At 39.6% G+C, this 123446-nt stretch overlaps 1 protein-coding gene across 3 annotated transcripts; it reads left to right on the forward strand.

The window, feature by feature from the left end:
* Positions 1-32511: 32511 nt before the first annotated feature.
* On the forward strand, positions 32512-110548 carry adamts16 (ADAM metallopeptidase with thrombospondin type 1 motif, 16). Of its 3 annotated transcripts, none has more exons than XM_079894187.1 (23): positions 32512-32922; positions 33010-33100; positions 35183-35511; positions 49329-49677; positions 50166-50368; positions 51457-51540; positions 54846-55005; positions 58807-58912; positions 59001-59138; positions 64104-64257; positions 72535-72630; positions 77402-77550; positions 79439-79611; positions 81904-82034; positions 87426-87549; positions 87673-87920; positions 89174-89312; positions 91098-91224; positions 104234-104438; positions 106737-106931; positions 108225-108434; positions 108526-108673; positions 109304-110548. In XM_079894187.1, the coding sequence occupies exons 1-23, from the start codon at positions 32827-32829 to the stop codon at positions 109417-109419; spliced, it is 3771 nt and encodes a 1256-aa protein (XP_079750313.1). In that variant the 5' UTR covers positions 32512-32826; the 3' UTR covers positions 109420-110548. The 3 variants fall into 3 exon arrangements, with proteins under 3 accessions (XP_079750313.1, XP_079750314.1, XP_079750315.1); XM_079894188.1 differs by having other exon boundaries at positions 87673-87917; XM_079894189.1 differs by lacking the exons at positions 32512-32922; positions 33010-33100 and having other exon boundaries at positions 35411-35511; positions 49333-49677.
* Positions 110549-123446: the final 12898 nt, after the last annotated feature.

Genomic DNA, 123446 nt, shown 5'->3' on the forward strand with positions numbered 1-123446 from the left:
GTTACCAAGTCCTCATGTTAAAATCTTATTCTTGGGCATCAATATGTATGTTTTTGTGTGTATTAGTCTGGGGTTGTTTCAAGGGCAAACGAACAACCACACAAAATCTGATGCACTTCTATATATTGTAGTCATTCTGATCACAACTTGGAATAATTGCTTTAATGAGATCAATGTGTCTGCCTAAATGAATACATGATATTAGCTAACTGCATGATTTGTATTGTCTTAGAACTGTACATTACTTGCTCTGATAACAGATTACTAAAAATTGTGAGAGATTTGTCTATAAAGCTGCTTTGAAATGATATGTATTGTGAAACGCGCTATACACATAAATGTAAAGTGAATTGAATAATGTAATTGAAAGTATGCTAACTGACTAAAATGTTCCTTCTCTTTATGCACTTAACTCAAATAAAGTAGAAAAAAAAACACTTTTTAACATTAGTGTTCTTCTGTTATTTACTACCAATATAAAGTTGAAGAAACATGAAAATAAAATAAAAAACACAGTGGTTAAAATAGTTTCAACCTGAGATGTTGTTTTGTATTTAGTTATTTTCAATATGTTTTATAATACGGACTAATCAGGGTTGTGCAGAGCTAAATTAAAATCAGTTTACAACAATAAATTGAAGATTCAGATCAAATTGTCAAAATGATTGTAGGCCTATTTTAATTCTTAAATATAGCCAAGAAGGTCAAATTATCTGAGGGGACAAAATACTGTATACATTAAAACTAGCTACATTCATTTGTCAGATTAAAATTCATCATCTATCTAATAGTTTTATAAAACACCTACCCACATAGAGGATTTGCGCTACTAAAATTACCCTGTTAATAGAAAGCGCATGGTTATCCAGAACAGGCCAATCAGAGATTGAATGCTTATAAGAGGGGGAGGGGGAAAAGCCCTTTCAGTTTTATCTACAGAGGTAAATATGTGGTCGGTTGATGTTCTGGCTAATTGTCCCCGCAGCCGCAGATTTTCCGCTCTTTAAACGTATTATCTAATTGCTTGACTGTGTCTGCTTCCCCTGGCGGGACCCACATAATCAGCACGCTCTAGCTCTCTTCCTGCTTTCCTACCAGTTGCATATTTAATTATTCGTGCCGCTTGTTGTAAATTGGCCCTCCTGGCACGTTAACGGCGTTATAGGCCTGAAATAAAGCGATTACTTGAAATATCGTGTTGACTTCCTGTGCATCAGCGACGCCCCGGGTGAGACTGACACTGACTGTAGCTATTAGCATTAGCGGACCTGTGCACACAGCCATGAGGTGCACAACAAAACATGTCTGTGCATAGTGAAATCTTGTCAGAGAGGTTAAGAGAGGAGAAAAGGAGAGGGAGGGAGATAGCGTATATTCCCCTCCACTCCATTTTTTTTTTTTTTTTTGAGATAATGACCGCCATTTCTTTTTCCCAGTCAGTGATGACAGCTTGAACTAACCGATAATGGCATGCTGGCAGTGGAGGAGGCCACTTATGTTATTCCTCTTGACAAGGCTCAGGGGAAGGGCTCATTTTTTTGACATTTGACCATGCAAATTTGGTCCTGCTACATTATTCCACATTTACATCCCCTCAGCCAGCCGGTTAAGAAAGCAGCTACAAGCAGCAGCCCCTCGCTCTAATAAAGGCCACAGAGCAGGCGGTTAAATATGGATGTAAAAGGTGATTTAAATGTAGAAGTCGTCGCTCTCACCGTCCGCTTGGCCACGTCTCCCGCAGTCTGAACCGGATGCCATTTCGTACCTAGACCGCGGGTAAATACAGACCTGCCAAATAATTCATCACCAGGGAAATTTCATTTCCATGTTTAGCCTCGACAAAGAGAGCGGGCCGGAGGATATCGCATGCTCACAAATAGTTACATTGTAGAGCTTCTCTGTCGAAAATCACTCTTGATTTGCAAGATTAATCGTGGGAGATGGTGCACTAACAGCCAAAGTGAAAATGGGGTCTTTGCGGGAAGAGTCAGGTACGATCAGAAAGAGCATGCAGTCCTGTCCAGTGCTTAAGTGCATTAAGCGCTCTATACTAATAATGCGCCTTCTTATGTCTTCCTGTTTATTTATTAATCTCCATACACCAGTGCTCTGCACATTTATTAATGCCGCACTTTCTTTCCTCCACTGTTATTGTGGTTCTTATAAATAAAAAATAAAAAAATAAAAAACATTTACTTTTTTTTTGTAATTTTGTTCTGTGCGTTTGTCATTTTTATTCGTTTTTTGGTAACTATACACCATTAGTCAAGGTTAGTTAACACATTAATTAATAATGAGCACATTGTTAGTTAATAAAAATGCAAATGTTCATTGTTAGTTCATGTTAGCTCAGCTCCATTAAATATTAACAGATACAGCTTTTGATTTAATAATATATTAGTTACTATTTAGATTTCATTTATTTATTTTTCAGCTTTAGTGTTAGATATTTTTCTTAATAATGCATTAGGAAATGTTGAAATTAAGATTAATAAATGCTAAAAATGTAGTTTTAGCATTTATTCTTGCTAACAAATGGAACCACCATTGTAGAGTATTTTTAGTGCGGTCAAATCGATTAATTGTGATTAATTGCATCTAACATAAAAGTTATATTATAGTGTATGTGTGTGTGTGTGTGTGTGTGTGTATATGGGTGCATATATGGCATAGGCTATATGGTTTGCTGTGGTAGGCTGTGTTACCGGTTATATGGTGTTTGGTCACCGATTTTTATGTTAGATGCGATTAATCAATTTGACAGCACTAAATATTAGGGCTGTCAAACGATTAATCGCGATTAATCGCATCCAAAATAAAAGTTTGTGTTTACATAATATATGTGTGTGTATGGAGTATAATTATTTTCTATATATATACACACACATGCATATCTATTTAAGAAAAATGTGTTATTTATATATAAAATATTTATATATAATATAAATTATATATAATATAAATATATATACACAGTATATACATGCTAATATTTCTTAAATATATACATGCATGTGTGTGTATTTATAGAAAATAATTATACACCGTACACACACATATATTATGTAAAAACAAACTTTTATTTTGGATGCGATTAATCGCGATTAATCCTTTGACAGCCCTACTAAATATTCCTATTTACCTTTATTTTTATTAGTTTATTTTATTTTTATTTATTTCAGCTTTAGCTTTTGCTCTGCTCTATTTTTATTTATTTTATTTCCAGTTCCAACTTAAAGGGATGGTTCGGAGTAAAATCTACCTAGGGTCCTTTGCACCATGACCTCGAGCCAAACACCCCCACCCCCCACCCCCCATTAGCCATGGTAGCATTAGCCATCAGGCAAGTGTTATTTAAATAAACTCCTGATGTACTTACAAACTTTCCAATGCCTCGTTTTATGAGTACAGAAACTATTTGTACTACTGTAGAAGTTTGGTGCCATTCTGGGCATTATTAATGGGGTAATTTACGGGATACATCCTTGGATCAATTAGCGCCTGCACTAAGCCATCCGGCTGATTTCTCTAAATAAGCTCTAACTTTAATAATGTTCGACCAAGGGAAAAAAGGCTTCTGGGGGGTGTTTTGCAAAGGACCCTACGTTGATTTTACTCCGAACCATCCATTTAAACTAAACAAAAATTAGAGGCTAGATCTAATATCTATATTTTACTTTATTTCAGCTTCATTTCAATTAAGAAAACTGATTTAATGGTAGCCCTGCTCTGGGGTTCAGGCGGGAGTCTGGATGTCTTGTGAGATAGTGACGGGGCGGGGGCGAGGGAGGAGAGGAAGGAAGGGGTAATTTAAAGGGTCTGGGGGGGTCAGCTCACCTGCTGGGACTACAAGCAATCAGGGATGGCGACTGTTCCTCGAGCTGACAGCTTTCAGGTTGGACCCTCAGATTGCCCTTGTAAGGCCTAATAATGTGCCGCGGCTGCTTTTAATAAGGGACACTTTGATATTCTCTCTCTCTCTCTCTCTCTGTTTGCAAGTGCGGGCCGTAATATGTCAGACAGGCAGCTCGCGGGGCTGACGAGTAAATAAACCTCATTAGAGCGCCGGGCAAAATAAACTGTTCAATGAACTGACAGCAGCAAGGGCTCCCATTCCTAAACAACTGTCAAGCATTCTGGCAGCAAGTGTCCGAGCCGTACGGCTCAAAACACGCATGCACACGTGCACGACCGGCGCTAATTAACATCGGTCGACGGCTCACTCTAAACGAGCGACACGAGGCGGATTAGATCAGGTGAACTTTTTCACAACGTGCCACTATTGAGCGAAATGGCCACGATGATGTGCTTTGATCATGTCACGTCTTTCAATCATTTGTTAGAATAACTAATAATTGATGAAAAACTGGGAGACATTCAATATGTGTCACCCGTTACTGTGCGAGCTATTCGCTGTGACACGAACAAGAGATGGCATTAGGGTCCATATTGAAAATTGATATGCAGGGATGCTGCCACCAAAATGGACTTTAAATGATCTGTGGAGAGAACATGCAAAGCCAGGTAGAGGAACATTAAAATATTAATGTCACTTCCATCAATGCATGAATATGGGCCCTTTTAATAGCTCCTTAATTATTCATCTACACAAATATGAGCTAGCCTACCTGGACTGTGAGAGAAATCACAGGGTTGTAAAAATAGAGAAGCTCATCCCGTTCAGATGGGCTTGGAAATCACATTCAGTCTGTTCTGTTTAGTCCTCTAAGAAAGAAAGATAAAATGACCCTGCATCTAAAATACACTGTTATTATTCAGAAGCGGTGTCATAAAAAAATAGTAGCCAAATGATTCTCATGACACTGAGAATTTTGTTCATGGTTCTTGAACAAATAGAAGCAGCAAATACTAAAATCCTCTGATAGAAGCCTATTTCTAGTATTTAGTGTTATAGAAGATACTGCTATATCATATAAACATCATACAACAATAAAACCTATTTCTATTGCCTTTTCCTCATTGGCTGCATGTGAGGAAACTGGCTATATATATATATATATATATATATATATATATATATATATAATTTTTATTTTTATTTTTTAAAGAATCAGGATTCCCAGTCTTGAAAAGCCTGAATATATGAGGTAGTTTTAAATGTGTGGTTTATAACTCAAATTCTCATCATGAATGTTTCTAGTTATGCCAAGCTTTAAAATACTTTAGCAGGTAGAAATAATATGTTTTTTTTAAATCATTATTCTTAAAGGAATAGTTGACTTAAAAAATGAAAATTCTGTCATCATTTAATCACCCATTTTTTTATTTTATTTTATTATTTTTTTTATACCACAAAAGAAGATATTTTGAAGAATGTCGGTAACCAAAGAGTTGATGGACCCCATTGACTTCCATAGTATTTTTTTTTTTTTCTACTATGGAAGTCAATGGGGTCCATCAACTGTTTGGTTACTGACATTCTTCAAAATATCTTCCTTTGTGTTCAGCAGAAGAAAGAAATACAGGTTTGAAACAACTTGTGGGTGAGTAAATGATGACAGAATTTTCATTTTAAGTCAACTTTTCCTTTAATCCCCATCTATTAAATCCAATGAACAACTGGAAGACGTGTCTTCACTAGAAAAAGTCACTGGGCCTTCCATTATTGTTGTGGACAATTGGAATCAAAGAGGTTAAGAATCACTGGTCGAAACTCAACTTCAAATGTATCTTAAATGAAAATAATTTTGACTTTTGTCTTGGAAACAAATTCGCAAACCTGCAAACAATAAGGCATTGTGAAAACCTACCCCTTTTAAAGTCACGACATGCCCGTCAGTGTGTGTTAAATGACCCGTATGTGTTTTTCTGGACACAGTCAAGACTTCAAAAAATGACTAAATTCCTTTAATCATCCGACATAATACCTTAGACTAATGCAACCAATAATTACAATAGTTCATCAAATAGTATTTTGTTCAGAGACTTTCCAGCCTCATCTATCTGAAGCTCCTGGTCTCTCTCCTTCTCTCAGTCTCTGTTTGTCCTCCAGGCCTGATCTCTCCTCATTAGATCTCAGTTTCTCGCCCACCGTCCGACCGACCACTGTTATACCCTGTGTTTTATACCGCTCCAAAATAATTTACAGGGATGTTGACATCAGCTTCTCCTCCTACAATACAGTTACCCTTCACTAAATGCTTTGTAGTGAAGCCAGCTCGGTTTTATTTGGAGTTTGTCTGAGCCCATAGCGGAGGGAACGGATGCTTTATCAATAGGCCGGGATTGCACAGCCCCGAGCGCTGTGAAATATTACAGACGCTTTGCTCTAGTCGGAAGCCCGCGGGAACCAAACAACACTTCCTGGACTGCAATATCTCTGTGTTCAGGAGAGATTGTTTTGGCCGAATCCAAAACGAGTTTAAACAATATTTATTTCCCGCAGAACCGCATGCGAGACACCGCAGAGCAAACACAAACGCATCCGTTCTGTCGTTTGCGACTCGCGTTTAGATCTGTTGACATGTTTGTTTTCTGTCTGAACGGAATCTCGGAGCGTCGAACGGAACGAGGGCTTTGGGCATTAATCAGTTTGGGCTGCTTGTGTCAATATTTAATTAAGTAAACAAACAGAGACACAAACATTTTAATTGGAATGTTATCAAGGAAATAATCTGCCTTCTCATCGCGCTTAAAAATTCTGTCATGAAAATGTAATTATGCTTGACAAAATTAATTATGAAGAATGCAGCAAGAATAAACACGCGAGAACATGACTGACAGAGACAGAGAAATCTGCCAGGGATATGAAATATTCACGTTTCTTCTGAAAAAAATGTGGTAGAACATGAGCAAACGGAGCATCGGTGATGTTGTTGAGGGAAACTCAGGTGTTTTGATTGCCTGCACTGTTCTGGGTGCTTTATTTGAGGCTTGAAAGCACGTCATCTAGGCCTACACTATTCCTTCAACATAAACGTGTTTACACAAATCCTTTGTTCAGAGTTTATAGTAATTGCACAAACCTATAGAGTTTGTCAAGGATGCGTTATTCCAGAAGCAAATATTTATGGAACACAATGAACTTAAACTGTGAGTCACATATCAGCTCCCATGAACAGCAGTTATAAAATATCTTCTTCCACCCATATATGTTTTATTTACTTAATTTACTTCATTTGCTACAATGGATTTAAATGTGTTTGTGCATGAAAACTGTACTGTGCCCATTGTAGTAATTACTGAGGGAGTGGGGAGGCTCTAGTTGTGTTTGTTAAGTAATTAATAAGGCCACACAAAGGGATCTTGAATGTTCTGTGCGGATGAGCAAACAGAGATGTTCTCTTAATTATCTCAGATAACACCAGCGCTTCACATAGTCCAGCTCTGCCCTCTGCTGGCCACACAAACCAACTGCATTCATGCTGCAAAATATGTGCATGTACTGAAAAGGATGAGTTTTACAGATTTTGATTGAGAGCTTGATTCTAGTCCTTTGACTCATTCATGTTCCCGGATCATATTTTGTTTATCCTGGGATAACATTCCTCTCTGAAAATGTCTTAACCCTATCCCTATACTAAACCTAACCCTACCCTTAAGTGATCCATAAAATCAGAGGGAAAAGATAGGTTACTAATGTAAAATCACCAAACCTGAACTTGACATAAACTGTAAACTTGTCCCTCAATTCAGATTGGTTGATTGGAATGTTGTTCCAGGATCAACAAAGATGTTGATCCAGGAACATGTTGGACTTGGTAAAATCATGTTCATCCACTAACACCGACATGTCTAATTCACATCATGTAGTTTATGGCACACATAATATAGTTTAAATTTTGATTTCCATCATATAGTTTGAAACATGCACATACATTTTGGTTGTTTACATCATCGCAAAATGTAAACTATATTATCGCACAGCTCTTTATATTATGTAAGTATGTGAAGCGATACAGTACTATATAGTAAATTGTGCAATGATATAAACAATGTAAACTGTATTACTGCACAGCTCTGGTCTGCTAAATGCAACCGTGAGGCATGGATATATAAAGATATTATAACCAGTAACATTATGATTTTCTGTAAAGCTGCTTTGAAACAGTCAGTGTATTGTAAAAAGTGCTATTCTAATAAATGTAACTTGACTGGTAACACTTTACAATAAGGTTCATTGGTTAACATTAGTTTACCTTAGTTAACATGAACTAAGAACGAACTATAATTCTTCAGCATTTATTAATTTCAACATTTACTAATACGTTATTAAAATCAAATGTTGTATTTGTTAACATTCGTTAATGCACTGTGAACTAACATGAACAAACAATGAACAGCTGTATTTGTATTAACTAACATTAACAAAGATGAACTCATTTGCTCATGGTTAGTTCATGTTAGTTAAGACATTAACTGATGTTTACTAATGAACCTTATTGTAAAGTGTTACCACTTCACTTGAAGGCCACTGAAGCGCTTTATAACAGGCACTAGCATTTTTTAAATGCACTAATGTAGTCAAATATGGCCAATGGAGATCATTTACCCTGTAAGTTAAACATTTAACTGCACACACTGCCTTCTAGCCGAAGTCTGCCGTTCAGCATTCAGTGTCTGTTTCAACAGAGCGACGTGGGGAATTCTTATACCAGTCGTTTCTCTGTAGACCCAAACCTTAAGAAACAGGGTCAAAAGCAAGTCGAACCTCAACCCCAGAAGACACCGTTGTTTAGGAGCTCTGTCAATACAGCATGAAAACGTCACATCTCTCTCTCTCTCTCTATGTGTGTGTGTGTGTGTCTGTCTCAGTGTGCGAGATAAACTTCCCTCCCTTCCCCAGCCTCTCAAAGCACTTTAGAGCGTTAAATAAACAGTAGGCCTCAGATTTAACTGGGGAGTCTAACAGCCGTGACCTTTTCACTTCAAATGTGGCGGGGCCAAGTCATTAATATTGCCATGGCAGCCGCCCGGGGCAGACATAAACTGCTGATAAATAAATGGTTGAATCATTTATGGAGGGGCTCTCTGCCTCTTCCCTCGCACAATATGTCGTATGACATGTGCCTGTCTCTCTTCTGTTCAGCCCGTGGAGATTTTAAATGCTAAATGTATGTGCATATTTTCCTCATCGCCGGTCGTATTAGAATTGCGAGCCCCGATCCCTGACGGAACATGAAAGGATCGCTGGTGCATAATGCCGGCAGAAATTATAAAATCCCACGATGGCCTGCTGCTATCAGGACGGCGGTAATGAGTGCGCTTAAGCGCTTTGTGCATCGCTGGCTTCCTTCTTTTCTCCTTCCTAATTTCCCGTTTTTGGGGTCTCTCTCTGTCTGTTCGGTCATCGCTAATGACTGCGTCTCTGTTATTGGGAGAGACAGACTTGTTAGAGGACAATAAGACAGACGAATACATTTTGTCACTTGCCAGAATAAGAGCGAGAGGGTGAAAGCCCATGGTTTACACTCCGAACAGTAACAGACACGTGGCAGGAAGAGAGGAGAAGCCGTGCGGATACATGGCGTTTTTGTTTGATTTCTTCAGCAAATTACCGCTCAGACACACGACGAGACTGAGGAACAGGGGGACTGTTTCTCCTTCAGTTCTGTCACCGGATGCTGGATGCTGTCAGGAGTTGTAACTGTATATTTCCCATAGTGCCGCTGTCCGTATTGATCTCAGGCAATCAGTGCAGAATGGATTGATCCGGAAACTCTAGAGCTCTTTGTGATGGACCCTCGGGGGTCTAATTCAGCCCCGTGCGTACCAAAGGGATCAGAGCCTCTGAACCGCTGTCAAACCTAATATAAACCAACCCAAGATATTCATTTGACCCCAGCAGAGGACTAAGATAGATACTGTAGATAGACAAAGAGACAGACAGAGACTGTAGATAGATAGATAGATAGATAGATAGATAGATAGATAGATAGATAGATAGATAGATAGATAGATAGATAGATAGATAGATAGATAGATAACAAGTCTTCAGAAATCATACTAATATGTTGATTTTTATTATAAAGTAATCATTTCTTAAAAAAAAATATCTTAATGAGAAACAGTTAGTGTACATGGATTTCTACAGTATAAGAGCTAATACCTCTAACATGCACGCTCAGTGGTTCTCCCTTTTCACCATCAGAGGGCGTCATGATATTACACTTTGATTATTCTTATAATAGTCTCCATAATTGTAGATCAACATTCTCAGTCTCAGAACAAAGGCATTACAGTTCTAACTGTGTACAATGACATGTGCATGTGCTACTGTAAACTTCACTACTTAATACTAGTATACTACATAGGCTTCTATGTCATACTAAAGTGCAAGCGACAATTTCTGCTGTTCACGTTTCATTTTATGAGTATTCTCAGACTCGTGAGATTCTGGCAGAGAACGCTTCACTCTCCCGTCACTGATCTGTGTGTATCACTCACTATCACCTGTCTTTAGCTGAAATTCATCACCATGATAATCTGTGAGGTTATCAGATATAACTGCTAGTGCATCGGACACTCAACACAACGCACAACTCATTAATCAGTCCCAACATCAAGCGTGCGCACCACTGTTATGACAAATATTCCACGTTTACGTAGATATATCACTCTGGAATATTTACAAGACGCTCCTCTGCATAAATAACATGTTCTGTCCTTATTGTTACGCATTATAGCTGTGCAGACCTGGATGTATAATATAATGCCGTTTTGGGCCTCAGCCAGCAGAATCTGTTTTCCACAAGAGTCTTGTTTCTGCTGATACCATCCGGCTGGCTTTCCAGGTCTTCTGGGAATCCTGAGAGACTTTTCGTATAAACAGACCTAGAATCAGCTGTTGAGTGGGTGTACAGAGAAACGGAAAGCATGCGCCAGAGGATTTTCACTACGTGACCCCGAGACTGACCCTGACACTGGTATCGTCTGGGATTTCCCTGGCTCAAATGATTTTCCCTGGGCTCGGAGAGGGAAAACGCTCACTCAGCATTAAAGTCTCATTCCGGACAACTTACTCTCAGTGGCAGTGATGTATGGGAAATCTTGTTTGCATTGTGAAGTGAACATTTATTGCACAGCTAGAGTATGTGGAAACTGAACGCTATGAGAAATTGCAGTTGGCAAAGGATCCACCTTGACCTGGTTTCTCTCCGGTGTCGATTTCACCTATTATGAGTTCTGCAGTGACTTCTGGGTTAGGATCTATCCATCTCTCTTTTGTCACAAAATCAGTCCATATTTCCTACACGAAACACCGTCGTGTCAGACACACTTGTCCAAATTCCTTGTGAGAGATTGCATTCAGCATATTGTTTGCAAATTAATACCCACAATGTACTCTGATTTAGAGCGTACAAATATTAGACTTTACTATTGCATATAATGCGATTTCAAGCTGGGCAGAAAAATATCAGTAAACTGTTTATATGTGCAACACATCCATTTGTGCAGCCACAAATCTATTCTTTACACTAATCCATCAAACTGTGCAGCATAAAGCAATCTTTCACCTGCTAGGTTTTTTGCTATGTGGTTTCTTGGGTGTTCCAGGTGGTTGCTAGGAGTGAGTAAAAAAAAAAAAAAGTGATGGTAAATCTGACTTTTCAGCAGCCAATACTCCAGCTTTCAGAGTCACATGATCCTTCAAAAATCTTTATAATATGCTGGTTTGCTGGTTAAGAAACATTTCTTATTATTCTCAATGTTAAAACCAGTTTTTAATTTTATAACCCAGTGCATGTGAGCAGTCCAAACCACTGCTTAACCTAGGGTTAAAGCAGGCCACAGTCCACAGTTAAAAAGACATCTATGCAGGGTTACATCCAATTTAAAAACTGTTTAATGTAGAATATAAACCAGAGGTTGAGAGGGTGACGTCCACAACTGAAAACCATGGAAGCTGTTCCCATGTAATTGAGGAGATCTTTGGGTGGCACCCCTCATTTTTCGATGTTTCTCACGGGTTTATTGCCCTACCCCTCAAGTTATCGGTCTCTAGAGCGGCTGGCTGTGTGCTTTTCTCTTTGGAATAGTCTAATCATAGAGACATCAGGGAATCATTGATAGCTTTTTCTGTTTGAGGGTAGCTAGGCGTGGGGACGATTAAAGCTGGCACGGTATGAAGGGGTGTGTGAGAACGAGAAAGAGTGTTTCCACGTATCCCTGCACCGTTCCGTCTTCTGCAATCGGATTCCGAGCAGCTGCTGCAGTCAGGATCTCATGATCTATGTGGATTACCACAGGCAGCTCCTGTCTCAAACCCACAGAGATGACTTCTGACCCTGCCGCAAACATTCAGATTATCTTCAGAGGGTTCAGAACAATGATGCTTAATCTGGATATGTCAACACGGGTGTTTCTTTGCTCAAGACTTTAATCTGCACATGAAGAGCTGTCGGTCCACAGAGACTAACTGATATTTTCACACAGAAATAATGTTCAGAGCAAACATTTTCCTTTGAAGGTGTCTATATTGATCTTCATACCTAGTTCTGGCATGAAACTCTTGATGGCGCAGGCTGATGGGTTCTTAACTCATGTGTTAGCAATCGATTCGTCATCTACATAGTGCAGGTGATTGGTTGCTGTTACATCAGTGGCCAATAAGATGAGCCCAGAATATGAATGCAACACACTGCACTTCTTTATCATGGTTTTCAAGGAAAATGCTTAATGTACAACTTATTCTGCTTGCCTGTATATAGTATGCATCATCAATAAGTTGTATTCTGAATTTGGTCTTTTGTTATTACTGGCTTATTACATTAGCACTTAGTGCAAACCTTGCAAAAAAAAAAAAAAAAAAAAAAAAGATCACAGTGAACAGTGAAGGTTAAGACTTTAACCATGGCAGAGGAGAGAATGATTGCAGCTGTGAATTGTATTCTGTATTAGTTTTTCCACAACAGCTACATCGCCTTGTCTTGGCGTTAAAGTAGTGCATACTTACATCTATGAATAACCATTTGAAGCATATTGTATGTTTTATACACAGTGAAAATATAATAAAATGTATTTATTATATAATAGCTAATAATATACTATAATAAATAATATAACAACCCAGCTGTCAATGTGTTGTGTGGTGCAAGACAAACACACAAAGATGAAGCAAAACAGGCTTTAATAATCCACAAGGAAAGTTCCAACACAGCTTGGCAGTCTAACACAACTTACACACTGACGAGATCCGACAAAGAAACTTAAACAGAAGTGAACTTAAGTAGTGGCGATAACCACACACACACACACACACACCTGAAAATAATGATGAAATCAAATGAATAACCATAACAACTAAGGCAGGAGCGGTGCAAAACACAAACAGAGTCCATGCGGTGTGACAGAACTCCCCCTCCCGGAAGCCGCATCCTTGCGCCGTAGAGAGCAGGCCAGGAGGATGAGTAGATGGTGAAGGGGCTGGTGAAGGGTTTTCAAAATAGGTAGAGGATACATAGGTGGCTCTGGAGGGGGAAGGCTGACTGGGACGAGGCGGAACAGAAAAGTCCAGGGTGGTGCTGAAGGTGGTGATTGCCAGGGAGGAGCCTTGAGCAGAGGCGTGATGGTGGAAACCCAGGCCACAGTCCTGACGTCACCATGGGGACTGCCATAGGCGATGACGAAGGAGTTGGAGCCCAACGCGTAGCCGAAGGCCCGAGGCGATGAAGTGACGTCGATAACCCAGGCGGCCGCGGCGGAGCCACAGAGACGACCTCCTGAGATGAAAGTATGGATCCTGAGGCCAGAGGGCGAGCTGGAGTGACTGAGGGTGGAGGGGGAGCCTGAGGGCGGGCTGAGCGGGCCATAGTCGAAGGGGTGGAGGGCCGAAGAGCAGTGGAAGGTCCGCAAGTGAAGGCGTGGCGAGGTCTGACCCAGGTTGAGTTGACTGACCGAGGAAGCCCGGCGAGGCCGAATGGCAAATGGTCGATGCTGAAATCGAGGGCGGGAGGAGCGTAGGCGAAGGAGCCAGGGCAACAGGTCGAGGAGGAGAGAAGTCCACTGAGGCAGTAGGCAAAGGTAATCAATGGTTAATGCATATCCATATCCTTTTAGGTCTTCAGTCATGGGTTGTGTGGTGCAAGATAAATGCAAGATGAAGTTAAACAAGCTTTAATAATCCACAAGGCAAGTTCCAACACAGCTTGGCAATCCAACACAATGTACACACTGAGGAGACCCCACAAAGAAACTCAAACAGAACTGAACTTTAGTAGTGGAGATAACAAGGTGTGACACCAGCGGAAAACATGTATTTGACCAAAATTCTAGATAGTGTGGTTAATGTTTTTATGGTTGTCAACAAATGAGACGCTACATTTTAATCAAAATGAAATATCTTCAATACATTTTGGCTTTAATAAGATTTCCCTAAGAAACAGGCGAGAATGAACCTAGTGTTCTCCATGATTTCTATTCTTTCAGACAACTAAGCACTTAAACTAATCTTTGATTTAACCGATTAAGAGATTTCCAGTCTTAATTGAAAAGAATCAATTTTAAAATAAATAAACTAAAGAAGTTACTGTCCGAAAAATGCCTAAATTAACAGCTTAAAATATGAAATATTACAGCATATGAGTACCTTCATAATGATTTATTTTAATCTCTATTAGTTGTTCAATTATTTATGTATTTTTAAACAGTTTTATGCCGAAATAAATTAGCATGTAATAATAAGAGCTTCTGATAGGCAGATTCTATTTTTAAGTATCCCTGAGCTGCAGTCTCTATCTCAAATGAGAAATTCATCATTCCCAAATTGTAACTGAACGCCGCACTGGGTGGGATCGTTACTGTTCTGTTGTTTCCAATGTGAAAGGTCTCATTTTTCCCCCCATTCTTGCATTGCTGAGTCTGCAGGGGCCTTTTGTTTGGAGCTCCAGTGAGCTTTAATGCCACTGAGTAATTCTCTGCCATTCCAGATAATGGGGTTTTAGTTGCTGCAGCCCTTTCCACAGTGTGTCAGTGGCATGGGGCTGCCCACACAAGAATGCCTTTCACTTAGATAGGCTGCAACAGGCCACAGAAGGCTACAAGATGCTGGATAAACATGCAACACTTTTGCACTTACTGTATGCAAACCAGTTCACATTTAAACAATTATACAATCCACAAAATTTGTGCTGCATTCATTTACAGTCCGTTCTGAGACTCACACTTTAACACTTCACACTGAACCATAATGAGATCAACACTCATCCGACAAAAGCCTCTGAGTGGAATTTAGTAAGTAATGTCCTCATTAGTATTCTCAAGCAGTGTGTGAGAGTGCTCCCTTTTTTTTGCGTCGGGCTTGTGTAGGTTTTGTGTAGAACAACCCGGCAGAAAACAAGATGAATGCACAGACCGTTCTGACCAATGAGTGACGAGGATAGCATGATGTCATAGCAGAAAACATTCCTCCTGATACAATAAGGGAGAGTATTATCTCTGAGAATGAAGCATTATGTGAGGAGGAAGATGATCCTCAAGATATGAAATTATCTAAATGTGGGATACTTATGGGGCAATGTGAAAACACTTCACTGAAAATACTGAAAATAGTTTCTTGAAGATCATTCAATTAATTGTCTCGATTCACACTACCTATTACTGTTGCGTTGAAAAAGAATTGTTAGATCCACACACAAAACCTCCCTCTCAACAGCCTTCCTGCAGTGATGTGAGTACTGACCTGGAAGTAGAACCTCTCTTTGGTTGCCACTGGGAAAAGGTCATGTTTGTTTAGCTTGCCACCTTCTGGCATGTGAGACTGGCTGCAGTGCAACAAATAGCAGGACGGTGGAGAGGAGAACCTGCCTGAAAACAAAAGAAGACATCTGACATTAACCTGTCAACATTAACAGGCTTATACTGTTCAGTAGTCGTCAATTCAGGGTGAAAATACAGAGTCATTCTGATGAGTAGTTTCTTGAAAGGACTTTCCTTATTTATCAATGAGTAGGCTACTAGTGTGTTTATTGGCATGGAGTCTAACATTATTTATTGTTATTAATAAAGAGTCGTCAGCAAGCCACCACTAGTCAATTAGGAAGACATTAAATATGTATTGATCGTCAAATGTTTAATTTTATTAATAAAATTGTCCATACCCTAGTTTACAGATAAAAAGTGGATGTGCAAACAAATCAAAACAAGCTACCATACTGTATTAAATAATCGGGGGGACAAAGTGTAAATCTGGTGACAACATAGTATTAGCATACAAATGGGGCAGAAAAACTTTAGGTTAATGTTATGTCAATTAAAACAACACAATGTAAGGTTAGTGGGAGAACTTTTAACGTTACTTACAATTATTATTAGGCCTAATACTTGCAGACAGTGATACAAAAATATAGACCAAGTCTATATCCAGTCTAGTCTCATTATTAGTAACTTACTTTTTGCGCCATCTTGTTGTTCTCATCTCATTTTTGGTCTGTATTAATAATTGAGTTGTTAACTGGAAAACAAAGTATAGCTGTCAATTTCGCAAATTAATATTTCAGGGTGATTTATGAACCGATTCAACAGTGTCATCGAAAAGAATCTGTTCAAAAAGTGATTCGATCAAATCGCGTTTTGGAGCGATTTTGTATTCTTCAGTTCAAAATAACGAGGAACAATGTTAAATGTAGTGGATTAAAAAGTAAGACATAAAGGGAAAAAAAGTTCTTAAATGCTGCTCACAACTGTATCATTTACATTTTGCATAAATGTATTAATTAGGACTGAACATATGAAGAAAAATACATAATAGATAAACTGTAAAAACACAAAAAAGCAAAACAGCTTCAATTTCGCTGACAAAATCATACTGAGAATTTATTTTTGGCTATGTGGATCTCACTGTAGCTTAGCATAGATCATTGAATCGGACAAGACCATTAGCATCTCTCTCAAAAAAATGACCAAATAGTTTCGATATTTTTCCCCAGGGTCGACTATTTTCAGGCGCTGCGTCATTTCATTACGCCTGCTGGACCCATGGTACGGCAGCAAAGTTTCTTGATTATTACGCAGGAATGAGAGTATAGTTCCTAGCCATATCAGCCTAGAAAATCGCAACTTTTAATTTTCCGTCGGTCTTAGTACACGATGTAACTACAGAAAAGTCAAGTTTTAAATAGGGAAAATATCGAAATTCTTTGTTCTTTTTTTTTTGAGAGAGATGCTAATGGTCTTGTCCGATTCAATGATCTATGCTAAGCTATGCTAAAAGTGGTACCGCCAGACCCGGAGATCGGCTGAATGGATTCGAAAACGGTAAAACTCAACTGTTTAACTCTGGGGGAGTTGTAAAATGAGCCTATTTCCAAAAAAAGTGGAGTATGCCTTTAACTCGCACTTCAAAGATCAAGTTCGTGCAACATTTTTTGCAAATTGTCACAGCATAAATGTGGTAATTCCAGGGCACCCCTGCACCCCTGGGACAAACACTCTAAGTGCATTGCTTGGCTGTGGCCATGCTGAAGCTATGTTCTTCGAGACTGCTCTCATTGCGAGAGAATGAGTCTTGCCTCGCCTGATCTTCTTTAAAGAAAGCGATCCCACCCCTTGCACTCCCCCATTTTCTTCCCCCTTCTCTCTCAAGAGTAGGAGAGAGAAGTTCCTCTCCACACACAAAGACCAGTGCCCATAATAAATGTGTGCCAGTGCCCGGTGTGAGCGGCCTAGTCTTGTTTGGCGGGTCCGAGGAAGATGACTAGGATGAAACTCGTGTGCTTTGGAGGCCACACCAAAAGGCTGCCGGTGACGAAGCAAAGACTGTCCCATTGGATAGTGAATGTAATTGCGCTGGCCTACACATCGATAGGCCTACAATTTCCTATTGAAGTGAAGACCCACTGCATCAGGGGAATGGCCTCCTCCTGGGACTGGTGGGGTGTGTATTAGTGACATCTGTGCAGCGGCTGGCTGGTCGTCACTCTCAATGTTTGCCAGGTTCTATAACGTGCTCGGACTTCATGCACGGATCCTGTCTGTTTGAGGGCTAGACTATGGTGTGCTGGACACCACCAAGTCTGTTTATGACCATCACACCCCCCTGATCGGTGGTGCTTATCTATGTCGGTTTTGGCTTCTGTTGGCCCGAGCCAAGAGAGAACCATTATCGAAAGGGAGCGTTTTTGTTACTCGAGACATTGCATAAGCTTGCTGTGTTATTATCCTTTCACTGTTAGCAGTCCCTTGCCCGATTCCTCAGTCGAAAGATTATGATAAAATGGCACTCAGCGGCGGCTTATATAGGCAAATGGGCCTGTCCATTTGGGCGTGCTGAGACACCATTGGTCAGTACAGTTGAACATGCACAACTCAATCAGGCTTCAGTATTTTTGGAGAAAGGGATTTCTAGGGCTATCGGCACAGCTATATGCCGATGAGTGTGACAACTTCACTTGTTTTTCAGTCTTTATCTCTCCTCGTATTTGATTTTAACGCATTTTGTATTCATTAGGCAAGGTAAGGAACTTGAGTATATTTGTGTATCCCTATATTTCACACACTAAATTCAGTTTAATTTTCCCGGGCAATGCATCATCAAATATAAATGTCTTGCTCTTGCAGAAGATAAGATTGCTCTTCCGAATTTTTTCTATCATTGTGAGTTGCTTTGGAATATCGGGAGAAATATGAGGACATTGAAGACAAGAGAGAGGGCTGCTCATTTTCCCAGAAAACAGATTTAGCAATTTGACTGAACAGTGTCGTGGCATGAAACAACCTGATGTGTTATTTTGGCAATTGATCTAACATTCTGCACGCTTTAAATCAGACACAAAGATGAAGTAGTTTCGAAAAATAGCATTTAGCCTACTTAAATAAATTAGCGATGGAAAGAGAAAGATTTTGCATAAGTATTATCTGCATCTGTGCAACATCTCTCTTATAATAATGAAGCTGCAAAGAAACTTTTTTTTCTTTTGAAGCTATTTTATTAATAAATATCAGGTTGATAGCACTGACAAGAAGATTCTGTGAATGTTGTGTGTGTGCAGCGTGATCAGTGTTGCCAGATTGGAAATGTCCAAGTGTCGTACCAGAAACTCAAAATTATCGGAAATTACGTACAGCATACAGCTATTTATCTAGACCAAAAACTTTTTGCCACAACCTGCAAATTACTTTATTGGTAAACTATCAACCTCAGCAGGAAGGTACACTTTTTTTTAGCAAAACATTCAGAGATGACATGTCATGTTTATGATGTACAACTTTGTACAACTTGTGCTCGTAAGAGAGTCATTCTCCACGATGATTGGCCGAGAAGACGTAACGTGAGATGAGATGGAAGACATACGTAACACCATGTTCACGTACCCCTCACAATCATGACGGTAGATGTAGGATCCACAGCTAGATCAGTGAGTATAGAAGCCCTATGATTACAACGACCATCATTTGATGTGTCACAAAGTTCTGAAATTATCGTACATTATGTTTTTTTCTTTTTTTTCTTATTGATGATCGTACATCGTACAGAGGTCAAAATTATCGTACAAATACGATAATTATCTTACGTCTGGCAGCACTGATTGTGATCTCCGATCTCTTTGTACATGTGTGTGTGTACTTTGCATGAACGGTATTTTAATGAATGGTGCATTCATATTGATATTGAATGATAAGCATATCTGGATTGGTTGATTGACCCTTTACCACCGCATTGGCAATAAATCGGCCTAGGGATTTCCCCATAGCGTCAGCTAAATTACGCAATGTCTCTGACTTGTCTATTTCAGGAAGACAACCAAAGTTAGAAACCAAAACGTTTCTCTCCTTTCACATCCACATCAAGCACAGCACCTGAACACAGATGAAAAGTGTGTTCTGATGGGACCATTTGACAAACGCTCAACAGAAACATTTCAGAAACACCATGAAATGTGATGCACCTGCTGAACATGCTGAAGCTGACAGTCATGCCCTGCGTTTTATCTCTGGCCCAGTGGTGACTTTGATTTCCAGTCAAACATTCCCCATGTCCCCTTTTTATCTTTGCCTGAGAAACTGGCTGGAAACTCCAAGAGAAAATTTTTATTTGATGCTGATCAGAATCATGACTCCAATATATGATGTTTAAGAGCTTTTAAATAAGAGAGGATGGCATGATGGGATGTGGAAATCAGACAGAGGCGGCAGATATGGGGGATGTGTACGATAAAACCAGGAAATGAGTCATAGTCGACTGAGAGCATGATGACGTGGCAGAGTAGGAAAGACAGAGAGAAATAAAAAGTTAGGAAAGGGATGGAAATAAAAAGAGGAATCATTTCAACATTTTTGGAAGATATGAAGCAGCACAACTGTTTGAGCAGCAAATCAGCATATTAGAATGATTTTTTAAAGTGACACTGAACACAGTGTAATGATGCTGAAAATGCTGCTTTGCCATTACAGGAATAAATAATATTTTAAAATATATTCAGACAGAAAGCATTTATTTAAATTGTAATAATATTTCATAATTACTGATTTTACTGAATTTTTGATCAAATAAAACCATGAGGGCAAGAGAGACTTCTTTCAAAAACAAAAAATCTTACCAAACCGAAACCTTTGAATGGTATGTATATCATGTAAACATATATAAATAGTCACAGGAACATATTATTATAATTTTTTTTCTGAAGGTACTGTGCAGTCTTGACACACACTGTTTATTGACATCAATAAAATCAAACTTCACTGGTTCATGTGTATCTCTGTGACTTAGCATCATGATACAGATACCAATGGTGTTACTATGTTACTGACACATTGCCATATTTGAGATTTGAGAGTGAATAACCATTTCGATTTTCCTCTTCTCATCATACAAAGTGATCAAATGTCTTCAAAAGATCACTGGAATTGTATGGATTACTTTTACATTACCGTTACATCCTTTTTTGGAGCCAGAAAATTTTGGATACCATTGACTTTCATTGAATGGACAAAGCAGCTGACATATTCTTCACACATCTTCTACTCTACTATCACTGTGAGTGTGTTAAGTTATTACCGATGTTACATTTATGGAGCGTTAAAATGATTCCTGCTCTCAGCTACGAGTGTGAGAAAGTATGCAGATATCATGGAGAAGATGAGCTCACTTCAGCGTGACATGTGAGGTCAGAAACAAGAGATTTGACCTCAAACACAGAGCCAGCGGCCTCCACCTGTTGAGCATCTATAATCTCACACCCAAAAAACTTACAACCACTGCAGCATTCTGCACCTTGTGTAACAGGAGATTGGATGGATGTGTTATGGTTATGTGTATTTCTTCAGCAACTATTAATCTCCCTCCTTCATGCTTCACATTCACCTTTCATAGAAGAACTATTGTCCTCGTCTAGCAGGTCAGTTTACTGTCAGGTTGAATGTTCAATTACACGCAGCATGTCACTGCCTCTAGCAGCAGGGTTACCTGTTCATTCTGAGCTCTCACTTACATTCTTACTGTATGAATACAAAGAAAGTAGGTCAAGAATATTCACTGCCTCATTGATGGATGCCATGTCTCTGTGGTCAAATAAATCTAAATATCATATGTAAGAAAAGCAAAGAACGTGCATAATTGGATAATTGTGAAAATTTGCTGCACATTCTTATCGGGTCATTTATTACAATTCCAATGTCATATTTTACGTTTCCCCTTCATGGTAATATGAGTGCACCATCTTTGTATATCTAAAGATTTTAGGTGTGTTCGAAGCAGCTCTGCCTCATACCTAGTCTACATCTCAACATCCAATCAAAATCTGATGCATAGAACCAAGACCTATCCTACATTTTTGCTTTTTGATATTCCGTTACACACGGATGCACGTCACAATTTGGAAAGATTTGTCACTACTTCCATATCATTGCACATTTAAAGGTTGATTCCTGTTATAACAACTTAATCCATAAAGTGTGACTACATGACCCGCTATACAAGTATTGTCTTAATGCCTGTTAAAGGTAGGGTAGGCAATTTTCAGAGAGGCTAGCAATAGCAAGCTAGCTTTAAAAGCATAAGATGCCACCCTCCCTTCAGAGTGTCTCCAAAGCTGTGCCTCCTTCAAAACACATGAATGCGTACAGAAGGGAGCAAACAAAAGCATTAAGAGAGACGCTAGTAAACTACTTCATGTCTCAAAGCACATAACATTACAATAATAATGAATATAAACAACTTAAAGAGCACTGACCTGTACCATCTGACTGCTGCATTTTCATTTCACCGTTGATAGTGTTGCCATTGAAACGCAGTTGACGCATAGTTTCTGGAACAAATCACCATCCCCGCTTTTAAATGAACTGCATCTACACATGCATTAGATTGAAATGTTTGGCCACTGCATCTTGTCAATATGTTTTTTTGAAGGTGATCATGGTTTGGCTAGTCTGGGTGGTCTCTCCAAGCTTGTCTGCAATGTTCACTTTCACTCCTAAGGGAGTCTGAGATGAGGCTAGACAGCCCAAATTCTCTCTGCCTTTTTTTCTATAAATGTGCTGGTCAGTTTGCTCTGGCTCTCCATACTGTGGCTGGGGTGCAATCTACAAGAGGAGAAAACGGGAGTTTTTCCTGTGGAAAAGGATGACTGTCAAAGGGTCTTTCATTCAGTGCTGTACACCAGGCCCTGGCCCATAAACTATGAGGCCACTATCCTTTATTCTGTGGGCCAGACACACTCCAAATGTCACGGCTTTACTGATAAGTTGCTCTGACTGACTGTGATTGACTCTATCACAGTCAGTCAGAGACTCTATCTTTCACTGTACATCTGTGACTTTCAGTGCATTTAACTCTAAATGCAACATATACGGTAACACCCCTAGTGATGAAGTACACTTTAGCATACTTTTAAAACATGTACTTATTATGATTTTTTTAAAGTGTACTTAAGTGTGTAAAGAAACCAGTTTAAGTACACATAAGGATAACACTTTACACTGTAAAGTGTTACCGATATATTTTTAATATTACACTACACTACAAGTACACATTCAATAGAATCAATACAAATGCACTTCTTTTTCACAAGGGACTGACAATGCAGATGTAAACTAGTAGCTAGTACTCTATAAGTAGTATTTCTGCAGACACATAATCAGTGCATGAAAATGGACCATACATTGAGTTTTTAGAAGTTTTGTTTCATGTTGTATCTCTGTTCTAAGCAGCCACTCACCTCCGCAGAGAAAGATAAAGGCTGTTATTCTAAGCAGTCTGTGGACACAATACGAGGGTGAAGACCTTTTCACAGAAACGGCACCCCTACGGTGTGTCATAAGACTGGACACATCACGTTCTCCACTGTATCCGCTCTGCTAGAGTGCTCTTTCTGCCCTAATGAGCAGACAAACATGAAAGGCAATCATTAGAACAATTCCTCCTGCACACATTTAGCAAAAGACTAAACCATCCTCTATATGTCTCACTCTCTCTCCTCGAGAGAAGTCAGTTGATGCGGCCATCCTCTGGCCGATAGTGGCTGCTGGATACCTAGAGGAAAATTACCGGTGAGGTCAGAGTGGTTCAGATGGCCCAGCGCCACGGCTGAGTATAAGGGCGAGTTTTTGTTGGGCCAGTGAATTAAACTCCCCACGGATACATGTGTGTGTGTGTGTGTGTGTGTGTGTGTGTGTGTGTGTGTGTGTGTGTGTGTGTGTGTGAGTGAGAGAGAGAGAGAGTTTGTGCGTAAGCTTGACTCTGTGGAAGAAATTTTGCAGCAGCAAATAGAAAATTGTTGCATACATTAAAATTACATTTTAGTCATGCTGATCATTAGTTTTTCATGTTTGCAAGGCAAGAACCACTACTGATTGTTGTTGCTCATGTAGCTGGTTGATATAGACAATTGAGTTTAATTTGATATTTTTTTTATGTGTATGAGAAATGTTGTATAAACTGTTAACTTCAGGAAAACTTGTTTTCAATGTTCTATTTTCGATGGTTCCAATCGGGAGTTCCTATCAATTGTTGAATGGCCTTAAAGGGATAGTTCACTTTGAAATTAAATTTTGGTATGTTTTAGCTTACCTCAAGGGCATCCAAGATGTAGGTGTCTTTTTTTCCGCAGTAGTTTCAATTTTGATATTTTTAGGTCAAACCGTTCTTGTCTGTCAGTCATTTAATGCAGGTCTGTGGTCACTGTCTCAAAGAGCATGCACAGAGTCCAAATTAAAACAATTCCCCATCGTTCAGATTAAACAATTCCCCATCGTAAGTACACATTGATGGCCTAAGACACGAAACGAGCGGTTTGTGTGAGAAAACGAACAGTATTTATATCGTTTTTACCTCTTATACACAGCCACGTCCAAGTGATCTGACGGCGCGCGCGCATCCTGGTGTGTGACGTGTAGGCAGACTGGTGCATAGATATATACACTAGATGTCACCTTAAAGACATTCGTTCCAATGAACTGCCGTAGACAAGGCGACATCTAGTGTATATATCTATGCACCAGTCTGCCTACACGTCACACACCAGGATGCGCGCGCGCCCTCAGATCACTTGGACGTCTTGGAGCCTTCATGGGGTGTTGGTGATGGACACCAACATCTTGGATGCCCTTGAGGTAAGCTAAAACATACCAAAATTTAATTTCAAAGTGAACTATCCCTTTAATTAGTGGGACACCAAAGGAAAATATATTGCTTCTCCTTTAAGCGTTCGCCTCAGACGCATAGTGTATGCAGACTGGGAAGCAGAGGTAGTTTTTCTCTCTCATATTTGTCTTGCATTTACTGTTTTTTTTTTTTTGTTTTTTTTTTGTAATGTAATCACTATAATTATGATGTTAAAACACTGTTAAGAGTTTATGTCATAATGTGTATCAGTGTGATTAGCTTATTTTCCTTGAAAGTGGCTCTTTTAACCGTGTTAAAGTTAGTGCCTCATTTTCACGTGCATCTTTCAATGCAGGAATGAGAGAGTAGGCCTTGTGATGTCTATTTACTAATCTTGCCTCCCTACTCTGTTTTAGATATGTTGTTTCAATTTGTGAATACTAATTTGACTGTTTACTATGTAATTTGTTAATTTAATTAGATAATTGTGTACCTCAGTATATATTAGAGCTATCGTCATATTAATTGCCTTGTGGCATACTTCATGCAATGAGATTGTTCAAAAAAATAACTTTATTATACACACAGTAGTCCAACAATCAGATTTTGATGCACTTAAGAGTTTACAGTACATTATATGTGCATCTCTGAATTTACAGCATAATTGTATGTTAAAGGCACACTATGCAATAATTGTACCTTAATATAACAGCTTCAAAGTCATTTCGGTGGTAAACAAACTCATAGTAGGGCGAATCATCCTGGTAGTAAAGCTTGGGGGGGACGCCGCTGGAAAAACCAGCAATGCAAGTTTGAGAGGAGCGCCCCCGACAAATCTCGCAAGAATCACGACTTGCTCATTATCAATTATCAAGATTATCGATATCTTACCAGTCTATCTGTGTCTGTTCCATGCCCAACGCTTCTATCCTACCGAACAGGTACCGGTGTACAGGGTGGGTATTTACGACAGTGCAAGTATTCCACAGCGACTCTAGGGGTCGCTGTTTGACAAAAACACAATTTCTACATAGTGTGCCTTTAATCTTTACAATTATGTTATGCATTTTCCATTCATGTTTTCTATGTGTGCTATTCTGTTATGTGGGTTAATTCAGCGCCGACATTTACACGTTAAATGCTATATATTGCCTTTGTTAAAGCGGTCGCACTCAGACGCATGGTGTACTGTATGCAGACTGGGAAGCAGAGGAATGAGAGAGTAGGCCTTGTGATGTCTATTTACTAATCTTGCCTCACTACTCTGTTTAAGGTAAATAAATAATGTGTCCATCATCCCATTCTTTGTGTGGTCGTGTTTCCTTGGTGTCGGGAGGGTACCACTTGAAGTCTGCTACACTCATATTATGGTTTGTGATCTAACAAATCCATAAGTAATTAACTTAAAGGGGCTACATGTAGAATTTACAAACATTATTGATAGCGACACCAGTGGCTGTTATGTGAACTCCAGCCAGCAACTTATTGCTCGAGCACACGTAACACACAAGATACTTAGAAGTAATAAAAGTTGGGAATACCTCTGAAGTGATACACTGTTAACAAACATCCAGACGCTGTCCATGCTACTGAGAGAGACGTTTAGAAGATACTGTATGTGCTGCACACTTTTCTCTCAATAACAAAATAAATACTCAACAAAAAAGACAGTGGTGAGAAAACATCAGTTAAGAAAGCATATGATCATAGCGATTTTGATATATTTGCACCAGCTCTGCAAGTCACCAGCATCATGTTGAAAGATGAGGTACAATTAAAATTACACTGTTATGATAGTTCTTCACATAAAAGTTAGTCTACAGGCTTTCAGACAACCTACTGAATGAAATTGGGAAATCTCGTTTTTTAAGTTTTGTTACAAGCTGTTCACACATTGTCTATAAAACAGTGATTAATACATGAAAATTCATACATACAGCCCTTTATAAAAGCATAATTTGAGCAGCTCATCCATACTAAAGACATTAATGATACATCAAGGAAATGAGTTTTCAATCAGGTTTGACTGACTGACCATAGGTGAAACTTGGGCCAGTAAGGAACCACCTACCAAGAGTTTGCAACCATTGCAACCATTTACACCCAATTTTTAATTCAATCAGATACTCTAGATGGCCGCCCTCTTCGTTGGGAGTCGAGAATATTGTGGAGCTCCTCATTAGGGACATCCAGAGGAGGTGGAGTTACCTCGTCAACAACAGATTCTGGGGAAGAAGAGAACAGTGGGTCAGAGTAGGGTTTGAGAAGTGATTTGTGAAAGGATTGTGAAATATGGTACTGAGAGGGAAGATTGAGCCTATAAGTGATTTGCCCCTGCACCGTGAATGGACCTATGTAGCGGGGACTCAGCTTACGGCAGGGCAGGCAAAGACGGATGTCCTGAGGAATCGCAGATCGTCGTGAGTCGGCCTGGATCTTGTGTCTTTGCACTGCTTGCTGAAGATGCACATGTGCTGAATCCCAGACCCTCTCGCTCTATTCGAACCAGTGGTAAACAGCTAGAACTTCCGATGGTTCTCCAGACCAGGGTGGTAACCGAGCATGCATTGCAATGGTGTTAATCCAGTGGTGGTTTGACGAAGGGAGTTCTGGGCATACTCAGCCCAGGGAAAGAAACTTCTCCAGCTGTTATGGTTTTGGTGGCAGTAGGACCGCAGGTATCTCCATATCTACTGGATTTTACGCTCCGTCTGGCCATTGGTTTGAGGGTGGTACCCTGACGAAAAGCTTACGGAAACTTCCAACAATCTGAAGAAGGATCGCCAGACTTGAGATATGAACTGTGGTCCTCTATCCGATACTATGTCCTCGGGGAGTCCAAAGTGATGTAACACGTGGCGAAATAATAGTTCAGCGGCTTCTAGAGCCGTGGGTAAACCTTTCAAGGTTATGAGTTTACAGGGTATGATATACGGCCATGAAGACACAGGTGTTGAATTCTGTCATGAAGTTGATCCCTATGTGGGACCAGGGACGCTGAGGTATCGGTAGAGGCACCAATTTCCCTTCTGGGAGCCTTCATGGGGTGTTGGTGATGGCACAGACGGAGCAGCTCTTCACGTATTGGGAGACATCCTGGTTCATCCTGGGCCAATAGTAGCGATTGCGAAGGAGTGAGAGGGTTCGCTGGCTGCCTGGGTGTCCAGAGCCCAGAGAGGTGTGTGCTGAGTCCATGAGGGACAGGCGCAAGACATATGGTACATAGATCTGTCCCTCAGGACCTCCCGGTGCAGCTGGTTCAGAGCGTGTGGCTTTCGGTGATGCGATCATCGATGGACCATTGAATGGGACTCACAATCATGGCTGGAGGGAGAACTGTCTCAGGAGGAGATGAATCTGGTTCCAGTTGACACAGACGGGAAAGAGCATCGGCTTTGAGGTTCTTATGGCCAGGATGATAGGTAACAATGAAATACAGAGGGTGAGTTGGACAGTCCATACAGCATCACAAGATTCGTAGTGGCCTGAAGGTGTTACGAAGGCAGTCTTCCATTTGTCACCCTCACATATGTGAATGAGATTGTATGCGCTCCGCAGATCCAGTTTGATGAATATGCAAGCTCCACAGAGTTGCTCCAAAGGCGGCTGGGACCAGAGGAAGAGGATAGCTGTACTTCGTTTGAGTGTTGAGGGCTCGATAGTCGATGCATGGCTGCAAGCCTCCGTCCTTTTTTGCCACAAAGAAGAAGCTGGAAGTGCCAGGAGATGTAGATGGTTGGATGAATTGTTGACGAAGTGCTTCCTCGATGTAGTCCTCCATGGCCTTCTGCTCCAGGATGAACAGGGGATATTCTCGACCCTTGGGTGGTGTAGCCCCAGGCTGCAGGTCAATAGCACAGTCCCGTTGCCGGTGAGGTGGTAATTGGGTTGCCAGTTGTTTACTTAAGACATCCTGGAACATCTGGTAATCAGAAGGGATTTCGGCCTTGCACTCAGTCTCAGGACTTTCGATGGACGTGGAATTCAAAGGGAGACTGGAAGAAGATGCTGAAAGGCTCTGATTGGAGGGGATTGATGGTCGATTGAGAACTCGTGAAATGCAATCGTGGCATGACTCACCCCATAGAAGAATCTCTTCTGAATTCCAGTTGACTCGAGGTGTATGTTGTGACATCCACAGGCATCCCATGATGATATCCACAATGGAACCTTCCAGCACCATGAACGAGATCTGTTCCTGATGGAGACTTCCAATACGGAGCATCACAGTGGGGGAGTAATGACGGATGCGACCACAGCCCATCGGTTTTTCTAGGATAGTGTTCACCTTTAATTCCTGGAAGCAGAGCTTTCTCCTGAGGTTGAGGTTTGGAGTAGTTGGTGAGATATGAAGATATGAAGAAACGGAGAGTTTAGGGGTTATTACTAGCACTGACATGAGTGAAAGGTGCAAAATATTAACGATGTGATCAGTGCAGTCTCATTCCAGCCTCTGGAGGCTGATATGGTATGAAATATTAATGCATTATTGCTGACAGAAGTGTTACCCTGGTGTAATCAAAAGAGTTGATCTGTGGTGAACAGCTGAGGTTCCATCTCAAAATAGAGTGAGCACTGTAGAAGAAACCCGCTGCAATCCTCCGCCTCACCTGTATATGTTGCTGGATGGGACTGGCTGAGGCAGACGCTGAAAGAGAGGATATTGTGGGAAGCAGTGACTGACAAACAGCCTGTACGAGTTTGGCGAACGAATCGGGTTCCAAAGTAGCGGAACACAGATGTTTTATTTGCAGGAACCGGAAGCGTAAACAGGAGAGTGACAAGGGTGAGTATAACTGCAGTCAGATAGTTTGTAGGTAACTTAGCTGTATGATAACAGGACTCTTGATGTGTTTATAGATGGCTGAACTGGACTCAGACGAGCTGAAGGAGTGTGGCCGAAGACCACAATGGGTAGATCAGACAGTGGGAGTGAGGATGGTGACTGCAGATATAGTGCAAGTTAGGATTGGATGCAGGTGCAACGGGTGATAGTGATTGGATGGGCAGAGCTGGGTGATCTGGTGTTGACGGTGTGGCTGTATGTGTAGCTGATCCTGTGACAGTATATATAAATATGTATATTTTACGAAAATCTGCTTGTATGTGCAACCCACTATATGCTATGTATGAAATAAGTATATTTTGAAGGAAATCAGCAAATAGCATACAACAGTTTTTGGGACTCACACAATGTAAAAAAAAAAAAAAAAAAATGCACAGTATGGTTTTCACTAGGTGCATGTCCTCTGAATGCCTTCTATACTTTTTTTTTTTTTCCTCCCTCTGTCAGACTAAAATTGTATCCATCCATCATAAAATAACATTGAGTCCTGCCATTATGTATCAGTAACATATACATGTAAAACCAACATAGTTCTATAGTGTGATCAGTGTTCCATATATGTATTTGATAAACTTTATGTTCATTACATTGTTTTTATGACAACCAAGGCATTTTTTCTTCATGTCGGAAAATAAAACACACATTATATATGGCCATTGACTGTATGTGTAAGAAAAAGGATGCAACCATAGTATTTCACAGCAATCTCAGACTCAAGACACGGGTTGTTTACTGCCTGCAGTGGCCATTATTCTACAGGACATGAACAGCGTCAAGAAATCATAGTGTGCTGAGGAAACTTTTGAAACACGAGGAGCAGTTTCAGAACCAAGTGTATTTTTTTTTCTCTCTTTTTTATTATGTGAGACAGTGAGATATGGCAAACAAAATGGCTGTAAAGTGTGCTGTCTACATTTGGGAGGTCTTACTGTATAGGAAAATATATTCTGTTTCTGATTGTGTTATATTGCATGCAGCACCCTGGCATCATGGGAATATAATGATTGTTGTCCATATGCTGTAGTGGCTGAACTAAGTACCTATAAAGTGCCTAATTTCTTCAGGATATTAATTAATATCTAGATATCTCTAATATATATTTGTCTAAAACTATAGTGTATCTCTTATTATACTCTTATCGTCTTACGTCATACGCCGGCATCCATCTCCCGTGAACGCGCGTCGACCGTTGCCGGAAGCAAGATATTTTCATTTATAAAGTTTTAAATATGTATATTTTTACGACAAAACCGCACGGATTACCCTCAGAAGGCCTTCGTTTATCCCCCTGGAGCCGGATGGATTACTTTTGTGAAGGATGCATGCACATTTTGGAACTTGAAGGAGTGGACCCCATAACTTGACATTATAACCACCGAAAGATCTAAGACATTTTCTAAAATAACTGAAAATGTGTTAGTCTGAAAAAAGATTGACATATGCATCTCGAACGGCTTGAGGGTGAGTAAATCATGGGTTAAATATCATTTTTGGCCGAACTATCCCTTTAAGCTGAATGTCAATCAAAAATGAATCCGGTTAAAAACCCAACTTGTATGGACTTTAAATAAACGTGCACTAATATGCTTTAAATTCATGAGGAATCAAATTTTCCCTGAGTTCTTGATGTATTATACAACTATACTGTGTTTTTCAGAACTCAAAACGTCCTAGGCAAAAATGAACAATTTAAGGAAGCATGAAAAATTACAGCAGTGTCAGACTGAGATCAATCAATGCCCAATCATCACCACCATCCACAGAGCATAATCCAGCAGAATACATAAACATATTCTGCACATATGCATATTACACACTTTTGCTGGCTATATCTTTATCTAATTGAAATGCTGGATTTTCATCGTACATTGATGTATCTGAAATACTGAAACAGCTTTTACATTGAAATTGCAGCACAAATAAATTAAATATTGCTCAGTAGATGGTTTCTTTACAGCTGTTTTCTCACCACTATCATTTTTGTTGTTTATTTTTATTGAGGGGAGAGTGTGCAAGCATGTATTTATATTCATCTAAACATCACTCTCAGCAGTGTGGATGGCGACTGCATTTCCACTAACAGTATATCGCTGCAAGTATTTCCAAATTCTTCTTACTTCTAAGCGAAGAGTGAAAAAGAACTGAGTATGTCAGGGCATTGAATCACATTTAGTCTTGTATGTTACGTGTGCACGAGTGCAAGCATGAGCAATAAGTTGTTGGCTGAAGTTCACTTAAATGCTACCGGTGTCGCTAATACAGTAACAAGTGTTTCTGAATTCTACAGATTACATATGAAACTTTTTTAATGCACAAAATGTCAAAAATTTTTTTTTTTTAATGTCATTAGATTTTTAAAAGGTTCTTCACACTAAGGAAAAAATGGTTATTTTAAAAATTGTTTACTGAAAGGTTCTTTGGGGAACTAAAAATGGTTCTCTAATATGGCATCACTGAAAAAAAAAAGAAAAAAAAAACCTTTTGGAATCTTTATTTTTAAGTGTGTAGCCTTTATGTAGCCTATTTGACTCCAACAGTAATTTTAGAATGATAAATCTATACAAATAATAAACATTGGCACTAGATATGTATCTGACCATCAGAAACGTGTCATTATGGAAGTTGCAATAGTCTTTTCTTTCCTATTGTGACATATAGCCCTGAAACTGCTTCTGGAACAAGATAAAAATGTAGGATGAGATTTGATTTTGTCAATGGGGAATTGATTGAATGGTTTTGGTTTGCTACTGGTTGATTTCATGTGAGTGACAGGTTGTCCTGCCCTCATGCCAGTAAACGGGTCATAAGAGAATAGATTGTGTGGCAAGTGGGAGGGTGAGATTGGCTACTTTGGTTAAAGATTGTAAAAGAAAAACATGAACTTTTATATAATAATTATTCTGATAATGTGCACAGATAAATCCTAATAAATACTGAAATATTACATAAAGAAAATAAGAATATCCCATTTTGAATTAGTAGTGACTACAAGGTTTACACCACCTTTAATTTGATTTAAAATCTAGGGCACAAATTACTTTTAGTGGGTATTACTTTTTTACAGTGTAGATGTTTCGACCCTCCTCTCGTCAGGGACCAGGGGCTCTTGCGCACAGGTGCGAGCTGCGATTGGCTGTTTGGAAGCGCGTGTGAATCACACCGGCGTTTGAGTCGCTCCAGACATTCACGCAAAGCGCACTGAGCGGAGAACATCTGCATTAAGAATGGCACACTTATCCTCAATCATACGCCACTAATGCGCAGGAAGAAAATAAACCTCTCCAAAATGCTGTTGGATCTAGAAATACACTGGCAGGATACAGATCATGGATTCTGGATCGCGTTTGATTCGAAGGAACTTCACTGATGCTGTATGAATAGATTTTAAGTGCACAAGAGCGTGCAGTGTTTCAGCGGAGAGCGCGCATTTGGAGAGGCGCAGAGGCTGTTCGCTGCAGATTTTGGATAAGAGTCTGCAGGAGACATGGCTTGCCTGCGCCCTGTGCCATCAGTGAGGAATTATACCGCATCAATCTGTTCTGTGCTCTTCTTTCTGTTTTTCATACTCGGATGCCACCAGGTGAGCAAACACGCGCCTGTTTCTTCAAAGTGATTGCGTTTAATTGCAATGCAAATGATGCATGTTCACTGTTTATCATCCATGTAGAGAACTTCCTGTGCATCTGCAACCCTTCATGCTGGTTCTCGTGTAAAGAATAAACATCTGCTGGAAACACTGCGTTTACCTCACAACACAGGTGAGAGCAAACCTGTCCGATGTGATTGACAGCTGTCAGTCGCATTATTATTATTGTTGTTTCATTTCATGGGATGTGTGAGCAATTTATTAGTATTGCATCATTAATTTAGACTTTTATGAGACTTTCGTTTAAAATTAAAAGAAAGAAACATGGTTTTGAAGGAAAATGACTAAATGGGATGTCGTCGCCAGGGGGCGCTAGATATCCTAATTGATCTGAGACAAATGCACTCTATAATAAAAGTAATAAACTGTTGTGTTGAGATGATAAGGCCGTTTTAAAATGTAATATAATACAAAAATAATGTACTGTATAGGCGAAGTCAGGTTTGAATGTTCTTTGTGGTGACATTTGGCTTAGACAGATCCTGACACACATGCACATACATTTAATTCGTTTTGTAATTAAGGATATACTAAAAACAATAGCACAATAGCAGTTTTTATATAAATATATATAATAATCCAAGGGTTTGGATACAGACTTCTCCTAAATGAAAACCTCTTGAATTGAAAATAAAAACATGTTTATTTCATATGTAAATAAATAAATAAATCCAAACAAGGGTGTCCCCAGATGTCCCTGAAAGTAAGTTTTGTGTGTCGATTCTGTGGACAATTTTGTGCGTGCACACACACACAGAGAGAAAGTGGGGGTGTGTGGCATAAAGATTGGCATGCACTGGGACTTAGTGAACAATGAACAAAGACAGACACTTGAAGAAGCTCTCCATCAATCAGCCAAGCTTTACAAACAGTCTCTGTGTGCACTTACTGCCTTTATCCTGTGAAGAGTCTCTGCACTGTTTGGCATGAGCTTAGAGACTGGAGTAGCCAGATATAATAGCGTGTGTGTGTGTGTGTGTGCGCGCAAGTTTGTGTGAGAGAAAGAGAATAAGAGACGATGAGTGCGTGTGTCTCCATATCACAGCCGAGCGTTAGGAGTGTGTGTCATCAGTGTGTGTCTCTACGGTCAGAGATCATAAATCTGTCTGCTCATGTCTGTAAAAGCATTTATAACTCGAGCCACCAGACCACCGCGAGGATGAGAGGAGCGTGAGTGTGTGTAGAGGTCAGAATCACACAACATTAAAACACGACTTCTGACCTTCGCCCCATGAGCAGCATCTTGACGTGTTCTTCCTATAAATCACATTTGCTTGCATTTGTATAGATACAATCATTTATTTTTATTTTTTTACAACAATCTTTTTTTTTCCCCTGATGTGAATCATTAAATGATAAATGGCGTTTAAATGTTCTTTCTAAGATCTGTATTTGGACTATAGAAACTGCAGCCAGACATATATACTTTATCTGGAAAACCAAAATATTAGTCTTAAAATTAGACTTAAAAAAGGTGTTTGTTTTATTTTTGTATTTGTATTGTTTTTCATTATTAAATAGTTGTGTCCTTCCCAACTTAAGCAGCTTTGACTCGTTTGCACAAAGGATTTACAAGAAAATACTTAAGTCTTTGTTCAATTCAATGCGTTACTTGACGTTTCTTTGGAACAGTTTGTGACATTTACTTGCAGTTTGTGAACATTGTTTCTACTACACCATTTGTTTCAGTGTAATATGCGAATTTGCAGCATTATTGAAAGTTTCAAAAAGATGAGACGCTACATGGATGTCAAAGAAAACGAAAATACCTGAACATCACCCACTTAGCACTTCAAAGTATGTCATTATGCACTGAAAAAACAAAATGGAGTAGAAAAAATTTTCACTCAGAAATTGCTAGTAAATTGTAAAATTAATTTCAAAGAAATGGCAAGTAACACATTGAATTAATCGTACAATGTATAGTGTGGGTTGTACTCTTTCAAAATAAACATAATGCATAATAAAACTAGCGATGCATTATTCTTATTTGCATTTAACATCACATATAAATATGCTTCTATTCAGGAAAATGTTTTGAATAAATGCTCATCAAAACCAAAATTACAACAGAGTGGGACTGTCTGTTTGCTGAACAATGAAAGACAAAAAGTGTTCAGGAAACTAGTGGTTTCTGAACAGAAATAATGCATTGAACTCTAGCATGTAATAACCTAACTTCCTTCCTATGTAGAATATGAGATTGTGGCCCCATATGAGGTGGACCATCAAGGACGTTACATGTCCCATGCCGTGGCCCACCAGCACCGAAGGAAACGCTCCACGGATGGTCAAGGTCACGACCCCACTGTTCACTTTAGGTTCCATGGATTAGGGCAGGACTTCCACCTGGACCTGCAGCCGTCACATGACCTGATGGCACCCAGCTTCACTGTACAAACCCTGGGCAGGAGCGGCACCAAGAGCCTGCAGACTTTTCCACAAGATGACCTCTGCTTCTACCAGGGGGTGCTGAGGTCAAAGGTCAACTCGTATGTGGCCCTGTCTACATGCGCAGGGATGGTGAGTGGGTTATCCTGTTTCAGAGCTGATTGATTATATAAGGAGTCATTTTCAGATTGCAAATCAAGTCTTAAGAATTTATCTTTGCATAAAAAAAAACTATATTAGGGTTTCTCTATTCTATTCCCTCTGAAATGTGGAAGATGAATACTAACCCCAACTGATTTATGATATGCCGTTCAAATAGTTGATAATGATGGTGATGAAAATAGACCAGAAAGAATTTATTTTCTCCTTGGAGAGAATAAGACCCACAACCTCAAACATTTTTGGCATGAACAGTAGAGCGATGACTGTGTCATCATCAATGCATTGAATCATGTTGGCCTTTGAGTGCAAAACTGCTGTATTCATCAGACTAGTCTCCCCATCATCCCATCTGCTTGTTTTCTCCGTGGATTAATGTTTGGTGTGCAGAGAAACCTCAAAGTGCTTTTGTTATTTTGGCTCCCAGGCCGCACGAGATTTGGCTCCCAGCAGACGCTGGAAGAGCAAAGTGACTGTGCCGCAGTTCTCATGACTTTACCCTGACTGGACTGACATAGACTGCCCTGTCCCATCAATAGAGCCCGTCTTAAATCACAGTATTCAAATCCCCTAAAACCAGTGACTCAATAACACATAAATTTGGGTCAGGGGAGGTTTTACTAGAGAACAGAGCCTCCTTTTATTAGTCATTTTGAGGATCTATACTCATCCTCAGTGGAAACAAACACATATTGTTGTCACATAAGCATTAATACATGAGGACGTTTTATTTGTACATAGTTTGTTTTGGCAACGAGGTCCACAGCAACACTGAAAAATTACAAGGAGCTCTTCAAGATTCCATTCCAAATACTCAGTTTTCCATTCAGTTGCATTGATGTTTTAACAAAACACACAATACGTCCGTATCTGAATGTCATTAAATTATTAATTTTTAATAAAATTTGAGAAATTGGATCAGTTGTAGTATTGTTTTTCGGCAACGAGCCACCTCTTGATATTTCTGCCAAACAAACTTTACATATTGCTACTTATCAACGTGTGCATGAAATAGACCCTGAAACAGTCAAAACGCGTCATCGGAGAAGCCCTCGGTCAATGATTTTGGCCCTCCAAAACTATAATGGCCAAAACCGAAAAATTCAGCCAAATATTTTCAGCTGCCCAAATTTTGGTGTATCACAACATTGTTGTGTTCATATTTCAGTCAAACCACACCAGAGTTTGTTTGAAAGAAAACCAAGACCCATCTTTTCAGTGGGTCTCGGTCCGCTTGTTTGGTGTGTGACAGGGTTCGGATGGCACCGTTCACACTTATTCAAATTAACCACACTAACAGAGCAATCGGACCAGGGATCGTTTTAATTGAAACAAACATGGCAAGTGTTCGAACACACCATAAATCTATATTCATGCGGTTTACTACAAACCTTGCATCAATCATTTTCATTGATTTTCACTAAGCGCTGTCTGTCTGGATGGGTTAAGGCCAAGGACGTCTATCAATTTGCTATCTATTTGCCATATTTGCTCACGTTGATCTTTTCACTTATTGCCTGAGCCATTGGTGCCAGCATTATGGTGTGGGACTAATCGAGAAAAAAAAAAAAATTCCAAACCTTGATCCCATGGTTCGCACTGGCCCAAGTCACAACATTATGTCAAATGGAGATTCATAGCATTAACAGAACTACATCACGACTGGTGTGAATGATTTAAATCTAAGTACAACAATTATTGCGAAAAAAAAGTTTTAACAAGCGCTGAATGATGAAACTACTTGCTCTGAGTATGATCTGATTTTTCACTCTGAGATAATCTCTGTTAGTTCATTTCCTTATGACTTTTAACCTCTGTGTGATCGTCAGCCTTTAAATGGAGGCAGATCAAATCTTACTGTCATTGAAAATGTACTAGGTCTACTGTTGAAATATGTTTTGGCAGTAAATGGTGTAGACTATCACACTGTCCCCAGCTGGATGTGATTAGCAGGGGTGCAGAGTCATTAGTTAACTCTGCCTCTCCTTACTTGTCCTGTAAAGCCCATGTATAAATTCCCTTTGAGTAGCTGAGACCAGGTTGGCAGATCACCACAAGAGGTTGGAAGGGCTTTGATGACAGTCGGAGTTTGTCATAAAATGTCCTAACTGTAAGTTTAAAGGCCTTAGGACTAGGCGAATAGGCCTCAATGATTTCAAGCTGACGGCTTTATACAAAAGGGTACAATAGTTGACTTTAATGGTGGCACATGGGATGCCAATTAGGAGGGTCATTGGAAATGGCAGTCTGGGTTGAGACGAGTGCTGTGCCTTGGAAACTCCACACTGAAAGTCTTTCTGAAGTGTCGCCAGTCTACAATAACAGGCTAATTGTGAGTGATGTCAGCCATAAACTGAAGCCATAAATCTACATTTGGACACCCAACCCCAATGCTGTACTGTGGATAACACCGAATTTAAACTGATTAACATTATTACTTACATGAGAGAAAATGCTTAAAGTCTACATCAAAACAAAATTTACTGTACATGTTCCTGGTCTTGTTAAAGGAACCCACACATTATGTCATAATTTACCCATCCTCATGTTGTTCAAAACTCTTTCTGCTTTCTTGTGGAGAACTCAAAACTTTCAAGCACAAAAAAAACATGAAAGTTGTGTAAAAGTAATCCATACAACTCAATCTGGGTATGGAATGTCCACTTTTCCAGGCAGTTTCTAATGAGAAAAATCCCTCCTTACTGTATATTCATTTTATGTTACATTATGTAATTTAAGTCTTCCCCCAATGGAATTTTCCAACATTTATGAGACAACACTTCTCCGCCATTGACGGAAATTTCTGGCTTTCCGTGTTTTCAGTGTTATACTGTAGGGGGCGCTATGACACATCTTGTGAAAGAGTACTGAATCTCCTCATCAAAAGACATGTGAAGAAGAAGCAGAAACAAGCGATATAGGTAATATGTATAATAATGTAAAATATGTCAAATAATGTCATGAACAATAGAAACATAAATCAAAACTGCTTATAACGTTACTGAATGAAATGTCGACCCAGGACGAGGTATAGGATTCTGCAAGCTTTGGGGTGTTGATGGACTCGATCTACTCCATCTATGTTTTGATCATCGTTCTGAATCTGATCCAGACCTAGTCTTTGACAAAAAAACATTATTTTCTCAGCTTTTTGCTCAAAATTTTCCTTTTTATTTTTATTAAACTCACCCACATTCAAATGTTAAAAAATAATGCATAAAGCTTCTTTCTTTTGATATACTGCATGTTCAGATATTTATACAACAAAATATTCTGCGGCCATGAAACTTTTATGAAAATGATAAAAAATGGCAATCATTTTCAAAAATGCAGGTGGGGAAAGAGTTAAATACGTTGTGAATGCAGTTTAATGTTTACTTTAAGGCTTTAAAGAGGAACTACTTAAAGATATGAAATCTAAGAGCTGTGTCACAGGCACATTAAAGGTACGTTTACACAACAACGATGTACTAAAAACGGAAAAGATATTCCTTTGCGCTATTCGCTTACAGACGACAGCGTTTTCAAAACAATACCGTCCACAGGGGTCCGCGAAAACTATTAAAACCGCTGTATTATTCATGCCAGGCCAGTAGTAGGCCACTTCTAGAAATACTACACACCAATAGACTAAACGCATAATGCGCATGACCTCACAGGTTTTACAAATTCGCATTTTTGTAGTTTACACGTTTTTGTAGTTTGTGCTTTCGGGCCCCCAAAACACATACAAAGTTTGCCATTTTAAGTTGAAAGCGGTATCGTGTAAACGGCCCCTAAGACACTGACAGTCCGACACTGGTCTAAACTGAGAGTTTGTAGCATGTCACAGCTGCTTTTGTTGGTATGGGTCCTTTTATATTGAACTGATTTTGTTCACTCTCAATTAAAACCAAGAACAAACATTCAATCCCAAAGAAATTGTTTGATTTCTGATCCCAAGCTGTTTCGAAGCAGGACCTGGTGCATAGGTTCTTTCTCTTTCACCTAATTTCCCACAATGCTTATGATTTAGCATTCATCATTTGGCTAAACCAAACCATGCAACCCCCAGCAACTCTTCAGATCTCTTGTCCAAAATATATACATTTTTATCCCTCATAAAACAATCCCAAGTTTCACTCTCCAGGCTTTTAATGTAGCTTTGATGGACTGACAGAATTAAAGACTAACATATTTATTTATAATGAACAGAAATGGAGCGTAGCATAATTTGCCCTGTACAGAGCAGAAAGAGGCGCCATGGATGACTAATTGTTGGCGGGAGGTTGTTGGCAATGTGCAAGGATACATGCGATCCTGCTGGATATGGTGTTTCTGAGGAGCTCAAGTTGATTTAGTCTAGATATATATAGTCAGCATTCATGCAATGAAATGTCAAGGAAGGGGTTAAGACTCTGAATCTGCCTCTTCACAACAAGAACAGCAACAGTTAGTCACTGAGATGATGTAAGAGAATTTAAAAAACGAATCATCGACACCCTTCCCAAATAGTTTCAGCTGGCATATAAACTCTTATAGCAGCTCTGAAGAGGTCCGGTTTCAGCTTCTAAAATCAGCAAGGCAAGTACAAGCCTCTCTCTCATGGAAATAGGAACAGCGTCAGGTGCATCGCTCATATCCGCTCAGCTCCTTTGATTAGAGTTCCTGTAGGGTCGTGCCTGGATCTGCCCATTTCCCTGAGTGCGGGAGTGCAGCTGTTATTTTTCTCCCAGGTAGCGTCTCAGCCCGTCTTCTGGAGCTTTATGACTGCTATTTGCACCTTGTAGCTCTCAGTGTGTAATTTCATGAGAGGTATTTAAGGAGGCAGCGCAGACATTTGTTTTTAGTTAAGCTTGTCTTGGACCAGGGAGACTGAGGCTCAGATTTGTGGCAGATGATTCTTACGTGTTACTTATGCAGGAATGTCAGCAGCACCACTCCCGATTGACAGCATGGATTTCCACTGTTTACTTATGCTAAACTGTGTGCTTGAGCACAGAAATGGAAAGGTACAGATTTCCCTGGATAGATCAACAAATTTATGGTTTCCTTCATGACTCCCCTCTTTCCTCTTTGGCAGTTGCATTAGACCAAATTTGATATAAATTTAACTGAAATTTGATTTGTTTATCCATTACATCAACCAGCATTTATCGAACAACATAATTCAAGCTCTTACGACAACAGCGATTTTCATTTTTGCAGTGCAAATCTTTGTTGACACATCTTCCAGCTTTCAGAACGGCAGAATTGATTTATTCTCCCAGCAGAGAATGGCAAAAAGAACAGCACCAAAGGGAATTGTATTGCTTATGAGTTGCTCATTTATAGATGTTTCTCTTAAAATTCCTTAGCAAAAAATAAAAATAGAAATGAATATATCTCATTTGCGATTTTCTCTTCTCTGGATTAAAATTCAATTTCAAAGAAATGTCACTTGCCAGATTTGTTTGCTTTGTCAGATGGCAGACCTCTCTAGGTGATGGTGAAGAATATGTAAATATATGTTGCCTTTATTTAATCTGATCACATGAACTAAAACTCCGAAAACAGGTTAGCAGTTTCTCTGTCATAGTGGCTCTGGAAACAATTTCCAGTGAGTCTTTAAAGCAAAGGTCATCAGCAAATTAAAGTTCTGTGATAGCCTGAGGTAAATAGGGCTCAGTAACTGGAAGTGATGTCACAGAGGATGAACACTAAGTGTAGTGCATAATATTAGAAAGATACCATGTGCATTTAATCACATGAAAAACACGACACAGGTCACTGCAAGGTCGCTCTCTGTCTGTCTGAATTATGTCAATGAGATCCCGAACTGTCTTCCTCAACTAACCAGAAGCCATAATTGCAATCCTGCGGGATTCTATTGACTAAACTTTGGATGAATAGGAATGACCGACTGGAAGACATGCAGTAAGCGTGTAGACAGCATGAAAGCGTAATCACCATAAATCGAGTCGACTTTGGGAATTAGTCTTGACAACTGCTAAAACTCCCAACATGAGAACAGCAGGCCGGAGTCATGCGGAGTGACCAGTCATGCCTGAACTTCATCCTACATCTAGCCTGAAAGCTTTGGCACTGGCAGAGGTCGCTTCTGTTGACTAAACCCTGTGATCTGGTGACAGAAGACGAGCGTATCTCATGAGGATTGCTGCCTTGACACCAAAACAACTGGGTAATTTTGCTCTTTGAAGTCCTCAGCGTCCAATAAAGGATCAAATGCTTGACTGTAGGACCTTTGGTCTGGGGTGAGATTAAGTCCCAGGTGTTGTTCTCCTGATGGAGTCTTGAATCACTGCTCTGGAAGCGCCTGGATTAATCTGTTTACAGCTGCTAATGATATCAACTTTCCTAACGAACTAAAATCTGATCCACAGCCAGTGGTTATTGACATGTGACTTTCCTCCCACACTGAAATCTAGCTGCGTTTCTTCTGATTGGTTATTTTTAGGCATCAACATTAATTTTATTGCTGTACTATAAAATATGGAGTGACATCAATTCTCATTCATGGTCATAAATTATCGGATATTTGGTTTCACTTTATTTTGATGGTCCCTTTAACACATTCTGTTGACTATAAGTAACGTTGCACCTACATGTCTACTAACTCTCACTAGAGTGTTAGTAGAGTATTAGTAAACTGGTAGGGTTAGGGTTAGAATAAGTTGACATGTAGTTGCAAAGTTACTTATAGTCAACAGAATGTGTAAAAGGGACCATCAAAATAAAGTGTTACAGGATATTTTTTACAATCATCCTGTAAAAAGTTTTAACCTGTGTCTTAGATTTTTCCCTAAACCTAACTAAGTCCTATCTCATCTGGCCTAAGTCTACCTGGGCCTATAATATTTATACTCTAGCGCGTCTACACATCGACGTCGGCTGAGTATTACCCTATACCCTAGCGCGTCTACACATCGACGTCGGCTGAGTATAACCCTATACCCTAGCGCGTCTACACATCGATGTCAGCTGAGTATAACCCTATACCCTAGCGCGACTACACATCGACGTCGGCTGGGTGCTAATCCTATACTCTAACGCGTCTACACTTCGACGTCGGCTGAGTCTAATCCTATACTCTAGCGCGTCTACACATCGGCGTCTGCTGAGTATTACCCTTTACCCTAGCGCATCTACACATCGATGTCGGCTGAGTATAACCCTATACCCTAGCGCGACTACACATCGACGTCGGCTGGGTGCTAATCCTATACTCTAACGCGTCTACACTTCGACGTCGGCTGAGTCTAATCCTATACTCTAGCGCGTCTACACATCGACGTCGGCTGGGTGCTAATCCTGTCTAGCGCGTCTACACTTCGACGTCAGCTGAGTCTAATCCTATACTCTAGCGCAGTGATCTCAAACTCAATTCCTGGAGGGCCACAGCTCTGCACAGTTTTGCTCCAACCCTAATCAAACACACCTGATCCAGCTAATCAAGGTCTTCAGGATTACTAGAAACTTCCTTGCAGGTGTGAGTTGGAGCTGGTTGGAGCTAAACTGTGCAGAGCTGTGGCCCTCCAGGAATTGAGTTTGAGATCACTGCTCTAGCGCGTCTACACATCGACGTCGGCTGGGTGCTAATCCTATACTCTAGCGCGTCTACACATCGACGTCAGCTGGGTGCTAATCCTATACTCTAGCGCGTCTACACATCGACGTCAGCTGGGTGCTAATCCTATACTCTAGCGCGTCTACACTTCAACGTCAGCTGAGTCTAATCCTATACTCTAGCGCGTCTACACATTGACGTCGACTGAGTCTAATCCTATACCCTAGCGCGTCTACACATCGACATCGGCTGGGTGCTTATACCTGTTCCCCTAACTAGCTTACTTCCTGCGCAGGAATAATCGACAAACAGACTTCAGCAAATGTCCTCTAAATGCTTTAATCACGGCCGGAGGATCTCTCGAGCAGTTCTCAGAGAATCTCCCCCAAGAAGAAGCAAGGCCGGAGGATCTCAGACAAATTCCATTGAGAATCCCATCAGCTAACACAAATACAACAGCTTTTATAGAATAGGGAGGTATGGCAAAATGATATGAATTTGATTGGTTCTTCATATGCAAACCCTTCTGTTACTAGGTAAAGCAAACTGTTTTTAATGATTACTTCATTGTTAATCACAAATTTAGTCATCTGTCTAGTTTCATTTCCCATATTTGTTATTTATACACTCACACAACCAAAGTAAAAGGGATATGGCAACACAACATACAGCATTCAAAAATACAGGACAGAACATTTTAGTACATTGTGTTAGTTTTGTTAGGCCTAAAAAGGGAAGTAAGGTTAAATGTTAGAGGCATGGTTAGTTTAATATACAGTTTACTATTTTATCTATTAAAAATCCACCACACCTGCAACTGTTCTTTTAAAGAGCCAGTTGTGTCTTTCATTTTAATACTTCGTTGTAAATACACAGTATGTGTGATGTGGTAATTGAAATGTCTAATTATCATTGCACGTCATGGCCAGTTCCAGAATCACTCAAGTGTTGTTTGAAAAGGCGCGTGTTGAAATCTATCAGCAGTTACCTCCCATACAGGCGTTAATTACGTGATGAGATGTGTATCCTCTACACACACTGTGATCTTGGATCGGGGATGTTTAGTCTGGCACGACCTGTATGGCTTTGCTCGTTGATTACTTAAGCGTGGAGTGAGGCAGCGTTCCTTGAGCCAGCGAGACCAGATCTCTGCTCAACTGTGTAGGCTAACAAAAGTGGGGGAAAAATAGCATCAAAACAGCAGTTACCAGCTTAAACCAGTCTTTATTGGGTAGATCAATTTGAACCTTTGTAAACAGGACATGCGCTCTTCAAAGTTACATTCCCACATTGATGACGATTGTGATCCATGTTTCAAGATCGATACATATGCAGGAAAACAAGTGAATTTTTACACCCCTACTTCTGCTCAATTCACAAAAATGGTTCTCTCAGTTATGGGCCATCATATTTTACCTTACAAGCCCATTAGAAACCTCAGTCCTTTAATGTACTTGTGTCCTCCAGACAGTTTCTCTTCATGCACAAATCCTGAACTTAAATGCAACCCGCTTTGTCTTCTCTTTCCAGAGTTCAACATGTTTTACAGCCTATTGTCTGTACGGTTGCCTTGCAATGAGCTTAAGTGTTTTTGGCAATGACAAATGATAATCAGATGCACATTGGGTTCAAACAGGTTCTCAGAAGGGCTTTTCTGTTTGTTTGGAAAGGAGCTTATCCTCTGAGCCCAATTGAAGGTAATTATCAGACCGCGCTGAAGCGCCTGCACAAATGAGTTCTCGCTCTGACCTGACGTGACATTTGGATGAGGGTTTGAAGAGTCCTTGGGATCTCCAGATTGCGAGGGACGTGAAGCTTGTTAGTGTTAATGACAGCACAGCTTTCCAAAGAAGTGTAATTTGGGCGTTTGTGTCATAAACGAGTCGGCTTGACATGCACGTTCTGCACCTCATATGTGATCGGTACTGATTCTTGAACAGTTTGGAAATCAGACTCAAAATAAATCTTCAATACAGATGTTTTTTGCTTTTGAGAACATTAGCAAAGAGTCTGTTTTATGTTCCAAAGCACATTAACACATCAACATTATGACAGTGCTTGCAAAACACTGTACTGGTCTTCCTCATTCATTTTATTCATGGTTAGTTCATCCTTAATGTATAAACTGCATTCAGACTTTGTAGATCATTTATTATAAATATATATATTTCAAATAGTATTTAATAAAAAATATTTTATTTTATAGTGCAGTGGTAAAATTACAATACAAATATTTACATATTAATGTCTACATTTTCAAATGTTAAACCATCAAGCTTTTATTTTGGCGGTTTTAGAGTGAAGATTACTGTGTTTGTTTTACACGTGCAACTCATGAGATAATGTTTCAGCGTCTCAGCTGCTCGTTTCACAGTAAATGAACCAAGATGCTGAAACACTGTATCTCTGAAACTTGCAGTGCACATATATGTATTCAATTAAATTGCAGCCTTCGTGATTTGACATTAAGCCATATAACAATATTGACTTAATTTGGATATATTGTGCCGCTCTAGATGTAATTTCTCTGGATGAGCTGGCATTCCTGACTTCCTTTTGCTGCCTTGCAAGCACTTTTGTTTCCTTCAGGAAATGGACATCTAGTGTTAAGCACCTATTGTGCTTTTTTACATTTTCAACTTTCTATTGTGTGTAATGTTGGTGTTTGAGCATGAAACAAGTCTGCAGGGTTAAAAAGCACAAAGTCACTCCAAAGGGAGTTATTCTCTATATCAGTGTCATTGTTTCTGAACTCCCTGAAATGCCTCCATTGTAGTCTTGAGTTTTCTTTCTGGAACGTACAAATCACAATATTCCTGTAATGTGGAGTCAACAAAGTTGGGATCCATGTGCAGCACAAAAACTGAACAAAATGGTGAGGTCTGGTTGAGTTGCGTAAGTAATGTGTTGTCGCGATGACCAAGAGACGCTGTTTTTTCCACTTCTGCATAAGTCGTGCTTGCAAAGGTGGTTCGGACTGATTAGCTTGTTCTTCCTGACTGAACCAATATGGCAAAACCCACATTGGTGTGGCGGTGTCCGGGTTTTACACTGGATAAATTAATAAAGCAGTAGTGACACGTAACCTGGCAAGTATCTTCACTTACCAACTTGCAACACAGACTGCCTTGCTAAAACACACATATGTGGGAGATGCGGAACTCAAAAAATAAAAGAGGACTTGAATAAGTCCATTAATGGCATGCTTGAGTGATGCTCTTAACGAACTATGTTTTATTTCCTCTTTCCATATTGTGAATAATAAATGTGTATCATTTTAATTTGCTTGTTACATAATGGAGCCTAACTTATTGTAATAATTATTTGACGTAGCCTATTTTTACACTCAGAATTTTTCCAGAATTATGGCATCTTCACGTACTAAACTGCATTTTTTTTTCGTGCTGGAGGTACGCTATTAAGTCAAGTCAAGTCAAGTCAAGTTTATTTATATAGCGCTTTTCACAATACAGATTGTATCAAAGCAGCTTCACAGTATTAAATTAAAATAATACATTATTTTGTTTCTAGTGGAAAACGTCCACGTTTGGTAATGCTGATCAATAGTATTGTTGATTGATTAATTAAATTAAATATCCCCAACTGAGCAAGCCAAAGGCAACAGTGGCAAGGAACCGAAAAAACTCCATCAGGTGACCTGATGGAGAAAAAAAAAAACCTTGGGAGAACTCAGGCTCAGTTGGGGGCCAGTTCTCCTCTGGCGTCTATGAACTAGAGGTCGGATTTAACTGTAAGATTAAAAGTATTATATGAATGCCTGGCTGAAGAGATGCGTCTTTAATCTAGTTTTAAACTGGGAGAGCGAGTCTGAGCAACGAACAGTATCTGGAAGACTATTCCAGAGTTTTGGAGCTAAATGTGAAAATGCTCTCCCTCCTTTGGTGGACCTAGATATCCTAGGTATGACCAAAAGCCTCGAATTTAGTGATCTTAAAGAGCGCGATGGATTATAGGTCGATAGAAGGTCTGTTAAATAGACTGGAGCTAAGCTGTTTAGGGCTTTATAAGTCAGGAGCAATACCTTGTAATTAATACGGAACTTTATAGGTAACCAATGTAGTGATGATAAAATTGGTGTTATATGATCATATTTTCTTGATCTAGTAAGAACTCTAGCGGCGGCATTTTGGACTAACTGTAGCTTGTTTATTAAGGATGCAGGACAACCGGCTAATAAAGCATTACAGTAATCTAGTCTCGATGTCATGAATGCATGAACTAACTTTTCTGCATCAGAAACTGATAGCATGTTACGTAGCTTAGCAATGTTTCTAAGGTGGAAAAAAGCGGTTCTTGTAACATATGAAATATGATTTTCAAAAGACAGGTTGCAGTCTAGTATAACACCCAGGTCTTTTACTGTAGAGGATAAAGTAACAGGACATCCTACTATGTTAAAGTTGTAGTGTGAGAGGTTTTGTGGGCGGTTTTTTGAACCGATGATTAGTACCTCTGTCTTGTCTGTATTTAATAAAAAAAATTGCGCGTCATCCAATCTTTTATATCTTTAACACACTCTGTCAATTTGGATAATTTAGTGTTTTCATCTGGCCGTGATGAAATTTAGATTTGAGTGTCATCAGCATAACAATGGAAACTAATTCCATGTTTCCTTATAATATTTCCATGTGGCAGCATATATATTGAGAATAACAGAGGGCCTAACACAGATCCCTGCGGCACTCCATAGTTTACTGGAGTTATAGTTTACTGAGTCGATTTTTCTCCATTTAAATAGACAAAATGGTGGCGGTCAGATAAGTATGATCTGAACCAGCTTAATGCTTGTCCTTGAACACCAGTATAATTTTGTAGTCGATCTAAGAGTATTGTGTGATCTATAGTATCGAACACAGCACTAAGATCAAGTAAAACTAGTATTGAGATACAGCCTTGGTCAGAAGCTAATAGTAAATCATTTGTGATTTTAATGAGCGCAGTTTCAGTGCTATGATGCGGTCTGAATCCAGACTGAAACTTTTCATAGATGTCATTTTCTTGCAAGAAAGAGCCCAGTTGGGCGGATACAACTTTTTCTAGTATTTTAGACATAAAAGGAAGATTTGAAATGGGTCTATAATTTGCTAGGTTATTATGATCTAATTGTGGTTTCTTAATGAGTGGTTTTATAACTGCCAATTTAAATGTTCTTGGAATATGACCTAAAGATAAAGATGAGTTAATAATATTGAGGAGAGGCTCTTCCACTACAGGTAACACTTCTTTCAGTAGTTTAGTGGGTATAGGATCTAATAAACATGTTGTTGTTTTAGATGAAGTGATAAGTTTATTTAACTCTTTGTTCTATAGTTGTAAAGCACTGTAATTGTTCTTGCGGGGTGATAGTTGAGGCTGGATTATAATGCGCGATTGAGGACTGAACGTTTACAATTGTGGTTCTGATGTTTTCTATTTTCTTTGTGAAGAACTTCATGAAATCATTGCTACTAAACTGTAACAGAATATTTTGTTCAGGTGACATCTGTTTATTTGTTAGTCTAGCCACGTGTCGTGTGCAGAGTGATGTTAACATTTAAGCTAGCTGGTGAGAGAAAATGGCACTATCAAAGAGTCTAAAGAGGAAAGTTGACAGCGAAAATAGGGCACAGCCTTCAAAGAAGAATGGAAAGACAACTATGCGTTCATCCTACCTAGTTTTGCAAAGCTGGTGTCTTATCTGCAACAAAGCGATCCACAGACTCTTTTGAATGTCTTTGAGAACTTTTCAAATTAAAAGCTCTCAATTCATCTCAAAATAAAACATTGCTGCAAAAAAATTCTCATACTTTTATTCTGAAGGCAACATGTAAGTATGACGGCATAATGTTTTGAAGACAAAGTGATTGTGAGTAACTATCGCTGTCATGACAGATCTATTTCAAAACCAGCCGCTATCAAAATAATCTGGCTGCGGGCATGGGCCAGGTATTACTGCCTGTTGCCAACCCCTGCTCTTAGATCAGACTGCTCTTTTTAGAAGGCAGGTTTTAAAGAAACCAAAACTAAAACAGTGTTCAGATAGAGGTTGAAAACTGGTGCTGCAACAATGTAAATTATAAAAAAATAAAAGAATAATGAGGTTTTTTTTATTACATGATGTAAACGCATTCTAGTAGACCCTAAACAAAATTATGAACTTGTAAATGAGCATACAGTAATAGAACCTCTTTAATGTTGTGGATATGAAGACTGCAAGGCATTGACCAGTGTGTTTTCCCTCTAGTCAGGTTTGATTAGAACTCAGGATATGGATTACTTCCTGAAGCCACTGCATCCACATCAGGCACTTCTGGAGAACTTCTCAGCACCATCTGACCACCATCCCCACATTCTCTACAAGAGATTCATGCCACCACAGACAAGCAAAGGCAGAACCAGGAGGTCCTCTGAGCTAAAGACGGTCAGCAGAAAAGATTCAGCAGTCCCATATCTGTGGAGAACCAGCAGACAAGATGAGAGAACCGCACACACACAGACGGATCCAGAGGAGACCCAGCGTACCCCACACAGTCATGACAACTTCAACTACACTACACGGCAGAGACAGCACTTCTGTGGACGACGGAAGAAATGTATGTAAGGACATTCTCTCTCCAACCGCACCTTCAAACAGAGTTGCTTTCCATTACATGGTTCAGGTCTAGTAGCTGGACTGTCAAAGACATTCATTAGGAGAGGAGGGGGTGTATTTTAGACAACAGTCATATGTAAAAAGGTCACAGCTGTTCAAGGGTCAGCTTGAACATGTTTTCATGACATCATCTTGTATTGTGTTTGGTCTGGGATGAATTATCTTCACCTACTCTAAACAAACACCACATCCTCACACCGCATTTGAACCCTGAGTAATATTTTGCAAACCGAGTAACCAAATCTTATGTGGGATGTGAGGTAACAGCTAATACATTTTGACACACATGGCGTGCATTAATGTCTCGTATGGGCCTGAGCTTTCCAGACACAGATTCAGCTTTTTTCTGAACTAGTAATGCACTTTCTTTGGGGAACCAGCATTGACTCTGTGACCCAGTGTTGATATTGTCTTGGTCCTGTGTTTCAGATATGCCTAAACCTCCTGAGGAAGATATCTATATTTTCCCGGATGAATATAAGTTAATGCCCAGAGGGAAGCGAGCCATTACGTTTAAACCTCATCCACGCCAGAGGCTGAATGTGGAGACGCTGGTGGTGGTCGACCGCAACATGATGGACAATCATGGCCATGAGAATATAACCACATATGTCCTTACTGTTCTTAACATGGTAAGATGCATGTAATGAATCCGTCCATCCGTCCATTTATCCATCCATGCATGCATCCATGCATCCATTTATCCATCTGTCTGTCTATCCATGCATCTATCCATCCATCCATTAATCCATCCATCCATGCATCTGTCCATCCATCCATGCATCCATCCATCCAGCCATTTATTGCACACATGCATGCATCCATCCATCATCCATGTATCCATCAATCCGTCCCTCCATTCATCCATCCCTCCATGCATCCATCCCTCCATGCATCAGTCCCTCCATGCATCCGTCCCATGCATACATCCATCCCTCCTTCTATGCATCCATTTACCCATACATGTATCCACCCACTCACCCATCCATCCATACATCCATCTATCCATTACATTGATCCATGCATCCATCCATTCAGTTCCCAGTTTTCTGTGTTCATGTATGTTTTGATTGCATGGAAAATGATGTCTAGTTGAGGTCAAAGCATCTGGTTGACCAAACAAAGTAGTCTATGATTGCTAAAAGTCAAAGTGAGTCTCTTTGGGGTGAGCACACTGAAAAAAACTTGAGCACACATGAAAACATTATTGTTGAGTAATCAAAATTGGATCATGTTACATGCTGTGAACATAACCATCAAACCCAGGATTTTTGAAGGTGTGTTAAAAGTGTTTTACAAAGGATCAGTGAAATACTGACACATGAAACCAAACTGGAAGCCTCTTGTGTTGGTGTCAACGAAAAGAAAGACAAAATAGCAGAACTAAAATGCCTTGTATTGGGAACTAAGTGCTTGTATTTATGTTCCCTGAGCACTTTAAACCATCTCAGGGACTTTGTCTTCAGTTCTGTTTCAAAGGCCAGTGAAATGTGGGATTAGGGATTCCCTTAAGTACATGTGGTATGCCTCCAGAGACATGACACTTTGAAGAACAGCCACACGCTTCTCATTTTTCCAAACAGAAGCTTCTTATTGCTCTATTCAAGAAAGTCAAAGTTCTTGAAGAATGTGGAGTCAAAGAGTTTAGATGCCTCCACGTCTATGCACAATCCTGTAGCCTAATGCTGATTTTTGTGCATTGTTTCTCATCTCCAAAAAGGTCTCAACGCTTTTCAAAGATGGCACGATTGGAGGTGACATCAATGTTGTAATTGTTGGACTAATACTGCTGGATGAAGACCAGGTGAGTTTAAGGTGCTATGAATTTTATTGCAGTGGAGATTTTTGAAAACAGAGTAAAAGATCTTGGCTCTATGGCATTGATAATGTGTGTTCAAATGAATATCTTACACCAACACCAAGTGCATATTTGTAAAATGAATGAGAGTTAAAGCCCTCTGGAGGCGATTGACGTCATGGACCATGAGAGGTTTAGATAACACAGAGCTTTGAAGCCGAATGAAACATTGCTTCAAAAGGTGGATTTTATTGTCCTTGAGAGGCTTGTCTCTTTCACTCTTTTTGAGACGCTCCATCTGAACAGGTCTCGTTTTTATGATGACAGTTTAATTGGATACACAGCATTCCGTTGGATTCCAGCCAGACGAGGGACATGTCTGTGGGAAAGCGGGCCAGCATACGGCTGAAGGGCTCTGTTACTGATACACCTGTGCTAATGTTAATGAAGTTCACGTTAGCCACCAGTCGAGGAATGCAGAAAATTACCCTCATCCCCCTTTTGATTGGAGTAATTAGCAACAGTCACTCAGGATCAGTGATGAGGGGCTAATTACCTACAGTATAGACTCATTTACTGAGGTGGGGTCAGCAGAGGCAGCCAGTAATTGTTCTGCCCAGAGCTTGATAAGCAGTTTGAGTTGGGCTACATATACACTAATCTGGGTACATTTGAAAACACATATTTTTCTCTTTATGTTGGCCTTCTGTCCACATTGAGACATTGTTTTTGTCCTTTGAAAACAGAATTTTTTGAAGATGCTTCCCAAGTGGCTAAATTTGAAAATGCTGTTTTCGCGTTGTATACAGTAGTACACTGTTTTTTGTTGTTTTTTGGTCACTTTTAGTCAGAAAATTTACAGAAAATGACACATTCATACAGCAAGACTTTAAATATAAGAATATATATGTATAAGAATGTTAAATATAAGAATATAAATACACTTTCACTCACCTAGCCTATCACTTGATTCAAATCCTTGTCCGTGTCCCTTTTATGCTTGTCCGTGTTAAAAGAGCATGTTCGGCCATTTATAAAGCTGATTGCTGTAGCCCATATCTTAGCTTAGCCTATAGGCATGGGATCTTCCTTAATTTTTTATTTGTAGCTGTTGTTATAAAAAAATTCACTATTTTCTACTCTCCATGTGTAGTTAGTACATCAGCGGTAGAAGTACAAACTAATATATCACGTAATTTACGTACTGTATTTGCGATGATTGGTTGACATACCAAGGAAGGCTAGCCTCCTCTGCCATGTTACTCTTCTCAACACTCCTAATTGCTGAAAGTGAAATACTCGATATTGATTGGCTAATTATTTTTACCAACGGAGGCACAATTCTCCGGCTATGTATTTGCCTCCCCGTCTCTAATCTATGCGCTCAGACTCGCGTTTCGCAGATCCGGCCCATTCGGGGAAGAGCACGGTAGTTCCACTCAGAATAAATACACATTCTGAGACATTTTCACCTCAAAACTTTAGGAAGGCTGTGCTTAGAGAGAGAATACGGTTGAATAAATGGAGAAATAGGAAGCGAAAGGAAAGGGGCTCTATCGGGAGAGACAATAACAACGCCAGGCAGTGTTATTTAGGCCCCGTTTACACGTACATGGTTATTTTGAAAAACGGAGACGGTTGTGCCCCTCGTTTACACGCAAATGGAGAATTTGCCTCTGAAAACGATTCTTTCTAAAAACTCCGGCCAGAGTGGAGATTTTGGAAAACTCTGTTTGCACATTTGCATGTAAACTGAGAAAAACTGAGTTTTAGGCAGTCGACGTCACAGTATGCGACAGAACCCATGACCCATTACCCAGTATTGACACTGCATCAAAGGTGCGACCTATATTTTCGGGATTCTGACATGGGCTAACATGGGCTTGAGCTTCTCGTTACACTGCCACCTACAGGTTTGGCATGCTCTTGACGGCATATACACAGGTTTGTGTAAACAAACACTTTTCTGAAAACGGAGAGGGTGAAATGTCCGTTTATGAAAATAACCGGCCACGTGTAAACGTAGCCTTAGAGAAACTGCTTAGCATCAACAACATGGACCCAACGACCTGCAGCTACAGAATGGATGAAAGACCCAGAAGCACTACCACCTTTCACACACCCTGACATGGTCAATTACCTGGTTAATGGTATCAGTGCCTACACAATGCAAGAGTTTATAAGCTTTACGTCATTAGAAGCTTATGAACATTTCTGATGCGGCTGGGTGCAACTAACAAACCCACAAACCTGTTAAGTGCGAGAGCTCAGTCATACTTGAGGTTTCAGGCGTCATTTATATGTGGAAATAAATCTGATATGAATCGGATGGGCCTGCCGTGTAAGCGGACAGATCGGACATTCCCCTGTCAATGCGAGTCATTGAAAAAAAGTGTCTTTTTGAAACAGTTCGTGGTACAGATATATCTATTACAAATTAAACAACTCTAGTTGACTAACAGAGCATTAATTTAGTTCATTTGTGTTAAATAAAAAGATCTGGCGCTGAAATACATTGCTTTTGAAATCATGCTGAGTGCTCGTTGTCGCTGCTGTCAGTTTAGTGACAAGCAGTTTCTCTAAATAACACTGCCTAGCGTTGTTATTTTGTCTCTCCCGATAGAGCCCGTTTCCTTTCACTTCCTCCTTCTCCATATCTTCCCATGAAACTGTGGCGTATTGCTAAAATGTAAACAAATACTAAGCTGGGCTCTCTCTCTTTCGCTATTTCTCTCGGTCTCACTGTTGAAGTAACCATGGCAACAGATAGCGCTACCACCTAATATGGCGGCATGAAAACTTTATTATGTCTAGTCTATCGCTATCATCTCGTGAGATTTTATGATATAGCCTATTAAGCATGCGCTGTAAGATGATTTTAGCGTTTCAGTGTGGAAGAGACATTTTTGGAAAATACTTGAAAACGTGTGGATGGAGAGCATTTTGAAATGCATCTGGATTAATTTAGATGTAGTCTTAGTCTCCCAAAACTAGTCACTTGCAGCTAGAGTTAAGTTACTAATTACATCTTCAACAGTGTAATTAGATTACTGACCTAATTACTCTCTCTAAAATGTATTGCATTACTATCCTCGAACAGTTCAACAATCCAAGGATAGGCATGAAACTGCTCTTTTAATTATTTTTCTCCCTATTTAAAGGAAGAAGGTTACATTAAAAACATAAATTTTATCAGTAGACGTTATATTTTGATGTTAAATCCACTATTGATTTATATAGAATTGTTCTAGTCTACACAGTATTTAATGCAATTACATCTACTCTTAACTCTTAACTCTTTACTTCCTCAGGATGGACTAGTGATTAACCATCATGCTGACCACACTCTGAACAGTTTCTGCCAGTGGCAGTCAGGTTTAGCCGGGCGAGGAGGTCGCCGTCATGATCATGCCATCCTGCTAACCGGTCTGGATATCTGCTCCTGGAAGAATGAACCATGTGACACTCTGGGTAAGGACAACATCTGCTGATTGTATTTTGCCATGTATTTTGTTTTAAAGACGCCATGTTAAAAGAAGTTCAAGTTTTAAACGCGTCTTGAGATACATGCTCTAAGTGTTCACCTTTGTAAAATTTGTCAGTTCCTTCTTAAAGGATTAGATCACTTCAAAATGATTTTTTTAATCATTTACACCCTCAAGTTGTTTCAAACCTGTATGAATTTTCTTTTTTCTGCTGAATAAAAAAGAAGACATTTTGAAGAATGTCGGTAACCAAACAGTTGATGGACCCCATTGACTTCCATAGTATTTTTTTCCTACTATGGAAGTCAATGGGGTCACCCACATTCTTCAAAATATCTTCCTTTGTGTTCAGCAGAAGAAAGAAATTTACAAAGGTTTGAAACAACTTGAGGGTGAGTAAATGATGACAAAATTTTCATTTTGAAGTCAACCATTCCTTTAACGGATTGTAAAACATAGCATTCCTGTAGTTCAAATGGTAGTGCATGGTACTAGCAATGCCAGGGTCATGGGTTCGATTCCCAGGGAACACAGGGTGATATGTATATCTTGAATGCACTGTAAAGGGCCCTACACACCGGGACGAATATCGGCGCGCGTTATTCGCCAGCGTTTTTCAACGCGTTTTTTGTGTTCACACCCAAGCGATTTTCGCTGACGATGAGCCGAGTGAACATGCAAATTCATTCCCTGACATTAGATGGCGCTTAATGTAAAACAGAAACCACTCCATAACAGTTCTCTTTTATCAAGATTTTTGTAGTCGCTGTCGCGTTTGTCATATAGTTCTTTATGTTCCGACACCAACGAGACCAGCAGCTCTACATTCATCTTGCCTTGCATCTTCCTCGTCTTATTTCTTCCCGGCAGTGTAGACCATAGACTGTAAAAAATAGGTGTAGACGCTACTTGGCGTATATCTTCTTCGCCGTTACGTATGTGTGCTCGGCAAGACCGTTTTGTGTTTGAGCGCCCCCAAGTTGTGTTTTACTGTAACTTCAGAAGCTCCAGACACGTGAGCAAAAGCGCCAATCTCATTGGTCGGATAGTTTTTGACGCGGCGCGTCAAACCAAAAAAACGAACCCGAGGCGTTTTTTAAAAAATGACGCTTTTACGCGTGACGTTTTTCGCGTCGGTGTGCACACTCACATTGGCACCCTTTGTTTAGTAACTAGGCGAAATTCGTCCCGGTGTGAACAGGCCTTAAGTTGTGCCAAATGCTTAAATGTAAATGTGAAATGTAAGTCTGAAAGTCAGCGTAAATGCAACTCAAAGAGACTTGCACTGTTTATGATGCCATTACTAATAATCAAACTGCATTAATGTTGAGAAATAAATAAACACTGCTCACTGTTCATGTCTGACAAACTTTAGTGGCTTTAAAGCCCTCTGCAGTTACACGCTGAAAGCACTCTTTGTTTTATTGCTTGTAATGTTTCTTAAGATTAGCTGAAAAATAGTTGACTACACATCATTGTTTTAATTTCTTATTATTTTTTAATTAGTTTAAACAGTACTACAGTATTATATATATATATTTTTTAAATATATAATTCATTATTTCAAGTATTTAAACAGACATCAATATATTGGACATTGAGAACCACAATGTGTAAAATGCTAAATGCATAAAAAAAAAAAAAACATATTGAATTAGCATCTAAATATTGTTGTAATATTGAACTAGGAGGTCAATGGCAACTCCCAGCCCTAACCAATATTAGTCTTGTAAGTAACTGGCCTATTATTGGACACTTTTGCCTAGTGTTTAAATTAATAATGGCTGATAGTAAATATCACATTTATACATTAGGCATAAGTTACTGAAAGCCTTCACTTATGCTTTATTTACACCACTATGTGACAGTACAAGACAAAAACTTTTAAGCTGATGTCAGGTTTTATTGTAAACCTGTACAAAAGAGTAAGAAAACATAGGTGTGGTGTGACATTTAAGATTAATGACCCAATAATATACTGTTTGTCTGGTGATGACTGCGCTTAGTCATCACTTAAGCTACTGCTAAATTGCCAAATTATTAGAGGTACAGTAACAACCTTTTTTCTCTAATAACCTGTTTCCTATGAGAGCTCGAGCTGTGTTCTCCACCCTGTGCCACATAAAAGAATCTCTCCCTGCTAACCCCTAACCCCATTAGCAAAGCTAGCCATGCCCCTCAAATGCAAGGCCGCAGTTCAAAGGGTGCTGAGAACACAACATTTGTGGAGTGTCAATGATTAACACTTGAGCGCAGACTGCGGCTTGCACAGCTCACGCTTGGAGGTGAAGGGGTCAGGGGGTCATGGGAGATTTCACGTCCCTCACAGGTCATGGACTGGATGATTAAAGAGCTACGCCGAACCTTTGATACAACCGTACCGCTAGTCTGAGAAAACCACAGAATACAAAATGAATTACCCTCATGCATCATTTCTGCATATGACAGTTTCTTGAGAGCAAGAAATATTGAAAGCTATAACATTACATATGATGATTTTTTTTTTTTTTTTTGACCTTTTAGAAATAAATCTATTGTAATGGGCCCTGAAAGACATTTTTAGTAAAGTATGTGATTTATTTTTTATTTTATTTATTTTATTTATTTTTTGTCCCAAATACGATTTTCAATAAGGCTGGAAGACAAATAAATCACAACATAATCTAGTACAACACATTTGTGCAATACATGCAAGTATTTTATCACTTGGTGCGTATGTGTCAAAAAAACAGCACATATTTTAAGCGATTAAATCTAAGGAAAATAAATCAGACTCCTTTGGTCCTTTTGGGGTTTGACTTTGTTCCAACGTACACTGGGCTTCATCTCCATAGGTTTTGTATTAAAGAGTTAGAAAGTCAGAATTTGTCATAAAATACAGTTCTCTTAGATCTCAGACCAGTATTGCAACACATATAGAATTGTTCAAAGCATTTTGTGAGGTTGCCTTTCTATTATTTTTTATGCCTTCTACAGTTAATATACTACTCCTAGTTGTAGAAGGCATAGCATATAATGTGTTTCAGATTCATACTGGTTGAAGTAACTCATATATCTGTTCAGATTTCCTGCGACTGACTCAAAACAACTGGATTTGATCTTTATTTTGAACAGGCAGTTGTGAAACAAATACTCTCGAAATCTTGATCTGATTACATCAGTCCATCACTTGCCATCTTACACTCTTATGTTTATTGCCATCTCACTTTATTAGATGATGGACACTACTGTTCAAAAGTTTGCAGTTAGCACTCTTATGAAAGTCACATTAAAGACATTTATAACGTTTAAAAAGATTTATATTTCAGATAAGTGCTGTTCTTTTCAAATTAATATTCATCAAAGAACGTTGATATAATAATAATAATAAGCAAATCAGCATATTAGAGTGATTTCTGAAGGATCATGTGACACTGAAGACTGGAGTAATTATGCTGAAAATTCAGTTTTGCCATCACAGGAATAAATTACATTTTAAAATATATTCACATAGAAACCAGTTCTTTTAAATTGTAATAATATTTCACAATATTACTGTTTTACTGTATTTTTGTCAAATAAATGCAGCCTTGGTGAGCAGAAGAGACTTAAGAAACATTAAACAATCTTACCGACCCCAAACTTTTGAACTGCGGTGCACAGTTAGACGATATGATATGATCAGGTATATGTTTATTTTTGCAGGCTCTTTGGCCCCTTGTACAAGTTGTTGGTTTGACTTATATAGCCATCATCATTCATTCATTCATAAATTCATTCATCCTTCCATTCATTGTTTCAATTTCAGGTTTTGCTCCAATCAGTGGAATGTGCAGTAAGTACCGCAGCTGCACGATCAATGAAGACACGGGTCTTGGTCTGGCCTTCACAATTGCCCATGAATCTGGCCACAAGTAAGAGTCAAATTTATAATTAACCTCTATTAGATTCCCTCATATCCAGTTGCCTGTATTGGATCAATGAAAGCCTTGTTTTCCACAGCTTTGGAATGGTCCACGATGGCGAAGGCAATGTGTGTAAGAAGTCGGTTGGAAACATTATGTCTCCCACCTTGGCTGGGCATAATGGTTTATTCTCCTGGTCATCCTGTAGTCGACAATATCTAAACAGATTTCTAAGGTGAGTAAAGACTTGTTTTGACATCTAGGATCTGTTTCCCAAATAACACTTTCGAAAAGGCATAATCATGAACTCTATTTTTTTTTTTTTTCAATGCATCAATACAATTACAGTGTTGTGGAAACTGTAATAAACTTTCAGTCACGTGGAGAGACTATGCCAAAATCAAATGCTTTACCCACTGGCAGCACAAAGTGGCATTAGAAAAACAGTGCAAAGATTAACAACATGCCCTTTACTAAGCATCTCCTGTCCATTAGTCATCCATGCAGAATCACCCAGCGTGAGCCCAGTGAGAGTCTAGACACCAACCTCATCTTTTAAAAGTAGTATTTGTAGTGCTGTTTTGGTTGTGATATGTAAAAGCAAGCAGCTCCAGCAGGTTTTAAATGTCACTTTCTGTCTGAGAGCCACGTCTGTGCTCGTGAAAGTGGATCAGCTTGACCTTTTGCCCTTAAATTAACCAAGGTGTCAAATGAACCGGCCTCGTGCTCCGTTATCGTGATGAGCTCATCTGGGCGAAGATCCTTGGCAGCGAGCTGGAATCAGTAGTTCTAGGCCTCAGCAGGAGAGAGTAGGGGTTTCCTTGCCAGGCAATGTGATTGTAGGTATACCGCTTGTAACAGCTGGTCTGATGTTGTATGCACCAGTACACTTGTTGCTTCATTATGTTGTATGCACTATTATACCCGCTTCATTATTAACACTCCCTGTGATATATTATCCCCGCGTCGGCTTGACCATGTTTAGGGCGGTGCTGAAGGCGACGTTTTGGCACTCTGCCAGCTAGATGCATGAGTGTTTCAACCAGGTCCGGTACCCGAACTGGGTGAGGCGGGGCTTTAGTTCTTTTCTGTCAACTCTGCATATATCCTTCGCGATCGATTTCGCACGTTTGCCGATGGAGCGTGTTCAGACCATAATGTTCTGACCACGTTTGTGCAGGACAAAGCTCTGGGGACATCAAGTTACAGGGACTGATGGAAGCTGTACAAAGCACACAGGCTACAACGTAGCCTAATTTCAATGAATTTTAATGGACAGTGAAACAAAGGCAGAACACCGTACAATTTGATTGGTATCATTATTTAGCACAGTAACTGCATATTGACACGCGGCTAAACAAAGGCAGAGTTCCTTAACTCAATTTGAGCATTCCAAAACAAAGCCAAAGAGCGGTAAATGGTGTTACGGTGTTCTGCCTTGGTTTCTCATGGGCTTTTAAGACAACCCATTATTTTCTCGAAAAAACAACGGAATTGACTCAAGATACTTATCCACGTGATAAAGGACGTCTTGAATGTGCCAAAAATCTCAATAACTCATTTTCGACCAAAAGCGAAGTTACGGTCCTTTGCACAGCAGAGTTGCAGTTGGATTCCTGTCAGTCTTGAGATTTAGTAAATGTAAAAAAATTAAAATAAAGTTCCATAAAGTATGCTTTCTGTAGCTCAAACCATAGAACATGGTGCTAGCAATGTCAACATCGTGGGTTAGATTCCTAGGGAATGTATGAATGATCAAATGGATACCTTGAATGCAAAGCGTCTGACAAATGCATACATGTAAATGTAAAGTGCTTAAGTTCAGTAGAGCATTCTCGGATGTCATTGCATGTTCTGAGTTCATGGAACTCGCAAACTCAGTAAAGGCCGCTAGCTTGTGCGGGAGCTGCAGTCGGACAAGGTCCATTTTCAGGTGAACTGTCGGAGAGAACTCCATTAGATTGCAAAGGCAAAAAATAAGCACTCTGCCATAGAGTGCTGCAGGGATGACACATTTTTATAGGCCAAACCCCGTAAACGAGTTTTAGCACTTACAGTTCCATTATCCTTTTTTTTTTAATGGGCTTTTGGTCAAATGCCTAAAAAAGGTCTGTGGTTAAGAGAAGCTCAAGATATTTTCAAATTCCAAAACAAAATCAAATAACTAGCGACGATGAAAGACAGCTGTGTTGTTAAAAGTTGTGCCTGAGCAAACCTCAAAGACTACATCCTTAAGAATCATGCACTTAATAGTGTGTGTCAATGAGGGGAAAAAAATCCTATTGGGTTTTTGTCAAGGGAACCAGAGTGATGCTAACTTCCGGGTTGGCCTACAAAAATACAACATCACTGCAGCACTCTATTTCCCCAATAACATACGCTGACTGATACTCTGACTCTCTTGACGACACATTACCTGGCAGGGAACTGATCATATGAGCTCCACTGACTTCACTCGCATTGGTAGTTGCCCTTTATTTGCATAATATTAAAACTTTTCTCAACTTTCTCAAATTGGACATGCCTACATCTGGTCGATAATGGTCACTGTCTCTCATGTCACCAGAATGGAAGACTGCAGACCTCATAGAGGCCTAATGGACAGAGAGTCAGACTAATAACCCAAAGATCACAGGTTTGTTCTCCATTAAAAGTGATTGGGATTAGGCCTGTCGCGATAGTCGATAAGTCAATTAATCGCACGATAAAAAAAAATGAGCTCGATAATTTTTCCGGCCGCGATAATTCCATTTGCATGCTTGTTTGTTTTCCTCGTCTCTCTCTCTCTACCAAAGAGACTGGATGACCACTCTCGGTTCTTTAGCGTATAGGAGGAGTGAACTCTCTTCGTCTCTTGTCAGTTGCATGGTCTTTGTGTGGGGAGGCGGCGTGCGGCGCTTGTCAGTCACGTATGGGAAAGCGCCGGCGGGACTGTTTGCGGCTACTGCCGGGAGAGAGAGAAGACGCTAGTTGTGAGTTGCGACAGCGAGCCCGATCACATGAAAATGCGTATCTATACCACGAATGTTATTTCTCGTGCCATTTATACGCCAAAAATATTTTTTGCGTGCATATGATACGCTCTTTATGGCGTGTAATACGCACACACTCCTCACCCTTAATCCTAACCAAGTATTTTCAGTGCGTAGCATACACGCAATAAAGTGCGTCTCCGTCTTCCCGACAGTACACAATCACTTGACAAAGTAACAGGAGGACAGTGCAGAATGGTGTGATATGGCTTGTTGAGGCTTTTTTTTATTTGTTTACAAAGGTCCTAAACGGCAGTTTTGCCTGTTATGGAATGTATCACTATTTATGCCTAATGTCTAAAGCCTAATGTTTAATATTTTTTGAAGTGCAATTTTGTTTACATCCATTTTATTTATTAACAGACATTTATTTTGTTAACAGACACTAAGAGTCCATTGCTTTTATTGTTTTTGGTTGTTTTGTTCATTTTTTTGGATATTTAAAATGTTTTCCGTTTTCAATGTTTAATATTCTTTAGAAATAAAAGTTTATAGATCGTTGAAAAGGTGTACCTGCATTATTATGCCATTATAATTATATTAAATGAAAATGGTCTCAGAACGACAATATTATCGTTTATCGCGATAATTTCTTGGACAATTTATCGTCCAGCAAAATTTGTTATCGTGACAGGCCTAATTGGGATCATGATGCTTTATTGCTGACTCCCCAAAGTTTGTGGTTTGACTTTCTCCATCTCATTTAGTTCCTCATTTAGCATCCTGAAGCCGTAAGTGTTACAAATTGACGTAAGGAACCAACCAGTCAATCCAATCAGACTGCATGGTTAATCAAATTCATATGTACCGAAACCTGTAGTGTGACAGTGGCATTAGTGTTACCAGAGTCTGCCTGTGAGCCTCCAGGGCATCTGAAGGCGACAAACTGCAGAATGATCCTCCCTCATTTCTCTTTCCACACCCACGACACCCCAGTGTGCTGCCGATAAATACGGCGATGCTCTCTCCGTCAGCTGTCCTCCCATCTGTTTCTCATTCCTCATGAGCAGCCTCACCTACGTCACCATGTGCCTATCGACATTCAGCCAGCAGATCACAAGACCTTCAAGTAGCTAAAGCCTGATCTGCTTTCAGACCCTCTCTCGTTCCTCTTCACAGCCTTCCGCTTTTATCACTCCCCTCACTAATAAAACAGAGCTTGAAAGGGAGTCTGGCCGGGTCTGGTTTGAGCAGGTCCGTCTTATAGCTGCCGGTCGCCTTAATCTGGGGGGAAACTTAAAGAGGTGACACTGGGAAAACTGAGTGGTGATGAGGAACTGAATCAGATTCATCTGACTCTGACATTCCTGCCTCTGTGGGCCAGATGCTGCTTCATTGATCCTTCTCCAGATAATTGGAAGCAGGAGCGGAAAAGGACAGGGTTTCCCTTCACAGGATCCACTGAAACACAGAGGGATTCTGGGATAGCTGGATGTAGTAGACTTCAACTTTATATTGCAGTGTTCTGCAACAACTGCATCTGTCTGTACAGATACAAACCGTTCAGTTGACTACTCATCTTTACTAGTCAACTAGTCATTCAGAAAAGTAAAAACTTCCCCCAAATCAAGCATCCCTAAACTCAAGTATTGTATGGGAGTAGCAGTGTGCCGACTTTCGTCCAATCAGTGCTGCTTTAAAGCAATCACTATTGTAAAAAGCGCTATATTAATAAAGGTGACTTGACTTGACTTGACTTTGACTTTTATTATTTTGGTTAATCACCTCTATTAGTATGTTTTTACTGGATGTGCTTGTTATATAGAACTAATAGACTAGTTGATGTGACACCGATTGCAAATATACATCCCACACACACTCACATACTGACACACTCTCGTCATTGTGCGGGCGAGCGGCCCGGAGCGTCTGCTAAACTACTCAGAGCTCATTCAGGGTTTCACTGTATGTCTGATTGTGTAAAACACACGGTATTAAACAATGTAAAATACTTTCTCATGATCCTTGTCTCTCATGATATCGTTTACAAGCGGAGCCTCTCTGTCGGCCTGTACAATAACGGCAGCATTGAATAACATACGTCATGATAAAGTCTAAATGTAGAAATCTCTAAATGTAGCCAGGGGAACTACTGTTGTTATGTTGTCATGGTGTCCATCTCTACTGTACAAGAGTCAAGCTGTTTTACAGTTGTGTTTCTGTCTCAGTACCGCCCAGGCCACCTGTCTGTCTGATGAGCCCAACGCCATACAGGAGTACAAATACCCCGAGAAACTTCCTGGAGAGCTGTACGACGCCGACACGCAGTGCAAGTGGCAGTTTGGAGAGAAAGCCAAACTGTGCACTCTGGACTTCAAGAAGGCAAGGCCATTAATATCAATATTTCATATTGTTTTATCAATGAAATCACTTCTGAAAAAAGTTCTAGTCATATCAGAAATATCATATTCATGAGCTGAATGCACATGAATGGCACCACATGACACATTCTTGCTAATTTTTTTTGTAAAGACCATTGTGTAAATACTGTAAGATAAGCTATTTAATCTTGACAGGAAACACTGCTCATTTAGCCTGTTAATGATGTGAATATTCATGCTACGAAACTACTACACATGAATGATAAAATATGTATGAAATTGCCTGGCATATGCATTTTACTTTGACCAAAATCAGAGGAACAGCCTTAGTTATTACTTCCAATTTGGACATTTCTATGAGCACTTGAGTTTCCATGCTGATAAATGCTTAACTAGGTTAGTGCTGGTTTAGTGTTGGTCTGCTTAGACATACTGTTCTCCAACAAAACGTTCTGCTCAAGCAAGCTTGCTCTTGTGAAGCTAGTTGGTCAAGGAAGTCTTGTTGATTAAGCTAGTTAAGAACACTGGTTGTAACTAGTGCACCAACTTCCAAACATACACTACTGTTCAAAAGTTTGGAGTCAGTAAGATTTGTTGATGGTTTTGAAAGAAGCCCCTTATGCTTAGACCTTCCTTAACATAATGCCGAAAACCCGAAGTCTCTAGGTGGTCTGGTTGAGGAGTAGATAGAAGTGCAAGATTGGTGCGCACAGACGCACAGAACAGAAATCATGAGTTAACAAGCGCAATTTTGTCCGGTGGAAAATTGCGCTAAAAATAACTATGGAAAAATGTATTTAAAATACATTTATTTTATACTAAGTATTAGGGCTGGGTATTGACACAGATTTCACAATTCGATTCGATTTCGATTCACAAGCTTGTAATTCGTACACTGCTAGGCAAATTTTCTCAAGGAAAACAAATCTCTTAACTAATGCTGTAAACTATGGGAGTCAGTTGTAGCCTAGCCTACTATAATATTGAAGGTAAAAATTAACTGATTTGTATACAAACACTTAAAATTTATTTTTATAATAATAAAGTTATATGAAATATAAACATTTAAATGGTGGCTGTCATAAAAACCTGCCAGATTTATTCAAACATGCATTAAAAATTGAAGAACATTAAAAATTATAATGAATATGTAATATGGTGCATATATTTAGCAAAATGCTCCTCTCTAGAGTTAATTTTTCTAGCTGACTAACGAGTTTATGGTCACTGGATATGTTTTTTCTGAGGTAAATGTGACGTTACATGACATTGTTTACAAGCTGATTTACTGATGTCTTTCCACGGTTGAAACACTGATTGAGCGATTCCATGTCACATGATACGGATTTCGATAAGTTGTACTCTGCCTAACATACTTTCCGATGCTCATTCATGTTTATTTCGCGCGGTAACTGGTACTATTAAGGCGGAAGAGAAGATCATATGTGTGCTGCTGCTTCTCTTCAGCTGAGCCAGAGCGATCTCACGCGTGGCGACAGAAAACGGTATTTATGTTTTTGAATTTCGTAAGATAATGGACGTAATTTGAAATCTGAGACTTTGTTTCATATCAATAGTTACAAATCACAAAGATTATTGCGATTTATTTGATGGGATGCGCACTACAATGTTATGTTACATTCATTCATCAACTAAGAACAGGATGACTAATCGATTCTTGGGATTTAAGAATTATATAGGTTCGTAAAAATGAGAATCGATTAAAATCGAGAAATCAATATTTTTTTACCCAGCCCTACTAAGAATACTATACATATGTACATGTACATTTACATTCATATCGATTTAGACTTACTAATATACATTTTATTTATTTATTATTAAGCGTATAGTATACTTAGCATAAAATAAATGTATTTCAAATACATTTTGGTATTTATTTTTCACTAGGGTAATGTCTTGTTTTCCGAAATCTGTATCAAAATTAAGTGAGTTTGAGCTTAAAACAACAATTTTAGTATATTTATTTTTCACTAGGGTGCGTATGCAGCTTCAAATGTCTTCCCAACGGGAACATGAGACTGATATATTTGATCCAGCCTGAGCTGCGTTACGGTTAAAGTTATTTCAAACTGATAAGAATCCATTTGTGTGGTTCTTATCATGGAGTTTATGGTCATCATTTGGAAAGAGGAAGCTGATCCAGGTTCACTAGGAGAGCAGGGATCAAGCGTGACAGTGTGATTGAGAGGAATGCCTCACCTGAGAGAGAAACCAGCACTCGCGGTCACTTCACTGAGGCCTGGAGAGATCTGTCACGCTGCACCACAGCACATATGTGCCACATTTTCTATATAATCATGTTTTTTTAGGATATGGCCCTGACAAAACACACGCATGGCTGTTCAGCAAGCTCCACTGTTCATGATTTAGAATGTACAATGGCTAAAAAGACTACAAAAAATTTGTTTGTTACATTAATTTTGTTGGTTTCAACATCACATTAAATTTGGAAAAAACATGATTTGTCTTGGATTCATATCTCAAACCTGCCATTTTTATAGACTTTTTATAGTCATTGTATGCAGGGTTTGAAATTAACACCCGCCAACCTGCCAAATAGGGGTGAAAATCCACAGTGGCGGGTAACGCATATCAACACGCTAGCCAATTTGGCGGGTTATGGCATCATTACCAAAGCCCTTCCCTTACAAAGATTTAAACATTAGCAAAACAAAGAATAAAGAGGGTCGTGCACTAAGAATAACGCTGCGGAGTGACACCTCTTTAAAATTTGAAAACCTTGTTTTCTACCATACTTATACTGTATATATTTGGTACCATACCATACGCATAGCGGCGGCACCACTCGGCGTCTATCGAGATGTCCGAGGCACAGTGCTTCCAGTCTGGTGTGCTCCGCTGGAGCCCTAGAGACAATTAAGAGGCCACTTTTCCCAACCTGTTCTAATAAATGCCACATGTACAAGACTTTTGGGGGAAAAGCTACCTAGCGTCTTTATTGCTACGTGCAGGTAAAATCAAGACAGTTATAAAAGAATCACAGAGAATTTTGTTTTTATTTCTATTTTATTTTATTTGAATGGTACCCTTAAACAGTGATTGACTGTCGTAAAGCTGAAAGCAATACAATGATTCAGAATCAGATTTAAATCTAAGCATGTGACATTGATACTCTGGTATATTTCTGATCATTTTGTTTTGGCTAGTAAAAGTTTTGAATGGCCGATGACTTCAAAATTTAGCAGCCAAATTTGCTGGTGAGTGAAAAAGTTCATTTCAAACCCTGACTATGTGAATAAATAAGTATATCCAGATGTTTGGACACAAATGTGATGCTTAAAATGGAATGCATATTTTTCATCTTCTTTTTTTTAATAACACATTTACAACACAAGACATAACAACATACCAACTTTGTAAGGCACACTCACTGACAGCATAAAAATACCATAATATGTTTACAGATATTTAGGAAACATTTTAAGTTCACACATTTTCTCCGAAAAACAATGTTACAGCCAGTTATTTTACTTTAAAATGTGTGTTCTGTGTTGAAATGTCTGTTTTTGTTTTGGTCTGTGCGATACCGCACGTTGCCAATTTACCCAACAGTATTTCGACACCCCGGGTTGCCAGTTTTGCAGAAAACACAGAGTATTGCAGTCATGGAAGCCAGCAAACAAACTGGGTCAGAGATCAAAGAGTCTACCCGACCTAAAAAGCTTCAGCATCCATCTAAAAATCTCTGTGAACAGGAGCATATTAAAACGCGGATAAATCACTCATCAGCTTACAGTGTAAGGCTCGTCACCTACCTATGTCAATTGCGCTCACTCCTGTTGTGAGTCCTCAATCTGACAACCCGCGTGACTCTTCAATATTTTGAATGGGGATTTCAGCACCCAATCTTTAGCTGTCAATACTACATTCTGCACCTATAAAATGGATCGGACTTGAAAAGGTACTGGTGTAAAGTTTTCCCTAACCCTAACAAAAGACAGTAGCCCCTTTCAAACAGCAATCCTGGTAAATTACTGTAAAATTTGTAAAATGACTTTTGTAGTAAATACACAACTTTTTACCAGTAAGTTACCGTTCCCACATCAGTACCAAAATACCGTACCAGTACCATAAACTCTGATGCCAGTCATAAGAAATTACCTAAGAAATACTGAGCCGTTTTGTTCATCCACCTGGATAAGAAGAAGCGCTTTACTTTCACAATCTGTCCAATTTGACTACATTTACTTCTGAGAGACAGGCATATGAGGATGATCTCACAGAATGTGGTGTTGGTCTTTAAAACACAAGACGCATAATAGTTACTATAGTATTACAGTTAGTACACAACCACTGCAGACCCGCAACGCTGATAAATGGAAAAGAAGACGAACACGAGATGCAACACTAAGTTTAGATGTCTGTCTAACGCATGTTTACAGCAGAAACAGTTCCAACAGAGCTTTATGATTGTCCCAAAGCAGACTTCTTCCATCAGCACGTTCTGACTTTCTACAGTACGTACTCGTACTGGTAATCTACTGTAATTTACAGTAATTTACTGGTAACAACTTCTCATACTAGGAAATTGCCAAAACTGATTTACCTATATTTTTGAAAAGGTCTTGTTCACACATGATCTCTTAACAGTAATTTCCTGGTAATTTACCAGTAAAGACTGGATGTGTGAAAGGGGTTAAAAGCAGACTTGTGTGCTTTCTGTGAACATGTGACCTGTGATCACATTTGACCTGCATTCTTTAGTCCAGGGATTCTGATGCCCGTATAGCTCAGACGGTTCGATTATTCAAAACATCACGTTCAAAACTGAGAGGAGAGCACTTTCTCTATTTTTCTATTGCTGAAATCTGTAAATCGGTTGTAACGCCAGGAATTCAGGTCGTCTGAACTCAATAGAGATTTGTTAAAATAATTGTTCCACTGTAGTCTAGTCTATACATCTAAAATTGGACCTCCCCGTAGAGAAATCTGAGTGCAGACTTCGCTCCAGGCCTGCACGGTCTCGTGAAGCAAAGGCAGAGCTAAATATACTTTGGAGGGACGCCAGTGGGAAGCTCTGTTTGCTGGGCTCCTATTGTCCTGATCTCACCTAATATAGTTTTTTTTTTTTTTTTTTACCTACTGTGGGAGTCAATGACTACCGTCAACTGTCTGGTTACCAACGTTCTTCAAAATATCTTTATTTATTTTTTTTATTTTTTTGTTTAACAGAAGAAAAACTCATTCAAGGTTTTGTATTAAAAAAACACAATGTAAATATAGCCATACCAACAAAAAAATATGTATTGTTGGATAGTAAATTGTACCAACAACCCAGAATCTGAAGCTTCAAATGGAAATGGAACATGAATTTACATTGGACTATAAAAACAAAGCACAAAGAGGGGCCTGCTCATTTCATGTCACTGAACGGGATAGAAATTGTTCTGTAGATGATCTTCAAGCAAAGCTGTTCTGTCATCCTGAGCTCTCACTGCTTTCACCATGAATTAGCATCTTCATATTCTCTGGCAGTCCGAGCTGTGATAGGACTGAGATGTTCAACCTCAGCAGGAACAACAGGGACGGATTTGAGGAGGTCTCGCTTTAACACACAGCTGCAGAACTTGTGCTGGGATTTCTGTGATCACTCTGGCAAACTGCCTTCTATTCCTCCCATCTGTGCTCCCATTGTCAAAATATGATTCAATAATCCAGATGTGAATAATATACGGACATATAAAACGTGCAGCCGTTTCTTGCTCTTCTTGCTCTTGTTTCATAGAGAGAAAGTGAAAGAGAGGAAGACGTAGATATCTGGGACAGTAAAAAAACATTTAGGCCCTGTTTACACCTGGTATTAAAGGTCCCGTTCTTCGTGATCCCATGTTTCAAACTTTAGTTAGTGTGTAATGTTGTTGTTAGAGTATAAATAATATCTGTAAAATGATAAAGCTCAAAGTTCAATGCCAAGCGAGATATTTTATTTAACAGAAGTCGCCTACATCGAACGGCCCGTTTGGACTACATCCCTCTACTTCCTTCTTTAATGACGTCATTAAAACCGTTTTTTGACTAACCTCCGCCCACAGGAATGCTCCCTCAACTCTACTTACTGTGTTTACTCAGCTCTTACGGTGATTTTCTGAAGTAAAACTGACGCTTCATCTTTTGTGTGATGTACAATAAACTTTATTAAACTCATCAGTATATGTTTGATCATCATTCAGACAGCAGACTTGTAGGCTATTAATAAATAATGGATACATACAAGCAGATGACAAATACGTTATAATAACCGTAATTAAACTACTAAACTATACCTGTTTCATCTCTATACAGCACTCTGACTCTGTAGGCATTATTGTCCGACTCGAAATGAACGCCGTTACTGAGAGTTTCTGATATTATCATCATTCCGTGAGATGAAATTGTCCTGAGAGACTGAGCGCGAGCTCATGAAGCTCCGCCCCCTGGGCCGTCCAGCAGCAGCTTATTTGCATTTAAAGGGCACACACTAAAACAGCACGTTTTTCTGAGCCCCAAAAAATGACAATTTAAACATGCTGTAAAAAATGATCTGTTGGGTATTTTGATCTGAAACTTCACATACACACTCTGGGGACATCAGAGACTTATTTTACATCTTGTGAAAAGGGGCATAATACGGGACCTTTAAGGTGTGTTTTGGTCAATCGGATCACAAGACACCTGGTATTTTAATGTGTCTCTTTTGTCCACTTTCAAACACTTCTGTCCTGATTTTTTCGAGGGGAGGGTCTATGGGCAGATAAATGTATGTGTTTTTTAGATCTTTCGATCTAATGGACAAAATCAACTCGCGCAATTTACATATGAACGTGCCCGGAGATGACGGAAAAACATACGGAGAGCAGCAGTTTTTGTTTCTGCTCTGACAGCCGCAAGATCACGCCGAATGCTGTGAGTGTGTGTTAGAAATCAGGAATAGTGAGAGAACATTGTGCTTGGTAAGTTTTCTTCTTCAAACCAAACTTGGGTCTTAATGACAAAGTATAAATCATGTCTGGCTACATCTCTTCCCATAATGTTTATGCATCAGGTCAGTAGACGGAGAGTAGATGGTCTTTTGTGGCTGTTCGAACACATTCGACCACATGAGCTTCTACTCTACCAAAGCAATCCGGTCAAATGCGTTTTTGACTACCTCTGGAAGTGGTCGAAAGTGGACAAACTCAAAACGTTTTAGACCTCGTTTACACTTGTATTTAGTGTCGTCCACTTGTGATCCGATCGACCGAAATGCATCTTAATATAAGGTGTAAACAGGGCCTTAGGGTGTCTGATGATTTCATAAATTATTCTTCAGTGAGGGACATTTTTGATTACTTGAAATATTGTTCATACAATACTGCATTTATTTTTAAACATTTATGACATTTGCTTGAATAAATGTCTGATAATGAGCTTGATCATCCTTCAAGTTTGGTATATAAGGTGTGAATGTTTGTAGATAATTAGACATGCAAAAATAATTCTATATATTTTTCAGTTGGTAAAAAAACTGTTGTTTCTGAATCATCATTTTCCAATACTTCCCAGTTTTAATAAACATACTCTCATATCATGGTGTAAAATAAAAACATTTCTGTTTGAAGAGTTCTGTTCAACATCTGGCAGAAATGTGATCGCCTGTCACTTCTCATCTCTGTGACAATAACCAAGTATAAACTCAATTGCTCTCTCAATGTTTGGTGTGTTGGTAATAACAGCAGGACTGAGAACAGCAATATTTGTTTTAAAAACATTAGAAAATTTGAATGTAAATTGAAATGTATTAAATATTATTATGTTAAAAGTTAAAGGGAAGTAAAAACTTTGTAAGTCAACTTATTCTACTAACCCTAACCAAACAGTCTACTAATACTCTAATGATAGTTAGTCGACATGTAGTTTCAAAGTTACTTCAAAGTTGCAAAGTCAAAAGTGGGCTTTCGAAATAAAGTGTAACCTAAAAAAAGTTCAGTTAGTTGCAGAATCACCAACATACAGAATATTTGGCATATGATGCTGAAGCTTAAAACAAACCAGAAAGGTCATTATTATATCCAGAGACCATAAACAGTGTGTCATTATAACATTATTCTGTACAACTGCCTTTTGGACTCATACAGCTTGTGAAGAACATCTATCCATTGCGTAATGTGTTATAATACTTAATTTGTTCAGTATAAATATCGCTCCGACTTCTGTCAAAATGGCAGGTTCTTTAATGCATTCATATCAACACGTCTGTCTGATGTGTGTCATACAGGACATCTGCAAAGCCCTGTGGTGCCATCGGGTCGGAAGAAAATGTGAGACCAAGTTCATGCCAGCCGCCGAGGGCTCTTCCTGCGGTCCAGAGATGGTGAGTCACAACCACAGATGTGTTCAGAAGCGTCTCACCTTAAAAAGAAGTCAGGTTATACCCGTCCCTTTCAGCTCAAGTGGCACAAAGGAAAAAGCCAAATGGCCTGTTTCTTGTCATTGAAAGAGTTTAATCATTTACATCCTCTCATGGTTATTCAGCCTGTGACATTAACCCGGCGGGGAGAAAGCATTCTGGGGGGTTTTGTTGTTCTTTCAGATGGGTTGTTAACAGATGTCTAGTGTCTTAAATGAGTGTTTCCAGGGAGGCCGAGCAGAGAGAGGCTGGTGTAAATGCCAGCGGATATAATGAGTGAACAATTCGTGTTGAGAGTCACGAAAACAGAATAGTGACAGTGATGTTCACAAGACAAGCTGAGAACTCAGTGTACTAGAAAAGGTTCAGTTCGACAGTGGAAACCCTTGTGAAAAAGAAGTGCGCTTTATTGTATTGAATGTGCACTCGTACTTGAACGTGTGCACTCGTACTTGGACGGACGAAAAGTCGGACAAAACGAAAGTTCCGATAGTCTTTTCTTCCCTATTGTGATGTATATCCAAGTGAAATGGCTTCTGGAAGAAAATGTGGGACGTGACTTGATTTTGCCCAGTTTGCAGTCAGTTGTGGAGGATATTTAGTCCCACCCTCTGCGAAGACATACGTCATGAAGAGAACAGATGTCATTTCGAGGGCGAGAGGAGTTTAATGTTTTTGATTTAACCGGCAGTTCACACACAAATTAAAATGTTGTCATCATTTACTCACCCTCATATTGTTACAAACCTATATGAGTTTCTTTTTTCTGTTGAACACAAAAGATGATATTTGAAAGAATGTTGGTAACCAGACAGTTGATAGTAGACACTGACTTCCATTGTATTTTTTTTTTCCTACTATGGAAGTCAATGGCTACCATCAACTGTTTGATTACTATCATTCTTTAAAATATCTTCTTTTTTTTTTCAACAGAATTTAAAAAAAAAAAATTTTTATAATGGTGTGTGAGGGTAAATCATTTATAAGCACTGCAACATTCTGTAATAAAATGTAAGTGCACTTGAAGAGAGTACACTTTCATGACTATGTTTACTTAAAGGTTAATTTAGAGTGTATTCTAAATTCTTGTAATAATTGTATTCATGCTTTAAAGAAGTGCACTTATTTTGATGTGTTGATTAACATACTAAAACAGTACTTGATTATAATTTTAACTGTAGTGTATTATTCAATATTACGTTAATAGGCCTATATTTTAAATGTACTAAATTATAACCATCATTATAAGTGTGTCATGACTCATTACAAATATGTTCACATACATGACAGACAAGTTTCAATAGAAATAACATTAAAGTATATTTTAGTTTACCATAAATGCTTGTCAGTACACTTTAACCATATTTCAAAGACAATAGAAGTAATTATGAAATTACTGTACATCCAAAGTTTAAGTCAGAAAGCACTCTAAAGCTCATCTAATTGCATTTTAAATAAATTTTAAACTATTATACATGTGCGATTGATTTCAGTTACATGCAGTTAAGTGCCCGAAAACATTACATGTAGTTCCCACTTAAGTATATTCTTTGAAGGTGTATTATTTCCGTAGTAAGTACTCTTTTATAAAAGTATGCTAATGTGCACTTCTTTTTTTACATGAAACATGAGCTCAAATGAATGAATGTATGCAGTTGCAGGCAGTTTGACACCACGTCAGCATAGGTGTTTTTTATTCCTTAGGGTCTGTCCGTCATCTCAGGTCATCTTAACTCATCAAAACGCTTTAATCGGATTTCAAGCTAAAGACGTGTGTGGTGTGGATCAGATTTTACAATGGAACTTTTGCTGTTCAGGCTACAAAAACGTATCAGATACACTAATCACACAAATAGACAGACAGACAGATCACTGCTGTGTTCATCAGTGTTAGCTGTTACAGTACTCGTCATTGCTCTCCTCCCTTTCTCTCCGTCCCTTAGGATGCCTTTCCACTGATTCAGGCCCTTCACAGCAGATTGGGTTTAATGAGCTCATGCTGGCCGGGGCTGACCTCCTGGGCTGTTTCTTTACTAACTCACGTTACTGAAGTATGTTTGGGGCATTAGGGTAATTACAGACCCATCCTGAGGTGCAGGAACAAGAGCACTTCTCTTACAAACACACTCTCCTGTTCCAGCGCGTGTCATCTCGAACGCTGGTGGTCTGAGATGTCTTTCACATGTGTTCTTCGAGGCACTTGGAGGTGTTCGGTTTGTGATATATTAAACACGACAGTTTAATCTGAGAGAGAACCAGTGACGGTACGCAGCACTAATGATGACAGTCTCCTCTAGGAATCTTGACAATCCGCTTTCAGGAAATATCAGCCCCATCCCATGAGTTTCAGTTACACAGAGGGTGTGAAAAGCACTGGACTGGGACTATCATTCATTCAGTCCTTAACCTCTCATACAGAGTTGAATTGGATGGAATGGTGCCTGATGGGAATTAAAAATGAAAAACAATAATTTGCAATTTTTCTGATAAAAATGTGATTTTACAATGCAATAAAACAAATCCAGGCTTGCTGTTCTTGTTTGCAAGGATGCACAATTTGTCCAAAAGTATTATGATTATTTATCAGTATTGCAACCAATGAATGAATGCATGAAAGAAATTATTAAATGAAAATATAAAAATTACTAAATAAAAAATAAAATAAGAAATATTACTTTTGTGATATTTCACTGTAAAATAAAAAATATGTATAATAATAAATTTCTTAATTCTCTTTTGTTGATAATCGCTACTCGTTATAAGTATGTGAAGATGGTTGATGCATGTTGCATTACCCAATATATATTAAAGCAGTCAAGAGACATGTGACACCAATAGGACAGTGACTACGTTTACAAGCTGTCAATATCCAGGTTATGGTCGGGTTAAGGTCACTATTTGGGTTTCTGAAACATTCGGAATAACCCGTTTACATGCGTGAGCAGAGAGAGTTACTCCTGTATACATGGAATTTGTAATCAATGGGCAATATCCCGATGTAAACGGCGACGCACGGTTAGCGTCTGGACGTACGGACAACCTTAAGACGCAATATGCGTCATTTCCGATTCTTCTTCCTGTATCCAAAGACAACAACAACAACAACAGCAGCAGCACGCAGATAATGAATAGTTCGGGGCAGATAGCAATCGCCTTTGTTTGCGCTTTCCTCCTCGCTCAAAGTGTGGTGCTGTGCTGTGTCTCGCCATGTTTACCTCTACTTCTTGTTTACTTCCGGTATACTGCACGCGGGTTTTTGTATGCGCCGTCTCTACTCAAAAGACCAAGATTCCTTGCGAATAGAACATGAGCAGAACACAAATCAATGTTCCTTTTGATAGGGATATGCCGATACGCGTTTACATGACCAAATATTCGGGTTAGAAAAGGGGCATATCCAGGGATCATATTTGGGTTTTTAAAAACCGGGATATGAGCATATTCGGGTTTTTGCCGGTGTTTACATTGCCGTGCGCGACCGGGTTATTGCTAATATTCCGGTTTTGAACGGGTTATTGGCTGCATGTAAACGTAGTCAACTTTGTAGTCAATTATCAGTCATTAATGATTTAAATTTTAGACCATTCCTCACAATACTGTTAGATATACCATATGCGTCATATGAACCATTTTTATGATAGTTAAGGTCAGATTTATCATGCATGTTTTGTCATTTTGAAGGTTTATATTTATTATATGGAAAAGAGCAGAAATTATATTTTTTAATAAATCCCCTTTTGTGTTCATACTGTCAGAATCATGTTTAGTTTTAGTGTCTTTTGTTTAAGCTCAAGTCATGGTTTTTTTTGTCTTGTGTGTAAGCTGTGATTGTTGCTGTCAGTCCCATATGGATTAATAGACTCACCAGTCCAAGTCGATTCCCTAATCTTTCCGGCCCCAATGGTTCCTTCCAACCTCCAATATCCTTCACCGCAGCTGGTCCCGTCTAGCTCAAAGTTTTCTTCGCCGCTGAGCTCCAAGTCTCCTTTGTCGGCCAGCTCCAGGTCTCCTTAGTCGCGGATAGGTGCGCACAGTCTCCCTCTTCCGCCTCCTCTGCTTAATCCTCCCAGTCCCTCGGCCCCGCCTCTGCTTGCTCCATTCAGTTCCTCGGCTCTTCCTCTGTTGGCTCCGCTCTGCTGCTCTGATCAGCCTTGGGTTTTCCAGTCTTGGCAAGTGGGTATTCCCTGGGGTATTCCCTGGGGTATTTCCTGGGGTATTCCCTGGCTCCACCTTTGCTCATTGCCCCTTTGGCTCCACCTGGAACCGCAGTCCTCACAGCTCCACTGGGCTCCCTCGTCCCTCTGGCTCTGCCTTGGTCAGTCGTCGTTCTGTCTATTCCACGGACTTCCAGTCCTTTGGCTGTGCCTTTTCCCTCCATCCCTCCAGCTCCACATCAGTCGCTTCGCCTCAGTGATCCGGCACCCTAGCTCCACCTCAGCTGCTCGTCCCCTTGGATTCACCTTGGTCTCCAGTCTCTGCATTGCTGTTTGGATTTTCTCTTGTTTGGATTACCCTTTTTATTTATTGAGTTAAATAAAGTATCTTGAAGAAGCAAGCAATATATTTCCTCACCTTCTTCATCTTCCTCTGCAACTCTATGTGACACACACATGTTTGGAACAGCATAAGTGTGAGAAATGATGACGGAATCTTTCTTTTTGGGTGAACTATCCCTTTAAATTTAAAGACCATTATCGCACAGACTGATGTGTGTGTTTCTGTGTGTTGTTTGCAGTGGTGCCGTCGTGGTCAGTGTGTAAAGCAAGGCGATGAAGGTCCCAAGCCAGTGAACGGTCAGTGGTCATCCTGGTCTGGGTGGTCCAGCTGCTCGAGAACCTGTGAGAGTGGAGTGACCTACAGAGAGAGACACTGCAGCAGCCCCAGGTACATTCAGACCTGCAGATGTGTGAAGGATCAGCCAATAAATGTGGAGTGAGAGGGTCTCCACTAAAGGCTTGTTCATAACAATATTGGCATGAAAAACATGCACAACAGGATTTTAAACTAAACAAAACAATGCACAATTCATTATTTCACAGTAGCTTTGTTTCCTTCCACCTATTTTTATTCACATTTTGGCATAGCGCATACAAATCTGCTTGATGGAAACCAAAGATGTGCATAAATTCTAAAAATACGCATAAAATCGGATGCACTTTTTTTAGTTAGATTTTTTTCAGTTATCTAATAAGAAAACATATGCATAAATTATAATGAGAACACAATTATCTAATAAATTCCTAGATTCGCATTTAAAAAAATGATGTGACTTTGCGCAAATGGGACAGCATATCTGGACTAACCAGTGTTCTTTTTGCACAGCATCTGAAATGCTGTTTTGGTTGTTCTGAAATGCTTGATCAAAGTCTTTTATCAAAGTGGTTCGGTATAATTACTTTTTTTAGAGCTGTCTCACACGACTGCGTTCCCAAATATTGTTCATCTGCTCGCTCTAAGACGCAAGCAATGTATTATATACGAAAATTATTGTACACAGTGGCGTCTCCTACTTTAATTTGTGATATTTAGCACCAGTTTATCAGGAAGTGACAATTTATTCCTTTCGACTCACTGGATGGAAACGCTGCTTTATTCCAAATTTAAAATAGGTTAAATTCACAACTTTGGATGGAAACATAGCTAGTGAGTCTGATGTATCTTATTGCAATGAATCAAATATCAACACTTCTATTAAAAATTCTAAGGTCAGTAAGATTTTTTTAAAGAAATGAATGTGTTTATTCAACAAGGATGCATTAAATTTATCCAAAGTGTAAAGGCATTTATGATGTTACAAAACATAAATGCTGTTCTTCTAAATATTCTATTCATCAAAGAATTGTGAAAAAAATGTGACACTGAAGACTGGAAGAATGATCCTGAAAATTCAGTTTTGCCATCACAGGAATAAATAAAATTTTAAAATATATTCAAATGGAAAACAGCTATTTAAAATTGTAATAATATTTCACAATATTGCTGTTTTTACTGTATTTTTGATCAAATAAATGCAGCCTCGTTGAGTATAAAAACTCATTTCGACAACATTTAAAAATCGTACAGATTTGAGATTTCTGAACAGTAGTGTATATTTTTAATCTGGGCTGATTAAAAAAAAAAAAAATTGATTAGATGTAGAAAATTTCATTTATGTATCCAGTATTTATTTATTTAAGTTTTGTAGCAAGAGTTTTGCAACAAAAAGAATTAGTGTTTTCAGACTTGGTTTGAAACAAGGAACTCTGTAATTCTCATGGCAATCGCAGAACTCTTCAGAACTACCAGCTTTAATTTCTCTCATCTTTCACCTGAGCCTTAGATTTCATGAAACTCAGAAACAGAGTTTCAACAGAATCAGAGACAGTGGGATACATTGGATCCATCTCTTGTGAAATAAGTTCTACATGATTTTTCATTTCCCACAAGCAGGAACATAATAAGCACTGCTGCATGGAAAATTGCTTGCACTGATAATTGTTCATCTTGTTTGTGATATGTTGCTTTATGCACTGCTGCACTTTATATACAAAAACTATCCTCCACAGAAATGTAATTTTAGGCGTCAAGAAAACTGATTCCTTGTCAATGTAGAATGACATCTTAATTTTATTGGCAATGCATCACATTACTACAACAAACATTACAGCCACTTGGCAACCATGAGTGATGAAGTTGCTGTCAGCTCTAACAACCCATCACGTAAATCATGATGTGTCTCATCCTAGTTCTGTCTCATGATCAGTTTTCTTCCCTGTCTTTTCTTCTCTCTCAGGCCAATGTATGGCGGCAGGTTTTGCGAGGGCTCTTCTCGCTCTTATAAACTGTGTAACACTGCTGCCTGTCCTCAGAACTCCATCGACTTCAGAGCTGCTCAGTGTGCCGAGTTCAATAGCAAGCCCTTCCGCGGATGGTACTACAAGTGGAAACCCTACACACGTGTGGACGGTTGGTCTAAACATGTATTTTTATTTTTGGTTGAGGGGATACTAGTACAACATAAATATTCTAAAATGTATTTGAAAGACATTTATTTTATGCTAAGTATACTACAAATACATTTAGATTTATGTACTTAATGTAAATACTCTGCAATTGTACTTTTAGTATATTATATTGGTATAATTAAAGTCTGCCAAATTGGAACAACTAATTTTGTACGTAATACACTTTAAGTATCCAGAAGTAGTGCTGAGGTCCAACTGAAGATGTACTTAAGTATACTTGATTGTGTTAAAGAGGAAATATTGCAATAGGTACACTTTAAATATCTTGTACTTAAAGAAGTATATTATACAGAGATCATACTGTAACAAGGTTAGATGTTATGGGGAGAAGGAGGCGGGAACCGGTGAACATTCAACAAACTTTAATACCAAAAATAAAACAAATACAAAACAAAAGTAAAAGACAGCAGCCCCTCGCGAAAGACTGCAGCCACATAAAATAAAACATAAACATCAAATAAAATAGTCCAGGCCTGGCCGTTCTTCACTGTCGTCGCTCCTTCCTTTTATGCTTCCGCTCCTCCATGAGAGATACAAGACCGTGTCGCTCATTAGTAATCACTCCACCGGCCTCTCGCCGCTCTCTCACGGCCCTCGGCCTCGTCCTGCTCACCACACATACTATCCTTATTAGTAGTGACATTAAAACACAATTTTGGCTTAATATTAATGTGCACTGTGCAATAAGGAAGTACTCCAAATAAAGTTTAATTATAATATTTATCAAGTCTCAAGCGATATGTCAGTAAATATGTTAATGGATTTGTAGTATACTTAGAATGAAATAAATGCATTTTAAATACATTTTGGTATAGGTTTTATTCACTAGGTGATGTATAAAAGAATTGAGCCGGTGCATTTGACACAATTCTGGATAAAAACATTATTTCTGAAGTTAGACTGAAGTGAAGTATGTTCAGATATTCACATGATATTCTTTCACATTTTGTTTCTGTTACTCCTCCAACATGTAACTAGATGTGTCTTCCTTCCACCACACAATAAATTCTACACATTTACGCACCAAAAAGAACATTGATGTCTCTGGAGTGAAAGATGTTTTCACCCCCCAAAGTCATGACGTTCTACATGGTCCTTTAGAAATTATTACAGTCATGCATCTTCTTGCAAGTATGACTGGAATCTCTATTCTAATCTTTAGCACAAAGTATCTTGAGATGGAGAAAGTTGGTTCAGATTCTACCACCAAGCAACAAGCTTTTCAGTTCCTCCTGAAAAGCAACCCCAATGCATGATGATGGCGTCTAATTCCATTCTTGATGACTTTGCCGCTTAGAAAATGTTGCTGGTTAAACATTTTTATTGGTTCTAGATTTAAGATAGTGGGTTAGGATTAATGTTAGAGTTTAGACTGGGAATGGGGCTTCTTATTGACCAGGTATTTCCCTCTGATTTTAAAAGTAAGTTAATGGTGGGGGATTGGGTTATTATGACAGCATTCATAGCATTCAGATTCAGAGCTTTGTCAGTCTTTCTATGATCATCTCCAGATGTTTTCCAACTTAATCTCAAAGTTCCTTGGGCTTCATTAGTTGAGACTCTCCCGAGTCAGTGATATTTGGTGTGCTATCAGACAACTGAACACAGATGGATTTGAAACCAACCCAGTTGTAGCTGGTTAATGTACTTTGTGTGATTTTAGAGCTAAATTTCTAGTGTGATTGAATAGTTAGGCTTTTCAAACCAAGCAGGGTGAAATATTATAAATTAAGATAGATATTCTATGGGGGGGGGGGGGTACTTTGAATCCACTGCCCACAGATTATAGTTTCATTAGTGGCTTTCATTTTTCATTGTTTGGATCACTGCGTGGCTCATGACTTCAGTCACAGTAAATGTTGGTGAGAGCAGAATCTTCTGAAAATGAAGCTGATGGTGTAAATGCACATGAGATTTGCTGAGATCTCAGAGCTCAGAATTTTTTTTTTTCAATGACCTACTGTATGTCTGATATTCCTGTGTGTGTGTGTGTGTGTGTGTGCGTGTGTAAATCATTCTATGTGATGTTTTTTTTTATGTAAAATGCAGAAAACTTACTGTGATGGGTAGGTTTAGGGGTAGGGTTAGTGTAAGGGGATAGAATATACAGTTTGTAAAGTATAAAAAACATAATTTCTATGAATATTCTCCGTTAAGATATAAAAACAAGTGTGTGTGTGTGTGTGTGTGTGTGTGTGTGTGTGTGTGTGTGTGTGTGTGTGTGTTGTTCCAGATCAAGACGTGTGTAAGCTGTACTGCTTCGCTGAAGGTTACGACTTCTTCTTCGCCCTCTCCAGTAAAGTCAGGGATGGGACGCTCTGCACACAGGACAGCACCGATGTCTGCATTGACGGCATTTGTGAGGTAATGTACAATATTCACAGTTTTGAATTTCTGACACTGTATAACCTGAGGTCTTTAGTAATTGTCTTTGTTGATATTATAACTATAGATACTGTCTGGTCTAGTTACTTGCAAATAACTGAGTAATGTACTGTAATAGTTGAGTAACTCTCAGCTGTGTTGAATGGAAAACATTCTTCACTCAGGCTTGTTCTATTCTCTATCCAGTGGTTTGTTCTGAGTTGTAACACATGGCTACTATAATAAAAGCATCCCTCAGTTGTGCTTTAGCTGGGGGGTTCTCTCTGGTAATGGACTACTGACACAGTTGTGCATTACCATTAGAGCCAGAGTTTTTTAAGAGGGATCATCTGTAGTGAATTCTCACTGTGCTTAGTTTTATGTTTTCTTCTGCTGTGGAAATCCCTGTTGAGGCAGATCGACCAAATGCATTTCATTCCACTTTAGTTCAGAGAACTGAAGAAAAAAAAGGTCTTTCTGGAGAGTCTCTGCTCATGAACACACATCAGTTTCATATTTCGTGTTTGGATGTTTGCAGCGAGAGAGCCAGCTACAATTCTGTTCCATTACATTTGACTTCAGCGTCTGCATTTCACTGACAACATTTCAGATCCGCTGTTATATTAAAAGAGCAATTGTGGTAGTTTGAAATAGCGACACATTGCAGTGGACCAGAACAATTGTAGTTCAGCAGATTTAGTTTAAACAAGTAATAATGATGAATAATCTGAGTCATTTGTCATTTCATGTTTTAGATTATACATGAGTCGATGACATAATTAGTTTGCACTGAAAACATTACAGAAAGAATATTTTTACACATGAACATACAAAAGAACTATTTAGCTGAGAGCATTTGATCTCTGTGTATTTCATACATGATGAGCTCATCACCCTTTTGTGATTCTTTATATTATCTTTGCAGTTTGAAGCATCTTGTACTTCTTTCTTAATACAACATGTTTACATTTGAGCATGTGTCTGATAAACCTGTATTTACCTGATGGTCGCATGCACAGGTGCAGGTTTATTCTCACCCACTGTGTAATTATTATAAGTTCGATTTGATTTGGACATGACAGAAAGGGCTGATATCTGAATTGGTGAGTTGTTTTTTATTTTGTAATTAATCCACACTTTTCCACCAGTTTGACCCATTCAGGGGTGTTTTTCCCGATCAACGAACTTGCTGATAAACTACCATAGTACAATGCATCCTCTGGAGAAACTAACCAACTAGTCCGAAGCCGTAGTAACATGATCGCACCTATGACATTCAACAATAAAGGACTGTCGAAAATGACACCATGCTACAGATGGAGGAAACATAGGCCAGTAAGAGCTGTGCATGTAAACCTCACTCCCCTGGGCTCAAGAGGCGTGCTAGCAACTGACACTAGCAGCTGTGGTCTTTAGCGTCCTTGTTAGCGCGCCCGAGTACTCGGTTCGAAATCCAACTCGGAGCGGGTCAAGTAGGGTCGAGTTACATTTGGTGCCATGACCCGTATGGGAGAGAGGTGTAGGGGAGTGAGTGTAATGGACGTATACCAATAAGAGCTGTGTGTGTAAACCTCACTTACCTGGCCTCAAGAGGCGTGCTAGCGGCTGCGGTCTTTAGCGTCCTTATTAGTGCACGCGCCTATCACGCTGGAGATATAATACCTTATGTCAGTGTTGTTGTCGAGTCCCCAGTGTTCGAGTCCGAGTCCAAGTCTGAGTCACCAAAGAAGAGTCAGAGTCGAGTCCGAGTCGAGTCACCATTACCTGAGTTCGAGTCCGAGTCGAGTCTCGGGTCCCCAGTTGTACTGGCTTCGTACCCAGCAAGATAAACACATCCACTCAACAAACAATCTTGACACCGGAGTCGTCGTTCAGATTTACTGAATAAATGTGTAAAACTGTAACACAATATAAAAACAAAAAAAATACATAAATAAACTGTAACATGGTAAATGTCAAGTCCATCAATGTACAACAGGAGAAAATAATACAAAGTGTTCACACAATATAATGCAGAACTATGAAAACAATCACTTTATATGCACTCCCTCAAAAACATACAAAATGCCATAATCAAGAATAATCAAATTCCACTTACAGGCAGTGCCTCGTTTAAGAGTTGTTGTTGCTATGGACTGACGGCAAATTCAACATGCTCTACCATGTGCTGTGTTGTTCTTTTGAACCCAACCCCGGAAACTGAATAAAACCAATTCAAAGTGCAGAATATAGAAAGACCAGCAGGGGGAGCAAAAAACGCTAAGATAGGCAAAGCCAGAACACCAGTGTTCAAGTCCGAGTCATCAAAGAAGAGTCTGAGTCGAGTCACCATTAATGGTAATTACCTGAGTTCGAGTCCGAGTCAAGTCTCGAGCCCCCAGTATTCAAGTCCAAGTCTTTTTTTTAATCTTGTCCCTTCCTGCCCTCACTACATTACGAGCGGGTATGTGCGCGGTTAAAGTGTTTTTTTGGCCGTGGTGCATGCACGTCAGTGTGGGCTGACAGTTTCATTCATAAAATGTTCCCTATGTGTAGAAAAATGCATGCACTATAAAGGAAGTTTTAGCTCGGCTCGGATCTTGAGTCCGCAATATATTTATAATGCAGAGGAAACTGATTTTAGATCTGTGCTGTAGGGAAGCTCAATAAAAAAATCAGGATGCTTACTCTTAAACAAGTCGTGTCACAAATCAGGTCCGAGGACTGATTTGTCACATTAGATCTAAAGGAAACCACATATCCACATATCTCCACATATTTCCACATATCCATCCTTCCACAACACAAGAAGTTCCTGAGGTTCGCTTTTGGGGGCGAAGCGTAGCAATATTGTGTTCTTCCGTACGTCGGCCAGCTACTGAAAAGCAGTTTCAAAAACTATTAGGTCTGATGGTTATACGTTACTTTATACCTTGCGGCCTGCTGTACATGAGACCGTGGCAGTAGTGGCTCAGGACCAAGGGGTTCTCCCCGAGGGGAAGCCCGCTCCGCATGATCAAGGTCACGCGGCGATGCCTTCATGCCTTAGTTATGTGGAAAGAACCTTGGTTCCTGTCCCAAGGGCCCGTGCTGGGAGCTCCTTGTCGTTGCGTCTCGTTAACGGCAGATACTTCCGTCACGGGTCTGTGGCAGGACCATCATCTCTCATGGTATATCAACTGTCTAGAAATGTTGGCAGTGTTCCAGGCTCTGGAACACTTCCTCCCAGACCTGAGGGGCCATCATGTGCTTGTTCGGTCAGACAACACATCGGTGGTCTCCTATATAAACCATCAGGGGGGTCTGCGATCGTGCCCCTTATACAAGCTGGCTCACCAGATCCTCCTGTGGGCCCAGGGGAAGCTACATTCGTTTAGAGCGATATATATCCCAGGGTACTTAAATCAGGGGGCAGACCCGGTGAGTGGAGACTCCACCCCAAGGTGGTGGAGCTCCTTTGGGAGAACTTCGGTCGAGCCGAGGCCGACCTGTTCGCATCCCAAGAGACCACACATTGTCTGTCCACTGTGGTTCTCACTCAGCTATCCAGCCCCTCTGGGGTTGGACTCTATGGTGCCATCTGTACGCATTTCCCCCGATTGTTCTGCTCCCCGGAGTTCTGGAAAGGGTTCGCCAGGATAGGGTCAGTCTACTGCTAGTAGCCCCATTCTGGCTGGCCCGAGTATTGTTTGTGGACCTAGTGTCTCTCCTCAACGGCTCTCCTCTAGAGATTCCGATCAGGAGGGACCTACTCTCTCAGGCGAGTGGGTCGATCCTTCACCCCCGCCCAGAACTGTGGAAACTGTGGGCTTGACCTCTGAGGGGGCCCAGCTCATAAGTTCTGGTCTCTCAACTGAGGTTTTTGAGACCATTCTCCACTCCAGAGCTCCATCCACAAGGAAACTGTATGCCTTGAAGTGGAGACTTTTCACTTCCTGGTGTGGAGAGCAGCAGTTGGACCCGGTTAACTGCCCAGTCGGTGCAGTGCTTTAGGTCCTGCAGGAGCGCTTCTCCGCAGGGTTATCCTCCTTCATACTGAAGGTGTACGTGGCGGCACTAGCTGCTTACCACGCCCCTTTGAGTGTAATATCTTTGGGGAGACACCCACTAATAATTTGTTTCCTTTGTGGCACTTTGAGGCTGAGGCCAGCAGTCTGCACGAGGGTGCTGACATGGGACTTGGCTGTTGTACTAGAAGGCTTCTCCCTAGCTTCATTTGAGCCCTTTGAGGACGTTTCTGAGAATATCTCTCTAAAGACTGTCTTTCTCCTCGCTATTTTGTCTCTCAATAGAATTGGAGACATTCAAACACTTTCGGTATCTCCCTCATGCATGGAATTTGCTCCTGGTATGGGAAAGGGTTTTCTTCACCCTAAGACCAAGGTTCCTACTAAAACTGTATGACCTAGAGTACTGCAAGCTTTCTGTCTTCCTCCGGACGTCAGACCTAGAGAAACTTTATATGCTCTCCCCAGTTAGGGCCTTAGATGTTTACGTCCACAGAACTGTGGAGAAAGTCTAAACACTGTTCGCTTGCTTTGGGGTACCCATAAAGGGGTGCCCGGTATCTAAGCAGAGGAAGAGCAAGTGGGTGGTCGAGGTCATCTCACTTGCTTATGAGTCGCCCAGTCAGCCTTCACCTTTGGCTGTACCTTTGGCCCACTCCACTAGGAGTATGGCAGCACCAATCCAGGTGCGCAGGTGCTTTCTCCTAGATGTGCGCATTGATTTCACACAGACCGACACTTGCTCTTATGGCGGCGCTGGTATTAGAGCTAATATATTAGTATTAGCGTCTCGTTCCCTCTTCAGGGAACTAGGGTTACATACGTAACGGAGACGTTTTGGGAAACACAGATTCATGAGTTCACACTTACATATAACTAAATAGAGTAAAGGTTATGCGTGCTGTCTGAGAGGAGGGCTCTGAGCTCGGAGTTTGGCCCGAACCAAGTATTCCTTTCATCCCAGGTTGGGATAGGAATAGTTAGAAGTGAGGAGATGGGGTGGTGGAGGGATGCTGGAAAACTGTCATGGAACAGATGTAAGTCTGTTGTATATATACCTCTTATCTTGTTAATTTAGTTGATTAACTGAATGTGCTCCTCCCGTGTTAATTATCTGAACGCGCTCCTTTCGAAGTTTGTTAATAAAACATCATATTGTTGAACTGTTGGCAACAACAAAACTTTCCACTATAACTGGCTAACAATACTTTTGGGAAATGCACCCCAGGCTGATTTTTAGACTATTTGTGGAAATTATCATACAGTGTAAACAGCCAATCACATTGTCATGGAGGCACTTCCCCCTCTCCCGTGACTTTTCACCTGGTTACACTAAAATGTTGTAACTTAAGTGCTGTATTTCATTTTCTGTGCTTGCTGAGAAGTCATGATTTGTGTTTTCTAGAGAGTGGGCTGTGACAGGGTGCTGGGATCCAATGCCGTGCCGGATTTGTGTGGCATCTGTAAGGGCAACAACTCCACCTGCAAGATCTACAAAGGACAATACACCAAACAACATTTTATGAGCCGTACGTGTCTTTATTCTCTGAACGTATGTACAATATATGTCTGAACAGCATTCTAAATAGGGCTGGGGAAAATAACGTCAATTTATGTGATTAATCTTCATTTATGCAATGTCTCTTGTGTAGAGTACTCCCGTGTGGTGACCATACCGGCTGGAGCGCGCAGTATCCGTGTGACGGAGCTCAACTCCTCCAGCTCTTATCTGGCCCTGAGGAACCTGCAGAGGAAGTATTACCTGAATGGACGCTGGACAGTGGACTGGCCCGGACAACACTCCATTGCTGGGGCTGTGTTTGACTACAAGAGACCCTATAATCGTCCAGAGAGCCTCACCTCCACCGGACCCACTAATGAGACGCTAGTGGTTGAGGTAGTAGTACTTTTTTATCTTCCATTATTTTTAAACTGGCCAATTACATTCTTTACATTGACAACACATGTTTCTTTGTATTCAGTTTTATTTTTTTCTCTGTAATAAGTCTGCTTCATTGGCACTCACTGTATCTAATAAGAGCGCTGGTCTGAGTTAAAGTCTGTGTTGAAGTGTAAAGCATGTATCTCATCTGCACTGAAATATATCTAACATTTATGTTTAGTCTTGATGTACCACATGACATTGTTAGAATTGCTAAATTCTAACTTAAAGGGGTACTTCACCAAAATGGGCTTTCAACAAAACTTGGCTGCTTATATAGTAGAAAGGTGTTGTTGTTTTTTTGTTGTTGTTGTTTTTTATGGGTGCTACCTGACTAGAGAAAACAGAGAAAAAAGGCTGTTGTCTTCAAAACTTCAACACCCATAATGATTTTATCAATCTTTTATTGTGGCCCAGCCTTAATAGAGTCAAATACCGCCTTGCTTTAGTAGGAATGACTTCTTAGCAAACTTATAGTCATGATGGTGTCAATTGTATTGCTCCTAGGTGCAAGAATTCAAGAGTAAATGTTTTGCGGGAGTTACTTTCAGTTTCCTTGAGGGATCCAGTGTGTTGCTAAAGTGAGCAAGATAAACCTACCCTTGGTACAACTGTTCTGTTAATAACTCTGTTGATCTGACTGTCCATGATGGGGATACAAATATGCGGAAGTGCAATCTGTAGTTTTCACAAAAGATCAGGAGCTGTCAAAAGATTTGTTGACAAATAAAGAGGAATAGGTAGCAGGAATAGGTCCAGGTAACACAGAGAACGAGTAAACGTTGTTCATTTACATATACAACCGACATTGTAACAATACAAAGCGGGTTTAAAATCGGCGAAGTTACACTTTAAACGTTTGTTTTTTTCCTCGAAATTCCCATAAAATCAACATGAACTACCAACATAAAATATATTCCTATATATGTTTTATTTTGTGGACTTTTATATGTAATTGACTCCTAAATCATGCAGATGTCCTTGTTACCATACAAAAATGGAATTATGGTTAAAAACAACCTGCATTTAACACATTTGACTGTGAAATGTTCTGATAGCAGGAGACATTGTTCAGCGACACAGCATGTGGGGAGGCGTTTTGTCGTAAAACAAAGGAGTCGGTGTACTCATTGTCCTCAAGAAATGAAAAAAGAATGCTTGTGTGATTTCCTATTGTGTTCATTAGGTCTTGTATGTTTCTCCTTGCACAGGTTCTCTTGCAGGGCTGGAACCCAGGCATTCAGTGGGAGTACACTCTGACCAAAGACCATACAGAGAGACGGAGCCAACCGAAACACAACTACACGTGGGCCATCATTCGCACGCAGTGCTCTGCCACCTGTGCAGGAGGTACTGGATCAGCCTGAACAGAACATGATCCTAGTAGAAACTAATGACCAGATGTTTAGGCCAGACCTTATACTGTACTACAGCCACATGTTAATCTGTGAAACACTTAAACCACACCAATCTTTTAGAGCTTCTGTGAGTCTGTAAATCTGGTCCAGCTCCAGATCATGATGATGCCTTGGCTATTGCAATAAACCAAACATCATTAATATGTGCTGATTAAATTTACACGTTCATTATAAAATGAATATGCACAGAAAACAAATCTGATTTGAATCTTTATATGTATTGAAACATGAGGAATTACATTTACATTTATGCATTTTGCAGATACATTAAACTTGCATTGCATTCAAGGTAGTGCATTTTGTAGGTTCATGCATTCCCTGAAAATCTAACCCATGACCTGGGCGTTGCAAATCTGCTCTACTATTTTAAATCATTATTCAATGAAAATCTAGACATCGGTCCTAGCTCTACTTGGCACATTCATAAGAGTTTATGACAGAAGCATGAATCCATTGATTCAGTTCACCAAAGCAATGATATTTTTTCACGAAAAACAGATAATTTTTAAGTAATGAATAAAATCCAGCCTGTAAGAAGTACACTTTATTGTGTTTAATGTGCACTTGTAGTGTACTTCAAATCTTAAAAGTATTTTTTTTAAATCTGTGCTTGCAGATAAAATTAAAATAATCTTAATTTAATGATAATATAATGAAATTAAATGCCACTTACAGGTACTTAAAGGGACTTTCATGTTTCCTAACACACTAAAGTAATCTTTTAAAAAGTGTGCTTTATAATAATGTCAAATTAAGAGATTGTTATGGAATACAGACTCGGAAACAGAGTATGTTCTTTAAAAATATATAATTTTCATAATAAAGTTATGTATCACAGTTGGTGGTTGTAATGATTGCACGAAGACGAGGAATAAAACAAAATCAGTCTTTAATAAATCCAAACTGGAACACACAGGAGATCACACGGAGTAATAGAAAACAACCACATTACTAAAGACAGCATGGAACAATGAACAGACAGAACTCAGGGTTTAAATACACAGTTATAATTAACAGAACAAGGAAAAGTTTTGGGGTTAATTAACAACCAAGCAAACTAACTAGGAACTAAGCACAGGCAAATATGGAAAACCAAATATCAATGATAATAAAACTGAACATAACCATTACAGTGTGATACAGTGTACTTCTTTTTAAGGGGTTCTGCAAAACCTGATGCACTTTTTCATTAAATACATATGTGAATGCATTCATAATCAGTCCAAATGATCTTGGTGAAATCTTCTGTTTCATTTATTGAACACTTGCTCAGTCTTTCCTCAAGCATACCTGATGGCCTGTGGCAGGTGTAACTCTATAGTTCCCATTATTAGTGCTGACACGGGCCGTACCCTCCTGCTCTTCCACACCAGACCTGACATTAGCGTCTGGGATGGTGTGTAGAGAGCCTGAGGTGAGGGCAGCTGAAGGGTCAATAACTGCTTTAGGACGTCCTTTAACCCAGAGGTCAAACACTCTTCGGACGACCTCTGGGAAGCTGTGTCTTCAGCTCAAATACCTTCAACTTTCCTTGAGTTATTATGTTCATATCAGCTGTGGATTCATGTTATATATATATATATATATATATATATATATATATATATATATATATATATATATATATGTCTTGTCTGTTGTTAGCACAGATTTTCACCTTATACAAAACTACATTTACGTGATGAATTGACATGTGTTGTTTGTGTTCATTCCTCAGGTCAGATGGTCACTAAATCAGCCTGCTACAAGGATCTGAGAGTTCAGGTGAACACGTCTTACTGTAGCTCTCGAACTCGGCCATCCACCGGTGTGGTGTCCTGTAACACACAGCCCTGCCCCGCAAGGTAACTTCACCACTGATCTCCTCTCGTCTTTTTACACACTGAGGGCTGTGATTTGAAGATGCTTCTAGAGAAAGGAAACAGTGCTATTTTAGTTTTATTTAAATACTATTGTATTTTGAGTTGGGTTTTGATTTTAATTTTAGTTCAAGTTGTTGTACACTCTAAAAATGATAAGTTGGCTCAACAACAAAAAAATTAACATAACATACATTTTTTTGAGTTATGACAACTTCAAATTAAATTGTTCAACCAACAAACTATATATAAACTATATGCTTGTGTTATCCCAGCTAAGAGGGAACGTTCTGGCAAGGTCCTTTCAAAGTTCTGAACAAACGTTCTTATTTTTTATAAAGTAACATTAATAGAACACTCGTTCAAAGTTATCTGGTGTTTAATAATGTTTTCGAATTGTTAATATGAAAACATTATTTATACATTGTTCATCAAACAGTTTTTCCTGAAACATTTTAGTTGGACATTTTTTTAACTAATGTTACTAATAGTTTAAGAATGTTCAAAGAACATAATGTTTTGAAAAATGATTTAAAAACTTGAATGTTCCCTTAACATTCACTTAACCAAGAAAAAAACATTTCTACAAATAAAATTCTCTGAACATTCAGAAATAAAATTTTCATAACATCGTTAGCACGTTAGAACATATTTTTGTTAGATGGAATTTTGCTCAACAAATGCCTTTCACACCACAAACCAATCATTCAAATTTAAAATTGCATTAGGGGTGACCCCGAATAGTCGAAGATTCGATGCTTCGATATGAGGAGCCTGATTCGACTACCGATCTCACGGTCGAATCTTCGCAGAGGTGTTATGAAACGAGGATCATGCCACTTTGGCTATATGAGGGCGCTCAATGTCTGATTTCACATAGAACTACCGGTTTTCTGTCAATACGTTAATATTCAGCCTATTATGATAATGCTGTATATAAAAATGTGCAAAGAAAGAAGCTTTTAATAAATATTTTTTAACGTGCGTGAGTAAATCCAAACACCCCGTGACAGATTTAAGTTTCTCTTTCAATCCGTGACCGACAGAGGAGCGTCTTGGCGGCAAGGATTTAAATCTTTAACAATGTCTGGGATAAGAAAATCTAAAGTGTGGATGTACACCATCAGAAAGGATATTCTCCGGAGGCTGGATTTAGCATCAGGAAAACCATGATCGCACTTCTGCCGGCCAACGCTAACAAGTTGGTTTTCCACGAGACATTCTAAAATGCTTAACGTGAAAAAAGCTTTTAAAATGCTTACACAGTAGGCTACACACTTTATTAAGAAACCATACTATGTGCAGATAAGCAGATGAAACCAGAGTATGAACGCAATGCGTTCCTCCTATAGTAAAGCGTTTTCTTTACATAATTTGATATTTTAATTGAACTATTTTAGGAGATTAAGTCGTTAAACGTTTTTCACATTAAGTGTAGAATGTTTTTTATCCGCGCGCACAAAAGACTCCAACGGACACAGACAGAGTGAAAGACTGGATTTGTTCTCTCGATCAGGTAGGGTACAAGTGATTTCAAAACTTTTCAGCTGGTTCTTATTTGATTTTTGGATGCTGTGAACATTTTTAGCTAAAAAGACTGCCACTCCAGTTTAGCATTTATTGTTGTTTCTGCAGTTAAAAAGATAAAGTTGAAAATTCTGGCTACTATCGTTATTTTTATAATTTCTTTATTTTTATTTTATTTATTGATCTGTCGGGGTTATCTAATCTAACTATTGTGGCTTGTGCTTTGAATAAATGTTCCCCTGCACTTTAGGCATTTTGCACACATTTGCTCCTCATCTTGTGACTTGATTCTGATTTATTTCGTTTTGTATATTTATTTATTAGAAAGGTATATTCTGTTCTAATTTAATTTAGTAAATTAATTGTTTATTTTTTCGGTGCATCGATGTTGTGCTGTACTTAGAGCCTGCTCGCACAGGTAATTTAGCCGATTTAATTTGATTTGCATGTGAAATGCAAATCCTGTCTGCAGTGTGGCCTTTCTGGAGTTATTTATGTTATTTCTTAGTTTTATTGATCCAAAATGTTTTTATACATTTTCTTCTATATCTTTGTGTGATTTTCTGTACATCGCGCCTTTGAAATGTTAAAGCCCCGCCCCCAGCCCCACCCCCATACACATGATTCGACCATTAGTCGACTATAGGCAAGACTTGACGATTCTGATTCGACTATGAAAATCCATAGTCGGGGACACCCCTAAATTGCATGTTTTTTATGCTTTCTGGAAAGTTATTTTTATTCATATGATAATTACCACATGGTTATGACTGCTTGCATGTATTTGAAACAAGACACAGATGTTGTCTGATCTGGTCATTGCAGCAGATCACAGAACAGCCTAGTGTGTGTGTGTGTGTGTGTGTGTGTGTGTGTGTGTGTGTGTGTGTGTGTGTGTGTGTGTGTCTCATGTCCCTCTTCAGATGTTTTAGAAGTGTCTCCATGGCAGCGTCATGCAGAGTAAGTTTTTGTTTCGCATGCCGAGTCCACCTAGACTCCAGGGCAGAGCGATCCACTGTGTCTCACAAGTAATTCCCAATAATGTCCGAAGGCTTGGAAAGGTAGACAAACAGAATGACACTCACACCAGGCCTGCCAAAACTGCCTCCAGTTCAGAGAGCTGGTTACAGCAAAGGCATCTTTACAGTTTAGCTTTAGCGCAGTGAGTTTCCTCTGAGAGACACCTAACGACTGAGAGCTGCTCTTAAAGTATTAAAGTGTCTGAAACTCCTGTAAAAACTAGCAGTGTTTTCTTTGGCAGTGAGATCCGGGTCTTACTCCCCCGTCTCTTATTATTGCTCATCTTCTCAGTTTCTCTCCCATTCTCCCGTATCTTCAGTGTAAGAAGCAGATCACGTACTATAATCCTGCTAAGCATCTACAGCTGTTTAAACTGATGGAAAAACACTGGTTTGCTTCTCCCGTTTATCCCATCTTATGTCCTGTGCATCTGTAAATAAAATAAAATAATAATAATAATAATAATACATTTTATTTATACAGCATTTAAAACATAAAAACAAGGATTTAGATTTACACTAAGGAAAAAATATATAATTTATGTATACTATTCAAAAATAAGTTAATAAGATCTGTACGTGTCTCGTATGCTCAGCAAGGCTGCATTTATTTGATCAAAAATACAGTAAAAACAGTAATATTGTGAATTATTGTTAAGGGATAGTTCACCTAAAAATTTTAATTATGTCCCAAACCTGTATAAATGTGTTTCTTTAGTTGAACACAAAAGAAGATATTTATCTCTTTAAGAACGTAATTATCCTGCACTTTTGACAGTTGACAGTAGCCATTGACTACCATAGTATTCAGAAGTCAATGGCTACTGTCAACTGTCTGGTTCCCAACATTCTTCAAAATATCTTCTTTTGTGTTTAGCAGAAGAAAGAAACTCATAGAGGTTTGGAACAACTTGAGGGTGAGAAAATGACACAATTTTCATGTTTGGGTGAACTATCCCTTTAAATTAACAGTTTTCTACGTGAATATATTTTAAAATCCCCCTGTAGTCAATAATTGTATCCCCTAAACAATTCTTCATGCCTTAAAATAGCTTGAATGTGACTCTACAACCTTGCCTCATTTAGAATGCAGTTCTATGAATATGCAAATTAGCCCCACCTCCACTCACTCGCACCAGCTCAGAGATCCACTCGTTGATGATCATATGTTGTCGAAACACCAGCGAATTCAAACCGTGATTTTGAGATTGTATTTGGTACATTGCAGTTTTAAGGAGAAAATACTCAGTAATGGTGTTGACTTATGAATTTGCACATGGTTTGTCTTAAACCACATTAAAAGCACTACATAGACATAAACAACATTAAAAGCTTGATTTTCACAACAGGGGGACTTTAAAGCCACGATTTACGAACTGTTTGAGAGGCGACTTTATGTGCACGCTTTTTTGGTGTGAGCACAAAACCTGCTGGAATTATTCTAATTATGTGCGAGACAAGTGAGTGAGAGAAAGCGGGTGTGTGTCAATTCGCCGTCGGAGAGAAGAGAGAATGAGAACAAGCAGCTGGCATTGGTGTGGCGATATTACAGAAAAGGGGTATTGGAACCATTTCAGATATTTCAGTATCGATACATATCAAAATATCAATATTTTTGACAACACTGGTGTCTAATTAGGTTTGTTGTTCAGATATTTTTCGTGGTGGTTCTCCCATGGTTTACTTTGGCTTTTCAAGTATTACAAATTGCGAACTTTGTGTGTTCACTCACAGTGAAGAACTTCCAAGCCAACGATATGTTTGCATGCGGCTGTGAGTGTGAGCGTGGCTGTGACGTTATTGCCTGCGCCGCTGGCTTGGAATTGGACATGAGACTGACCGACCGGTCACCTGTCTGGATTGAGCATGCAGAAAATCGAAAGTCGATCGGCACACCTCTAATTAATTCAAAGACACAGAATTATTATGGAAGATAAAAGCATTGAATAGACACATACTAAATCAGAAGTTAACATGTAAAATTATCTTGAGATGCCTTTGAAGGAGCTTGTCTGATTTCCACTGGTAAAAGGTTCCAGCTTTTGCAGTGGAAAACATTAGACATAAAGCTGCACTTTAACACATTCACCTAGAGCAGACCCTGCATCCCATGAACCTACGAGTCTCTCCAGCTCTAGACTTGAGTTTAGTGATTGAAACAAACAGGTCATTTCCCCAGTTCCGTGTGAGAACACACTTCATCCATCATTTGCATGAACTCAAAGCTGATTTGATGCCTGACAAAGAAAGGCATTGCCTTGTAAACATTGTTCAGATGAATTGGTCCACTGATGGGTGTCTGGCAGCTTGGTCTGGGTGCGGTAGGACGTTTGAGCCACGGGGTGAAGGGTCACATTGAACAACTGGCATGTCTGGGTTCCTGTCCAGGGTGTACCATACATTACTCAGATGTTGGCATCACCGTTCATCTATTCCTGGGACAGTGACAAAGCTGACCTCATAACCCTGACCCCAATCAGGACCAAATCTGGACAATCATAGTCTAACACAAGAAGGTCATTGGATATGACAATTCGTGACAGGCAGATCCAAGAAACAGCTCTGAAACAAGACTGTGATGCTGATCACCAGAGACACATGAGAGACTGTGTTGCATTCTGTAGGTTTGTTTATGTTTGTTGTTGTTGCTTCTATGGCTTTTCGTGATGTTTGATATTCAGATGTCAGAACTGTTATTATTTATTCCACATGATTGTGCAACAACTTGTTCTGACAGAATAATTTGAGCTGACACAATGCAAATTAGAAATATCCATCTCTGTCTCGACATGTACAGTAATATGGCTAATGCACTGATTTATGATGGAGGATATTGAATATGCAGTGAGCTCATAGGTCTTCAGAAGACGCTGGAGAAACACTCTCATGCTGAGGGTGACGTTCATGCTTAACTTACTGCTGAAAAACGAGGGGTTTCGAAGGATGAGAGCGCTTTCTGCAGGATTACTGTGAGGGTTTTGGTCTCCTGGGAATGATGAGAAACAGACTGGACCAGCTTTAAGCCAGTGGAAGAGTGGCACGTTAAAGCTCAGAGGAAACGGGCAGGACGTGTAATCACATGTCATCCTGCATGTTTTGAGCCCATTACATGAATAGGTGTTTTTCATCAAATAGTCAGCGAACCTTTGGAAAATGTTGATAATCAAACATTTATTTTTTCTATTCATTTTTTATGAGGTTTGCCATTTTTACATACTTGTTATGAACCTTTTGAGCATAAAAATACTAGGGCTACACCCAAAAAACTAATATTTTGACTCAACAATAAATGAACATTTAGTTTGCATCAATCTTTTTGATGACTTAAAGGAGTCACTGGGTTAAAAAAGTTGTGTTTCAAAAAGGTATCCTAAATTTAATTGTATGCAGTCGAGAAGGTCAAGACCTCTGAGTTTGGATCGTCTTAGATATTAAATGTGTTTAGACTAGCGACCTGTTTTGCTGCGTTACACACACACACACACATTACAAATCTATATACACTTGTCTACGACAGCTGGAGAACGGATCTGTCCTGCCCGTGTTTTCAATAACTCGTTGGTGATGATGGACGCACTGCTCTACTGTCAGCAAAAGTATCGAACAACATATCAGCAAGTGTTGATGGCTTTAGAGACAGACCTTGCTCTCAGACAGCTTCTCCAATTTATGAAATCATTGACAAAGGATGAAAAGTGCAAGCTCCAGTTGGCAACCACCATCTCTAGCAACTGGCAACACCCATAATACCCTATAGCAGGGGTAATCAACAGCCAGCCTGACGCCATTCATTTTGTGGCCAGCGTCATGCTAAATATGAATGTATTTATATTATTATTCTCACTCAAAAGTATTTAGAGTGACTTTATGTTTGCATCATTTCAATGCAGTTGACACTCCTGACACTTTGAGGCAGAGTCCTGCACCTGGGCGAACCGTTAATATTGAATCAATTGACATGGGTTGACTGCTGGGACAATAGCTGAGACTATTTCGACTCAATTCGGTACACACTGATAGGCAGCTGCTTACAACGGTCCTGTGCATATTTGTGTTCACGTTCTGAAGATGTCAAAGTTGTCTATTTACAGCATTTTGCAGCATTGAGCAATATATATATAGTCACGCTGAATTTAAGTAATTGAAAGCTTCAGTGATTACTGATTTTTTTATCGGGATCGCTCTTTGCTCAGTGCCTGTACATAATCTATTCACAATTTGAATAAAAGTTTTATTTTTTGCACTGCCAAGAGGACCAACAGTCACCTATACACTGCAGAGTCTCAGGAGAGAGAGATCTGCATTTTAATGCGGGTGTAGTTCGGGTCGCGTACAGAAATACATTTGATGGATAATGGGTCGGATGTTCTGTTAAGTACTGCCGGTGAGGGTTTACCAAACAGGGCCCATGCAGGACTCTGCTTTGCAGTGTTTAAGTGGCCCATGGTCCCCTTAGCAGCATGAAAAACAAAACTTTTATTTAAATTGTGAAGAGATATATTCAATAGCATAGCCGGAGGGACTAGGGAGCCCAGTGGAGCCGTAAGGACGATAGTCCCAGGTGGAGCCAAAGAGAGGGAGAAGCCAATGTGGAGCTGACAGGTCGACAAGCTGAGGTGGAGTGATGTGCTCGGAGGCTGGAGGCAGAGTCAGGGGATCCTCTTGACTAGGAGGAGCTGGTGACCGGAAGACCCGAGGCGCATCCACGCAGCATACTGGAGCAAACCAAGGAGGAGCTGAGGACCTGATGGGAACCAGCAGAGGCAGGGCCGATGGACTGGCTGGCATCGGAAGAGTAGACGGGAGAGGGAGGCTAGGTGCAATTTCTGGAAAGACAGCAGGGACGGGAAAACCAAGGAAACATCCTCTTCCATTTCCTCATAAATATTTGCTGAGGCCAGCTGCAGCTCACCCTCAATGGCGGGAATGTGGACAGGGAATGTGTGACGTCCTTCTTGATACAGATGGTGAATGCAGACCCGCAGTTTACCAGCACCCACTCCACAAACTCGGCAAATGTCTCTCGAGGACCAACACCGGGCAGGAATGCCTTGGATTGCTCACTGAGTCTGGTGTTAAGTTCGTAAGGCATGCCAAATGTGAGTCTCTCGTGTGGTCCTTGTGTGTGCAGGATGTTCGGTAAAGTCGGTTCTTCTGTCACATTTATGCTGTCGTGCACAATATAGGAGAAATACTCAAATAGTCTTTATTAGACGATCAAAAATCACTCCGAATACAAGAATACATTGGAGATAACACAAACCAGACTAACACGTTAACGAGAACTGACAACAGGAACAAACAAAGGCAGCTAGATGAACACAGGTGAACAGAATCTAATAATCAATGATTAACCATAGAAACAAGCTAGAGAGTGAATGAGTAACCAAGTGAACTAATTATGATCACAGGCAAACTGGAACAGAGCAAACAGAGTGAAAACAAAACCAAAACAGAACATAACAGTATATATGTTACATCAAGTTGTAATTTGTGGCCCTTTGCATTTTATGGCCTCTGAACTTGAGTACCCCTGCCCTATAGCATCCTGGCAGTGCATAATCAAGCATCTTTCATATTTCTTCAGTGGTGGTTCATCAGAGAGCTACGGAAGGCCTAAGGGACCATGCTTTTTTTTCTTTATTTTCTTGTGATCTCAACATAACAAAATAGTTTTCTATATAATAAACAAAATATTTTTTATATAATAATAAAATAATGAATAATAATAACAACAAATTATTTTTCATTTTGTTTTGTAAAACTTTATATTTTGTTATTTTATGAATATGTTCATAAATTGTCATTTTCGACATGATTTGATGACATAAATAACTGCTTTATTTATTCTCTGTTTTTGTATTTTACTTTTCATTAAATCTTTATTAATCTATAGCCAAAGTACAGTGCTCCTAATTGTCACCATTATGTTTTATTCAGTTCAAGGACTTTTAGTTTGTATTTGTCTTCCTTTGTTTGATTTCCCACCACTCTTTAGTTGCTATGGTCACGTCATTATTAGTTCATTTGTGTTCTATTAATCACCTTGTTTAGTTCGCTATAGTTGTACCCCTCAGTTCAGTTTTTGTCTAGTCATGTTCACATTTAGTGGTGTTTGTTGGCTTCTGTTGCTGAGTATATATGCTATTAAACTTTGTTGAGAACTTTATTCATCTGTCAACGGGGTCAGGTGTTTATGTCTATACTCAAGATCATGATAAAACGGCTGTTTATAATGTCAAAATCAAAGAAAAAAGCTTTTGTTATGTCAAGATCGCAAGAAAACGAGAAAGAAAAAAATGATAATGCTTGGCTTCTTAGTGCTTCCATAGAAAGCGGTGTTGGGTGTTTGTATAGTGCTTGAGCCAATTAAGTCGACTGGTCTATCTCTGGATGCATCTGATAAAACCAGTTGCCCTGCACAGAGGTTTTCTTCTAGTCAGAGCTCTAGTGTCCTCTTATGTCAGTCTTCCCAGAAAGTGCTGACTTGGTCCTGTAAATCAATCCGTCCAAACATTGAGTCTTCCTGGGCGTTTTGCCCTGAGTGAGAGAACATGAAGTGAAGACATCCAAAACCAGTATGACTGTCTAACACATTTGAATTGAAACCTGCAATTGTCACCATAAAGAGCCATTTCTACCTGATTTAACCAATAAAAAAATATTTTTGTTGGTACATATTAATGTATTTAGGTTTATACAGTGATGTCACTAAACTCAAGTCTAGAGCTGGAGAGACTCGTAGGTTCATGGGATGCAGGGTCTGCTCTAGGTGAATGTGTTAAAGTGCAGCTTTATGTCTAATGTTTTCCACTGCAAAAGCTGGAACCTTTTACCAGTGGAAATCAGACAAGCTCCTTCAAAGGCATCTCAAGATAATTTTACATGTTAACTTCTGATTTAGTATGGGGGGGGGGGGGGGGTGTGTAGCTAAAAACATTTGCGCTCACATACTCTCACAGAGTAGGTTCTGGGGGTTGGGAGACACTTGGCTGTCCAGGAACACAGCACTGCCAATATTTGCTGTCTATTCCATCATGATGTCACTCTAACAGGTGTTTCAGGCAAGATTGAGCAGTACTGTTAAAATTATGTTTTACTGGGGGTCTTCTCTGTGTGTCAGTGTTTTTCTACCTCATTAACTGGCCTCTGTAAACACCATTTATTGCCTCACGTTTATCTGATGTCCTGTTTGTTTGGCTTGAACTCTTTGGGTTTACGAGAGGCCAAGGTTAAAAACCTTGCAGACTCAGCACATAATCGCTCTGTTGACATGAAGGACACGCATACAGACTACACATTAAACACAACCTGGGGTTAGAACTGAGGCTGTTGATTTAGCCAGAGATGTAGATTACTATGCATTTAATTTATGGTGTAAAGAACAAAACACGAGGAACAGGTAAAATGCTCAAAACGGAAAACTATAAACCCGGAACAGAACTGGAACACACCAAGAAACTGCCTAAACGGGATGACACTAGACCCTGAACAAGGGAAACACATGGGAATTGAATACAGACAGGGATAAAAGGGCAAACAAGCATGACAAGATACACCTGGGATACAATCAATGAAGCTAATAAACAGAGAAAACTACAAACTGACTACAAGCTAAACAGGAACAAAACAGAAACATGAAACAGTCTTGAGGAGGGGTTGTGACAACTTGTAAGTTTAAAACTTGATGTAAACTCATTTAGTACTGTTTTCTATTGTTAAACTTCTTTTTTTTTTTTTTTTTTTGTACAGTAGTACAAACTTTTTTTGTTTTTTTGTATGGCAAATATGGCAAATTTACTTTTAGCCTTTTATGTTCAAAAGTGATTCAGACAATGATGGAGAAACTCAAGAAGAGGTGACAACATGTAGAAAGCAACAGGACATTTCTGTATGGTTAGTTGAAGCTAATGTGGAGTTAACTATCTTCTAGTCATTGATTAGGATATTCTGTCATGATAATCTATAAATCGCATTCCGGGGGGGCGGGGGCGGGTTTTATGTAAATTCTATTGTTGGTGATGTCACTAACCAGGGAGGAAGCTTGTGTAGTCTCTACCAGCCGTTTGTTGTAGTCCTTAAAAAACAGCAGGTGTTGTTTAAGCTAAAACAGCAACATTACACACTAACTAAAGTTAGGAACCACCCCTTTAAGTTTAATGAACTTTTGTATCTAATAAATGACATTCCCTGATTTAAAGGGATAGTTCTGTCATCATCAAACCTGTATGAATTTCTTATTTTTTTCCATACTATGGAAGTCAATGGGGCCCATCAACTGTTTGCCTACCCATATTCTTCAAAATCTTCCTTTGTGTTCAACAGAGGAGAAAAAAAAATCATACAGGTTTGGAACAACTTGAGGGTGAATAAATGATGATTGCAATTTAATTTTTGGGTGAACTATCCCTTTAAGCGTCCAAAAATCGATATGGTCACATAATCAACCAAAAATTTGAGAATATTGTGATATAAACGTTTGTCTCACTGACTTCAGATACTTACACTGCTATTACATAAGTAGTCAGTTGTATGTCATCACCTTTATGTAGACAGCATGCACAGACACACTTATGAAGTATTTTAGGGTGCTGCATTATTTGATCTTATGTCCTCAGTGCCAGAAGTGTCATGGAGAAGCCATTACATCATGGAAATAGGTGGAGGTTCACATTTAGAGCCTGACATCACTCGAAGTAGAAGGTTAATGTCGTCTTCTTCCACACAGAGAATCTGTTCTTCTGTGATGTTTTGAAATAACGTTGTTCATTTTTAACATTTGTATTTACATGGAATAAAACTGATAGATATATAATGCCATAATATAATATAATGTCCCTGTTCGGTCATATTTATGAGACAAATAACTAAAATCTCCTTTGCCAGACGACTTCCCCCAAAGAGTGCCAACTGGACCGTGTGCATTACGGCTCAAATCGCAAACGGTGAAAGCTGAACCCTGGTGAAATCATAGCTGTGTGAATGTTTAATCCAGCTCATAATTGATAAATTCACACAAGCAGGTTTATGGCAACAGAGGCACAAGACCACATATTCCCTATGATTTATTATTAAGTTCCTTTAATTACTACAACCGTCCAGCCAAGGCATTGCCAAATTTACCTTTTAAAGTAGGTCAAATGTCTGATTCCACCATATAAATATCATATGTATTTTAAAGAGCAGAAACTGAGGATGTCATACCGTGTTGAACATCTCCAGTGCTCTTTTAAGATGAAAGCAGATCGGGTCACTGCAGCAATTACATTCATCAGAGCTGTTGCAGCATTCCAGTCAGATGATGTGCTCTGCTATGAGAAATAACGTTCAGGACGGGGGATTTGAGGTTGTTTGGGGAATTCGGGGACAACTGATGAGCTGATGTTTTGACTGGTTGGTTTTGCTGAAAGTCAACAAACCATCCGCTCTTGATAATCAAGGTGTCTCAGTGTTACAACTCGCCTAACCAGAGCTGAGGCTTGTGGGAAAGGACACTGTAGCCACATTCTATGAGAATAGCATACTACCACTCTATATTTCTCTATGTACAGAATACTGTATCCCACAACGCAATGCACTCAACCTTTTATTTTCAAGGTGACGAATGAACCACAGTTTTTATCATCTCCTTTTTGGCCAGTTTGTTATTGTGAATTAAACCTAAACTATAATTAACTATAATATAGCTAGGGATGAAAACTATAATGTGGGATGTGCTGGAGTAGACTTTACAGAGTGCTTGACTCTTGCATTGTCACCTGTTGATGGAAATGAATGTTGTGATGTTATTTCCATCAAGAGGTGCATTCATTTTTGGTCAAGATCTTGTATTGGCAATGCAAGAGTCCAGCACTCTGTAAAGTCTCCTCCAGCACATCCCAAAGACTTTCAGTGAATGTAAGGTCTGGACTCAGAGGAGACGATTCATGTGTGAAAATGATTCTTCATGCTCCTCACAACCATTCTTTCACAATCTGAGCCTGATGAATCTTGACATTGTCATCCTGGAATATGGCCATGATGTGTCTTCCTACATGGTTGATTTATAAACTTGATTTATATATATATATATATATATATATATATATATATATATATATATATACTGTATATATATATATACTGTATATATAAATCAAGTTTGTATGATGGGGACATAAAAATGTATTGCATAGCAAATATGACCCAGAATACTGTTTAAATGCTTATCATAATGTGTATGATTTGGCGTGTTACTTTTTTTTAAATAGTAAGCCATATACAATATGCAGTACACTAGTACTAGTACTTCATTGCCTTTGCCTCAGTGGAAAAGGAATGCTCTGGGAAATCTTTGGTTGAACTGAGCACATGTGATAAATATTAGTCATTCTTTGTATCGACAAAGAACTCTTTCTAGATGTAAAGAACTTGTAAAAATATCTTGTGCGTGCTGTTGTGTACCACAGCTGGAGTGTGGAGGACTGGGGTGTGTGCAGTCGCAGCTGTGGATCTGGAGAGCAGATCAGACAGGTGCGCTGTCTTCAGAAAACAGGCCCTGATCATGTGGACACAGTGACTGATGACCAGTGTGCACATCCACCGCCGTCTCGCAGACAGACCTGCAACACACACACCTGCCCACCGTTATGGAGCACTGGACCCTGGTCTCAGGTTAGTGATCACTCACACAACTCTGTGGCAATCAACAATGCATCATATGTCTACATAGGCAACAACCTTGCTATTTAAAGTGACAAATGCTCTACATAACAAATAATTGCTAAGCTAATGGTAAATATTGTGTGAAATATTAAAGAAATTTCTTCAAATAAAAGCTATTATTTTCAGGGTCAGTTTGACCCGAAGACATTTTTGAGTTGTCAGAAATACTGGTTAACTCAGTATTTTTTCTTGTAGCTGTGTGACTATTTCTCATTTAGGGTCATGAGCATGCCTGCAAAGTTTCGATGCTCAGTGATGTGGAATGTGTGTACGGTGTATTTATTACAGTCTTGTATTATTGTTCTCGATAATCTCGATCTGCGTCACGCATCATATTTGGATTTTACTATACATGCAACCTCTGACAGACACAAGACCCAAAAGACAAGATTTATCGGCGAATATTAACATGGATATCCCTGCTGTCCACCTCCTCCTGCTGGAACAGAGGGATCACTCCCTCGAGGATTGAGGAGGAATGAGTATGTTGAGTGGGTGCTGCTGCAGTGTGACTCACCTTTTCCCATCAGCCTCGCTGACAAGGAAAACGCTAGACCCATTTGCAATGGAGCCAGAGCCCACCGCTGAAATGAAGCTGAGCCCACCACGAAGATCGAGCCAGCTGTTTTCGTCCCAGAACCCGAGCCCAACACGAAGTCTGTACAGGTGTCCAAGCTGACAACAACGTGCATCACGGAGGGCATTTTAATGGAGTTTGAAGGGAATGAATTGGAGCCCCGCCCACACTCCCAAGGCTTAGGTGCATACACAATGCTGGGTCTCACAGAACTGTTATTTAGTGAGCTAGATGAGGTAATCTCTGGTCTTCAGTCACAACTGTTCCCATCCAGTTCCAAGTAGTCTCACTCATCGCTGGATATGGCCTAGCTCCAAGTTGTCTTCTTTGTCCAACACCAAGTCTTCGTCGTCCGGGGCTTCTCGGTCATCAGCTCCACCTTGGCCTGTGGATCCCTCATCTCCACCTCTAACCTCTGGGCCCCAGACTCCACCTCGGCCCTCCAGCCTGTCGGCTTCGCATTGGTTTTGACGCTTCCCCTTGGTTTTGACGCTTCCCCTTGGTTTCGATGCTTCCCCTTAGTTTCAACGCTTCCCCGGCTCCATCGCCAACTGCCTTCCGTCAGGCAACGCCGGGCTCCCTCGTCCCTCTGGCTCCACCTTGGTCCATGTCACTCTGGCTCCACCTCAGACTTCTAAGTCAGCAGTTGCACCTCGACCCTCCACCTCTCTGGCTCCGGCGGGCTCCTCCTTCCCTCCAGTTCCACCATTGTCATCACTCCCACTGTTTCTGCCCTGGTCTGCCAAGCCCATGCCTCCACATCGGTCACGCCCGCCTGCAGCTCCACCGTGGCCCTGTGTCATCCTGGGTCTTCGGCTCTGCCTGGGTCTCCACCTTCACAGTCTCCACCTCAGTTAGTCATCTCCCTGGTTCCGCCCAGCCTATTTATCAAGGCTCGACTATGGCTCCTCCCTCCATCGGCCCCTCCATGGACCTTCATCCTGTCATGGCTCTGGGTCATCCTCCTGCTCCTCCTGTCTTGTTTCTTCTGTCTTCGCCCTGGCTCCTCCCACCACTGTCTCCTCTCTGGCCACCGTCTCCTTGGTGTCTTCCTCTGCCCTGCTACTCATCCTCCTACAGAGCCCCCTCTCTCCCTCTTAGGCTGGACTATGGTTACAGCGCAAGGATGCGCTTTCTTGGGGACTCTTCTTGGTTTTTATTAGTCTTTATTAGTTTTAAAGTCTTATATTATCATTTATTCTTTGGATTTTTCTATACACACAACCCCTGACACTCAGAAGGTATAAACATGCATTTTGCAGATGCTTTTATTAGAAGAAATGTTTTTTTTTTAAGATCATACATGTGAATTTTGCTAAGAATCAGATTCTTAGCCCCATGCTCTACTATTTGAGCTTCAAGAAGTTGTTGGTTTTCCCTCATTTCAAAATTTTACAAATTAATAAATTAACACCTTTTCAGAGTTTTAAATGAAAGACTTCAGTTCCTATCAGTAGCCTAATAAAAATCATAAAAGTGGGTTACCTCATAGGGGTCAACATGGCTTGCTGTGAATAGTGCATTTTGACAATTGCATCCGTAACTGAACACTTTAACTTTGTGCAATGCTGCATCACCAGCCAGCAGAACATAAAAAAACACCTTTAATTCTACAGTTAAATCTTCACTGAGGAACATTGTCTGACATTACGGGTGAATCTTTTTCCCAGTGTTCTCGTAAATGTGGCAAGGGAGTGATGAAGAGAGCGGTGGCGTGTGTTAGCAGTGACTCCAGTTCCTACACCCGTGTGCTGCCGGATGCTTCATGTGCCGCTCTGCCCAAACCCAGCAGCCAAGAGACCTGCATGATCAAACGCTGCCACAAACAACGCAAGGCCCAGTGGTTCGTCTCCACCTGGCAAACGGTACAACCCTCAGCAGGAGACTTGCACTGCATTGTGATAGCGTGGGGTGATGTGGAGTAGTGATTAATCCTATATTTAAAGTAACCAAATGGTTTTGAGTTCAAACCCCAGGGGTGATGCATGAACTTTTACCATTATGAGGCAGACATTTAAAGGAATAGTTCACTCAGAGTGACATTTTCATTATTTACTCACCCTCATGTCTGGTTTTCTGACATATTAATTAATTTTGACATAATACAGTTTTGGGGTGAACTGTTCCTTTAACCCTGCTCTGCTCCAATATTGTCCTTGTAATATGAGTACTTTAAGTCCCTTTGGGTAAAAGCATCTTTATCAAACTTTATAAAAAAAAAGAAAGGTACTTATACGAAACAATATACTTTAAAGGATTATACTTAAGTGTTAACTGAATGTAATGTTTTCGGACACTTAAATGAATATTTATTGCAATCAAATTAATGTTTATTGTTGAAAATGTATATTAAATTTATATTTATTAAAGGGGATAACTATTTTACAGCGTCTTTGTTACACGTCACATGTACTTAGTAATTTTACTAACCTTAAACCAAACCCTAACCCTTTAATCAGTACACTGTAAAAAATACTTTTGATTTTAGTAAGCTAAAATTTATTTACTGTTTTTATCAAATTGATTTGTCCAATGTATATGAAATGACAAAAAATAAAACTCAAAAAGCCTGTGAAAAAAAATAAACTCAATATTGATTTGAGATTTTTTTACAGTGTACATGTTAATTGATATTACTCAGTACATAAATGTATAATCACACTGTAACTAAGGCACCTTCTCTGCTACAGTGTAATTATACATTTAAGTACTGAGTAATATTAATTAACAGCATGTACTTACTATCGGGTTAGGGTAGGATTAGGCTTTGGTTTAGGTTTAGTGGCATTTAATTATGCCTAATGTATAGTTATTACTATAGTAAATAAATGTAACGTGTAACAAGGACACATTAAAATAAAGTGTTACCAAAATATTATTTAAACATGATTTAAAATGTACTTTAAAGTAAAACTGTACTCAAGTGTGTTAAGAAAAAAATTGTCATAAAAGTATACACTCTTTAAGTTCATTTTAGTGGCCTTACAATTTTCATTAATATTATATTATATATATATATATATATATATATATATTTTTTTTTTATATATATATATATTTGTAAGATTTGAAGTACACTACAAGTGCACATGCAGTACAGTTAAGCACGTGTGTTTGGGTTGAATGAGGTCTGTGATATTCTCTCTTTCTCTCTGCAGTGTTCGGTGTCATGTGGAAAGGGGCTTCAGCTCCGTGTCGTGAAGTGCGCAGAGAAGGATGTGGCAGGAAAATATAGAGAACTGTCACCCAAAAAGTGTCAGAATGTGCCCAAACCCTCCATGGAGCTCCAGAGAACCTGCGTCCTGCCAGACTGTCCCGTCCTCTCTCCTCACAGCAGACCAGACTGGTACTCCTCACCGTGGTCCCAGGCAGGTCTTCCACCACACATCATGAGCTCAGCAGGAAGAGTAGGATGCTTGATTTTGATCTTGGCATGCCGTGTTTTGTGTTCGTCTTCAGTGCACGGTGTCGTGTGGTGGAGGGGTTCAGGTGCGCTCAGTGCAGTGTCTTATTCATGGGCGTCCCTCCTCTGGGTGTGTCCTGCAGATGAAGCCAGTGATGTCCCAGGCCTGTAACACTGCATTCTGCCCCCAGCCAGAGAAGAAAGGTCTGTCATGAGCTATGATATTATTTGAGTTATGCAATACAAATTATTTTGAGGAAAAAGTTGTTTAAAAAAATTTAATATTTTTATTATTATGCATGTCAGTAAATTATAATAATAATTGATTAATATCAGGATATTTTTTGTAGTTAATGTGATTAAAATGTTTAATTTACTGGTTCATTCTCACGCGTTACGCATCACGTTTGAGCTTCCGCAAGAATGTTTATGGTCACTTATTAATGTTTATGTGAATAAAAGCCTAAATTAAATCTTTTCATATAAAGCGAACGAGTGTCTTCAGAAAATTTGGACTAAACTGCTCTGGACTAAAGTCTTAAGGGTTTGAAACAACATGAGGGTGGGTAATTGATGACAATTTTTTCACCCTTTAACAAAGTTCGGCTCGATATCTCCTTTTTACACATGTGGGAGGCCCATTTCATCCGATTGGTCGGAACGTCTTTTCCTTTCTCGTTATTCCTTTTCAAATAGAAAATGAAATTGTCAAAATGTACACAAACCTTGCTGGAATTGGCTATTCTGTTTTTGTTTTGTTTTTTTATTATTCATTATTAGGCTGAATAAGACATTTATCTTGCTACATTGTAACATCAATGTCTCCCTGTGCAGATGTGACCTGTAAAGATCATTTCAACTGGTGTTATCTGGTGCCTCAGCACGGCGTTTGCAACCACAAGTTCTATGGGAAGCAATGCTGCAAGTCCTGCTCACACACAAACCCGTGAGAACTTCTGCTCTAGATGTTTGACCGTGACCTTCTGAGCCCTCGCAGGAGCAGAGTGATGCCCGCTCTAGTGCTGTGTTGAACATGTACTGAACAAAGACATTATTAAGGACTCAAAGTGGCTTGTTTGTCTGGGACTTCAGTGGAGAATGACACGGCCTGCTGATGACGGCGAGACTGCAAGTGTGTCTGCAGGAAATGACATCATCGACAAAGCCCTATGGAGGGGATACCGTGTCAGTTGAGGGTGTGAGGACCCCTTTCATTGTGTTTCACACAACTTCAAATGATCAGGAACAAAACATATCAGAATGCTTTGCGTCCAGATATAGACTAGACTGATTCCGTGTGGCAAAATACATGGACATGTTATATGTTTTTTCAGGAACATGCTTCATAATCTCATATGAAACACATAAACTGGCTTAATGCGTTTTATGGTGGCAGCAGAAAGAATATGGCGTCATGTAGTAGAGCTACATTCATTTTTGGTGCTATATGTTGATATTAATGGCAGCCGAGCAGCTGATACATAACAGAGGTGTTAAATTAACATGAAAATGAATTAGTGCTTTTGTATGATTGATATTAATTTTCTTATTTATTAACAATACTGAAATATACCAGAATGATATTCTGCTGTAATATTGTCTTATATTGCTTTTATTTTCCTGTTTAACTTTGGGTATAGTTGCACAATTGGTATTTTTGTATGTTTTATCGTGCTTTCACAGTACTGTTTCGTATTTGGGGTTTATTATTTTCGAGGAAAACAAAATGCAAATTAAACTAATGGGCATGAATTTAATGAACTGTAAGAAGTGTCGCATTTAACGAAGTCAGCTCTCTTCGTGGGCTGTTTTTAGCAACCACACGACTGCCAAGAACTCTAAATCTGTCCTTGGTCTGATGAAGAGAAATGCACATGAAAGGCTCCGGCATTTCACATATGGGTTTTTGCATCGCACAAATTACTTCCATCATTTACAATATTTGCATTTGTTGTACAACAGCAGTAGATGAATGTAATCGCTCATCCACAATGAATGTTATTCTGAAGAGTGGACGGAGGATTTGTTATAAATGGCAGTCCTTATTAAACGTGGCACGTGTCATATTGCCATCACATTAGAGGCTGTGTTGTCTTTCTCTCTTGGCCGTAGGAAGCAGATATGTAGATCGCTCGTGATCCGGCTTCGCTAACGCTGAGTCAGAGCTTTTTCTTGTTCTTCATATGCGCTATTGTTTCCAGATGGAGTCAGACGAGGCCACTGGAGCGCGTTCAGGAACTAATATGACTTGTGAGCTTTTCACCGACTTTTAACGCACAGCTCTGTGAAGACTTTAGCAGAAAACACATACATCACTTCATGTTATTAATGTCTCAAGACATTCGGTAAGACTTAAACCATGTTTTAGTCTTTTGAAAGTTTAGATGAATGTTCAGAATATGGAGCTGCTGAGGCAAGAACAACTGCTGCTATCACTCAAGAGCAGGGTTAGTGATCGGCACAAACCATTAACGCTACCTATCGGGCCTATAAAACCACACCGTTTGTGCTACAGACATGAGGTGTGCTGTTACTTTTTAAAGCATTCTGAATTATTAAAGTGTTGATGATGGAAGATGATGGAAAGTCTTTGCAAAAAACATCTCAGTTTACTTAAAGTGTTGTTAAATAAGTACAATTTAACCACAAGGAACAACTTTCATGATTCCCGTTCAGAAAACTTTAACTGCTTTTTGCATACTGTGCTCATTTCCAGAGATCAAGCACTCAAAACCCCCTATCTCAGTGGTTAGGGGGTCTTAATTCTTGACAGGATCATTGAAAAAAAAGAAAAAAAATCAGTTCTTAAACCTTGTGGAATCTTTAAATGAAATGATTGTATGTTTGATTATAATTGTTTTTCATTTACAGAAACTGGGAGTTTCATACCAAGTAGCAACATGTTAAACACACTATAGCAACACCCTATCATTGTGGTTGCAGGTTCTGCATTTGCAATCATGTTCACAGTTTCTTCTGTGAATTTAAAATGTAGTTATTGTTTATTATTATCACAAAGAAGAAAAGAACACATCAAAACCAATTTCAATGGAGTATGGGGTCACCCAGTGGCTATTTTTGGTACAGTACTTATCTGACGGTCATCAATTTGTAGCAGTAAATGAGTAAAAGAGGTATATCGATCACAAGTTCAGTATGGAGTACCACAAGGCTCAGAACTAGGACTGTTGCATGCTACCCTTGGGAGATATCATTAGGAAGCATGGCATTAGTTTTCACTGTTATGCTGATGATACTCAGCTCTAGATTTATTTGCGGTCTGATGAAACATACCAATTGACAAAACTAACAGAAAGCATAGTTGATATAAAAATTCTGACAAACAAGGTTTTAATTATTGGAACAAAAACCTCTACATGCAATAACCTAGTATACTGTCCTTAACTCTTGATGGCTGCTCTTTCAAGTCTTCGTTGTCAGTGAGGAGGGTTTGATCTTTGATAGCAGTCTTTCATTTGAAATCTACATTTCTAACATTTGGGAAAGCACATTTTTCCATCTTACAAATATATCTAAATTATGACGTGCTTTCATTGACAAATGCGAAACAGTTAGATAATGCGTTCAAGGCTAGATTGTTTAAATGCTCTACTGGGTGGTTGCCCTGCACACTTAATAAACAAACTCCAGCTGGTCCAAAACGCAGCAGCTCGAGTTCTTACTAGAACCAGGAAGTATGACCATATTAGCCCGGTTCTGTCAACACTGCATTGGCTCCCTATTGAACATTTTACATGCATACATTTTAAAATCTTGCTAATTACTTATAAAGCCCTGAATGGTTTAACTCCTCAGCACTTATAGCATTATAGTCCTTCACGCCCACCGTGATTTAAAAATTCTGGCCGGTTGATAATACCTACAATTTCAAAATCGACTGTGAGCATTAGATCCTCTTCCTATTTAGCCCTCAAACTCTGGAACAGTCTTCCTAGTGTTGTATAGGAGGCAGACACACTCTGTCAGTTTAATCTAGATTTACAACCCATCTCCTTTACCTGGCATACACAACACACTTTTACATTTCAATAATTTCAAATCCCTTAAAGGATTGTTTTGCTGCATAAATTAGGTCAATAGGAACCAGGAACACTTCCCATTACATTTGATGTACTTGTTACATCGTAAGAGGAATGACATCTACGCTAACATTAGTCTATCTGTGTCATTCTTATCCTGAGGTTACCGCAGTCAGACAGATCCGGTCCGTATCCAGACCAGATGGTGAATGTGCACCCAGAGACAACCACAACAGCCCTGAATGTCAGCAGAGACCATGACAACTAGATTATCCTTAGAGACAAACAGCCTGTGAAGACCTTGTCAACTAGAATGAGAAGTCCTCTGACCCTATGGCTAGCTTCAACTTCTCCTCCCTCCATATGCCCGCGTGATGTCTCACAATCCTCAAGGAACTGGATGAAATATCCTGAATGATATCAATACACAATCTGACTTGTGATGCAGCCTGGAATTAAACCACACCATGCTCGTTCGTCTGGCCAGAGGAGAAGTGGTCCACCGACTATAGCCTGATTTCTCCCAAGGTTTTTGTCTCCTTTTTTTTTTGTCATACGATGGAGTTTGGGTTACTTGCCACTATAACCTTTTGGCTTTCTTAGTTGTGGACACTTAATATTCAGCAATATTATTGACTTAAACACACTGACACTATTGGATGAGAACTGTAATGAGCTGGATGAGGACATCATTGTTTTCTCCAGAGCTGCTTTATAGATTAATTTAATTCATTCCATAATTGATGAACTTTACACAGTTATTGAACTGAACTAAATTGAATTAAACAGAATTGAATTATGTTTGTATCAATGTATCAATGTTTGAAACTATCTGTATTGTGAAAGTAAAACCAGCAGGAGGTGGGGGCACGTCACTTGCTGCGTCCCAATTCACCTACTTACTGTATACTATACCCTAAAAGTATGTACTGTTTTTGTGAAGAAAAAGTACATACTTTGAGTGTATAGCAGAAAAGTAGGCAAGCTTTGGGACATACTTCGTCATAATTGCGTCTTTAAAGGGATAGTTCACTTTGAAATTAAATTTTGGTATGTTTTAGCTTACCTCAAGGGCATCCAAGATGTAGGTGTCTTTTTTTCCGCAGTAGTTTCAATTTTGATATTTTTAGGTCAAACCGTTCTTGTCTGTCAGTCATTTAATGCAGGTCTGTGGTCACTGTCTCAAAGAGCATACACAGAGTCCAAATTAAAACAATTCCCCATCGTCCAAATTAAACAATTCCCCATCGTAAGTACACATTGATGGCCTAAGACACGAAACGAGCGGTTTGTGTGAGAAAACGAACAGTATTTATATCGTTTTTACCTCTTATACACAGCCACGTCCAAGTGATCTGAGGGCGCGCGCACATCCTGGTGTGTGACGTGTAGGCAGACTGGTGCATAGATATATACACTAGATGTCGCCTTGTCTACGGCAGTTCATTGGAACGAATGTCGTAGGCAAGGCGGCATCTATTCTAGTGTATATATATCTATGCACCAGTCTGCGCACACGTCACACACCAGGATGCGCGCGCGCCCTCAGATCACTTGGACGTGGCTGTGTACAAGAGTTAAAAAACGATATAAATACTGTTCGTTAATTGGTAATTCGTTAATGCTAATTGGGACACTCAATGAGACATTGAGTCATTCATTTAAATTATTCATTCAAACGTCAGATTTAGTCAGGAAGGAATCAAGCAACAGTCTTTATGGATCAGTCATTGAATCATTGACTCACCTAATTCGTTAAAGGAGAACTCTGCAACTCTAGCGAACTCTAGACACTTCTTCGCTGATTTTTCCTTTTGTTGTCGCATGTTTTCCCCACGAGCTCCCCCTACAGCTGTGGGGGGGGGCGTATATTTCACAACACGGTCGTAAAAAACTCACTTGCGGCGGCCTCCTCCCCCTCTCTACCGCTGCTCATGTGCGTTTGTTATGATCGGAGAAAGCCAACTGTATCGTGTGGAGCTATGTCTACTGAGGTGGGTAATCTGGTAATACATCATACATGCGTGTGTGTTTATGTCGAATTGCCGTAAAGCAATTCGTGTTTCGCGCTCGTTCTCGTTCTCGCTTCTCGCTTCTCACGAGACTTCCAATTTCTATCTTTCCGGGACGGTAGTCCCCAAGTTGCAAGGTTGGTTTTCCGCCTGGGAACGCTGGGGGGAGCGGGGAAAGTCACCAATATCACCAGAACAGGTTGTTTAACCATCCAAATGAATTCTAGACAGTTTTATTAAGTTAAAAAAGTTACCAAGTTCTCCTTTTAAAAACGCAGTGTTGATCAGGAATACAACGGTTCTTCTGTGACTCTGTTTAGAACTATTTTCAGTGGTGGAATAGAGCAAAAACAGTTGATATTGATAATATTGTGTCTAAAATATATTAGCCTATTTTTTTTTTTATTAATGTATCTATTAATTATGTTCCATGGGAACAAGTATAAAATAGTGATGATCTTCAAAGGAGGACAATTGAGCTCAAGGCTGCACCGGTAGGCAGATATGGCTAATTTGAACCGCACTGTCCGACCTAAAATGCATACCATATATGCACTTACTCAAGAGAAATTAGAGCTCAGATAACAGTTCATCCATGAGAATCAAATCCAGAAGTAGAAATGAACATGGTTACATGACAATCTCACAAACAACACACCAGTTCAGCGAGAGTGACATAGGAGGAAGTGAATGAGAAACCGAGAGCTGATTTACGGCTGGTCAGCTGTGGCAGTGTGATGTGCTCATTTGGTTCTGCATGTGTTCTTGGTCCTGGTGAAGATGATCTCACCAACCTTTTTGAATCCCTCATCAGACACGGACAATGTCAAATTAGTTCAATCCTGTGGATGTGTTTCCACCATGCATACGTTATGAAACTAAACAACAACATATGGATAGGCAAGAACATTCGGTCCCACTTTATATTGTGGCCTTAATACCTGTGAACTTACATGGTAACTAGATGTGTACATAGTATGTAACTACAGTGTAAGTACACATTGGTACACAGTATCTACAGCTGTAATATTTATGTAACTACACATAATTCGTGAGCTTAGAAATAGATAAGGTTCTATTTCCACTTTTGGTCGAAATTGAGTTTTTGACATAATCTGATCCATTAGGTGTTTATTAATGCCTGTGTGGTGTTATTTTTGTAAAAAAATATTTTGTTAGTAGTTATTAATAAAATAAAAAGGTTCCATTTCTCCATTGCCAGCTGGGATGTAAAAACTTTGATGCTCAATATCTCAGAACTACCCTAAACGGAGATAGAACCTTATAATTCTAAGCTCACTATATGTATGTGTAAGTACAAATGTGTAACAGGATATTGGTAACAACACTTTTTTCACTTCAGTAAGTAAGTACACATGTGTAACAGTAATTATGTAATTACATTTTGTAACAACAATATACACAAGTTTCCTATGTGTATACCATGTATTTACCACTGGCAGGACTAATGTTAAATTACAACTACAGTTTTACCTTGTGATACTAGTGTGCTTACTCCTCAAGAACTGTCCATTCTGTGGGTTGTGACATACTGTTTGTGTAGTTACACAAATATTACAGCTGTAGATACTATGTACCAATGTGTACTTACACTGTAGTTACATACCATGTACACACAAGTTACCATGTAAGTTCACAGGTATTAGGGCCACAATATAAAGTTGGACCGAACATTCCTTTTAGACAAACATAGTGGCTATCCCTAACCCTTAACCTCAGACGGCACTAACCAGTTCTGATATTTGGTTTTGCCAATGCAGGTGAAATATCATATCAAAATTGGATCAGTATCCTTTGTCAGTCTAGGAACAACCTCAATTAGATTGTAAGGTTAAGGTAAAGGTTGAAGCTTGAATAAAGTTCTTATCAACCTGTCATTTCCCTGTGATTTTATGGTTAGTTAGTGGTTAGGGTCAGTTCACCCAGCCTCTCTGCTTCCCACCGTCCACCACCATTCAGACACACACACAAATTGGCATCTTGGCAACCAAAACTGATAGGATATTAAATAGTTAACCCTAATAAAACTCTCGTAATTTACTTACTGGTTGGGAACCGTGAACCGCATCTTATTAAGAAAATAACACATCCATGAATTCCCTGAATACACTATACTACTCAGTACTCAATGTGTTATTGAGCCATTGCTCTCTATCAACTAACTAGCATTATACTATTTAAAACAATTTAAGGTTATACTTTACAATAAGGTCTCATTTGTTAACATTAGTTTATGAATTAACTAACATGAACTAGCAATGAGGAATGTATTTTACAGAGTTTATTAACCTTTGTTAATGTTAGTTAATACAAACGTTCATGTTCATGTTAGTTCACAGTACATTAATGTTAACAGATACAATGTTTGATCTTAAAAAATGTTTAGTAAATGCTGAGATTAACTTTAACTAAGATTAATAAATGCTGTAGAAGTATTATTCATTGTTAGGTCATGTTAACTAATGAAACCTTATTGTATATGTTACTCTTTTTATATAAAGGCAATTTCTAAAGCCCACATGAAAGTTTTTCTTGATAAGATGTCCTCTTTTTTTGTTTCAATTTTGGTTGGTGAAAAAAATTTACTTTAACAACTAAAAATAACTGGCACATCTTCTTCGTTCATCTGTGATGGAAAGACTATCCTATTGATCAACCTTATACATGTTCTGTTTTTATTTTACACTTTTCATTATCATTAACACGCTTCCATTTCGGTTTTGATCATGGTGTGATTCTCTATTACAACATCACAGTGAATTTAATTTTGTCCTAATGTTGGGTTTGCATGTTTTATGGAGATATTCCATTGACATAATAGTTTTTGTACTGTACAAACTGTAATTCTAACCCTACCCTGCACAGAAAACTTTCTGCATTTTTACATTTTCAAAAAACATCACTTAGAATGACTTATAAGCTGATTTCGAATATTGCCATCTTTGTGGGGACATTTTGTCCCATAATGTACCTAAACCCCAGACACACACTTAGCTTACTTACACACAGAGACAATCATTACATATGGAAAGATTTATCCAGGTAATGCGCGCTCTGAGAGCTGCCAGGCCTGCCATTGGAGGTTAACATATGCACATGCTCTGTGAAGATGATATTAATATTAATCAAACACATACTGACAACAAAGAGAGGAAACCACTCACAGCTGTTCATTTATTTCTTTGATTCAGGCTGTACATGAATAATTACATGAAAAAAACTATAATGAAATACTACTTTTTTTAAATAAAGTATTGTGTCCAATATCTCTCTCTTTTTTTTTTTTTTTTTTTGAGAATCATGGCACATCATTGGTGTTGGTATTCACTACTGAAATGTTGGTAAGGTTAGAATACTACTGAGCCATGGCTTGCATTAAACCTGTAAAAACATGCAGTGAACAATTTTATACACAGAATTATGATAGAATTTCTGGGTGCCAGTACAGACCAATGATACTTTTGTAAGTCCTTGAGAACTGCTTGTTTGTTTCACTGATAGCACAAGACGTCTGCTGCCCTCATGTGACTGTAAGAGGAAAACGCAGTATACGTACTACTGGTCATGTCAATCTCTAAACAAATGCAATATATATATTGTATATATATATTTATATATAATTCTAATTCTATAATTATAATATATATATATATAAATATTATATACAGTGCAATGCATAAGTGAATACACCCATGCTAAAGTTGACTAAAAAGAGGAATAAAAAATCATCTTTTGGAAACTGAACTTAATGCCTTAATTTAAAAAATTAGGAAAAATCCAACCTTTAAGGACACCAATTTTCTTTGTGAATGAATAATGTATCGTAAATAAATAAATGTTCTTCCTTAAAATACATGGTGCATAAGTGAGTACACCCCTATGTTAAATTCCCATAGAGGCAGGCAGATTTTTATTTTTAAGTATTTTTTAAAAAAATTTTTTAGGATACTATGCATCCTGATAAAGTTCCCTTGGCCTTTGGAATTAAAATAGCCCCACATCATCACATAGCCTTCACCACACCTAGAGATTGGCATGGTTTTATTTCAGTTAGCCTAAAAGCTAGTTTGATTTGCATTGAGTGATGATCTTATGGAAAGTACCCCATGCCAATCTCTAGGTATGGTGAAGGCTATGTGATGATGTGGGGCTATTTTAATTCCAAAGGCCAAGGGAACTTTATCAGGATGCATAGTATCCTAAAAAAAAATTAAAAAAAATACTTAAAAATAAAAATCTGCCTGCCTCTATGGGAATTTAACATAGGGGTGTACTCACTTATGCACCATGTATTTTAAGGAAGAACATTTATTTATTTACGATACATTATTCATTCACAAAAAAAATTGGTGTCCTTAAAGGTTGGATTTTTCCTAATTTTTTAAATTAAGGCATTAAGTTCAATTTCCAAAATATGATTTTTTATTCCTCTTTTTAGTCAACTTTAGCATGGGTGTATTCACTTATGCATTGCACTGTATATATAATTCTTCAAAGAATTCAAAAGCTTTAAATGCATTTATATTGGATATATATCCAATATAAATGCATTTAAAGCTTTTGAATGCATTTATATTGGATATATATCCAATATAAATGCATTTAAAGCTTTTGAATTCTTTGAATAAAACCTCAAAATGATCCATTACTGGTCAATGTGTTTTCAATGTCTGACAAGTTCCTTTGTTTGTCAGGGGATTCTTAAAGACAAAATAGCTTTTGTTAAAAAAATAGGCTGTATAGTGTATAACTGCTTTTACATGTACTTTATTAAACTGAAGGGAAGGGGAAGACAGCAATTGCATTAGAATATAATTAATACATAAGACATTAAGAAATAATTTATATAAAATTTTATTTACTCTCCACTCGGGGAAAAAAATTCAATAGGTCAGCTTATTTCCAGATGGCTCATTTTTATCATGGCCAATTTACCCCTACCCTGGGACAAGTTGAGCTAAAAATTACAAAATATAATTTAAAACAAAGTCTGTTGTTTTTGCCATGGATATTCACACTGAGCGGATATCGCTGAAAGAAGTTCCCCTCCTGTGATCCAGCGAAGAAGAAGATGTCACTATGAGGATGCCGCATATGCGGCGGGCCCAACGAGTTGCCAGACTTGCATGATGAGTGCCTGCTGTGTCTGGGCCGTGCTCATGTCAAGGCAGTCATGGAAAGGACAGATTGCCAGTTCTGTGAAGATCTGACGAACAAGAGTCTCTGCGCAAGTCTTGCTGCAATTTTCAGCAACCCAACCTCATTTGGGAGGCTCTCTCGATCAGCTGACACTGCCCCAGTGCCCATGTGCTTTTTGTCCTCCACAGCCCCCAATTTCATATTCTGAGAAAAGCTGTCGCCCTTCCCCTGAAGCGAGGAACCTGGTCTCCTTCGGATCCATGGAGGATGATGCAATGTCGAGGAACGCCTCTGACTGAGGTGCTTGGTCAGAGGCTGTCTTTGATGAGTACGCTTCCCTGTGACCCCAGAAGGATGAGGACCTCATGAACATCCTCACTGAAGCGGTGGCTGAGATTGGCCTGAAATGGTCAGCCCCAGAACAGCCAAAGAATAAGTGGATGGATGCCAGTCGGCAGCCTCCTCAGAGACCGGCACCATTTTTCCCTGAGCTGCATGAGCAGTCAACCCAAGCCCATGCCCTGGGAACTCGACGGGGCAGATGAATGTGGGTATGCCTGACCTCATTCCATCGAAAATCCATCGTTGCCCACCGTTGCGTTGATGAAAATCCAATCTGTCCCTGCCCTCTAAGCCTTGTTGCACTACAGCCCACATGGCGGAGAAAGACTACATGGCGGTAGGACACACTGTGTCGGCCCTGCAAACTCTCACCGTCATGCAGGTGTTCCAGACCGAACTGCTGAATTCCCTGAATAGGAGGGCCTGGACTTGGAGTCCTTGTGTAAGCTGCATCTGGTGGAAGACCTCGGCCTTCTCGCTGCTAAGAATGTCACAGAAGGAGTTGGACAGAGCATGGGCAGTCTAGTGGTGCTACACATCTTCATCTTTGGCTCACCTTGACTGACATGCGTGACACTGACAAGTCACCGCAGCCCGGCGCCCCTGGTAGCCCTGAACCGAGCCGTCTGTTTTAGGCAATAAAACTATCGTGCTCGCCCAATCACTGCTGGATTCCTACTCCCATCTCCAGCATCGCCTCTAATTCGTTCTGAACTACCTTTTTTTGTGTTCAGGCAAGCAATAAGGTCGGCTGCACACTACCACGCCAGGCTCAGTCTCAATCTGGTGTTCGACCAGGCAGGGACGAGAACACAGAAGCAAATTCTGTTTGCAAATTGGCCATGAAGGCTTGTGAGACCTCGCGCACAGCAAAAAAGAGGGGTTACAGCCACTTGTCTTAATTTTTGGCGTCTTCCTGAAGAAACTTCCGAATCATGTTTAGACCGTCTGTTTGTGGGTGATAAACGCTGGTGCAAATCGATTTAATGTCCGTGACATAAACGCCGTGCCTTGATCGGTAAGAATCTCTTTCGGGATTCCCACCTGGGAGATTAACTGAAACAGCACGCCCACTACGCTTTTTGCGGAAATATTGCGTAGCGGCACTGCCTCTAGGTATTGCGTTGCCTAATCCACCACAAATAATGCAAAGTGCAATTAATGTGCAATAATGCAATTGAAATTGTCCATTCCAATTCGTTCGAAGGGGACCTGCATAAGAGGGAGTGGGCACAATGGTGCTTTTGGATTGGCAGGTGGATTCGCCAACTGACATTCCCGACAAGACGTGCACCACCTGCGCACGTTCTCGTGAATGCCCAGCCAGAAAAGACGATTAAGTGTTGCTGAATGCCCAGCCAGAAAAATCGGGTCATTAGACGATTAAGTGTTGCTGATTGTCCCAAATGCCCGGCCATCAGATTAGAATGAGCTGCCTGGAAAAGCATTCCTGACGGCATTTTGGTATCAACAATTGAGTTGTATCTTGATTTGACTGAGTGTTTTGGGTCACTCGATACAACGTCTCTATTAAAATAGCAAAATAAGGATATGAGAACGGTCAATTTGGTTGGAGAAGCTGCCTGTCGATAGTACAGACCTGTTCAAAGGCATTTTTGAGCGTTTCGTCCTGGGACAGTTCCAGGGAAAAATCATTACGCTCTGTGAGGAATCTCCTTTCAAGAGCGCTCCGTTCCCCTGGCTCATCTCCCATTGGTCCTGGCTCAGCTTCTCCTACCTGAGCGACCACCCCCCTTCCCTGCTCCCCTTTCTTCCAAGAGACATCTGCACATAAATACCCAAATAATACACTAAAATCTGGCCAATTTGTCCCCAAAATTAGCGGATGTCAGAGGTGCGGGCTAACCGCAACCTCTACATTATGCTTTTGTCCCTGAAATTGAATAGCCACTGACATTAAGGGGTAGTTCACCACCTCCCCGTGCATGCACCGTACTTTAACCATGTGGCTCTTATCCAGTGCCTCTGGTTGAATCAGGCTTTGATGAATGGAGGTTTGGTTACATCCTGAATCCACCAAAGCCTGATACGTACCTCTTATTAATACTCACAGGTATCTGGTACAGGCCAGCTTGATCAGGGGCGGCCTGTGGAGCGTCTGGGACCTGGATCAGTGTCCCCACCTCCATCACCGGACACCGATCAATAAAATTACCAGGGTCCCCGCAACGCCAATAGGCCGACCCAGGCCTCCCTGCTGCCCTAGTGGCAGGAAGTGGGTCAAGGAATTGGCGTGGAGAGAGCGGAGGAACGGGAGTTGCGCCATTACAAAGGGTCGGTCGCTTTCTCCGAGGTCCAGGTCGCATTTCAGGTCTCTATAGACCAGGAGGTTCTGGACTGGCAGTTGTTGTGCCTCTCCGGACAGCAGAGGTATGAGCCACACTACGCGGGTGCCCACCCACAGGTTTCAGTGGACCTCTCAAACAGGTCAATGAAGGCCTCTGGATCGTCTTGTGGCCCCATCTTGTTGAGAGGCACGTGAGTGGGCGGGGCTGGGGCAGATGGAGTTTCCGTGGCCCGAACATCCCGGTCTATCCAGCCCTGGAACAGCTTGCGGTCTTCCTGCTTTGTGATGTTCCTGATGCAGACTTGTGAGCGATTGGATGACGTCCGCAAATGGCGATCCTGACGGAGACTGCATGACGGCGGCGGCGTTCTTCTTCCTTCCCGGGTTTCGGCACAAGTGTGATAAGGTTCAAAGGTTGGAAGAAAGAAGACAGGGTCGGTGTGACTGGGACTTGTACGATTTTATTGGTATAACTTCAAAATAACAACAAACAACAGTCGCGCACACAGCGCATTCACAGTAGCCTCGCTACAGCACAGACAGTAGTTCACAGACGGGTTCTGCCTCTCTTTACACCAAATCTCACAGATACTCTTTCCACCAGTTCGTCCTCAGTCCTCCTCTCTCTCCTCATTCTCTTTCCACAGTGGCTTATATCCGGACTTTCCACACCAATTACTGCAACAAGACACAGGTGTTTGTCATTTGCACTTGACCTTCTTACGCACCGCTCGTCTCCTTTATCTCTCTCCCATTACAGACCTCGCTGAACCACGCTTCCCTCTCCACACTCGCCCACTAAATTGAAAGTATATGCGGCCGCTATAGCTGCCTTTCATACCACTACTGAGGGATGCTCAGTTGGCAAGCATGAGTAATAACGAGTTGTCTGCCGGGCGCGAGGTGATTGAGTCCTCCCCGCCCTCGTCTGATGCCAGTCTGGGACCTGTCTTTAGTACTCAGAGCACTGTTAAGCCCGCACTTCGAACCGCTTCACGCGAACGAGTTGAAAGTGCTCTCATTTAAGACAGCGCTGCTAGCATGCGAGAAGCTAGTAGTAGATATGCAAGCTCTCTCTGTTAATAGTGCTTGTATTAAGTTCGGGACAAATTATT

This window comes from Squalius cephalus, assembly GCF_949319135.1.
Source record: "Squalius cephalus genome assembly, chromosome: 15".
Taxonomy (NCBI): Eukaryota; Metazoa; Chordata; class Actinopteri; order Cypriniformes; family Leuciscidae; genus Squalius; species Squalius cephalus.

What these genes read in the sequence shown, in the direction of transcription:
- adamts16 (XM_079894187.1), top strand. Translation starts at nt 32,827, where the DNA reads ATGGCTTGCCTGCGCCCTGTGCCATCAGTGAGGAATTATACCGCATCA. An exon ending in TATCTAAACAGATTTCTAAG is followed by an intron (nt 59,139 to 64,103) that starts GTGAGTAAAGAC and finishes TTTCTGTCTCAG; the next exon opens with TACCGCCCAGGCCACCTGTC. An exon ending in CAAACAACATTTTATGAGCC is followed by an intron (nt 87,550 to 87,672) that starts GTACGTGTCTTT and finishes TCTCTTGTGTAG; the next exon opens with AGTACTCCCGTGTGGTGACC.